Below are 144,179 nucleotides of genomic sequence, written 5' to 3'. Positions count from 1 at the left end.
ATCTCTCGGAGTTTGCTCAAACTCATGTCCATTGAATCAGTGATGCCATCCAACCATCTCGTCTTCTATCATCCCCTTCTCCTCCTGCCCTCAGTCTTTCCCAACATCAGTCTTTTCCAGTGAGTCAGGTCTTTGCATCAGGTGGCCAAAGTATTGGAGCTTCAGCTTCAGCATCAGTCCTTCCAGTAAATATTCAGGGTTGACTTCCTTGCTGTCCAAGGGACTCTCAAGAGTCTTTTCCAGCACCAGCGGTCTGAAAGCATCAATTCTTCGGGCTCAGCCTTCTTTATAGTCCAGATGTGACATCCATACCTGACTACTGGAAAAACCTTAGCTTGGCCTATGTGGACCTCTGTTGGCAAAGTAATGTCTCTGATTTTTAATATGCTGTCTAGGTTTGTCATAGCTTTTCTTCCAAGGAGCAAGCGTCTTTTAATTTCATGGCTGCCATCATAGTCTGCAGCAATTTTGGATCCCAGGAAAATAAAGTCTGTCACTGTTTCCATTTTTTCCCTGTCCATTTTTATCCATATAAGGGAACATATTCACAGGCTCTGGGGATTAGTACCAGGACATCTTTGAAGGGTCATGATTCTGCCTATCATGCATGATGTATTTTAAATGTTCAATAACTGACTTTCTTACTATAATTCTTTATAAGTGTGAGAGTATAACACAGTGGGTCCAGTTCACTAGTGTGAACTGTTATGTCAGTGACCATTTGTTAAACCCAGATAGAGCTAAAGCCAAGAGGACTTGTTCCATCTATTCAAGCTGTCCTTCCAGAAGTAAAATCTAAAAATCGATGCATTGTAAGAAACACAGAGAAGACCTCAAATGTCTGGAGATAAAGAAAAGTACTTGGGCATTTAATCAAGATGTTTAAATGGCTAAATTGGTCCATTTTAACTGAACGGTCAACTTTTTTTTTCAGCTCTGTGTAGAGATGAGCGAGGATGAGCGAGGGCTTCAGTGGTAAAGAATCTGCCTGCCAATACAGGAGACATGGGTTCGATCCCTGGGTCGGAAAGATCCCTTGGAGAAGGAAATGGCAACCCACTCCAGTATTCTTGCCTGGGAAATCCCATGGACAGAGGAACCTGGGAAGCTACAGTCTGTGGAGTGGCAAAGAGGAAGACACAACTCAGGGACTAAACAACAACAACAGAGATGGGCAGTGACTTTAAATGAATACAGTTTTACATTGAAGCTATTGGTTTTCCCCAGTGTCCTTCCAAGTCAAAAGGAGAAAGTCATTCTGAAAGACACCTTTTTCCTCAGACTTAACATGCATGATTGGACAACTTTGGAACTCAGCATAACCTGCAGATACATCTGCTCATCTGAAGAACTTGAAGTGATTCCTACAAGGCAGTAGTCCGCAGGCAAGGCAGAGTGTACACTGCTGCTGCTGCTGCTAAGTCGCTTTAGTTATGTCTGACTCTGTGCGACCCCATAGATGGCAGCCCACCAGGCTCCCCCGTCCCTGGGATTCTCCAGGCAAGAACACTGGAGTGGGTTGCCATTTCCTTCTCCAATGCATGAAAGTGAAAAGTTAAAGTGAAATCACTCAGTCGTGTCCGACTCTTGGTGACCCCGTGGACTGCAGCCTACCAGGCTCCTCGGTCCATGGGATTTTCCAGGCAAGAGTACTGGAGTGGGGTGCCATTGCCTTCTCCAGAGTGTACACAGTGGTCCTAAAACTGGACCCAGGGAGGCACACTTTGTTTACTGTGTGTGATTCCTTTTGTTAGTTGATCACATTGGTTTAGAACTAAGCCCTAGCTCAAATCTCAGATTTTTTTTTTTTTTGGTGCTGCAGTGGGTCTTTGTTGCAGCACTTGGGATCTTCGAACTTTGTGGTGGCATGTAAGATCTAGTTCCCTGACCGGAGATTGAACCGAGCCCCCTCCATTAGGAGTGTGGGGTCTTAGCCACCTGACCACAGAGGAGTCCCCACATCTTGCTGAGAAAATTTTGAGCTAAGGAGACTCAAACCACTTAATAAAAAAAAGTCTCATAAGTGTTTTTCCAACTCTACTGGCAGCCTCCAGTGACTAAGGAATGTGTTTTCCATCACTTTGGGTGTCATCACCAAATAACTCTATGTGAGGACAAACTTTGACAATCTCTTCAGATGGTACCTTTTGACTAAGATTTGTTGAACAAAAATCACTTTCATCACTTTTGTTAGGAACTGTCAAAAGAGTAAATTCTGCGTAATCACCCCTCAAACGATGAATGCACGTGAATTAGAATTCTTTGTGCAAGTTTACATCAAAATGGAAACATTCTCATGACTGTAGATCCTCATATTTTTTTTTAAGCTATGCAAAATTGACCTGAATATCTTCTTCACTGATCTTAAACACTTTTCTTCTCATCGGAGAACATTTTGACAAACGGATTAAATATATTTCTCCTTACATTACATGACTTATTTATTTTTCTTTATGGCAAGTGATGCTAGTTTTCTACTCGTATGTGGTAGTCACATACAATTTTCTTTTAACATACATTTACATTAGTAGACATTAGTCAAAGAAAATATGTACATTGAAATTTAGGCAACACTGACAAAATAAAAGGTGTTTGCCCAAGTGCCTGCAAATAATAAACACACAACAAAAGGTAGCTACTATTTTTTAAGCATTTTGACTTATTATTTAGTTAAATTATTGTGAAATTATATGGTTATATTATTTCATTGACAATTTAAAATCAACTCAACAAGTAGATACTGCCAGGCCATGGAAATTCAAAGATGAAAATGAAGGAAGTAGTGCCTGCTTTCAAGAGGCTGTCATTTTAGTGGAAAGAGAGATACTAAGCAACCAGTAATGGCACAGTGTTTTATTTCTGGGACTTCCCCAGTGACCCAGTGGTTTAGATTCTGCCTTTCAAAGGGGGTGCAGGTTCAGTCCTTGGTCAGAGAACTAAGGTTCCACTTGCCTTGCTGTGCAGGCCCCCCAAAAAAAGACCCTTCAAAAAATAAAAAGGACCAATGCTCTATTTCTTATTACAGACCTATGTACTGTGAAAGGAAAGTGCAAATGGAGTCAGTAGTGGCAAGAGAACTCTCTAAATCAGAGCCAGGAGGCCATCAAGATAATGTGACTTATGCACATCTCAACCTGGATGGATTACCTTTTGACCTAATGAAATCATCCAGAACATCTGCTAGAAACTTCTACAGTCTTTAAACTTATCAGACACTCACCCTAAAAAAATAGCTTGTGACAGCCTATCCACTTATCAGCCCCCATGCACCCTAAAACAATCTGTGGTTCCTTCAGTTCAGTTCAGTCACTCAGTCGTGTCCGACTCTGCGACCGCATGAATCGCAGCACGCTAGGCCTCCCTGTCCATCACCGACTCCCGGAGTTCACTCAGACTCACGTCCATCGAGTCAGTGATGCCATCCAACCATCTCATTCTCTGTCGTCCCCTTCTCCTCCTGCCCCCAATCCCTCCCAGCATCAGAGTCTTTTCCAGTGAGTCAGCTCTTCTCATGAAGTGGCCAAAGTACTGGAGTTTCAGCTTTAGCATCACTCCTTCCAAAGAAATCCCAGGGCTGATCTCCTTCAGAATGGACTGGTTGGATCTCCTTGCAGGCCAAGGGAGTCTCGAGAGTCTTCTCCAACACCACAACTCAAAAGCATCAATTCTTCGGCGCTCAGCTTTCTTCACAGTCCAACTCTCACATCCATACATGACCACAGGAAAAACCATAGTCTTGACTAGACGGACCTTTGTTGGCAAAGTAATGTATCTGCTTTTAAATATGCTATCTAGGTTGGTCATAACTTTCCTTCCAAGCAGTAAGCAGCTTTTAATTTCACGGCTGCAGTCACCATCTGCAGTGATTTTGGAGCCCCCCAAAATAAAGTCTGACACTGTTTCCACTGTCTCCGCATCTATTTCCCATGAAGTGACGGGACCAGATGCCATGATTTTCGTTTTCTGAATGTTGAGTTTTAAGCCAACTTTTTCACTCTCCTCTTTCACCTTCAAGAGGCTTTTTAGTTCCTCTTCACTTTCTGCCATAAGGGTAGTGTCATCTGCATATCTGAGGTTATTGATATTTCTCCCAGCAATCTTGATTCCAGCTTGTGCTTCTTCCAGCCTAGCGTTTCTCATGATGTACTCTGCATATAAGTTAAATAAGCAGGGTGACAATATACAGCCTTGACATACTCCTTTTCCTATTTGGAACCAGTCTGTTGTTCCATGTCCAGTTCTAACTGTTGCTTCCTGACCTGCATACAAATTTCTCAAGAGGCAGGTCAGGTGGTCTGGTATTCCCATCTCTTTCAGAATTTTCCACAGTTTATTGTGATCCGCACAGTCAAAGGCTTTGGCATAGTCAATAAAGCAGAAATAGACGTTTTTCTGGAACTCTCTTGCTTTTTCCATGATCCAGCAGATGTTGGCAATTTGGTCTCTGGTTCCTCTGCCTTTTCTAAAACCAGCTTGAACATCAAGAAGTTCACAGTTCACGTATTGCTGAAGCTTGGCTTGGAGAATTTTGAACATTACTTTACTAGTGTGTGAGATGAGTGCAATTGTGCAGTAGTTTGAGCATTCTTTGGCATTGCCTTTCTTTGGGATTGGAATGAAAACTGACCTTTTCCAGTCCTGTGGCCACTGCTGAGTTTTCCAAATTTGCTGGCATATTGAGTGCAGCACTTTCACAGCATCATCTTTCAGGATTTGAAATAGCTCAACTGGAATTCCATCACCGCCACTAGCTTTGTTTGTAGTGATGCTTTCTTTTTTTTTTTTTTTTTTTCTTCCAATTTTATTTTATTTTTAAACTTTACATAATTGTATTAGTTTTGCCAAATATCAAAATGAATCCGCCACAGGTATACACGTGTTCCCCATCCCGAACCCCCCTCCCTCCTCCCTCCCCACACCATCCCTCCGGGCCGTCCCAGTGCACCAGCCCCAAGCATCCAGCATCATGCATGTAGTGATGCTTTCTAAGGTCCACTTGACTTCACATTCCAGGATGTCTGGCTCTAGGTGAGTGATCACACCATCGTGACAGTATATTTTCTGACCGACATCAGAGTTGATCACAATTATTGTCAGGCAACTTTGAACAACTCTGTGGCTTTTGTCTTTATAAGCCTTTGATCCTTTCTCTTCTCCAAAACATTCTTTTGAGGGTTACCCAAATCTGTCTTCTGAATTGCAATTCTTGAATCCCAAATAAACTCTTATTTGCAGCCTCTTGCATTATGTTTTTGGTTGACATTACAAAGTGCTATGGGACTTGCCCAGAGAAGACAATGGCAACCCACTCCAGTACTCTTGCCTGGAAAATCCCATGGATGGAGGAGCCTGGTAGGCTGCAGTCCATGGGGTCTCGAAGAGTCGGACACAACTGAGTGACTACACTTTCACTTTTCACTTTCTTGCATTGGAGAAGGAAATGGCAACCCACTCCAGTGTTCTTGCCTGGAGAATCCCGGGGACGGAGGAGCCTGGTAGGGTGCCATCTATGAGGTTTCACAGAGTCGGACATGACTGAAGCGACTTAGCAGGAGCAGCAGCATGGGGCTTCCCGGGTTGCTCAGACTGTAAAGAATCTGCCTGACGTGCAGGAGACTTGGGTTTGATCCCTGGGTCAGGAAGATCCCCTGGAGAAGAGGGAATGGCAACCCACTCCAGTATTCTTGCCTGGAGAATTCCATGGACAGAGGAGCCTGATAGGCTATATTAGTCCATGGGGCCCCAAAGAGTCAGACTTGCCTGAGTGAATAACACTTTGACTTTCACAAAGTGCTATAGAAAGGGGCTCCTCTGATGGTTCAGTGGTTAAAGCTACTCCTTTCTAGTGCAGGGCATGCGGGTTCATCCCTGGTCAGGGAACTAAGTACCCACATGTCACGTGACATGGGCCAATTTAAAAAAAAAGATAGACAATCACAAGTGTTGTAAGACAGCCTATGAAATGAAGAAAAATACTGCAAACTATATATCTGATAAGGGTTTAATATTAACAATATATAAGGAAATCAATAGCAAAAAAAAGAAAAGAAAGTGCTGTAAGAGCACAGGGGAAGTGGGTCAGGAACTTTTTAAGGAGGAAAGCGATTGAGCAGAAATGTGAATGGTGAGTAGAGGGAGTGAGTTTATAAACAGAAACAGAGGAAGAGGAGGCTTCGTAGGAACGAACCCTGAGGACCTAGGGTGCCAAGTTTCGATTGCCTCACTGTGGCTAGTGAGGAGCCACTGAGTGATTTTGCTCTGGGAAGAAGAGTCAGATCTGCAGGTTAGAAAGTTCACTCAGGCAGGAGCCATGTGGAGAGACCACTGGAGGGAACCAGGCTAGAGGCAGGAGTGACAGGCAGCCCATGGGAGAACTGAAACGGCCCAATCAGGGCAGGGCAAGGAGAGAAAGGGCCCCCGGCCCAGAGGAAGAGCTGGCCTCAGTGAGGATGGGAGGTGCGGGGTGAGCGGAGGCCCTCTCCAGCGCTCCCCGCAAACCTTCCAGCTTTCTAGAGAATCCTGCAGTCAGTGCTGCTTTCTCTTAGTCAAACCAGAGCTGCATTCTTTGCAGCCACACGATGACACTGTCATGTAAAATAACAGGAACTGCTTGGTTTCCAAATCAAGCAACTGTTGATTGCCTTGTCTTTGGAAATCAGTATTCCATTCACCATACTGCAAATGCCTGCTAATGAATGTGACTGGAACAGATGTTAAAATAATGTTTCGGGCAACTAGGGTGCTCTGTGAACAAGGTTAGAATCTTCCCATTACAATTTTCCACCACCACACACCTGGCATCTTTGCTAATTGAAACTGCTGGATATCATTCGCCATAAATTCTCCTCATAGGGCTAATGGAGCAGGAAATTATGCCAACTGAAGCAAAACAGGACACATAATAAACACTGGCAAAAACCAGCGACTGTGATAGCAGCTTTGCAAATGGAGAATAAAATCAAGTTTTTTTCTTGGAACATGTCTTTTTTTTTTTTTCCTTTAAGTGGGATGCATAAAACAAAATAAGAAATGTTTACTACATTTTCTTTGTAAGGTAAAAATTCACTGGTTATGGAAACAGCAATAAAGATCATACAAAGGATCCTACTCAAGATTTTCTCTGGTTTCTGGGAGGTGGTTTCAGCAACCTGGTACAGGTCTTCCACATCAAATACTCAAGACAAATCTGGCTGTTTAGAGCCAATCACTAAAGACATACAACTCTCCCATCCACTGCAGTGCTTCTCTATTTCTTTGTGCTCACTTAATTGGGTTAAGTGAAGTCGTTCAGTCGTGTCTGACTCTTTGCGACCCCATGGACTGTAGTCTATCAGGTTCCACCATCCATGGGATTTTCCAGGCAAGAATACTGGAGTGGGTTGCCATTTCCTTCTCCAGGAGATCTTCCCGACCCAGGGATTGAACCCAGGTCTCCCACCTGGTAGGCGTTGTAGGCAGACGCTTTACTGTCTGAGCCACAAGGGAAGATTTGTTAGGTAAAATCTGTTAATTGGGTTAGATAAACTTTAATAGAGTTTTCCTGGTAGCTCAGCTGGTAAAGAATCTGCCTGCAATGCAGGAGACCACAGTTTGATTCCTGGGTTGGGAAGATCCCTTGGAGGAGGGCACGGGAACCCATTCCAGTATTCTTGCCTGGAGTATCCCCATGGACAGAGGATCCTGGTGGACTGCAGTCTGTGAGGTCGCAAAGAGTCAGACATGACTGACTGACTCAGCACACAAACCTTAGTAATAATAGTAACAGTAATAGTATTGGGACTTCCGTCGTGGTCCAGTGGTTGAGAGTCCACCTGCCAATGCAAGGGACATGGGCTTGATCCCTGGTCTGGGAAGAGCCCACATGCCTTGGAGCATCTAAGCCTGTGTGCCACAACTACTGCGCCTGCCAGATGCAATTACTGAAGCCCATACACTAGAGCTCGTGCTTTGCAATAAGAGAAGCCACCGCAATGACAAGCCCAAGCACCACAACCAGGAAGTAGCTCCCACTCGCTGCACCTAGAGAAAGCCCAGGCACAGCAACGAAGACCCAGTGCAGCCAACAGTAATAATAGGAACAACAAGAACTAAATATTTATTGAATGCTTATTACGAGCCAGATATGGTCTAAAAGCTATGCATGTATTATCTCAGTTACTCCTCTTGATAATCCTATGAGGCAAATACTATTATTACTCAGCTTTTTAGCTGAGGATGCCAAGGCACAGAGAAATTTACCAGTTATTGATTTGCTGAAAGTCAGACAGGAAGTGGCAGATTCAGGACTCAGACCTGGGCACCCCTGACTGCTTTCTCTACTGTCTCTAATCCAGAGGAGGAGTTTGGTGACCAAGCAGCCTGGAGTCATAATTTAGGTTTATATCTTAAGGAGAGTCTCCTGCTTGTGCAACTAGAAAACCTATCACATTCTTTGTATTAATGAAACATAGCTTAAAAACATAATTAAAGCTAATATTTCATCCACAGTGATGACCTGACCACCACCGAAAAAAAAAAGGTAAAAATACTTGGCCATTAATTTCACTTAGGAACCACGAGGGCTAATAAATGAAAACTGCAGAATGCTAGTGGGGACTACTTAACCTGAATTTATGTTTATTAAAGTGTAAAGGAATATTTAATATTCTTTATTTTTGTGGTAAACTTTATCAAGAATTTATAAAGTTCTACAAAATGTTCTTTGAGAATTTGAATTAAATTTAATACTTCTGGATTTTCCTGGTGGTAGAGTGGAGGGGGCACGGGTTTGATCCCTAGTCCAGGAAGATTCCACAGGCCTTGGAGCAATTAAGCCCATGTGCCACAGCTGCTGAAGCCCTTGCACTTAGAGCCTGTGCTCTGCAACAAGAGAAGCCACTGCAATGAGAAGCCCAGGTGCTGCAACAAGAGTAGACCCTGCTCTCCGTAACTGGAGAAAGCCCATGTGCAGCAAGAAGACAGAGCAACCAAAAATAAATAAATAAATAAAAGCATAAAAATCAAGGACAATAAATCCAAGTTGATGAAAATAAGAACTTAAAAAAAAAGAAAAAGAAAAGACTAAAAGAGAAAATTACAGTCCTCCCTTGGTATCCTGGGGGATTTGTTCCGGGACCCCTTGGAGATACCCAAATCGATGGATGCTCAAGTTGTTTATATAAAATGGTGTATATTTGCATATAATCTACAAACAAACTTCCTTATACTTTAAATCCCCTCTTGGACATGACTGAAGCGACTTAGTAGCAGCAGCAGAGTACTTATAATACCTTATAATGTAAATATTATGTAAATAGTGCAGAGAATTCGTATTGATTTTTTGAACTTTCTGGATTTTTTTTTCTGAATGTTTTCAATCCACAGTTGGTTGAATCCAGATGTGGAACCTGAAGATATGAAGTGCTGACTGTATTTTAAAAGTCAAAATGAAAAATAAACAGAGTTCAGAGGGCACCTCCCAAAACTGCTGCTGCCAGTGCCCTTGTCCCAGCAGCAGGCCATTGCTGACCCACACAGGAGACCCTCCAGCATGAGCATCACAGATGTTAGAAGCTGTCCTATGGAGATGCCCTATGAGAGAGAAATGAGGAAATTCCCACGACAACAGAGAGAAACTCAATTCTGAGTCCATACTGAAGCCAGAGGTCCATCAACAGATGAACGGATAAAGAAGATGTGGTACATATAAACAATGGAATATTACTCAGCCATAAAAAGGAACGAAACTGGGTCATTGGTAGTGATGTGAATGAACCTAGAGTCTGTCATACAGAATGAGGTTGAAGATGCAGTGGAGAATCTTATGGTGGAAATTGGTGGCTCTTTTCTAGGAACGAAAATGGGTAAGATCATTGTGGCATAGAATAGACGCAGGTTTTTTTGTTTTTTGAATGAATAAAAATAAGATTCTCCAGAAACTAACTTCGACTGGGGAATTATAAACCTGAGTATGACAGCAGATGGGAAAAGGAAACTCATAAATGCTGTTGGAACAAGTCTACAGCTGGGTAGGAGGTGGACAAATATATTTGAGTCCCCAAACTGCAAACTGTTACAAGTGGGTTAAAAAATTAAAACATATAAAATCTATAAAGCACTAGCTCAACCAGCTGGGAAAGAGAAACAAACTTGTGAATGAAGAAATCAAAGATATTAGCAGTTCTAAGATGTTGGGATATTAAAAAAAATTAAAACAAGGAGGATGGACTACCCTTTATACTTAAACAATTTTTGACATTTCCCACATGACCCTTGGACATCACAAGACATCTTTGTGATGTCCAAGGGTCATGTGGGAAATGTCAAAAATGTCTTTTCACCTTATGAAAAAAGAGAGACTAGAAATAATTGGGGCTTTCCTGGTAGCTCAGCTGGTGAAGAATCTGCCTGCAATGCAGTAGACCTGATTCATTCCCTGGGTTGGGAGATCCTCTGGAGAAGGGATAGGCTACCCACTCCAGTATTCTTGGGCTTCCCTGGTAGCTCAGATGGTAAAGAATTCACCTGCAATGTGGGAGACCTGGGTTGGGAAGATCCCTTGGAGAAGGGAATGGCAACCCACTCCAGTATTCTTGGCTGGAGAATCCCCATGGACAGAGGAGCCTGGTGGGCTACAGTCCATGGGGTTGCAAAGAGTTGGACACAACTCAGTGACCAAGCAAAGAAATAATTGAGTTTGTTTGCTATGCTCTATATTTTTTAATTAAAAAACTTTTATGCTGTCATGTAGTTGATTTACAATGTTGTGTTAATTTCTGATGTGCAGCAAAGTGATTCATATATATATATATATATATATATATATATACACACCCCACACACACACACAAACATTTTAAAAATATTCTTTTCCATTATGGTCTATCATGGGATATTGAATATAGTTCCTTGTGCTATCCAGAGTGTGTGTGCTAAGTCACTTCGGTCATGTCCGACTCTTTGCAATCCTATAGACTATAGCCCGCCAGGTTCCTCAGTCTGTGGGATTTTCCAGGCAAGAGTATTGGAAAGGGTTGCCGTGCCCTTCTCCAGGGGAATCTTCCCTAACGTAGGGACTGAACCCTTGCTCTTATGTCTCCTGCATTGGCAGGTAGGCTCTTTACCACTAGCACCACCTGGGAAGCTCTGTACTATACAGTAGGACCTTATTATTTATCCTTCCTGTGTATAATAGTTTGCATCTGCTAATCCCAAACTCCCACTTCATCCCTCCTCTTCATATTGCTTTATTAGTTTAACACCATTGTAATGACTTCATGGAATAAACTGTCAAATCAGAAAAGACACTCAGCCTTCCCTAAGTTAAGTGTGTATTGTTATTTTCAGTAGCTAAGTTGTATCCGACTCTTTGCAACCCCATGAACTGCAGCATCCCAGGCTACCCTGTCCTTCACTATCTCCCTGAGTTTGCTCACACTCATGTCCACTGAGTCAGTGATGCCATCCAACCACCTCATCTTCTGTCCCCCCTTCTCCTCTTGCATTCAGTCTTTCCCAGCATCAGGGTCTTTTCCAATGAGTCTGCTCTTCGCATCAGGTGGCCAAAGTATTGGAGCTTCAGCTTCAGCATCAGTCCTTCCAATGAATATTCAGGACTGATTTCCTTTAGGATGGACTGGTTCGATCTCCTTGCTATCCAAGGGACTCTCAAGAGCCTTCTCCAGCACCACAGTTTGAAAGCATCAATTCTTTGGTATTCAGCCTTCTTTATGGTCCAGCTCTCACATCCATACATGACTACTGGAAAAACCATAGCTTTGACTATATGGACATTTATTGGCAAAGTGATGTCTCTGCGTTTTAAAACTCTGTCTAGGTTTGTCATAGCTTTTCTTCCAAGGAACAAACATGTCTTAATTTTGTGGTTGCAGTCACCATCTGCAAGACAGTGTTGATTTTTGGAGTGCAAGAAAATGAAATCTGACACTGTTCCTACTTTCTTCCCATCTATTTTCCATGAAGTAATAGGACTGGATGACATTTACTTCATTTTTTGAATGTTGAGTTTGTGTTATATTGGTAAAACAATGTTAATGTCAATATTTCAAACTTGCATATTTTAGGGGAAGATCTTGGAGATTTATAAATGCCTTCGATATCTCTCTTATATTCTTACTTTCAGGGGAAACACCATTTCTTCTTTATGAAATAGTAAGACACTGACCCCCACAGAGAGCTTGACTTTCCTCCATCCTGATGCTGAGTTTACTGTAATCTATTAACATTAACCACAGCTCTCAGTCTCATGGGCTTCCTTGGCCACTCAGTGGTAAAGAATCTGTGTGCCAAGCAGGAGACACTAGGTTGGAAAGATCCCCTGGAGGAAATGGCAACCGACTCCAGTATTCTTGCCTAGGAAATCCCATGGACAGAGGAGCCTGGCAGGCTACAGTCCATGTGGTTGCCAGAGTGGGACACGACTTAGCAATTAAACAGCAATAACATTCAGTCCCTTGGTCATACCTGTGTGTTCTTCCCTCAGATACTTGTCTGAAGGCTCAGAGATAAGATAGGATTTATTCTTCAGGAAATGGCGGTTGCAGAACACGATGGAAAGGACTGTAACAGGACTTATACATTACTGATACGTCAAAGAGTAGACACCCACATACAGGCTTGTGAGCTGATGTTGCTAAGAGAATAATGAGGATATTCAGTGAGCTGAGCAGGGATTCCAGTACTCTTTTTAATCCAAATGCAGACACACTTCAGGAAAGCAAGATGCCGACCCAAGATCCAGCCACATAAGAATCAATTCCATAGGACTGAACTGAGAGAAATTTCACTGTCGTATTTTGTTTAAAATATTGCTGCCATTAGTTTTAAGACTCGAATTCCCATGCAAATAGTAGGAAGCCTTTTCTCTTTTTTAAAATTAATTTCTATTGATATGTAGCTGCTATACAATGTTGCGTTAGTTTATATTGTACACAATGTGAATCAGCTCTATGTATACATATATTCCGTCTCTTTTGGATTTCCTTCCTATTTAGGTCACCACAAAGCATTGAATAGAGTTCCCTGTGCTATACAGTAGGTTCTCATGAGTTATCTATTTTATACATGGTATCAATGGTATATATGTGCTGATCCCAACCTCCCAGTTCCTCCCTTTCCTCCTTGGTGTCCATAAGTTTGTTCTCTACGTTTGTATCTCTGTTTCTGCTTTGCAAATAAGATCATCTGTACTATTTTATTTTATACATGGTATCAATGGTGTATATGTGCTGATCCTAACCTCCCAGTTCCTCCCTTTCCTCCTTGGTGTCCATAAATTTGTTCTCTACGTTTGTATCTCTGTTTCTGCTTTGCAAATAAGATCATCTGTACTATTTTTCTAGAGTCCACATATATGTGTTAATCTTTCTCTGTCTTTTTAAGCTATAGCTCTCAATTTAGTATCCCATGCTTTCATAAACTGAAACGTGTACATTTTTAATGGACAAGCTTTTTCAAACTTTTGTCCATTTTAGTGGTATCTGATTTTCACTGACCCCTCAGAATTCAGAAAGCAAACACTTTTACTGAATCACCTCAGTTTTCATACTATCATTATTTGTATAGGTTTAATAATAATTCATCCTCCTTTTTACCAGAAAGTAATGGGAAAATCACTAGTGCAATTAGGATCCTATCCAGAATGCTCTATTTGAGAATGATTCTTATTTAGTTAGGTGTGGTAAATAGAGTGTCTTAGGCTTGGTTGTTGCCAAATTGTGTACGATTCTAGGTTTGCAGAGTAAACTCAAGTTGGCCTAATGGGTAATTAATTTTCTTGCTATACTCATGTTAATAATTAGGTCAACCAAATCCAATGAGACCAGTCTTCTTGTATCAGAAATAATCTTTGGTGATTATTTTTGATTGCACGTGAGGGAAACTGTCAGAATAATTATGCAAAACTTGGAAACAGACAAAAGAGATTTCTGGCTGTTCTTTCAGTGCAGTGCTAAATTTGCCCTTTGATTTTCTTTCTATCAATTGGATTGTTTTACAACTCTTTAAGTGATAGTGATACAGGGAAACTGTCTGGTGGAAAAAGTAACCACAAAAGTTCCTGTCTATCGCCCTGTAAGATATTGTACAGGTTTTAATCTAACCCACCATTTTTATCCTAAAAATCCTTTATTAAATTGCCTGTAAGTGCTCCACTCTGCAAAGGCTCCTGGAGCCGTTTATAACATCTTTCTGGATTCGTCATTCATTAGTGAGTTGGATAAAATCTTTGAAATGTGTTTTTATATATTTGCATTAAGGTTGTAATTTTACCTATTTTAGCAGAGGTTAAAAATATTTGTTAAATAAATGCAGAACCCCACAGATGCAGATGCAGACTGTGCACTTTTAAAATATATTTATTTATTTATTTGGCTACACCGGATCTCATTTGCAGCATGTGGGATCTTTAGCTGCAGCGTGCAAACTCTTAGTTGTGACATGTGGGATCTAGTTCCCTCGCCAGGGATCGAATCCAGGTACCCAGTGTTGGGAACATGAAGCTGTAACCACTGGACCGCCAGGGAAGTCCGTAGACTGTGCGCTTTGAAGATGGGAGAAGGGGGCTGAAATTTAGCCCAGGCTACCGCCACTAATCCTCTTCCTGTCATGAGGCTGCATCCATTCAGAGGAAGGGCATCTCTTTCTTACACAAAAATGTGCCTCTGGGGATTAACAGATATGCACTATTATATATAAAACAGATCAACAGCAAGGACCTACTGTATAGCACAGGGAATTATATTCAATATATTTTTAATAATCTAAAATGGAAAAAAAATCTGAAAAAGTGTATACGTGTACACTTGAAACTAACACAACATTGTGTATCAACTGTGTGTGTATGTGCTTGGTCGTCCAGTTGTGTCTGACTCTTTGCAACCCCATGGGCCGCAGGAGCCTGCCAGGCTCCTGTCCGTGGAATTCTCCAGGCAATAACCCTGGAGTCGGTTGCCAGTTCCTACTCCAGGGGATCTTCTTGACCAAGGGATAGAACCCATGTCTCTTGTGACTCCTGCACTGGCAGGCATATTCTTTACCACTGCCCCACCTGGGAATGGTGGATTCCATTCCACAATGGAATCTTACTGAGCCATTAAAAATAATGAAATAATGCCATTTGCAGCAACACGGATACTCCTAGAGATTATCATACTATCTGAAGTCAGACAAAGACAAATATCATATGATATCACATGTGGAATCTTAAAAAAAATGATACAAATGAACTTATTTATAGAAATCGACTCACAGACATAGAAAACAAACAATGAGTATCAAAGGGGATAACAGGAGGAGAGATGTTAAGTTATGAGTTTGGAATTAACGTATACACACTACAATATATAAAATAGATAAACAAGGACCTACTGTACAGCATTGTAAACAACTGTGGGTAGCTCAAATGCTAAGAATCTGCTTGCAGGGTGGGAGACCTGGGTTCGATCCCTGGGTCAGGAAGACCCCCTGGAGAAGGGCATGGCAACCCACTCCAGGATTCTTGCCTGGAGAATCCCACGGACAGAGGAGCCTGGTGGGCTACAGCCCATGGGGTTGCAAAAAGTCAGACACGACTGAGCAACTAACGCACTCCGTAGATATTCAAGGTATCTTGTCAGTTCAGTTCAGTCATTCAGTCGTGTCCGACTCTTTGCGACCCCATGGACTGCAGCACACCAGGCTTCCCTGTCCATCACCAACTCCTGGAGCTTGAAGGTATCTTGTAATAATCTATAATGGAAAAGAAAAATATACATATATAGATATATCTGAATCACTTTGCTGTTTACTTGAAACTAACACGTTATAAGTTAACTATACTTCAATTAAAAACAACTAAAAAAGATGTGTACGTAACAGCACACTAATAACATCAAAACATTTCAAACACTATACAGAGTTACACAATGGGTGTGTCAATACCTAGAGTGTTTCTATAAACCAACAGTACATGAAAGAGAGTAGAATTAAAAAAAATGTAAACCACTTGATGGTAGGATCATGCAGCCGTAGCCCCACAACCCCGGTGATAATAGAATAAATTTGTACAGCATGTATACACTTCAGAGAGGATGGCAGAATTGTAATTGAGTGTGTACCAGTCCAACTCCATTGCAGCTGGAGAGGATTAGAGCCTGTTGTGGAGGCTCTAACTTCACGCTGTGTCTAAGGAGAGCTGCAGAGTGTTTTTTAGGAAGCAACTTGATGACAACAGTATTATGGGAAGTCTCGATGACCATTTGGATAAAGATGAATGTTACATAGAGATGGCTCCAGCATCCCCAGACCTGAAAACTGGCAGAGGATTGAGAGAGAAAGATTCTCCATTTATACAGTAACAGTCTGAAATGATGTATTAATAAATAGTATCAAGCTTGACATTAATTCTGTTCCTACAAATTGAGTAAATTTCTACTTTGCTATTCATCTTTTTGTATATTTTTATTGAAAAGTACAGTTGAATCACAGTGTTGTGTTAATGTCTGCTATACAGCAAAGTGATTCAGTTACACATATATATTTTTTCATGTTCTTTTCCATTATGGTTTATCACAGGATATTGAATATTGTTCTCTGTGCCATGCCAGTAGGACCTTGTTTTATTTTATTTTTTAATATTTATTTATCTGTGTTGGGTCTTAGCTGTGGCATGCAGGATCTTTCCTTGTGGCGTGTGAACTCTAGTTGTGAACTCTCGCACTCCAGAGCTCATGGGCTTAGTTGACCTATAGCATGTGGGATCTTAGTTCCCCGACCAGGGATCAAACCTATGTCTGCGTTGGGTGGGAGATTTTTAACCACTGGACCACCAGGGAAGTACAGAATCTTGTTGTTTTAACAATCTTTCTGTTCAAGTGAAAATACCTTGGCTTTGCATGGGATTATCACTAGAGGGCAACCTCATCCCATGCACTGGACATCTTTGGAGCCTGCCTGGTCTAGTGCAGCCCTGGGTCCAGCAACATCAGCCTCACCAGGGTGCTTATTAAAAGTACAAATTCTGGGGCTCCCCTGAGGCCCACAGAATCAGAACCTGTCCCTTGACAAGCTCTCCAGTGACTGAAATGCACATCAGACCATGAGAAGTGCTGCCCGGGGCACACAGACCTCTCCCACCTTTTTTGTGAATGACATGGCAGCCGTGGTCACTTGTTTGCTTTAGCTTGCTCATCCCCACCCTGTCCTTCCATGTCTTCCTGTGGCCTCTATCCACTTTCACTTTTAACCCGCAAACAGTGGCATGCCTGCATGCGTGGGTGCTCAGTCCCTTCAGTCATGGCCGACTCTGCGACCCTGTGGACTGTAGCCCACCAGGCTCCTCTGTCCATGGGATTCTCCAGGCAAGAATACTGGAGTGGGTTGTTGTACCCTCCTCCAGGGGATCTTCCCAACTCAAGAATCGAACCCAGGGTCTCTTGCATCTTCTGCATCACAGGCAGATTCTTTAGCACTGAGCCACCGGGGAAGCCCCAAACAGTGGCATATGTCCATGGAAAGAAGGACAGGAGGAGGTTTAGGAGCTGATCCAGTGAAGCCCTCCCCCACCCCTGCCAGCTGCTGAGCCCTTTCCGAGGACCAGGGCTTTTTAAGGCCAACACAGAACAGCTGTCTCCACCTTCTTGCATTTCTGCAGGATGAGAAAATCCATTCTGTTTTTGATTTACCAAAACAGAAATAGACGACAGCTGCCTTTTAAAGAGTATTCACCATAGAGGTCACATTTTAAAGTCGGATTTAGCTTTTGAAACCAGGCTACCCAGAAAACCAAACAGCATCAATAGCCATCTCCCTGCCCCATTTTAAGTAAAGGGCAGGAAGGGAAGAAGGGAAGGGGTCTTTGGACTGGGCGGGACTGGATCTCGGGGAGCAGGAGCCTCTTGTTCTTCTCCACCAGGTACTGCCGGGTTTGGGGCAATATGGTAACTCTTGCTCCATTTTTGCCTGTTATGCTGCTAAGTCGCTTCAGTCGTGTCCGACTCTGTGCGACCCCATAGACGGCAGCCCACCAGGCTCCCCCGTCCCTGGGATTGTCCAGGAAACAACACTGGAGTGGGTTCCCATTTCCTTCTCCAATGCATGAAAGTGAAAGTGAAGTGGCTCAGTCGTGTCTGACCCTTAGCAATCCCATGGACTGCAGCCTACCAGGCTCCTCCATCCATGGGATTTTCCAGGCAAGAGTACTGGAGTGGGGTGCCATTGCCTTCTCCACTGTTATGCTAATGGCATCCTATCAGCCCACATCCATATTCCCTGATATCTTACTGCTCTGAAAGAGGCAGCCTCAGCTTACCCTTAACACAGGGAGAAGGGCTTGCAGCAAGGAGTGGACACAGCAGACTCTAGAGTCTTATCCCCTTCCCTCTATTAACAGTTCAACTCCATTCTAAGAATCTAGTGCAGCAGTTCTCAAACTTTCTAGGGCATCAGAGTCCCCTAGAGAGCCTGTGAAAACACAGATTACTGGGCCCCACCTACAAAGTGATTCAGTGGAACCTGAGAAGGTGCATTTCTGCCACGTTTCCTGGAGGCCATGGGAAGACAAACGTAGACAGCATATTAAAAAGCAGAGACATCATTTGCTGACGAAGGTCCATATAGTCAAAGCTAAGGTTTTTCCAGTAGTCATGTATGGATGTGAGAGTTGGACCATAAAGAAGGCTGAGCACTGAAGAATCAATGCTTTTGAACTGTGGTGCTTGAGAAGACTCTTAAGAGTCCCTTGGACTGCAAGGAGATCAAACCAGTCAATCCTACTGGAAATCAACCATGAATATTCATTGGAAGGACTGATGCTGCCCCTGAAGCTCCAATACTTTGGCCACCTGATAGAAAGAGCTGACTCACTGAAAAAGACCCTGAGGCTGGGAGAGATTGAAGGCAGGAGGAGAAGAGGGCGACAGAAGGTGAAATGGTTGGATGGCATCCCTGACTCGATGGACATGAGTTTGAGCAAACTCTGGGACATGGTAAAGGACAGGAAGCCTGGCTTGCTGCAGTCCATGAGGTCACAAAGAGTTGGAAACCGTTTACTGACTGAATTACAACAACCACGTTTCTAGATGATAATGTTGTTGCTGACTGGTGATCATATGTTGAACAGCATGAAGACGCTCTAAAGCATCATTTGTAAAAATATGTATTTATTTGGCTGCGATGGATCTTAGCTGCAGCACAAGGATCTTTGATCTTCATTGCGAGTTGCAGGATCTAGTACCCTGACCAGGGATTGAACCTGAGGCCCCTGGACTGGGAGCACAGAGTCTTAGCCACTGGACCACCAGGGAAGTGCCTCTAAAGCACCTTAATGCACTACATCACGTTCCTGCAAAGAGCTGTGGCAGGCCTGGGGAGCTTGAGTAGACATTAGCCAGCAATTCTAGCTTTTGTTCCTCACTGAGAAGTCCATTTTAGACTGTCTATGGAACTGAATACAGACTACCTGATTTAGCCCAACTCCATCAAAGGGCTGAATTACTATCTGGATTTTGGTCTCATTTCCCAGGCAAACAGTCCTCCTTCCAAAGAACCCACCTTTTATCTCTCAGACTACTGGGCTGCCACAAAGAATGGTGGGAAAATCCCCATGAGGTGAGGACATCAGTCATGGTCCTAAGGATACCAGAGGCATCTTAACTTCAGCTTACAAATGTGAATGTTTCAGGTTACCCAGTAGCACAGTGTGACCCCAAGAACTCCTGACGGAAAGGTAACCAAGTGATCTGTGGCTCGCAATCCCCAGCAACATAATTATTTCACACAATATATTCCTGCAAATGCCGTTAGCTCCTAAACATGACATAATCATTGTCACCAGGTGATACTGAGGACATTGGGAGGTAAATAGACATTTAATTTTCAATAAGCAGTGATTACTCCTCCAACACAGAGTTACTTGCTAAGTACTGGCCAGGACGCTGCTTTAGACAGTTTTCCTGCCTAACAGCTCATTGCTGCCCACATATTTACGTTTGCCATTATTCAGGACCCAAACAAATAGATTTATATTACTTTGACACATTAAGAGCCACCATGTCGTACAGGTAGGGAGAACTCTAGAAATCTTTTAAGGTGTGAGTTTATCAGAGTAGTTTTTGAACCAAAAGTCTGCCATCTGGTGGAAGGAAGGATTAGTGCAGTCAAATGGGTTGCAAAGAAAAAAGTAATGAAAAGGTTTTAAGGGCCTAGGGTGTGCCAAGCATTGCAATTAGCAGTTTATTTCTTTGCACCATTCAGTCTTCTCCACTCTTCTTTGTTATGAATACGTTACTGCTATAACTCATTTTCACGAGCAGAGGATGAAAAGCAAAAGAGAAACTTCTCCTAAATTGTATATGTAGATACAAGAAAAAGCAGAGACAGAATTAGGGAGTTCAAAGACTCGCAGATGTAAGCACCTTTTCCCCTGACTATGTAAATTAAATGAAGTAACAGATATAAACAGGGATGTTCCTGGTGGTCCAGTGAGTGCTTAAGACCATCTTCCAATGCAGGGGGTGTGGGTTTGATCCCTGGTTGGGGAACTAAGATCCCACATGCCATGCAGCACAGCCAACACAAAAAGAAAACACAACAAAAAGCAGATATAAACATTGTCTGGAACAAGAATTTCCCAACGGGTAGCTATAATGATGATGATTCTATAAGCAGCTTCTTGAGGCAGAGACCAATATATGACTGTATCTCTACCCTCCTCACTTTAGTCTGAGCAAGACAGGTGTGTGTTTTCCCCTTGAGAACCCTCTGGCTGAAAGTCAGTCCTTCCCTGGGCTTCCTCGGTAGCTCAGTGGCAAAGAATCCATCTGCCAATGCAGGAGCTGCAGGAGATGTGGTTTTGATCCCTGGGTTGGGAAGATCCCCGGGAGAAGGAAATGACAGCCCACTCTAGTATTCCTGCCTGGGAAATCCTTGTGGACCGAGGAGCCTGGCAGGCTGCAGCCCATTGTGTCACAAAGAGTCAGACATGACTGAGCACACACGCGATCCTTCCCTGACCAACTTTCATTTTCAGCGGATGCTCAAATGAAGGGTCTTTCCTCAAAGAGAAGTGCCCTTATTTTTCAGAAGAGACTTTTTGGAATTTTTTCTCCTAAACTCACTATTGCTATAGCTTCTTCTTCCAAATCAAAGACAGAAATTACATTACAATCTACCTCCCAATTATATATTTATCTACTTTAGATGTGTAGCTATTTGAGATGATCTCATCCATTTTCCTCGTTTTAAAAGTGGAGAGTGAGACCCGAGGCCATCTCTAAGGTCCCACAACTTATCAGTGGTCCCTGCCTTTGGGCCTCCAGCTTCATGCCCCGCCCTGTGCTCCACACAGCCTCCCCCGGACTCTAAGGTCTGTGATGGAGCTGCTGTCCACGGCCTCTCACCCTGGTGCAATCCCAGGGTTCTGCTGCATCTTGATTGTTTATTGATGGATTTTAAATCTCTAGGGGTAAAATCATAATGGACCTGGCAAATGCCCATCCTGGAAGCTAGGATCATAAATCCTTTTGACTAAATTTTTTTGGAGCAGAGATTTTTTTTTTAAGGTATTTAAAGGAAAGAAGGAAGGAAAAATCTGGGAAACTGAAAGTCAGTTCGTTTACCTCAAGAGCTGGGAAAATAAGATATAAATTCTATGCTGCTGCTGCTAAGTCGTGTCAGTCGTGTCTGACTCTGTGCGACCCCATAGATGGCAGCCCACCAGGCTCCGCCGTCCCTGGGATTCTCCAGGCAAGAGCATTGGAGTAGGTTGCCATTTCCTTCTCCAATGCATGAAAGTGAAAAGTGAAAGTGAAGTCGCTCAGTTGTGTCTGACTCTTTGCCACCCCATGGACTGTAGCCCACTAGGCTCCTCCGTCCATGGGATTTTCCGGGCAAGAGTACTGGAGTGAGGTGCCGTTGCCTTCTCTGATAGATTCTATAGTCACCTTGATAGGAACAGCATGAAATGAAGGAGGCAGCATCTTCCCTCTTAGACAGTATATCACGTTAAATTAACCAGATGTTGTTGATAAGATTACAAAGGTACTACATAGAATCGTGTGTTAGATATTGTACATCTGTACATGGTGGATTTCAGAGAAATGGAGACAATTCTTATCGTATGTTGTGTGGATTTCGGCAGTTGCCTCAACTCAGACCTAGATGGAAACTGCTTGTAATTAGATCATCCTTAAGCACAAACCAGGAAGCCCCTCACCTCAGTGTTAGGTTAGTAAGTGATTGGCAGCAAGGAGGCCAACTCCTTTCTGAGCTGGGCCCCCTAACACCATGTCTGTGGTCTCATGGACACAATGGGAGCAGTCACGCCTCTGTACCCCTGGCCCCGTCCTACAGGGACTGCCTGAGCAATGGCTGAGTCTGTGGACAGAAAGTATTCAGCTGGCATCTTGCTACCCACCAAGGGCTTGTCTCCTAGCAACCGTTTGGGCTCCTCCTCCTGCAGATGCCTGACAGGCTGGTGAGTGATCCCATGTTGGGAAGGTGTTCTTTATATATATATATATATATATATATATATATATATATATATATATATATATATATAGGTTGTGCTATGTCTCCATTGCTGTGCACAGTCTTTCTCTAGTTGCTGAGAGCAGGAGCTACTTGTCGCAGTGGCTTCTTCTGTTGCAGAGCATAGGCTCTAGGGAACGCCAGCTTCAGTAGTTGTAGCACATGGATTCAGTTGTCCTGAGACATGTGGGACTAGAGATCGAACCCATGTCTCCTGCATTGCAAGTGGATTCTTAACCACTGGACCACCCGGGAAGCCTGGGGAAGGTTTTCTTAATGCAGGGAGCATTGCTGGAACCCTTGAGCTCCCTCTGCCATTCTCCAGCTGCATTCCCCAGCCTGTCCCTGGCCCTCCTTCCTTGTTTCCTGTGTATGGTTCCCTCTGCAGGCTCTTCCTTCCAACTTTGGGGGGCGCTTTCATCTTTCAAGGGGCGCTTTCATCTTTCAAGGGGAGCTTCCCAATTCTGCAAGGCTCTTCTGCCAGGCTGTCTCTCTGGAATCCCATCCCTGTGTATCCATCTCCCTGCAGGGAGTGTGTCCCCCTGTACACTGTGGGATCTCCCCCCACCCCAAAGTGCTATGGGAGCAGTAGCTGTAGGCATGGCCACCGAGCTGAGCTGGGACTGTGCTCTGACCACGCTTCAACTCTCTGTGCTGGGTGAGCAGGTGGATGTCTCTGCTGAGGGGCCGTGATTTTGCCCCTTGAGGCTGGGGGTTTGGGGACTGATGCTGGTTGTAGTTTCAACTCTGTTGGAACTGAAGCTACATTTTTCTAGAAGAAACATTTTTGGGCATTCCCTGGCAGTCCAGTGGTTAGGGGTCTTTCCAGGCAGTGCTAGTGGTAAAGAACCTGCCTACCAGTACAGGGGATTTAAGAGATGTGAGTTCAATCCCTGGGCGGGGAAGATCCCCTGGAGATGGGAATGGCAACCCACTCCAGTATTCTTGCCTGGAGAATCCCATAGACAGAGGAGCCTGGAGGGCTACAGTCCATGAGGTCGCAAAGAGTCAGACATGGCTGAAGCAACTTAGCACACACGCCAGTATTAGGACTCTGTGCTTTCACTGTCGGGGGCCTAGGTTCAGCCTGGTCAGGTAACTAAGATCCCATAAGCTACGCAGCCAAAAAAGAGGAAGAAAGAAAAAAAACAAACATGTTTGAGGTTGTTTATGTTATGACCTACCTGAGACAAGCTGGCAGTTCACAACTATCAGGCCCTGGTAAGGATTTGTGGCTGTGGGTCACCACACATAGATAGAGGTAGGTGAGTTTGTTCTGTGAAACCACTCTGTATCTGGCAGGTGGTTACAATGAAAGCAAATCTCAAAGAACCGTCACACCTACAAATATTTACTAGCGAGCTGGCAGAGCCTGGGCGTGGGGCTTGTTCTGTAAGTTTTCTGAAGTGGCAGCTCTGCTGTTCTGTACCATGCATGAAAGGTTTGCCAAGTCAGGCCCCATGATATCCTAGCAGAAGGATTGGGCAGACGCAGTCAAGACCGGGTGAAAGATGTTTCCGGAAGCCTGGACACAGGACTGTGTCTGGAACCTTGGGCTCCATTCCAGTGTATGCAGCAGTGGGCTTGTGGGGACAGGAGGACCCCAGCCAGGCAGTGATGTTGGAAGCCAGCCCACATGGCTTCATCCCACTCATTTCACCTAAATCAAGTCAGTTTATAAAACTCATCACTACAATGATCACATCCCTGCAATGATCAGAGAGAGAGAAAGCTAACCGAAGGGTCAAGAGTTTTTCACTCTGGAATGTGCGTTTCTGATTAGTTTCTCATTCTGAGTAAACACTCTCAGTCGAAGCCTCATTTAAGAATGATGAAGAGCAAAATTTACACACATACAACCCACCTTTGCTGAAGTACATGCATGCTCAGTCGCTCAGTCGTGTCCGATTCTTTTTGACCCATGGACTGTAGCCCACCAGGCTCCTCTGTCCATGGAATCTTCCAGATAAGAATACTGGAGTGGGTTGCCATTTCCTCCTCCAGAGGAACTTCCTAAACCAGGGATTGAACCTGGGTCTCCTGTGGCTCCTGCAGAAGTACTTAAAACTAAACTACAGACATATAACAGCTGACAGCCTTTCAAATGCCTTTTTAAATGTATTTTTATTGAAGTATAGTTGAATTACAATGTTGTGTTAATTACTGCTGTACAGCAGAAGCAACTTAGTTATACAGATACATTCTTTTTCATATTATTTTCTATTATGTTTATCACAGGTTGCTGAATATAGTTCCCTGTGCTTAACAGTAGGACCTCATGGTTTATCCCAAATACCTTTTTTGTCATCCAAATCAGAATTAAAAAAAAAAAAAAAGCCTTGTACACTTCATTCAAATTGGTAAATCTTGACATCAGTAGACTGTGATAAGTCATGCATGTAACAGATTAACACAGAGATATCCATGGATGATCAAGTCCAATCATTGGCTCTCCATATTTGGGGTTCCTCATCTGATTCAACTAACTGTGAATAGGGTAGTACTGTACTTACTATTGAAGAAAACCTGTATGTAAGTGGACCCATGCAGTTCAAACCCATGCTGTTCAAGGGCCAACTGTAGTCCAACATAAGAAGTTTCTTCCCAAAGTGAGCATAGGACACCATGATGACATATGAGTGGAAGGCGACTAGGAATGTCTACTAGACATTCCTAAAAATGAGGTTATATCTTAATCAGGACTTTCTTGGCTGCAAGTGACAGAAATCTGAATTCAGCCAGTTTACACAAACGAGAAAGATATTAGCTCACATAGCTTCATGGCTTAGTTTTGCTTCTCTCTGTGAGGTGGTCTCATTTTATCCTAGAGTAGCCAGGCTTCCTCCCAGGGGTAAAGAGCAACCATCTCAGAGCCCTAGATCCAAGGGGACACGGGAGTCTATCTGTCTATCTCTCTATCTATCTAAATACAACACCCCAGAAAAGGACAGTGATTTGCCTGGCCTCTCACGAGCCCATCACTGTCTTCGGGAGGTGGGCTAGTGTGACTAACAGCCTGCTTCACCCCCTCTCCACCGACCAGATGGGAGGGAAATGCTCTTAGCAGAAGGGAGAAATGCTGGATGTGCAAATACGCATTAGCTGTCCACTTCAGAGTGTCCACTTGCCCTATAGGGATTATAAAAGTGAAGTGGATGATATGGTTTTTAAAGGAGAGTGAGAGAGTCCCTAGACCTAATTCCATCCCACACCGGCAAGCAATTTGTGGATGCCAGCAGTGTGTCTGAGAATTCAGCTTAATTCTGACATCATCTACCTGGATATAGAAGTCACAGGTAAAGGGCTCAGTCCCACAAGACTGCCCTTCACTACAGATGCTGTTGCAATCCTGTATTTCTGACCCCCTTGTTATAAATAAGAGGTTCCCCTAACCCCCACTTTGGGTTCAATTAAATTGCTAGAATGGCTCATGAAACTCAGGAAAACCCACTTACTCCCTAGATTACTGATTTATTGTAAAAGGATATTGGGGCTTCCCTGGTGGTCCAGTGGTTAAGACTTTCTGCTCCAAATGCAAAATCCCGCATGCCACACAGGACAGCCAAAAATAAAATAAAAAATAAAAGTTTATTGAAGAAAACTAATCAACAGCCAGATGAAGAGATGCCTAGGGTGAAGTCCTGAACAAAAGAACCCCTGTCCTTGTGAAGCGTGGGGCCAGCATGGTGGCACATGGACGCATTCTGGCTCCCACATGTTTAAGCTCTCCCAGAAAAAAGGGTCGGAAAACTCTTTGGGTTTTGTTTTGTTTTTAATGGAGGCATCATTATGTAGCCATGATTGACTAAACCCATTGGCCAGTGGTGATGGATTCAACCTTCAGCTCCTCTCCCTTTCCTGGAAATCAAGGAAAGTGCCAACTTGTAACTATAGGGTTGGTTCTCCTGGCAACAAGCCCCCATCCTTAGGTGCTTCCAAAAGTCACCTCATTCATATATAACACCTCGATCGCTCTCAACACTTAGGAAATTCCAAGAGTTTGAGGGGCTGTGGACAAAGACAAAACATAGATGAGAAATATATTTTTGTCATCTGAATGACCAAATATATATATATATATAATTTTTTAATAAATCAAAATTTTGCAGAGAGAAAGACCACAGAAGACATGAGACAGTGCATAAAAGAGGCAGGAGGGTAAACATCAGAAACAGAGGAAGCAGCAGGGCTGGCTCCTTCAGGCCCAGGAGGGGAGCCTGTCCAGCTTTCAGGGAGATAAGAGTCCCAAGAGCTTCTTGGAATTTTAAAGAGTTGTTACAAATTCCCTTTTCAGAATTCAGAAACCCTAGCAAGTTGTAGGCAGAAGATAAATGGGAATGATTTAATTTATAGTTAGGGGAAAGACAAAGTGAAAACCATAGGAAACTGTTTTCAGTGCATGGACCATTCTGCAGATAACACAGAGCTAAGTGCGAGCCACATCAGATGGATTAACAGGCAGAGAAACAGCAACAGCAAAAAGAAGCGGATGGGAGGGGGTGGCGTAAAGCAGACCTGTGTCATCGGGAGACACATGGCGAAGGCCATGGGGTGTGAGTTTAGGTTTAATTCTTGAATCTCACCCGTTACTTATGTCAGAGAAAGAAGATGTCCCAGATGATGGACCCCACAGCCTCTAAGAGGAGGCCAGGTCAACAACACTTCTGTTAGATGACTTGGTTGGAGGGTTCGACATGCTTCCTGGAAACTCCCAGGTGTGCAGGGCTTCACTGTGAAGAGGTAGCTATAAACCCCTCCACCTGCCTGAAACTATAACCAGCAGGATCAACGACTTCCTCTTCATTTTTGCTTTTCTTTCTTTCTTTTTTTTTTTTTTACTGTGAACAACATGGAGTTTTTTGTTTTGCTGTTTGTAAGGTTAAAGTTTACTTGTAAAAGAATGCACAACTAATAAGAGTATAAAATTAAGTACAAAGGTATTCATCTAGAATGAGAAAATAAATCACAATCGACAAATTTTTTTTCAAATTTTTTGAAGCTACCAAATATCACTAACACTGCAAAATTCAGAAAGATGAAATATCTGTATTAGCTCACTGCCTGACTAACCGCTCTGTTTTATCTACATGTTTGATTATGTCACCTTTGCTTCTACATACGACAATTTTTTGTTAACTTTTTCTTATTGTGGTAAAACTCACATAATATAAAACATTATTTTCACTGTACATTTCAGTGGCACCAAGTGCATTCACATTGTTATGCATACGTGCTCAGTCTTGTCCAACTCTTTGAGATCCCACCAGGCTCCTCTCTCCATGGGATTTCCCAGGCAAGAATACCGGAGTGGGTTGCCATTTCCTTCTCCAGGAGATTTTCCTGGCCCAGGGATTGAACCCTTGTCTCCTGCATTGGCAGGCGGATTCTTTACTGCTGAGCCACCAGAGAAGCCTTGTTGTGCATATGTGTTTACAAATAAAAGCATAAATAACAATCACCTGCCTTTGCTGTGTACCTGTGGGGCCAGGACTTTTCATCTCACTGGATCACCGGGGCAGCCCTCCAAAGGGGTCCTATTATTGTTGCCTACGGAGGAGGGCACTAGGGTAGAGAGCCAATATTCAAGCATGGATGCCAGAAGCTGCATTCTCAGCTTCTTCCCCAAGGCTTTCTTCTGAAAAGAAATTCTAGCTATTTTCCCCCAATGCATGTGAGTCTGCTTTTTCACCTGTACATAACTGACACTTGGAAAAAAAAAAAGACATTTTATTATTTTATTTTTTTGGCCGTGCCACATAGCATGTGGGATCTTAGTTCCCCAAGCAGGGATGGAACCCACTCCCCCTGCCATAGAAGTCCGGAGTCTTAACCAGTGGGCCGCCAGGGCAGTCCCCATAATTGACACTTTCTTGAGGCAGGGGGTAAATTAGGGAGAACTTAGCAACGCACTGGGATATTTTTGTACCAAATAGAAACTAAAGTCCCAACAATTCGCTGCTGGTTATCAAAACAGAGATGAACAGTCTGAGTCATGCAGTCATTAATTTCCATTTTGGCTTCAGCTCCCATTGCTAAGTAATTTCAGAAGTGGGCCAGAGGCGTGGGAATGGCTTGAGTGATGTCATGATTAGGCAACACGATTCCCACCCTGGGAGGCTGAGGCCTGGATTCCAACCACTGGGCTTATGTCTTGCCACCCCTCCCCCCCGACACACCCATCCATCCAAGTTCAGATTAAGCAAGTTGCTCCCGGTTTTGTGGTTTTTATCTCCTAGTTGTGCAGCTGCCTGACATACTCTTGTCTTTCAGGCTGAATTGCCAATTTTCCACTTCGAACTCCAGAATTAAGACAAAGAATCACTCTCCAAACTGATGTTGGAGGGTTGTTGTTTTTTTTTTTTTTTCTCTCTCTCTTTTTCTTTTGGCATCAGTGTTCTTAATGGAAACCAGATTCACTTGTCACCAAAAACAAAAACAAAAACAGAGTGCTGCATCAGAGGAGTTGGGGAAAACCTCCGTCCTGGGATCCTATTTTGAATCTGATTGCCCTGTGTGCTGAGAAGATGATGTCAGAGAAAAGACCAGAAAGGAAGCCCCTCTCAGGGGCTGGATGGAGCTTCTCTGAGACCCGAGGGGAACATTCTTGAACAGACATGTCCTGACACAGGAGAGCCTGGAACTGTGTCAGTCCTGTGAGCTTTTTGCCCTCTCTAGGATGAAGCTCTAGAGAGTCAGACACGACTGAGCGACTTCACTTTCACTCTTCACTTTCATGCATTGGAGAAGGAAACGGCAACCCACTCCAATGTTCTTGCCTTGAGAATCCCAGGGATGGGGGAGCCTGGTGGGCTGCTGTCTATGGGGTCGCACAGAGTCGGACACGACTGAATCGACTTAGCAGCAGCAGCAGCAGGATGAAACTCGAAGGCAATGGCAACCCACTCCAGTGCTCTTGCCTGGAAAATCCCATGGACAGAGGAGCCTGGTGGGCTGCAGTCCATGGGGTCGCAAAGAGTCGGACACGACTGAGCGACTTCACTTTCACTTTTCACTTTCATGCATTGGAGGAGGAAATGGCAACCCACACCAGTGTTCTTGCCTGGAGAATCCCAGGGACGGTGGAGTCTGGTGGGCTGCTGTCTATGGGGTCGCACAGAGTCAGACACGACTGAAGCGACTTAGCAGCAGCAGCAGCAAGGATATATTATTAGGGGAGATCAATTCCTTTTATGTAATTCTGCATGTTGTCTTTAACCCTACAGGTTAGCATTTTAGCCTACAGATGGCCTCAGATAGGCATGGTCATCTTTGCTGGTACATAGAATCAGTATATGGCTACTGGGTCTGAGTTCAGGAGGGGAAAAGATAAATAATATTTGGTGGTGGTTTACTCATTAAGTCATGTCCAACTCTTGCAACTGTAGCCCACCAGGTTCACCTGTTCATGGGATCTAGCAGGCAATACTGGAGTGGGTTGCCATTTCCTTCTTGAGACAGGAGGCAGAAAAAAGTCATGAACTTTTAGAGTCAGATCAGTCTTCAGATCCTGTCCTTGTCCTTTTCCTGCTTTGCGATTTGGAGTCAATGATTTCTCAGCATTTATTCTCATCTACAGTACATTACAGTACACAATTCAGCGACTGAACAACAACAATAGTACAGGTACCTTCAGGGTTATCGTGAGGCTTGATTGAGACAACACACGAAGTATCTGGCACATAGTAGTTGCCCAGTAAAGTACTGCTGCCTTGGAAAGGACCTCAGACTGAAGATCTATCTCCCCCTGCTCAGTGATGCCTAACCTCACTTATAACAGGAGGCAGGGTCTTTCACCCCACATGAGAACATTAAAGAGGCAGACACCCCTTGCTGACAAGAATTCCCATTAAAGTGTAAACATCCGATATAAGATCCTTTCCTGCTATCAGATTTGGCTGTAGCAGGAACAAAAGGACACTGATCTCAGAAAAGGGACGCAGGATCGAGTTTACGTCATGACTCAGTGCTTTCCTGGTCAGTGTTACTTGCTCTAAAAAACTGATTTTTAATGTCTGCTGCTTGTGGAGTTGGCAAACTTTAAGTCATCTGTCTACTCTTTTTAAGTGTATGTCCCATGCAATATTTATAGCATCCTAAGCTGGGAGGGATTGGGGGCAGGAGGAGATGGGGAGGACAGAGGATGAGATGCCTGGATGGCATCACCGACTCGATGGACATGAGTTTGAGTGAACTCCGGGAGTTGGTGATGGACAGGGAGGCCTGGTGTGCTGCGACTCATGGGGTTGCAAAGCGTTGGACATGACTGAGCGACCGAACTGAACTGAACTGAACTGAAAAAAAAATTTTTTTTTTTTTTAACTTGAAATTTCAGTTTAACAGGGTATCTTGTATTTTATCTGGCAACCCTAGTTCCTTGACCTGAAAGCTTTCCACTGGGATATCACCCAGACAGAAGGGCTAAAGACACCATCATGAAGCCTCCTGATGTTGGAGAAATAGTCCCAGAGCCTTCCTAACCCACCAGCTTAAAATGAACTTTGAGCTACACTACACTCAGGAACATGTGGGCTGGGCCTGGCAAGAGCCTGTGCCCAGTCTCCAGACCTGCTGACCAAGGGAGTGGTTACCAGATGGAGTGAAGGGAGGAAGAGGACAAGGGGGCAAGATGGGTCCTCACACTGTGCTTTTTAAAATTTTTACTGGAGTATAGTTGATATATAGTTACAATATTATGTTAGTTTCTGTGCTGTGCTTAGTTGCCAAGTCCTGTCCGACTCTTTGAGACCCCATGGACTGTAGCCCACCAGGCTCTTCTGTCCATGGGGATTCTCCAGACGAGAATACTGGAGTGGGTTGCCATGCCCTCCTCCAGAGATCTTCCCAACCCAGGGATCTAACCCAGGTCTCCTGCATTGCAGGCAGATTCTTTGCCATCTGAGCCACCAGGGAAGCCCATGTTAGTTTCCGCTGTACAGCAAAGTGAATCAATTATACATATACATGTATCTACTCTTTTTTAGATTCTTTTCCCATAGAGGTCATTACACAGTACTTTAGTAGAGTTCCCTGTGTTATACAGTAGGTCCTTATTAGTTATATATTAAGCTCTCATGGTAGTTTTCTATTGCTACAAATTATGACAAATACACACTTATTATCACAATTTCTTTAAGTCACCTCTCCAGGTAGGCTTTACCAGATGCTCTGCTTAGGGTCTCAAGAGTCTGAAATCAAAGGGTCAGCCAGCCGGGGCTCTTATCTGGAGGCCCTGGGGGAGAATTTGCTTCCAGACTCAATTCAGGTTGTTGACAGAACTTAGTTCCTTCTCTTGCGTTTTAGGACAGACATCCTGTATCTTGTTCAACTCTCAGCCAGGGGCTATTCCCACTTTCTGGAGGCTCCCACCCGCCAACCCCGCTTCACCAGCTCACCACCCTCTCCGAATTCAAAGCCAGCACCAGTGCATCAAAGCCTCGTCAAGCTTCCAACCAGTCTAACTTCTGCTGCATTTTCTGAGTTTCTGCTTTCCTCTCATGCTAAAACTCATGGAATTACATTGGGCCCATCTAGATAATTCAGGATAATCTCCTTATTTTAAGGTTGACTGATTAATAATATTAATTACATCTGCAAAGTCCCTTTTGCTGTATAATGTAGTACACAGGCATAACCCTGGGGAAAAGATAACGGGGCCAAAATTCTGCCTGCACCAACAGACTCTGAAAGTCGACAGCTCATTCTGCTTTGGGTTGGATGACCTCCCAAAGCTGAAGCAACTTCCTCAACGTCAGGGGCGACAAGTGCTCACTTACCCACTTCTGGTCCAGTGCAAAATAATCAAGGCAAAACCGAAAGAATTCTGTTCGGATCCCAGCTCTGCACCTACCAGACAAAGTGAACTTAGACAAGGCGGCTGGCACCCTGCATCTCCTGCGGCTTTCTCTGTCTGATGTAACAAACTGAAGGAAGAGTCTAGCTCTTGGCCAAGCACCCACATGTGGATTTTAGGCCTGAGCCTAGGCTCTACCTTCCAGGCCTCATGCATTGCCGCCTCCAAGGGAGCTGCAGTCAAGGACTTGCGTGCCCTGGCCAGCCTTGCACATGCACTTGTCTGGATTCCCACCCCTATCGAGAGGCATCTTTATTGAGGAGCTTCAGCAGATGTCTTCTGCAGGAGACAGCTAAGCCCTCTTAATGGAGGAATCTTGAACACAGCTTTACTCTGTGCTGATTTAGTATTCAGAAGTCTTCCACACCTCCTCCCCTCTGTCTGCCTGCCCCCATCCCAGTCCTGGGTCCATAAAGCTGCAGGCACCTTTTTCTCAGGGCTCCCCGAGTAGAGAGGAAGAGCTGCCACTCCTGACCCTCACTTGGTGCTATTCAAGGGAAAATGGGATAGATAGCAGGACTTCCCTGGTGGTCCAGTGGTTAAGAATCCACCCGCCAGTGCAAGGGAACAGGTTCCGTCCTTGGTCCAATTCCACATGCCCAGGACATGTGGAATTGGACCAAGTTCATGTGCCACAATTACTAAGTTCATACGCCACAATAACTGAGCCAGTGCTCTGCAACAAGAGAAGCCACTGCAATGAGAAGCCCATGCACCCCAATAAAGAGTAGCCCCCGGCTCGCTGCAACTAGAAAAAGCCGAACATAGCAACGAAGACCCAGTGAAGCCAAACACAAAGAAACAGATAAAAATTTTAAAAAGAAAAGAAAATGGAACTGGAGGCACCAGCTTGCACCCCAGCTCAGTCTCTTGCTTCTACAATGGCAATAAATGATCGGAGCCTTCACTCTGAAGGTCACTGTCATTGTCTTAATGGATTGCTCCGATACCTCGAAGTGCAGCTCTCCAGCCCAGCCAAGCTCTGGATGATGCAGGTCAGCCCAGTGGCTCTAGAAGCAATGTGAGCTTCCTGGCTCACTCATTCACTTATTCACTTACATTTATTTGGGGCTGAATGGGTGGAGCCCTGGCAGGGTGCCAGGTATGCAGAGATGAGTGAGATCCACTCCTTCTCTGGCAGGAAGGTTACACTGCTCTTGAGGCATGTGACCCATGAATGACGACACAGTGTAGTTAATTCTCCCATCAAGTATTTTATTGAAAGCCTCACTTCTCCCTTGAGATCTCACATAATCCTCAGAATAACTCTTTTCAAAAAGTGTTTATTTGTTTGTTTTTGGCTGCACTGGGTCTTCATCGCTGCACGTGGGCTTTTCCCTAGTTGCAGCAAGTGGGGGTTCCTCTCTAGTTGCAATGCGCCGGCTTCTTGCTGCAGTGGTTTCTCTTGTCGCAGAGCATGGGCTCCAGGCACGCAGGCTTCAGAGGCTGTGGTTCCCAGGCTCTAGAGTTGTGACTCACGGGCTTAGTTGCTCCTCAGCATGTAGGATCTTCCCTGACCAGGGATCCGACCCATGTCCCCTGCACTGGTAGATGGATTCTTAACCACTGGACCACGAGAGAAGTCCAGACTAACTTTTTGAGATCAGTTTTATCATTATCTTTACCAATAAGTAAACCAAGGTGCAGAGAATGAAATATTTTGTTTGGGGTCTCACAGTCAGTCAGTGAGAGATCAGGATTCAAGCTCAGGACCTCATTTAACCTGAGTGCCCTCTTTGCTTCGTCCCAGCTGGATGTAAGTTCTACTGGGACACAGAGAGGAGGCCAGTTCTTCATGGGGTTAAAGAAGGAGAGGAATGCTGTAATTTCTCAGTACTTGGGAAAAATAAAGTGTTGTATGTGATGGTTGCTGCAGTATCATCACAGTTTATACTCAGTATCAATACTTTTTTAAAAAAATTGAAGTATACTTGATTTATGATGTTGTGCTAGCTTCAGGTGTACAGTTACACATATACATATATTCTTTTTAGGTCCTTCTCCACTATAGGTTATTACAAGATATTGAATATAGGTCCCTGTGCCATACAGTGGGTCCTTGTTGTTTATTTATTTTATATATAGCAGTGTGTATCCCTAACTCCTGATTTACCCCTCCCCCACAGCCATCTTCTTTGGTAACCAAGATTTTGTTTTCTATGGGTGTGTGTCTATTTTTATTTTATAAATAAGTTCATTTGTATTTTTTTATATATTCTGAATATAAGATATCATATATTTGACTTTCTCTACCTTACTTCTAGGTGAGTGATCACACCATCGTGATTATCTGGGTCGTGAAGATCTCTTTTGTATAGTTCTTCTGTGTATTCTTGACACCTCTTCCTAATATCTTCTGCTTCTATTAGGTCCATACCATTTCTGTCACTTATTGTGCCCATCTTTGGATGAAATACAAAGATACCTTCCCTTGGTATGTCTAATTTTCTTGAAGAGATCTCTAGTCTTTCCCATTCTATTGTTTTCCTCTATTTCTTTGCATTGATCACTGCGGAAGGCTTTCTTATCTCTCCTTGCTATTCTTTGGAACTCTGCATTAAAATGGGTATATCTTTCCTTTTCTCCTTTGCTTTTCATTTCTCTTCCTTTCACAGCTATTTATAAGGCCTCCTCAGACAGCCATTTTGCTTTTTTTAAATTTCTTTTTCTTGGGGATGGTCTTGATCTCTGTCTGCTATACAATGTCATGAACCTCCATCCATAGTTCTTCAGGCACTCTGTCTTTCAGATCTAATCCCTTGAATCTATTTGTCACTTTCACTGTATAATCGTAAGGGATTTGATTTAGGTTATACCTGAATGGTGTAATGGTTTTCCCTACTTTCTTCAATTTAAGTCTGAATTTGGCAATAAGGAGTTCATGATCTGAGCCACAGTCACCTCCCGGTCTTGTTTTTGCTGACTGTATAGAGCTTCTCCATCTTTGGCTGCAAAGAATATAATCAGTCTGATTCTGGTATTGACCATCTGGTGATGTCCATGTGTAGAGTCTTCTCTTATGTTGTTGCAAGAGGGTGTTTGCTATGACCAGTGCATTTTCTTGGCAAAACTCTATCAGCCTTTACCCTGCTTCATTCTAATACTCCAAGGCCAAATTTGCCTTTTACTTTAGGTGTTTCTTGACTTCCTCCTTTTGCCTTCCAGTCTCCTATGATGAAAAGGACATCTTTTCTGGGTGTTAGTTCTAGAAGGTCTTGTAAGTCTTCATAGAACCATTCAACTTCAGCTTCTTCAGCATTATTGCTTGGGGCATAGACTTGGATCACGTTGATACTGAGTGGTTTGCCCTGGAAACGAACACAGATAATCACAGTGGTATGATTACTCACCCAGAGTCAGACATCCTGGAATGCAAAGTCAAGTGGGCCTTAGGAAGCATCACTACAAACAAAGCTAATGGAGATGATGGAATTCCAGTTGAGCTATTTCAAATCCTAAAGGATGATGCTGTGAAAGTGCTACACTCAATATGCCAGCAAATTTGGAAAACTTAGCAGTGGTCACAGGACTGGAAAAGGTCAGTTTTCATTCCAATCCCAAAGAAAGGCAATGCCAAGCAATGTTCAAACTATCACACAATTGCAATCATCTCACACTCTAGTAAAGTAATGCTCAAAATTCTCCAAGCCAGGCTTCAACAGTATGTGAACTGTGAACTTGCAGATGTTCAAGCTGGATTTAGAAAAGGCAGAGGAACCAAAGATCAAATTGCCAACATCTGCTGGATCATGGAAAAAGCAAGCGAGTTCCAGAAAACCATCTATTTCTGCTTTATTGACTATGCCAAAGCCTTTGACTGTGTGGATCACAATAAACTGTGGAAAATTCTGAAAGAGATGGGAATACCAGACCACCTGATCTGCCTCTTGAGAAATCCATATGCAGGTCAGGAAGTAACAGTTAGAACTGGACATGGAACAACAGACTGGTTCCAAATAGGAAAAGGAGTATGTCAAGACTGGAAATTATCACCCTGCTTATTTAACTTCTATGCAGAGTACATCATGAGAAGTGCTGGGCTGGAGGAAGCACAAGCTGGAATCAAGATTGCTGGGAGAAATATCATTAACCTCAGATACACAGATGATACCACCCTTATGGCAGAAAGTGAAGAAGAACTAAAGAGCCTCATGATGAAAGTGAAAGGGGAGAGTGAAAAGTTGGCTTAAAACTCAACATTCAGAAAATTGAGATCATGGCACCTCGTCCCATCATTTCATGGCAAATAGATGGGGAAACAGTGAAAACAGTGTCAGACTTTATTTTTTGGGGCTCCAAAATCACTGCAGATGGTGACTGCAGCCATGAAATTAAAAGACACTTGCTTCTTGGAAGAATAGTCATGACCAACCTAGACAGCATATTAAAAAGCAGAGACATTACTTTACCAACAAAGGTCCATCTAGTCAAAGCTATGGTTTTTCCAGTAGTCATGTATTGATGTGAGATTTGGACTATTTAGAAAGCTGAGTGTCGAAGAATTGAAGCTTTTGATCTGTGGTATTGGAGAAGACTCTTGAGAGTCCCTTGGACTGCAAGGAATCCAACCAGTCCATCCTAAAGGAGGTCAATCCTGAATATTCATCAGAAGGACTGATGCTGAAGCTGAAACTGCAATACTTTGGCCACCTGATGTGAAGAACTGACTCATTTGAAAAGATCCTGATGCTGGGAAAGATTGAAGGCAGGAGGAGAAGAGGGCGACAGAGGATTAGGTGGTTGGATTGCCTCACCAAAGCGATGGACATAGTTTGAGTAAACTCCAAGAGTTGGCAATAGACCAGGAGGCCTGGCATGCTCCAGTCCATGGGGTCACAAAAAGTCGGACTTGACTGAGTGACTGGACTGAACTGAACTGAACCTTACTTCACTTAGTGTGATAACCTCTAGGTCCATCCTTGTTGCTCAAATGGGATTATTTCATCCTTTTTTTTATGGCTGAGGAATATTCCACTGTATATTTGTACCGCATCTTTATTCGTTTCCTCTCATTCCTCTGTTGATGGATACTCTCATGTCTTGGCTTTGTAAATAGTATTGCTATGAACATTGGAGTGCGTGTATCTTTTTGTATTAGGGTTTTTGTCTTTTCCAGATATATGCCAAGTACTGGGATTGCAGGGTCATATCAGCTCAGTTCAGTCGCTCAGTCGTGTCCGACTCTTTGCGACCCCATGAATTGCAGCACGCTAGGCCTCCCTGTCCATCACCAACTCCCAGAGTTTTCACCCAAACTCTTGTCCATCGAGTTGGTAATGCCTTCCAGCCATCTCATCCTCTGCCGTCCCCTTCTCCTCCTGCCCCCAATCCCTCCCAGCATCAGAGTCTTTTCCAATGAGAACTCTTTGCATGAGGTGGCCAAAGTATTGGAGTTTCAGCTTTAGCATCATTCCTTCCAAAGGGTCATATCGGAGCTCTATTTTTAGCTTTTTAAAGGAAAGTCCCATGCTGTTCTCCAGGGCTTCTCTCATGGCTCGGTGGTAAAGAATCTTCCTGCAATGCAGGAGATGGGGGTTTGATCTCTGGGTTGGGAAGATCCCATGGAGGAAATCCCTGGAAGGAAATGGCAACCCACTCCAGTATTCTTGCCTGGAAAATTTCATGGACAGAGGAACCTGGCAGGCTATAGTCCATAGGGTAGCAAAGAGCCAGCCATGACTGAGTGAGTGAGCGTGCATGCATGCTGTTCTCCACAGTGCCTACACCAGCTCCCATTCCTACCAACACTGTGGGAGGATTCATTGTTCCTCATGCCCTCTCTAGCATGTGTTATCTGTGGAATTTTGACGATGGCCATTCTGACCAATGTGAGCACCTCATTGTAGTTTTATTTGTATTTCTCCACTAATTAGTGAAGTTACTCTTAGTAGTTTTAATAAATAAGATGAAATAAAAGGTCCAAGTCATCTCTAAGCCATCATGCAAAGACCCGCCTCCTCTCTGCAATGGAAAGTCCCCTGTGGTCTCTGTCACCCTCATTCTCAGTCACTTCTTTGGAGCCTGTGCCAATGGCACCAACATTCAAAACAGTGGTACAGGAATTCCCTGGTTGCCCAGTGGCTAAGACTCTGCACTTCCAGTGCAGGGAGCGTGGGTTTGATCCCTGGTCAGGCATGCTGCAGTCCATGAGATCGTAAAGAGTCGCACACAACTTAGTGACTGAACAACAACAGGGAACTAAGATCCTGCATGCCCCGTCGTGGCCCCAGCCCCCAAAAAAGACAGTGCTGCAAATGGCCTTCTCTAGGAGGGATTTTGGAAAGTCTGCCTGTACATAAAAACCCATTAAACGCAATGACTTTCAAAAACACTGCCCCTTCAATGAGGTCCTTTAAGGATCAGACTCCTCTCTGCACATAAAGGAATCCATTTATTCCATCTCACCCGTTTGAAGGGAAATCAAAATGTGGGTGTTTGCAGAATTCAGGGTGACAATACAGGGCGCAGCCCTCAGAGTCAGAAGGAGGGCGGAAGCCAGCATGATGTAATCGTCTCCTCCCTAAAATATTTCCTCTCAGTTTCCAGTGAGGGTGAAGTTGTTGGCAAAAATTTCAGGTAAGTGCTCTCCTTAGGATCCACTCACTGGTGCTGGAGAACGTGTTCAGGCAGAGACGGACGCCATGAGGCCCAGCCCTGGCATGTGCCCTCAAAGGTGGCATCTTAGTCTCCTTTGTTTACCCCACCCAACTTCCCACCCTTCTTCCTTTCCAGACTGAAAAAGGCACAGTCCACACGGACTCCGGAGGCCCTGCCCCTTTACTTTGCATCTGCCCTCAGAAACAGTCTGCAGCCACAGAGCAAATGCAATGTTCTTTTCTTTTTTTTTTTTTTTTTTACTGGACTACAGTTGATTTATAATGTTGTGTTAGTTGCAGGTGTACAACAAAGTGAATCAGCCATGTATATACATATGCCCACTCTTATTTTAGACTCTTTTCCCATATAAGTCTTCACAGAATATTGAGTAGAGTTCCCTGTGCTATACAGTAGGTCCTTATTAGTTATCTATTTTATATATAGTAATGCATGTGTACCTGCTCAGTCACATCCAACTCTGCGACCCTGTGGACTGTAGCCCGCCAAGCTCCTCTGTCCATGGGATTTCCCAGGCAAGAATACTGGAGCGGTTGCCATTTCCTTCTCCAGGGTCTTCTTCCCTATCCAGAGATTGAATTCAAGTCTCCTGCAGTGCAGGAGGATTCTTCACCGCTGAGCCACCAGAGAAGCCCTGTAGTAGTGTGTGTATGTGAATTCCAACCTCCCAATTTAAACCACAAGTTTGTTTTCTACATTTGTGGCTTGATTTCTGTTTTGTAGATAAGTTCATTTGTACTGTCCCTTTTTTTGGTTAAAAAAAAGCAATTCCAATGTTCTTGTCTCAGGTCAGCTCAGATGGACCTAAATCAGCTGTCCTCAATGACTGCTTATGATATGCTTTTTCCTCTTAGATTTCTGTTCCTCCTGGACTGTAGAGCTTCAAAGTACAAACAAAAAAGACCGAATTTTATTCTGCCAGGTTTGATGGTAGTCACACCATAACTTCACTCAACATTCGCCTTCTAGTTATCAGATCAGACTGGTACGTGCGTTTTTTAAAATAATTTTGTTTATTATTGGTTGTACTGGGTCTTTGTTACTGTGAGTGGGCTTTCTCTAGTGACAACACTCAGGCCTTCTCGTTGCAGTGCCTTCTCCTGTTGCAGAGCCTATGGGATCCTCCCAGATCAAGAGTCGAACCCGTGTCCCCTGCGTTGGCAGGCAGATTCTTAACCCCTGGGCCACCAGGGAAGCCTGCACGTGCTTTGTTATCCGGAACTTTATACGGTATTTTAATTTCACTACCGAAGGATTTGTTGCAGGGTGTGGTGCTGCTCTTGTTCGCTATTGAGTAGAAATAGCAATCATTGGAAACCCCAATTCATTTGCATTCCTTCTCTTAATAAGCATCTCTTGAGCACCCACTGCATGCAGGGTCCTCTGCTGGACACCCATGGGGCACAGAGACACAACCTCCATCCTTCTAGAACTTAGCATTTCCTACTGAGAGCAAGCAAAGCAGAGTACAGGAAGGAGCCTGGGGTCCCGAGTGGTGTGTCCTATTGGTTCCGCAGAACTTAACACTGAATCAGCAAACAAGGCTGATGCTGACACAGGTACCTCTTTAACCATCCTAGAGGCCAGGCCCTGGAAAGCCCCAGGGCTTTAGAGCTCGCAGGGGTTGGTCCTCTGGTGTCTGCCAAAGGCCAGCGTAGTACATTTCAGGCTTGTGTGCTCTTTGGGCCTTTGGGCCCTAATGCAGTCATTTTAAATTCATGAGATGCAAAGGAGAAACAGCTGGTTCTCCAGCCTCATCAGGCCGGCCTGAGCATTTGGGAAGAGATGGAAGGAGTCACGCCTCAGTGGGGCTGAGAAAGTGATGATTCACCCTGAGCCATTAGGTAGGGCAGGAAACAGATGATTCCGGGCGGGGCCTGCCTCCCCTGGTGGACAGGTTGCCTTGGAACTTGGCAAGAGCTTAGCTGCAGCTCTCTTTCCTTCTTGGGTTCTTCCTGGGAATTTGGGGAATGAGAGTTGAGCAATAGGATGAGGTAAGCAAGATAAACAGGAAGAAACTGTGGGCTCAGCCATCCCCTCTAAGTAACTGACAGCAAATTGGAACTGTGGCGCCTCTCAGGGAGGTGAGAGGAGAGGAGAGGCGGAACACAGAAATGAGGAACACGGGACACAAGCAGTCCTTTCCACCCCGTTGGCTTTGGAGCTCAGAGCACCTGGTGAGAGCCCTGAAGTTTTCCAGGAACCGATGGCCGCCTGGAGAGACTCTCTTGTGTGAGCTCTGCTGGGTGGAACCTCGGCTTGGCCATGGTGACCTTAGCTGACTTCCATTCTCTGCATCTCAAACATCCTCATTTGTAAAATAAGGTTAGTAATATAAGCCAGGGTTTCCCTGGTTGCTCAAGTGGTAAAAAACCCACCTGCCAATGCAGGAGACATAGTTTTGATCCCTGGTCCAGGAAGATCCCACATGGCGCGGAGCAACTAAGCCCATGCGCCAGAACTACTGAGCCTGTGCTCTAGGGCCCAGCAGCTGCAGCCACTGAGCCCAATCCACAACTACTGCAGTCGCGCACCTAGAGCCTGTGCTCTGCAACAAGAGAAGCCGCTGCAACGAGAGCCTGCACTCCGAAACCAGGGGAAAAACCTACACAGCAGCAAAGACCCAGCGCAGCCAAAAATAAATAAATTTTAAAAAATGGAAAGTTGAGTGAACTTAAATAGGTGAAAAGATCTTTCTCTGACTATATTGAAAAATAATAATTTAAGAACTTGTTATGTTTGATGAAGAGGAAGTTTTCTCAGGTTAAAGATTACATCCATGTCTTTAGCTTTCTTCCAGGGTGTTTCAAACAATCTTTGATTTCTGCCAGCACTTTCTTGGATGTGGTTCACTTGTCAAACATCCTGGGTAAATAGTGATGAGCCTTTCACCCATATCAGTGACAAAAACTGACTCTCATCCAGAGCACGGAGCTGGATTCTAGACAGGGGCTTTAAAATTGACATGAAGAGAAAGTCAGTCCTCTGTGTCAATGCACTTTTGTGAGAAATGAGTCGATGCTCTTAATTGCCTTTTTAAAACCTTTTTATCAGAATATAGTTGATTTACAATGTTGCATTAGTTTCACATGTACAGCAGAGTAAATCAGTCATACATATACATAAATCCATCCTTTTTCAGATTCTGTTCCTATGCAGGTTGTTACAGAATATTGAGTAGGTTTCTCTTCCCTGCCTTTGATGTTACATGTAACAGATCAATTTCAATGGTCCCCGAGTTACTGTAGTGACTTTAGAAAGGACATGGCATGTTTGTTGACACTTTGCATTTTTAACATGTGAATATTTGGAACTATCAGCAACACTATACATAGGTAAAGAGCTTTTGTATTAGCTCTAGTTTTATGTTTTATATATATAACTACAGTTATGAGAAATCCCTACTTCAAAAAAGAATATCAACTTGAATTTATTAAATATTATGTTCTTAATGCTTCCCTTTTATGTGAGTAGGAAGTACCTTCTATATCCGCATTGTTTTTATTCATCATATTATAGGAATGAGATATATTGAGAGACTACCCAATATATACCCTTACACTATGCTACCAAGATATGTGTGTTGAAACGAACATGTATTGAATAAGAACGATTCCAATGAATGCATGTAGTCCTAACCACTGGGCCACCAGGGAATTCTGCCCACCCCCAACACACTCTTTTTTTTTTTTGAGAATGATTCAGTTCTTATCCAAGGACAAAACCGAGTTTCCTGCTATAGTGAGTAGTGAAAGCGGACCTTTACAATCAACAGTCACATAGAAATTAAAGTAGGATTAAACATTAAATGCCTTAGACAACGGACTATAAAATATAGGCATCTTGGACATCTTATTTATTATAACATAGGACTTACTAGATTAATTCTCAGATGAGGAAGGGTTCTAGTGGGCCAAGGAATAAAGGTGTATTTGGCAACCCACTGTAGTATTCTTGCCTGGGAAATCCCATGGACAGAGGAGCCTGGTGGGCTACAGTCCATGAGATGGCAAGAGTCAGAGATGACTTAGAGACTAAACTACCACCACCACCCTTTAATTTCCCTTTCAAGCTGTCTCTGTACTTTAACTATTAGAAAAGTTTTCTTTATTTCTTTGTATATCCCCTGTTTTCTTCCACTGGAAAAATATCTCCCTTTAACTGGTCATCAGGGGTACCCATGCAGGATGTGATGGAGACACCAAACAATACACACAGGGTTCCTTCCCATAGGCAACTTAGACTATAGCTGGGGAGACAATCCCACATGGACAAAGCGATGAGCAGAAGAAACGAATGATTGAAAGCCACTCACCAGTCACCAAAAAAAAAAAGCTAGTGTTTGACTTCAAGAAGGAAAGGGGAATAAAAAAAAAATCTCAATGAAGATTCATTGCAGGAAGAGGGACTCCTTCTTGGACCCGAGAGTGGGCTCTTGTCTAATACTCGGAGATGAATTTTACAAGGAGACACACATCCTGACAAAGCAAAAGACTTTATTGGGAAGGGGCGTCTGGGGCAGAGAGCAACAGAGTAAGAGAACCCAGGAGGACTGCTGTGCCACATGGCTTGAAGTCTCAGGGTTTATGGTCACGGGGTTAATTTCCCGGCTGTCTCTTGGCCAGTCAGCTTGCTTGGCCCATATCTGGTGACTCGGGGTCCTCCCTCTGTCTCTCAGCCAAGATGGATTCCATTGGGAGGGTTTCTGGGAGGTTAGGGCAGGACACATCGTCTCCTCCCTTGTCCTTTTTCCCCCTCCCAAATTCTCCTAGTTAGTTTTCAGTGGCAACACCACGTTCTTTATCAGGACTTCCTGATGTGAGACAACTCTTGCAAACGATTATCATCATGCCTGGCCAAGGCGGGCAGTTTCGGTCAACAGTTCCCTCACAGATTCACGATGTAAGACTAAAGGCTGGAAGATAACTGTGGAAAACCAGGCCAACATACTGAGCATCCTAGGAGAGTTTATTTAGCAATAATAGTTCATTTAGGCAAAAGCAGTCTGGTACACAGGCCACAAATGTGAGTGCTCCTGAAATGCCCTTGACAAAGCTCGTTATTGTACATAATACTGGTTATGGACAGGCTAGTTCTGGCTCTGCAGTGGTACTATGACCTACACATGACAATCTGGATATGTTCTAGACAGAAGAGACAGAGGAGTGTATATAGGGATCACAAACTCACGAGTAACACAAGAATCTGAGATCCGGTGCTTGGACCTGAATCAGACAGAGCTGGGTCATCAGGATCTCATCCAAGCTCTTCTGTGTTCTTTGAAGCTGCAAGTTCCTTTCATTTCATTAATTGCCTCTCAGAGAAAGTAGTGGGTAATATTCGGTCAGGTCCAAGTAAGGATACTTTTTTGACTGTCAGCCTTGAGGGAAAAGTTGGATTAAACCTATGGTGGTTTTATATAGTACTTTTTGGGAGTTATATCTTGGCATTGTGAGTTGCATTCTTGATAAAGCCTGTTCTCAAAAGCATGTTGCTGAGGTTGAGAAGAAGGCAAGAAATAAAAGCCAAGGAACAGTTAAGTTCTTAGGAAATGCCACCGGAGCTGAAAAATAAAAACAAGAGTGTGGCCTTGAGGACTTCCCTGGCGGTCCAGGGGTTAGCATTTCAGCTTCCTGTTCAGGGGGTGCAGTTCCTCCCCTGGTCGGAGCTATGATCCCACATGCCAAAAACCAAAGCATAAAACCAGAAACAATATTGTAACAAATCAATAAAGATCCACATTAAAAAAAAAAAAGTATGGCCTTGACAGATAATTAAACCTTTGAGAATAAACAAGACAAAAATACTATGTACACTGAAGAATTTTTTTTTAATTCATGGCTATATGTTAATGAGATCAAATAGAAAATAACTCATGGTGAGATGTACAATAGCAGAGATAAGATACAAAAACATGTTCTTCAATTCTTCAAGTCTGGGAACTAAGGGGAGATTGTGTCTGCATGGCCACACAAACAGATTTGAAAGGTTAAACATTCACACAAACAATTACTTTCTTTACTTATGCAAAGGCCCAGATTGCTGCCTTTCCCACTACATTGGTGAATAGGGCTTTGTCTCAAGGATCCTTGAGATTCAGCCTTTGTTGAGAATCCCTGGGGGATGGGGAGGAGCAAGTAGGGGCAAGAGAGGAAGTATAAGGTAGTTTAGAATACAAGATAATTTTTTTTTAATGGAACAGATTTTTTTTTCTCTGCTTCTTTAAGGTTTCTAATCGGTTGACTTTATTCTTTCCATTACATTTTTAAAAATTTTATGTTGAAGTACAGCTGATGTATAATGTTGGGGTTATTGTACATGGTTAATGTACATGGTCCTGATGTACAATGTTGTGTTAGTTTCAGATGTACAGCAAAGTGATTCAGTTATACACATACATGTATCCTTTTTCAGATTCTTTTCCCATAGAGGTTATTACAGAGTATTGAGTAGAATTCCCTGTGTTATACAAGAGGTCCTTGTTGATTATTTATTTTATGTATAATCAATTTGGGGTGGGGCACGCCACACCACTTTTGGAATCTTAGTTCCTGGGTCAGGGATAGAACTTGAGCCCTTGGCAATGAAATCGAGAAGTCCTCATCACTGGACCACCAGAAAATTCCCAAAAAGACAAGATAATTCTTAATGCAACTAAGTACTTTTTGTTAGAGTCCCAGGAAATGTCTCAAATTATGGAGCCCTACCAAAGCATAGTTTTCAGAAAGCATTCCTGGCTCTGTGTGACCCCTAAGCTGAGAGCTCTCTGTGCACTGCCCACCCTTCCTGTACTGGGGCTACTTGTCACTCTGCAGTCCAGGGTCCAAGGTCTTGAGTGATCATTGTGATCCTCTAGCCAGCTAAACATGCCTGAAATGTGATTAAAGAGAAAAAAAGAAATAAAAAAACATCAGGATTAGGATTTCATTGTTGATTACTGAGAGAAAACGATGGTACTGGATTGGTTAGGAATATGAGATCCCCAACTCAAACTAGCTAAAGCAACATGATAAAGTTATTTTAGGATCTGTCGGGTTTTTTTAGTCATTGAGTTGTGACTAACTCTTTTACAACCCCATGGACTGTAGCGCACCAGGCTCCTCTGTCCATGGGGTTTCCCGGGCAAGAATACTGGAGTGGGTAGCCATTTCCTTCTCCAGGGGGTCTTCCCAACCCAGGGATCAAACCCACGTCTCCCTCTTGGCAGGCGGATTCTTTACCACTGAGCCACCAAGGAAGCCCCTGGTTTGTCTTGGTCTCTAACAATTACAGTTAAATTGTGTTTTATCCCTAGAACCACACTTTCAATATCACGGTGCTTCGCAGAGAGAAAGTAAGCACCGTATAAACAAAACTGCAGCAAAGGGACATTTATGTTTTAATTCTGTGGAGTTGGGGTTTTTTTGTTACTTTGGTTGAATTACAGTCCTCCACCATTTAGAAAAGAACAAAAAGGAGCAGTTTCCTGATCCACCTGATAAAAACTTTTGGGCGTAGACTCTCTTTCATCGTCCATGGTATTGACTCTAAGAGTCAAAACATTAGGTTTAAATAGAAAAGAATGTGTTGCAAAAAGGCAAACAAGGTTCTAATTTTTTAAAAATGAAACCTGAAAGCAGGACTTGAAAGAGAGTTTGAATATAAAGTTCTATGTGTAAAGCATGTTTACTGAATTTGTATTCTTTATTTTATTTTCTGTTTGGGCAAGAAGCAATCCAGATTTCTCTTCAGAATATGAGCTGTGACATCATTATTATTATAGGTGGACTTTGCATTCTCTTTCCCCATTAACAAGCAGTCTTGTTTTCTGAATGGTTATAACTTATTTACATAGAGAAGAAGTTTTGCAGAAACTTTTGCTTACCAAGATGGGCTTCTTAGGTGGCACAGTAGTAAAGAATCTAAAAAATCCTCCTGCCAAGCAGGAGAGGTAGATTCGATCCCTGGGGTGGGAAGATTCCCTGAGGGAGGAAATGGCTACCCACCCCAGTATTCTTGCCTGGAAACTTCCATGGACTTCCGGAGGAGCCTGGTGGGCCACAGTCCATGGGGTCGAAAAGAGTCGGACACAACTGAGCGACTGAGTACGCATGTGTAGCCGCTTACCGAGCAGAGCTCAAGAGTACTTCACACTGTATTTCTGGAATTCTCTCTTTTTTTGGCTGCTCCATGTGCCCCCTACAGAGGAAACATGGAAATTTTGAAAGATAAACAGAAGTAGAAAGAGTAGAGTAGTAGTTCAGTTCAGTTCAGTCGCTCAGTCGTGTCCGACTCCCCATGACCCCGTGAATCACAGCACGCCAGGCCTCCCTATCCATCACCATCTCCTGGAGTTCACTCAGACTCACGTCCATCAAGTTGGTGATGCCATCCAGCCATCTCATCCTCTGTCATTCCCTTCTCCTGCCCCCAAATCCCTCCCAGCATCAGAGTCTTTTCCAATGAGTCAACTCTTCACATGAGGTGGCCAAAATACTGGAGTTTCAGCTTTAGCATCATTCCTTCCAAAGAAATCCCAGGGCTGATCTCCTTCAGAATGGACTGGCTGGATCTCCTTGCAGTCCAAGGGACTCTCAAGAGTCTTCACCAACATCACAGTTCAAAAGCATCAATTCTTCGGCGCTCAGCTTTCTTCACAGTCCAATTCTCGCATCCATACATGACCACTGGAAAAACCATAGCCTTGACTAGACGGACCTTTGTTGGCAAAGTAATGTCTCTGCTTTTCAATATGCTATCTAGGTTGGTCATAACTTTTCTTCCAAGGAGTAAGCGTCTTTTAATTTCATGGCTGCAATCACCATCTGCAGTGATTTTGGAGCCCCAAAAAATAAAGTCTGACACTGTTTCCCGATCTATTTCCTATGAAGTGATGGGACCAGATGCCATGATGTTCATTTTCTGAATGTTGAGCGTTAAGCCGACTTTTTCACTCTCCTCTTTCACTCTCATCAAGAGGCTCTTTAGTTCCTCTTCACTTTCTGCCATAAGGGTGGTGTCATCTGCATATCTGAGGTTATTGATAGTAGTAGTCTTTAAAACAGGTGTAGTAGTCTGCTCAGGCTGCCATAACAGAATACCACAGACTTGGCAGCCCAAACAGAAGAAACTCATTTTCTCACAGTCTTAGAGGCTGGAAATCTAAGGTCAAGGTGCTGACAGGTTTGTTCCTGGTGGGGCCTCTCTCCATGGCTTGCAGATGACCTCCCTTCTCACTGTGTCCTCACTTGACCTTCCTGCTGTTCTTCCTCATTTCTGGCATCTACTCCTCTTCTTATAAGGACACTAGTCCTTCTAATGGGACCCCACCCTTATGACCCCATCTGATCTTAATTACCTCCTTAAAGTCTCTATCTCTGAATATTGGGTTGGCCAAAATGTTTGAGTTTTTCCATAACATCGTATGGAAAAACCCAAGGAACATATCGCTAACCCAGTACATTCTTGTGGAGTTAGGGCTTCAAAACAGGGGTTTTTGGCGGGGAGGAGGAGACACAATTCAGTCCAAAATACAATGATTTTTTAAAAAAATATTTATTTATTTGACTGTGCTGGGTCTTGGTTACAGCATGTGGGAGCCAGTTCCCAGACCAGGGATCGACCTGGCCCCCTGCATCGGGAGCGCTGAGTCTTAGCCACTGGACTGCCAGAGAAGTCCCTACAATGATTTTTAAAATGTAAACACATTACCACAGTCACACCTGAAAGTAGTAACAGTAGAGATTATATGTTTTTATACTGTGTGTAAAGCTACAGGATATACAGGGAATACAGCTAATATTTAATACTAACTATAAATAGAATATCTGGAGACAGAAACTACTGGCAACTACTCCAGTATTCCTGCCTGGAGAATCCCATCGACAGAGGAGCCTGGCAGGCTACTGTCCATAGGGTCGCAAAGAGTCAGACACAACTTAGCGACTAAACCAAACCTGAAATGGAATATAACCTTTAAAAATTGTGAATCACTATGCATGGGGTAACAAAGAATCGGACATGACTTAGCAACTAAACAACAACATGTTGTACACCTGAAACATATTATGTATCAACTCTACCTCAATTTTTTTAAAAAAGAAAAAAAATAGTAACAATAATCTCAATATCAAATATTTAGTCAAAGTTCAACTTTTCCCAGTTGTCTTATGAATAGTTTTTAAAACAGCCTCAGAGTTTTAGCTCATGGATAGCCTATGAGAATATCTTGTTTTTAATCTTTAAAAATCCATCAAAAAGTATGCATTTATTGAACCCTTACTATGTACTCAGCATTGTCCTAAGCACAGCAAGGAGCTAAGTGCCCATGTCGGGAAATAGTGGGAATGAGGCCAAGGATGCAGGTTGGGGCCTGATCATGGGAGATATTAAAACTCATAGCAGGGGAGTTTAAACTTTATTTGCTTGGAAATGGAGACCCTTTGAAGATTTCTGAATTTTGAGATAGGAAAATGAACTTCAGCATCTCCAGCAAATTAACACAAGTGAAGTGAAGTGAAGTAGCTCAGTCGTGTCCGACTCTTTGCAACCCCATGGACTGTAGCCTACCAAGCTCCTCCCTCCATGGGATTCTCCAGGCAAGAATACTGGAGTAGGTTGCCATTTCCTTCTCCAGGGGATCTTCCTAACACAGGGCTCGAACCCAGGTCTCCCGCATAGCAGGCAGACGCTTTAACCTCTGAGCCACCAGGGAAGCCCTAAATTAACTCAGGATGGTGGCAATTTCATACACCTCTCTTAACACCTAACTCCTAGGATGGGAGACAGATTAAGTCAATGAGTGAGCATTCTATACAGACCTCAACTGTGATAATAAAAGTATAAAGATTAGTTTATAGAAACTTGCTTTTAATAGTCAACTGATGATAATACACATATTCTGCAAAGCAAGGGATATATATGGGGTTAACCAGAAAGTTCATTTGGTTTTTCTGTAAGATTTATGGAAAAATCCAAATGAATTTTCTAGCCAACCCAATACATATAGCTATATTTCAACACTCAATAAGAGGTTTTAATTAAAGGCTTTAAAATCATAAAGTAGATCAATAAGAGCTTCCCTGATGGCCAGGAGAGATGGAGCGAAAGAAATTAACTATGAAGACTTAGACATTAGACATTTTCTAAATATACTTTGGTGAAGGACAGGGAAGCCTGATGTGCTGCAGTCCATGGGTTCACAAGGAGTCAGTCATGACTGAGTGACTGAACTGAACTGAAATATACCTTTACGTTTTTTAATTGTATAAGTCTTGACCAATATTTTAAGGTGGTGAAGGACAGGGAAGCCTGGCATGCTGCAGTCCATGGGGTGGCAAAGAATCAGACATGATCAAGCAACTGAACAATAATAACCAATACTGTAAGAGCCAAGTATATCATCAAACACTATATAAGGGAAATTTAACTCTTGTTATTTTAAACTAAAGGGATTACAAAATAAACCTAAGACCTCATTAGAGGTCAAGTTTTCACAAAGATAGACAAATTGAGCTGTGGTTGGCAGGGATGCATGTGACAGAATTTTGAAACACTTGTAATCTATGAGCCAGTACTTCTGGAATGCTGGAGAAGAAAGAATGGCGGTAATCAATCCAAGAGGACAAAAAGGCATGTGCTCTGAGAGCCGTTCCAAGTCTATTTTAGCAAGTGCACATGTCTTCAAAATGAAAGATACTCTCCAAATGGTCTAATGGCATCTGGATCACACAGGGTTCTTTTAAAAGACTTAGAAAAAAAAAAAAAAAAAAGAACCCTATATGATCCAGATGCAAAGATACTGCAAAATCTTTATTGCCGTAAAGCACATGACTCTAAATCACTGAAAAGGCAGAAGATAGCTCACAAACTATTTTTTAAATGTCATTGAAGTATTGTTGATTTACAATGTTTTGTTACTTTCTTCTGCATAGCAAAGTAACTCAGTTAAGCCTATATATATATGTATATACACACACACATATATATTCTTTTTCATATTATTTTCCTTGATGAACTATCACAAGATACTGAATATAGTTCCCTGTGCTATACAGTAAGACCTTGTTGTTTATCCATATGTATAACCAGTATATGCATATACTAGTTAGCATCTGCTAACCCAAACTTCCATTCCATCCCTCTCCCACTTGCCCTCCTCTTAGCAACCATGAATCTGTTCTCTATGTCTGTAACTCATAGGCGTGTTCGTTTGTGTCACTGCTCAGATTCCACATATACGTGATATCATATGGTATTTTTCTTTTTCAGATTTACATTGCTTAGTATGATAATCTCTAGGTCCATCCATGTTGCTGCAAATGGCATTGTTTTATCGGTTTTAATGGCTGAGTAATATTCCATTGTATATATGTACCACTCCTCCTTCATCCATTCATCTGTCATTGGACATTTAGGTTGTTTCCATGTCTTGGATATTGTAAATAGTGCTGCTATGAACATAAGAGTGCATGTATCTTTTTGAATTAAAGTTTTGTTCATATATGTGCCCAGGAGTGGGATTGCTAGATCATATGGTAGCTCTATTCTTAGTTTCTTGAGAAACCTCCACACTGCTTATCCCATTGGTGCACCACCACACATTCCCACCAACAGTGTAGGAGGGTTCCCTTTTCTCCACATCCTCTCCAGCATTTATTATTTGTAGACTGTTTAATGATGCCCATTCTGAGTCGTGTGAGGCGATACCTCATTTTGGTTTTGATTTGCATTTCTCTAATAATTAGCCATGTTGAGCATCTTTTCATGAACACAAACTATTTTTGAAGTTAGTAGGAGACTGTGTTTTGTTTGGTGACTCACCAGAAGGATTCATAAGACTCAGTGGCAGGTCACACTTGTGACTAAAATTTGCTATAGCAAAGGATGCTGAGCAAAAGCAGCAGGAAACAGGTGTGCATCCGTGTGTCCCGAGAGGTTCAGCACAAGCTTCTGATGTCATTCCTCGAAGGTCACACAGCATCACGTTCTCTCTGGTCGAGCTCTTTGGGATTATGTGCAATGTCCCTGTCCCTTTACAGGGGGTGGGTCACATAGGTACATTCTGCTGCACAACCGGCCATGACAACCAAAATCATGACTCATGATCACAGGTGCACATCATCACTCCAACAACAAACACTTTTTAATATTTATTTAATTTGATTTATTTATTTGGCTGCATTGGGTCTTAGTTGTGGCACATGGGATCTCTGTTGTGATACATAGGGCTAAAAAGCACCTGAGCTCACTAGTAGCAGCCCACGAGCTTAGTTGCCCCAAGGCATGTAGCATCTCAGTTCTGCAACCAGGGATCAAACCCGTGTTCCCTGCATTGGAAGGCAGATTCTTAACCACTGGGCCACCAGGGAAGTCCCCATCACTCTTGAGATTTTGCAAAGCAACCTGACAAGCCAGTCAGTAGAGCACAATCCATTGTTCCAAGTATCTGTAACTAAATTATCTACAGCTAACAGAAGGAAGATGCCAGGGGCCACACTCTGCCATGCTGGTCAAAGGGCAATCATGGCTCCTTTGGAGACATGGGAAGAGTAAGTGTACAGACCTACTGTGAGAACTCTTCCATCAGTGATGTTTTGAAAAGAACCAAAGGGAGGAAGCCTGCAAAAAGATATTACTCCTGAAAACATGCCTTATTCATCCACCACTCTGCCTTTCTCAAAGCTTCTCCCCCAGCAAGACTGTCCTCCACTTTCTCTCCTGTCCTTATTTCGAAATCCCACATACGTGCTCTTAAACTCCCAAGGCATTGGTTGATGACCCAGGAACCCAGTCCAGCTGGTAACCATCATTTGTGCACTCAGGACCAGCAACACAATTTGTATGTTGTTCAAAAGTTGTTAAGAATTTCAATATAGTGACAGGAACTTCCCTGGTGGTCCAGTGGCTAAGACTGAGCTTCCAATACAGGGGAGCCTGGGTTTGATCCCTGATCAGGGAACTAGATCCCGTGTGCCACAACTAAGAGTTCGAATGCTGCAACAAAGATCGCACATTCTGCAACTCAGACCCAGTGCAACCAAAAAATATTAAAGAAAAAAACAGGCAATGAAAGAAAAGCATTAAACCAAGTGGCTTTTCCTAGCACAGAGCCCCAGGGAGCTACACTGGTTGCACACCCGTGAAGCTCATCCTAAGTGCAATGATTACCTCCTGGAGGTTGACCTCTCCCAAGAGACCAAGTTACTGATCAAAAGGTGTAGGGACTTCCCTGGTGGCCCAGTGGTTAAAACTCTGCGTTTCCACTGCAGGGGATGTGGGTTCAAGCCCTGTTTGGGGAACTAAGGTCCACGTACCGTGCAGCCCCAAAAAACAAAAAAGACTTGGTGAGCCTAGAGTCAGGTAGGAAATGGGGCATTGCCTGGAAGCTGTGTATGATGCATTAACTTAGGGTGGTGGGGGCTTTTGGTGCATGTTAAGACAGCTAAGGGGTGGTGGAGAGTAGGCTTGCCGAGAAGTCAGAGTACCTGTAATTCTGTTCTTCCCAAGCAGTGTGACCTTAGAAAGTCACTTAGTTTCCCAGCCTCCACTTCCTCCTCAATAAAACAGACTTGATAATGGCACTGACTTTATGGAGGCAATTGTGAATGTTGAAAGAGATAATGTACACAAAGGCACTTTGTAAACTGAAGTACTGTGCAAATGTTATTAGCCTTCTCTCTGGAGCTATTTCCATCTAGATAACGAATATTGGTGTATGATTTCCTCTTCCTTGGACAGTACTGGAAACATGCTGGCAAACAGTTTTGTTTTTTATTCCTCTCTCTCCCTGTCTCATTTTTTATTGGCGTGTAGTTGATTTACAATGTTATGTTAGCTTCAGGTGTATAGCAAAGTAATTCAATTTTACACATACATATTTCTATTCTTTTTCAGATTCTTTTCCCATACAGGTCATTACAGAGTATTGAGTAGAGTTACCTGCGCCTACAGTAGGTCCTTATTAGTTATCTATTTTGTATATAGTGGTATGTATATGTCAGTCCCAATCTCCCAATTTATCCCTCCCCCACTTCTGTCTCTGGTAACATATGATTGTTTTCTACATCTGTGACTCTATTTCTGTTTTGTAATTAAGTTCATTTGTACCATTTGCAAATACTTTTCTTTTCCAACTATTTTTCCCCAGAAAATAATGCTTCTGTCATTACAGCATTACAACACAACCTTGTGTTCTGTTTACCCAAGTCACAAAATAAAGTTACAGTAATGGTGGATATGTCAGGGGGGACTGATACATCCATATCCTCCAGATTGAGTAACTCCTGTTGATGGCTAGTCTTACAGATTTTTTTTTGTTCGAATGGACTTCCAATTCAGAGAATGTCATTGTGAGAACTTGTCCCTAAATCATGGATTTGTCACACTCTGTAATACCTGTCGTTACCTATGTACGAAATACATTTTGTCCTTGTTAATCCTTTAGCTTCTTAACTACTGCTCTGTAGTTAAGAAGATCTTGATAAATATTTGCTAAGTCAATGAATTAGTGAAGGAATAAATGCAAGGAAGAGATCACTATCTGGAGATACCAAAGGATTCAATGCTGAAACTTGTTTCTGAAACAAACATGATTTCTTTGATGTCTGAGATACCAGTTCTTCTGCACATGTGCATGCTCAGTTGTGTCTGTCTCTTTGCGACCCCATGGACTGTAGCCCACCAGGCTCCTCTGTCCACAGAGTTCTCTAGGCAAGAATGCTGGAGTGGGTTACCATTTCCTTCTCCAAGGGATTTTCCTGATTCAGGGATTGAACGCATGTCTCCTGCATGTCTCTGGCATTCCAGGCAATTTTTTTTTTAAACCACTGAGCCACCTGGGAATCCCACTAGTTCTACTTGTTCCCTGAAGACTTGGAGTGAATGGAAATACGCCCCAGGCAGATGGGGTATTGATGGGGTATTGATCGTAGGAAAGATGCAGCACTAGTGAAAGCAGCTGCCTGAACTCCTGCTTTCCCCTGATGGGAAATTAGCTCCCATGGGTCCTGAGTCTGTTTCAGGGTGGTCTAAGGGGTCCTCTCCAGGCCAGATGTGGGTGCTGATCCCTCAAGGAAGGGCCTGACTGGCTGTCTGTGGTCCTCTCACTTCCTGACTTTGCTTTTCATTTTCCATCTCCCCTTTCTTTTTCTTCCCACTATTTAACAAACACACAATCAGGGCCACTGCAGATTTAAACAGTGAGAGTCATCGCGAGGGCTGACCCTGTTCTCACAGAACAACTGATGAGCTGAACTGGTCCTCATAGAAGTACCGCACTGCAGCCTTGGCTCTGAAAGACTAGGCTAGGTTTTGGAGGTGGCCTAGAGGAAAGAAACAAATGGTTCTCCTCTCCAAACCTCTATTTCCTATACCTATTTGGGCCAGGAGTATCATAAAGACTTAATAAATGTGTTGACAAGCTGAGTAGCACTTTCTTCTCTGGGCAACTCACAGAAATGGAAACTCACAGTTGAGAATGTGGCTGTGCTCTCAGTTAAGTCGCTTGGCCTGAACGTTGGGAAACTACCCAAGAAATGCCAATAGAAGTAAATTGCCTGCTCTGAAAATGGAAGCGTTCAGTTTATAATGTTATGAAAGAGACATGTGAATGATTCAGGGCACTCAGCCTTTGGATGATTTCAGTTCAGTTCAGTTCAGTCGTTCAGTTGTGTCCGACTCTTTGCGACCCCATGAATCGCAGCACACCAGGCCTCCCTGTCCATCACCAACTCTCGGAGTTCACTCAAACTCATGTGCATTGAGTCGGTGATGCCTCTCATCCTCTGTCGTCCCCTTCTCCTCCTGCCCCCAGTCCCTCCCAGCATCAGGGTCTTTTCCAGTGAGTCAACTCTTCGCATGAGGTGGCCAAAGTACTGGAGTTTCAGCCTCAGCATCAGTCCTTCCAAAGAAATCCCAGGGCTGATCTCCTTCAGAATGGACTGGTTGGATCTCCTTGCAGTCCAAGGCACTCGCAAGAGTCTTCTCCAGCACCACAGTTCAAAAGTATCAGTTGTTTGGCGCTCAGCTTTCTTTACAGTCGAACTCTCACATCCATACATGACCACTGGAAAAACCATAGCCTTGACTAGATGGACCTTTGTTGGCAAAGTAATGTCTCTGCTTTTGAATATGCTATCTAGGTTGGTCATAACTTTCCTTCCAAGGAGTAAGTGTCTTTTAATTTCATGGCTGCAATCACCATCTGCAGTGATTTTGGAGCCCCAAAAAATAAAGTCTGACACTGTTTCCACTGTTTCCCCATCTATTTCCCATGGATGATTTAAGAAACCCCAAATTATGATGACACAAAGCCCTTGAATGAGAATTGAGAGTCATCTGCAAAACCTTCGAGCAAGCTAAAATTTTCATGACTTGTGTTCCCAAGGTCCCTGGAAAACAGAGTGAAAATCATTTAAGCTTGGGTATTGCAACTCTGACAGCGCTCATGATTTTGGAAATGATCTATAGCCCTAGAAAGTTCAGAATGCTTCAGTTATAGTACTAATTAAATAGAGTAATAAGTCAAAACAGATGATTCTGGAAGAGCTAATGTTCCCCGGGAGTGGTTTTGGTGAATTGAATTTCAGCAGTTAGAATGAGATTGTCCCTGTTGCGAAGGAGTGGCCTTTCTTAGCTATGCAAAGATGAAACTCCCTGTTGATAAGAAAAAGAGATTATAGTAACATATATTGAGATGGAAAAATCAGCATGAACTCTGGCTTTAGAGAAGCCCCCATGTGCTGCAACGAAGACCCAGCACAGCCAAAATAATAACAAAAAAATACATACATTTTCTAGTTCTTTCACAATTAAATTTGGCCCCACAACAATGGCAGCATATTTATTTTCTTATTGTAACTGTTGGTACCTAATATTATTCTCTACTATTAGAAGAAAAGAATCCTGGAGATACCTGATTCCATGTCTTGGGACAAGAAAAATCAGGATGGGTTTGGAACATCATGTTTTGCCAGAAAGCAAGAATGCCTTCAAGGAGGCTAGAAACACAGCTAAAGGGCAGAGCAACTTGCTTTAAAGAGTCTCCCTCTGTGAAAAGAGCCTCTGGAACAACACATGTTATTGTTAATGCAGTTAGGACAAGCTGAATCAAGAAAGACCATCCAGTTTAGGACACCCCCAAAGAAACAGCAACATAAACTACACAAAAGGTCATTGTGGTGCGCTTTCAAAGGAATAGGTGGTTGCTTTTTATGGCTTGGCCAACAGGAAGAAAGGCAATTCTATGTTCAGAAGTACCTCCCTCACTCAGAGATAAATAAAGCCGTCTCTTAGCAGCTCTAAGTGACACCTCACCCTGACTGCTGGTGGCAATAGGGCAGAAGTGACCTGTTTCTCCTCTAGGTCAACTCGACGGGTCTTTAAGATAGTGGGAAAGTGCCAGCCTCGGTGCAACTTGAAGGTGGGTGCTGGAAAAAGGGGTGAGGCACGTGCGGCTGGCGCAAGATGCGGAGTGAAAGATCAGACCATCAGGTAATGTAGTAGGCGGAGTCGTGTCCCTCTCAAATCCGTATATGAAGCCCTAACCTCCAGGACATCACAATGTGACCGTATTTGGAGGTCTTTAAATTTGGGTCTTTAAAGAGTAATTAAGTTAAAATGCAGCCGTGAAAGTGGGCCCATATCAAATCTGGCTGGAGTTCTTATAAGAGGAAACAAGGACACACAGCGGGGCCCTGGGAGTGTGTGTACACAGAGGAAAAGCTATGTGAAGACACATTGAGAAGGCGGCTGTCTGCAAGCCAAGAAGAGGGGCCCTGGAAGAAGCCAACCCGCTGACACCTTGATCTTAAACTTTGAGTCTCCAGAACTGTGAGAAATAAGTCTCTGTTGTTTAAGCCTCCAGTCTGTGGTATTTTATTATCGTGGGAAACTAATACATGTAGGATTAGCTAACAGAGGGCTTCCAAGACCACAACACAGTTAAAAATGAAGATGTATCATTTCATTGATGATACCATTTTTTTAATAAAATTAAAAAAGGAGAAATCTAGAAAAATGGCATAGATAACCTTTTATAAAATAGAAATAGAGACACAGACGTAGAGAACAAACATATGGACACCAAGGTGGGAAGGGCGGGGTGGGTGGGATGAATCGGAGACTGGGATTGACACATATACACTACGGATACTATGTATAAAATAGATGACTAATGAGAACCTACTGTATAGTACAGGGAACTCTATTCAGTGCTCCCTGGTGACCTGGATGGGAAGGAAGTTCAAAGGGAGGGAGGGGATAGGTGTATATTGGGTTTCCCTGGTGGCTCAGACGGTAAAGAATCTGCCTGGAGTGTAGGAGACCTGGGTTCAATCCCTGCATTGGGAAGATCTCCTGGAGGAGGAAATGGAAATGGAAATGGAAATCCACTCCAGTACTCTTGCCTGGGAAATCCCATAGACAGAGGAACCTGGCAGGCTACAGTCCATGGTGTCGTGAAGACTCAGACATGACTGAAGCGACTTAGCATGAATACACCTTCATAAAGGAAGATGTCTGCAAGGAAGTCCAGGTCGCAGGAATCCAGGCAGGAACATGTGGGAATCGGAACGAAGAGCTGAGAGTTGAAATGCGTGACTTCGAACTGCACCAGAGACAGAGGATGGCGATTTAAATAGTTCTCATACTCTACGTGCACACATCCATTGTCTCTTTTAAACTTCCCAATCCCTGAGAAAGAGAGGGTGTCATCACTGCTTTCCAGAGAATTCACTCCAAGAAGTTAGGAAAGCCCTAGGAGCCTGGAGAGAGGTCTCAAATGGGCTGCTGTCAGGTATCAGGACTTCTTTCCTGTTAGAATTCTTTCCATTGATTTTCCTGTCTTATGATCTTCCTTGTCTATAATATTTTATATTGTAGAATGAGCTTTTGTATAAAATATAACAGGATTAGCTATCAGGCACTATTCCATTTTAAAGTTTATAGACTGTAAATCTCAGAGATGAACAGCAAATTGTTCATCGATCTCCAGACCTAGACAATGCACTTCACAATCACATGAAGGGAAAAGAAACCCCAAAACATTCCCAAGTCAGAAGTTTGTAATGGCTTATTTTATTATTATTAATATTTGGCTTGCTGTGCAGCATGTGGGATCTTAGTTCCCTGACCAGGGATTGAACCCAGGTCCCCTGCATTGAAAGTTCAGAGTCTTAACCCCTGGACCTCCAGGGAAGTCCTCATAATGGTTTATTTTTTAAAATACCTGATTACTGAAGGCCATAGGTTTCATGCTTCTCTGTATCTCCCATGGTGTCCAGCACCAGGCATTTTTCTTATCTGAAGTACAATTATTTCTTAGTTGATTGACCTTGACTAAAGTCTTTATTTATTTGATTTGGAAAAACATAAAGGCATTTCTCAAATTGGAGCAGACTTTAATAATACCACAGAAGTAATTTTTTTTATTTATAGATGCCACTGTAAGAAAGCTATGACAAACCTAGACAGCTTATTAAAAAGCAGAGACATTACTTTGCCAACAAACGGCCATCTAGTCCAAGTTATGCTTTTTCCAGTATTGTGTATGGGTGTGAGTTGGATCGTAAAGACGGCTGAGCACCTAAGAATTCATGCTTTCAAACTTCAGTGTTAGAGAAGACTCTTGAGAGTCCCTTGGACTGCAAGGAGATCAAACCAGTCAATCCTAAAGGGAATCAACCCTGACTATTCACTGGAAGGACTGATGCTGAGGCTGAAGCTCCAATACTTTGTCCACCTGATGGGAAGAGTAGACTCATTGGAAAAGACCCTCATGCTGGGAAAGATAGAAGGCAGGAGGAGAAGGGGATGACAGGAGATGAGATGGTTGGATGACATCACCTACACAATGGACATGAGTTTGAGCAAACTCTGGTAGATAGTGAAGGACAGGGAAGCCTGGTATGCTGCGGTCCACGGGGTCACAAGAGCTGGACACACCTGAGTGAATGAACAACAACTGTAAGAATGAACCATCTCAAGGGAAATTCCTGTTCACATGTAACTGTACACACAAGACTGAAGGGATGACTTCTTAGATGAATGTAGAATGGCACCAACTGGATGCCTATTTATGCAAGCATTTCTTATAAAGCCTGCTTTCCTTACTAGATGGGAGAGTGTCTCTTATTTACGGTGTTCCTGACACGTTGAAATCAATAACCAGCTGTTGACAGAACGTGCTGGTTGCTACCTGATGACATGGGCATTTTGTGTGTGATTTCGTTGAATTCTCTCAATAGCTCAAAAGGTACAAATCATTCTCACTGGACAGATGAGTAACCTCGAGAATTGACTTATTAGAGATCATATAGAAAGTAATTAACTTCATCCAATAGGAGTTTGAAACCAGGGCTAGGGACTTTCCTGCTGGCCCTGTGGTTAAGAATCCACCTTCCGATGCAGAGAACTTGGGTTCAATTCCTGGGCGGCTAAGTCTTCATGCTGCAGCTAGAGAAACCCAAGCCATAACTTCTGAGCCCTCACATTCCAGAGCCCCACACCACAGCTAGAAAGAATCCCTTGTGCCCCAGTGAGCCAGCACAACCAAAAAAAAAAAGAGAGAGAGAGAGAAAGCCTGGGCTCTCCCCACTGACTAAAAATCAGGGACCTCCCAGGAACCACTTATGGACCTGGAGACATTATTAAACCCTCCACTCCTCCTCCCCTTCTCCCTGACCCCCTAAAAAAAGACCCACATACATACCGTTTTCAATGTCCCACTCACTGGATGATAACTGTAATTTCATATTTAGATTTTCTTTTTTTGTTGTTTTTTTTTTAAATTAATTTTTATTGGCGTACAGTTGATCCATAATGTTGTGTTAGCTTCCGTTGTACAGCAAAGTGAATCAGCTATACATATACACGGATCCACTCTTTCTTTACATTATTTTCCCATATAGGTCACCACAGAGCACTGGGTTCCCTGTGCTATACAGTAGGTTCTCATTAGTTATCTATTTTATATATAGTAGTTTGTATATGTCAATCCGAGTTTATTCTCCCCACTTCCCACATTCAGATTTTCTTTAAGTCATGGGTTATAAACCAGCAGGCAACAGACGGAATCTGATCCAGTAACATATCTTGCTTAGCATGGTGATTTTTTAAAACTTGAGTTTGAATTTTTATACAACTTCCACTGGACCCTGTGGTCTCAGACTAGGCTGTTTTGCTCATTTGTGTTACATGTTAGAGGCAGCCCAATAGAATTTAAATTAAAACCGAGTCCCAGTTAAAGTGAAAATATGTCTGGGGTAGGCTAATACTTCCAACTGTTATTAATTCGTACCTTGTTGTGACTAAAGTCCTCTACTGAGGAGAGGTTTCGAAGGGAGAAGTGAGGATGGCAGGGTGGGAAACCTCAGTTCTTCTGTATGTTTTTTTTTTTTTTTTTCCTGTCTTTCCATCCTCTCTACATCTCAAAGTTCTCTTTCTGCCTAAGTCTCAAGCACAAAGTCCTAGTCAATAGTTTCCCAATAGGTAGCATTCATTTCTCTGAAAAATTAACCACAATAACTATACAAGAAGTCAATAGTATTCTGTAATAATCTGTGACTCAGCTATGCCCAGTGCCTCAACCTTTAATGTTCACTTCCTTTACACCAAAAAAGGAACAGTCTGAGCCTCCAGCAGAAGGCCAGTATTCTTACTATTAATAATAATTAACTTTTATTAAGGACATATCATGTACCGGGTACTTTCATACTAGTTTAAACAAGAACCCACGGACACGCATACACATCTGCATGAATAGTCAATCATTTTCAAGGACAGAAAAGAGCAAAAGCACATTTAAGTAAGAAACTGAAAATGGACCAAGGCAACCTTCTTTTCAATGCAGTCAGGAAGCCCTGAAGGGGGCGCCCTCACCCACCACAGCTTACGGACCCCAGCCTTCTGACCCGGCTGCTCACCGCCTGCAGCCAGTGAAGAACCAACCAGCCCACCCCAGCTTCCTCCCTCCCCAATAAGGGCAAGTCCCTCTCCAGTGTTTCCCCACTTGCCTGTGGTTCACCATTACTTTCCATTACTTTACTTGTCCCAAATTGTGATTCTCTGCTATTCTTGAATAAACTCATTTTGCTGGTTATTTTACCAGCATGGCTCTTTTGCTCATTACATGATCTTAGGCCTTACAAGATCTCTTAATTTGGAAAAGAAGAGAAGCTAAAGGCAAAGCAGAAAAGGAAAGATACACCCATTTGAATGCAGAATTCTAAAGAATATCAAGGAGAGATAAGAAAGCCTTCCTCAGTGATCAATGCAAAGAAATAGAGGAAAACGATAGAATGGGAAAGACTAGAGATCTCTCCAAGAAAATTAGACATACCAAGGGAACATTTCATGCAAAGATGGGCATAATAAAGGACAGAAATGGTATGGACCTAAGAGAAACAGAAGATATTAAGAAGAGGTGGCAAAAATAAACAGAACTATACAAATAAGATCTCCATGACCCAGATAACCACGATGGTCTGATCACTCACCTAGAGCCAGACTTTCTGGAATGTGAAGTCAAGTGGGCCTTAGGAAGCATCACTACGAACAAAGCTAGTGGAGGTGATGGAATTCCAGTTAAGCTATTTCAAATCCTAAAAGATGACACTGTGAAAGTGCTGCACTCAATATACCAGCAAATTTGGAAAACTCAGCAGTGGCCATAGGACTGGAAAAGGTCGGTTTTCATTCCAATCCCAAAGAAAGGCAATGCCAAAGAATGTTCAAACTACTGCACAATTGCCCTCATTTCATATGCTAGCAAAGTAATGCTCAAAATTCTCCAAACCAGGCTTCAACAGTACATGAACTGTGAACTTCCAGATGTTCAAGCTGGATTTAGGAAAGGCAGAGGAACCAGAGATCAAATTGCAAACATCCATTGGATCATTGAAAAAGCAAGAGAGTTCCAGAAAAACATCTATTTCTCCTTTATTGACTAAGCCAAAGCCTTTGACTGTGTGGATCACAACAAACTGTGGAAAATTCTTCAAGAGATGGGAATATCAGACCACCTTACCTGCCTCCTGAGAAATCGTGTGCAGGTCAAGAAGCAACAGTTAGAACCAGACATGAAACAACAGACTGCTTCCAAATCTGGAAAGGAGTATGTCAAGCCTGTATATTGTCACCCTGCTTATTTAACTTCTATGCAGAGTACATCATGTGCAATGCTGGGCTGGATGAAGCAGAAGCTGGAATCAGATTGCTGGGAGAAATATCAATAACTTCAGATACACAGATGACATCACCCTTATGGCAGAAAGTGAAGAGGAACTAAAGAGCCTCTCAATGAAAGTGAAAGAGGAGAGTGAAAAAGCTGGCTTAAAACATAACATTCAGAAAACTAGATCATAGCATCCAGTCCCATCACTCCATGGCAAATAGATGGAGAAACAATGGAAACAGTGGCAGACTTTATTTTGGGGGGCTCCAAAATCACTACAGATGGTGACTGCAGCCATGAATTTAAAAGACACTTGCTCCTTGGAAGAAAAGGTATGACCAACCTAGACAGCATATTAAAAAGCAGAGACATTACTTTGCCGACAAAGGTCCATCTAGTCAAAGCTGTGGTTTTTCCAGTAGTCATGTATGGATGTGAGAGTTGGACTATAAAGACAGCTGAACACCAAAGAACTGATGCTTTTGAACCCTGGTGTTGGAGAAGACTCTTGAGAGTCCCTTGGACTGTAAGGAGATCCAAACAGTCCATCCCAAAGGAAATCAGTCCTGAATATTCAGTGGAAGGACTGATACTGAAACTCCAATAGTTTGGCCACCTGATGTAAAAACCTGCCCTCATGGGAAAAGACCGTGATGCTGGGAAAGATTGAAGGCAGGAGGAGAAGGGGACGACAGAGGATGAGATGGTTGGATGGCATCACTGACTCGATGGACATGAGTTTGAGCAAGCTCCATGATTTGGTGATGGACAGGGAAGCCTGGCATACTGCAGTCCATGGAGTCACAAAGAGTCAGACACGACTGAGCGACTGAACTGAACATGATCTTAAAGCAATCATATTTCTTTATAGAAAAGAATGGAAGGGGACTTCCCTGGTGATTGAGTGGTTAAGACACCACGCTTCCAATGCAGGGGGCATGGGTTCCTTCCCTGGTGGGGGAACTAACATTCCACATGGCCCAGTCAAAAAATTTTTTTTAAAAAAAGAAAAGAATGGAAGGACTCAGATTTGCAGGGATGTAATGCCCAGATGTTGGAAATCCTACTCAGAACAGTGTAGTTCCTCATTATCTTGTATCTGTTTATTACAAAATAGGATCTTTCTTTACCAAAATGTCCATTCACATGTGTTCCTAAGAACAGAGGAACAAGAGAATAGTCTGCCCTCAGAGATAAGTTCACGCCTCCTCCTTTGGCAACATGAAACTGAATCTTTGAAACTACAAATACCTCACTTGTAAAGATCCCAGGGACTCAGATAGTCAGAGTAAAGTTATCTGAACTCTTCTCCTTCCAGTTGACCTAGAATCAAGAGCCTGGGTTTGGGAGGAGCATAAGCTCTATTTACCTTGATCCAGCAAGACTTCAAGGTTCCAACTATTTGATTTTTCAGTCTTAATAGGAAATTACTTTAAATATCAAATTTTCTTAGACATATAATTGAACATTTCAGTTGTGATAACTGCAAAACTATAACCTTACTATATAAAATTATAATAATTTTAAAAGTGTAGCGTTGTATTTAGGAAATAGTGTACTGATGCCTGCAATTTATTTGCAAGTACACCAAAGAGAAGATGGATCAATGGATAGTTGGATGGAGTAATGGACAGCTGGATGGATATGTGATAAAGTATAGCAAAGCATTAGTGAATGCAGAATCTCCATGATAGCTATGCCCCTGTTCACTGTACAGTTCTTTTGACTTCGCTGTAAGTTATTTTTATTTTTTAGAATTTGCTTTAAATTAAAAAAATTAAAACTGAAGGAATACACAAATAGATCAACAGAATGTTTAATCATAGAGAGCCCTGAAACATACCCAAGAGAATATAGGATCTTGGTGTATGACAGCAGCAATATGCAGCAGTGGGGAATAATTAACTATTTAATAAATGGTCCTGTGAAAGGCAGTTGTCCATAAAAAAAATGGATCCCTACCTCGATTATCCCCATGGTCTAGTATTTTGCACTGAACTGCTTCAGGTCTATTTTTTTTTTCCCTCTCTCTGTTATAACTCCAGGGCCTGGTATCTACTAGGTGGAGAGTAAATCTTTGTTGAATGAAGACCTTGGTCCTGGGAGATATGCTGGAGGTTGGAGGATGTCTGTAATCCATTCTGTGCCCGAGGGTTGGAGCCAGGAAACTCAGGCTCCAGTCCACCCTCTTTTCTGTTCGCCATCACCTGAGCTAAAGCAACTGTGACGCCGAGTCCAGATTGCAAATAAACACACAGCAATGAGTGGTGCGAGGTTGCCCTGACTTCATTCCGTGACTGAAAGAGCTCCCTTGAAGATCTGCAGTGACAGACTGTTACTGGCTGTTTGCTCTTCCAGAGATTATTAAGGGGGTTTCCCTGGTGGCTCAGCGGTAAAGAATCCACCAGCCACTGCAGGAGATGTAGGTTCGACCCCTGGGTGGAGAAGATCCCCTGGAGAAGGAAATGGCAACCCTGTCCAGTATTCTTTTTTTTTTTCAGTTATTTATTGATTTTTGGTTGCACTCGTCTTTGTTGCTGTGGAGACTTTTTCTAGTTGCGGTAAGCAGAGGCTACTCTAGTTGAGATGCGCAGGCTTCTCCTGTTGTACAGCATAGGATCTAGGCGTGCGCACTTCAGCAGCTGCAGCTGCTGGACTTGGTTGCACTGAGGCATGCGGAATTTTCCCAGACCAGGGATTGAACCCGTGTCCCCGGCACTGGCAGGCAGACTCTTATCCACTGTACCCACCAGGAAAGTCCCCCAGTCCAGTATTCTTGCCTGGGAAATCCCATGGGCAGAGGAGCCTGGTGGGCTACAGTCCATGGCGTCACAAAAGAGCTGGACATGACTTAGCGACTAAAGAACAACAGCAAGGTTATTAAAAGAGGGGACAGGGGACTAGGATTTGAGGTGGGAGTAAGGAGGCAATAATAACGTAGAAATAAATGATGGACCTCAAGTTACAGATTATATGTACATAAAATATATATCACAAATACATGTATTATAGACGTATGTATATATGTTTACATGTTACATATGTATGTGCGTGTGTGAGCATGTAGGGTAGCGGGATTTCCCTGGTGGTCCAGCGGTTGGGACTCTGCACTTTCACGCAGGCGGCAGCAGTTTGATCCCTGGTTGGGGAACAAAGATCTTGCCGTGCAGTTCAGCCAAAAAATAATTTAAAAGAAAATTTTTTTAAGAGAGAGAGATAGCAGAGAGTTCTATATGAGCTTGGCTAGATCTTGCACACCTTTTCCTTATAGGCCTAAAAAAACAGCAAGTTATTTTACAGTGAGTCCAATTTGGCAGAAAATACGTTGAACTACTTTCATCTATTGATTTGAAGATTCTGTAGTCAGGACACATGTTGTACTCTGATGCCAATAAGTCACGCGCTTGTTCTCAGCCCGCCAATGGTAAAATGGAAAAGCTGCGTGTGTAGTATTTCTCTGCCTTTTCATTATTTTTTTTAAACTTATTGTGTTTGAGGTCTCCTTTTCCCAGGCTTCAAGGAAAGTTGAATTCTTTCCTTGAAGAAGGTTGAATTCATTCTTCCTTTTGGTTTCTGCCCTCCTAAGGTTGGTCCAGTGGTTTGTGTAAGCTTTGTACAGGGTGAGATCTGTGTTGAGTTTTTGTTTGTTTGCTTCTCCTCTGATGGGCGAGGCTGTGTGAGGTGGGAATCCTGTCTGCTGATGATTTGGTTTGTATTTTTGTTTTGTTTGTTGTTTAGACGTGGCATCCTGCACAGGGTGCTACTGGTGGTTGGATGATGCTGGGTGTTGTATTCAAGTGGTTTCCTTTGAGTGAGTTCTCACTATCTGATACTCCCTAGGGTCAGTTCTCTGGTAGTCTAGGGTCTTGGAGTCAGTGCTCCCACTCCAAAGGCTCAGGGCTTGATCTCTCCCTAGGATGTCCTCCAACACTGTGCCTATCTCTAGACCTACTGTGGGGGCAGCTCAAATTCTAATCTGGTCCTACTCCTGTGTGTTCTTGCCTCCAATGTCCACAGCTATCAGAACTAGTCGTTTTCTTTTGTGGGAGCTCTCAATGGCATTTTATATATTCCATAGACACAGAGTCTGCCTAGTTGATCGTGTGGATTTAATCTGCACCTTTACAGCTGGTGGGAAGGTTTTGGGGCTTCCTCCTTAGCCACACTGGCCTTGGGTTTCAACTGTGGCTCTGTTTCCACTTCTACGTGTGGGTTGTCCACTGGGGTTTAGCTTGTGAGACTCTGCCCTGGCGGGCTTGGATTTGCCCCTGTGAGGGCCAGGTGTGGAAGTGGTGCAGCTGCTTGGGTCACAGGGGTTCTGGCAGCACCAGGTATTCAGGGGGGGTTGGTAGCTAGGGCAGCAGGAAATATAGTGCTCTAGGAGGGTATGGCCACCATTATTGGCCAACACACGCCAGTGTTCTTGCCTGGAGAAACCCCCTCCCTGACAGAGAAGCCGGGCAGGCCACAGTCTATGGGGTTGAGAAGAGTTGGATATGACCGAAGTGACCCTGCACGCATAGACACAAGACTTTTTGCCCGTGACAGCTCTGCCACTGCGTGTGAATTATAGATATCCTATTATGCTTTCCATTTTGACCTGCTAAATCAGTCAAAGTGTGTTTTGTTCCATTTTATGGTAAATGTTAGTATTTACATTTTGGTGTCATCTCACATTTTTACAAGTCTTCTAAATTTTTAGAGGAATAACTCAAATAAAAGTGCTTTGTAGACCTTTGATTTTCCTTAGGTATAACATAAGTTCACATGGAAACTTGGCAACTATTCTCCGTATTTGAGTATTCTATAGACCATGTATTACACTGACAACTAATATGAAAAATGCATGCTTCCATAAAAAGAATAGAGCCGATTTTGTCTTTGCTTAAGTCAACCAAATATATCAGCACGGTTACTCCAGTACTCTTGCCTGGAAAATCCCATGGACGGAGGAGCCTGGTAGGCTGCAGTCCATGGGGTCGCTAAGAGTCGGACATGACTGAGCGACTTCACTTTCACTTTTCACTTTCCTGCATTGGAGAAGGAAATGGCAACCCACTCCAGTGTTCTTGCCTGGAGAATCCCAGGGACAGGGGAGCCTGGTGGGCTGGCGTCTATGGGGTTACACAGAGTCGGACACGACTAAAGGGACTTAGCACAGCATAGCATAGCATACTCTTCCCTTTATTTTAATTCATACATCCAAATAACCTTTAGAGTAAAGCCAAGAAGATGAAGAGTTGCCAACAAAAAAAATGCTTAATGCCAGGTTCCTCCTACCTAAAAATCTTTGTTTTTACTATTGATTTGAATGAAACACCCCATTTTCCTTCTAGTGGTTTCCTCATTCATCAATAGCTCTTTATCCTCATGAGCATGAGAACCACCAACTGCAAATGGGCTGAGCACAAACCACCTTTAGAAACTTTGAACAATCACGTCCATTTTAATGTTGAATAAAAGGTTTGAAACCTAATAGGTTCATCTAGCCAACAAGCCATTATACACTATTTTACTGCCAATTTTTTTTAATTATCACTCATACATGATATATTTACAGTTCTGGGAAATTACACTCATACATGATATATTTACAGTTCCAGGATCTTGAAAAAGACCATAACTCTTATAAAGATTGTGTTTATACAGCTTTTCCATTTTAAGTTACTTGATCACTTTGCGTATTTGTACAGCTGAATCCCAAAGGTAGGACACTCCTGCAAAAGGCTTAACTGGAACGGACATGTTATACCATGGTTAGGATTAGGGTAGAGGAATGTCATTTTCTTGACTTAAAGATGCTCCTACGTTAAGCCTGTCTATAAATAAGATCCATATGATAAAATATCAGATCCTTTGCATGGTAATTATCATACTTCGGGGCTTCCAAATTAAAAGAGAAAATTGCATTACCTTTCCAGATAGGCTCTGTCCTGACTTCTAGTCTTGTGGGGTGACAGTAAAGAACAGAACTGAAAGGCAGGTGGGCAGGAAGTGTCTGAACTCCATGAAGGTATTCAGTGAGAATGGATTTCGAGTTGTCTGCCTTGCAGTTCTGCTATTCAGAGATTTGGTTTCTGTTGTGTTTTTGATAAAAGAGGAGTGGACGGAAAGGCATAGATTGACCGTGCTTACTGTATTTCTTTGCAGAAACAGACAGTATAAAGGCTTCCTAAGAGCCTTACAACATTGATGTAGTGGATACTGTGAGGCGCCATTCAAGCTCCCAAGTTCCCCACTTTTGCCTGAGGCTGATGGCAGCTCACCATGTCTGCGGGAACTGCCCTCCACAGGGCAAGCGGCTTCATCTAAGATTAGGTTCCCTCCCCAGGGGCAGCCAGTATCCAATGATTGGCCCTTTATCTCAATTAGGACAACTCCCATGGATGGCTCTAGAGACTGTCATACAAGGTTCAGAAAAACAAATATCTTATATTAATGCACACATGTAGAATCTAGGAAAATGGTACATATGAACTTATTTGCAAGGCAGAAACAGAGACACAGATGTGGAGAACAAATTTATGGACACCAAGGTGGGAGGGGAGAGGGAGGTAGGGTGGATTGGGAGATTGGGATTGACATATATACGCTACCGATACTATGTGCAATAAAATAGATAGCTAATGAGAACCTACTGCAGAGCTCAGCAAACTCTACTCAGTGCTCTGTGGTGACCTAAATGGGAAAGAAATCTAAGGAAGAGGGGATATATGTATATGTATGGTTGATTTACTTTGCTGTACAGCAGAAACTAACACAACATTGTAAAGCAAGTATACTCCACTAATAAATAAATGTGTATGTGTGTGTTAGTTGCTCAGTCGTATCCGACTCTTTGTGACCCCATGAACTGTAGCCCACCAGGCTTCTCTGTCCATGGAATTCTGCAGGCAAGAATACTGGCGTGAATTGCCATTCCCTTCTCCAGAGGATCTTCCCAACCCAGGGATTGAACCCTGATCTCCTGCACTGCAGGCAGATTTTTTACTGTTTGAGCTACAGGGAAGTCCTAATAAATAAATCAATGATTTTTTAAAAAAACCAACTCTGACAGGCCATCCCTGCTCCAGAGCTTTCCCATAAAATCAGTTGAGACCTCTTTTGAGCCAGCATCACAGGTCAACTCTGCTTAATCCTTCTGTAAGCAGTGCTGTCGAGAGTACTCCCCAATTAACCCCCTGCAAGCAAATTTCGGGCTCAGAGACTTTCCCCCCTCAAACCCGACCTCAGACATAAAGCAAAATTCTTTGGCAGAATTAAAGATGACCATTTTTTATCTCATGGTAGATTATTGCTCAATTAACCTGGCTTGAGCGAATGAACTGGCCACAGTTAAATTCCTGCTGGCTTTCCTGTGGATCAGTGTGTGGATCCTTTGGGGGTACAGACTTGGTTGTGTATATGTCCCTTTGAAAAGGAGTAAAAAAAATTTAAGCATCGTAGAATATATACAAGTCTGATATTTAAAAAGTAGAGTTAATGTTTGTCAAATCATAGTAAATATATGAATGAATAAGAGTCTTTAGTTTCTACTTTCTCAATTATGTATATTTTCCTTATAGCACAATACATTGTTAATATTGAGTGACTCCGAATAAGAATGAAACTTTGGGCATTGAAGACATGACCAAGATGTACCTGGTCCTGTAGCGATGTAGATGAACCTAGAGTCAGTCATACAGAGTGAAGTAAGTCAGAAAGAGAAAAATAAATATTGTATATTAACACATATATATGGAATCTAGAAAAATTTTACAGGTGAACCTATCTGCAGGGCAGGAATAGAGATGCTGACATAGAGAACAGACTTTTGGACACAGCAGGGGAAGGAGAGGGTGGGATAAACTGAGAGAGTAGCATTGACATATATACATTGCTGCTGCTGCTGCTAAGTCGCTTCAGTCGTGTCTGACTCTGTGTGACTCCATAGACGGCAGCCCACCAGGCTCCCCCGTCCCTGGGATTCTCCAGGCAAGAATACTGGAGAGGGTTGCCATTTCCTCCTCCAATGCATGAAAGTGAAAAGTGAAAGTGAAGTTGCTCAGTCGTGTCCGACTCTTCGAGACCCCATGGACTGCAGCCCACCAGGCTCCTCCGTCCATGGGATTTTCCAGGCAAGAGTACTGGAGTGGGGTGCCATCGCCTTCTCCAATATATACATTACTGTGCATAAAATAGATAGCTCATGGGAAGCTGCTGTATAGCACAGGGAACTCAGCTCAGTGCTCTGTAATGACCCAGAGGAGTGAGATAGAGAGAGTAGGAGGAAGACTCAAGAGACAGGGGACATATATATACTTACAGCTGATTAACGTTGTCCTACAGCAGAAACTAATGCAACATTGTAAAGCAATTATGTGCTCAGTTGCTCAGTCTGAGTTGCTATAGCCTGCCAGGCTCCTCAGTCAGTGGAATTTTCCAGGCAAGAATACTGGAGCAAGTTGCCATTTCCTCCTCTAGGGGATCTTCCCAACCCAGGGACTGAACCCGCATCTCCTGTGTCTCCTGCATTGGCAGGCAGATTCTTTACCACTGTGCCACCTGGGAAGTCCAAAGCAATTATACTCCAGTTAAAAAAAAAAAAAAAGATAGACCTGGTCAAACCATGGTTTATTCAGCCCAATGTTCTGGAAGATTCTGTGAAAGATCTTGACAGTCATTCCTGACATTGACTTCAAAGTGTCAGGAAGTTTACCCCAAGTATGTATCCTTTGTGCTGTCATGGCCCTGCTTTTACATAACCTATTTCTGTGATGTATACTTATTCTAAATCCCCCACTAGACTAGGACTTCCTCAGTGGGAAATTATTTACATCTGTATCCCTCCCCTCTTAAGCACAGTAATTAATAGGCCCCTATTGAATTCCAGTTTCAATCAGCACAGGATTTATTAGCACTTATGAGATCCTGGGCACCAAGCTAAACATTGTTTGAGAAAATGAGTCACAGTTAACTACCACCCAGGAACTACTAAATACCTGGGGTTATAACACACTTAAACAGCTGGAGACCATTTGTTGTTGTTGCTTAGTCACTAAGTTGTGTTTGACTCTTTTTCAACCCCAGGGACTGTAGCCCACCAGGCTCCTCTGTCCATGGAATTACCAAGGCAAGCATACTGGAGTGAGTTGTCATTTCCTTCCCCAGGGAATGTTCCTGACCCAGGGATCGAACACTTGTCTCCCGATTGGTGGACAAATTCTTTACCACTGAGCCATTTGGAAGCCCTAGAGTCCATTTAATGGTGGCCAATTAAATATGGTAGGTGAAATATTCACAGGAGTCTTTGATTTCTCCTGATGCTCCAGTCAAGAAACAGTACAGAAATACAAAAACCCTAAAGCCACAAATGTAGAGAAAACTTGAGAAAAGATCATTAGCAAACAGGATTTCAGTGAAACGTTGGAAGTGTGTAACTGCCTAAAAAGCTGGAAGATGGCTAAAACCTAAGCTGCTGCTGCTGCTGCTAAGTTGCTTCAGTCATGTTTGACTCTGTGCGACCCCATAGATGGCAGCCCACCAGGCTCCCCCGTCCCTGGGATTCTCCAGGCAAGAATACTGGAGAGGGTTGCCATTTCCTCCTCCAATGCATGAAAGTGAAAAGTGAAAGTGAAGTCGCTCAGTCGTGTCTGACTCTTTTCGACCCCACGGACTGCAGCCCACCAGGCTCCTCCATCCATGGGATTTTCCAGGCAAGAGTACTGGAGTGGGGTGCCATTGCCTTCTCCGAAAACCTAAGCTAGCAGGGCAGAAAGCCAAGAAGTCAGTCATTCTCCACACAGAATACTACCAGGAAGCTTGCAGACACAAGGAGGGAGGGCAGTAGGGTAGAGCTGAAAACAGGAAAATTTATTTGGCAATTTATATAGGGATCTGTTAAAATGCAACTCCCCTAACCAAAGGGCCAGAAGATTGCAGCCTTCCCAAGACAATAGAGGAAAGGAAGCTCACTGTGGAGAAATTGAACCAGGAAATCTGTGGATTCGGGGACACCAGACTCAAGTGAAAAGAAGGGTGAGTCTGACTGAAAACAGGGAGACAAAATAAAGTCTACAAACTGAATGCTGACATCCCTCAAATTTACTCACCCTGATGAAAACTGGCCACCAGACTCATGTTGACCTCATAAGAAACTGGAGAATTCCTCTCTTAGGAAACCAGTCCAAGAGAAATGTCTACATTGGACTTCCCTAGTGCAGTGGGTAAGAATCCGCCTGCCAATGTAGGGAACACGGGTTTGATCCCTGGTCAGGGAAGATTCCACACGCCACGGAGCAACTAAAGCCCTTGCACCACAACTACTGAAGCCCATGCACCCCAACTAGAGAGCAGCCCTTCTCTCTGCAACTAGAGAAAGACCCAGCAAAGCCGCCCCCCACCCCCCCAAAAAAAGAAATGTGTACGTAAAATGACAACTCAGAATTTTCCTGATGAAATAGGGCCTGCCCAATCCCACAGTGGTGAAAGCCACCAATCGCCAAACTCTGCTCACGTGTACAGAGCTTCTGAGTGTTTCTCACTCAACATATTAGGACACCAAAGGCCACCATATGTTTGAGAAAATCCTCTAACAGGACTGACAGGGACCAAAACAAATCACAGAGAGTATTTAGAAAACCAAAACCAAAACAGAGTTTCAGAATAAGAGAAGATACTGTTCTATAAAGCAAGAACTGATTTCACTAAAAAATCCATTTAGAGAATAAAAATTCAGAAAATTATGTCTATATACATATATAACCAACAGAAGAGTTGAAAGTAAAGTTGAGAGAATCTCTCAAAAAGGAGAACAAAAACCAAGGAAATGGAAAATAGGAAAGAAAAGAGAAGTATAGATAAAATGATACTGAAAACTGCCTGGAAGAAAAATGCAGATCATGTGCAAATGATCAGGCTCAGGAAGAATCAGACTTCTCCACCACAACAGGAGCTAGAAGACAGTGGACAAATGCCTTCAAACTATCAAGAGTAGCTTGATTCTTCCAATGAAGATTTGGAATGCATCATCAGCAAACAACTGGGGGAAAAGTAAGGCAATTATTAACTCCAGGAACACCAAAAAGTTGTACAAGACAGGAAAAGTAATAATGGTATACTACAAGGCTAAGCTGTGAATAATGATTACTTAGAATGTAAACGTGGCCTACTAATTTTAAAATGGTGACAAATACATCGGAAAGATGAAAAGGAAGAAAATGTGTGTGTTGATTCTGAGGAAGGGCAGTGTAAAGGAGTTAGAATTTCATTTAATAATAAAAAATAATAAACCAATAAACAACAGTAAAAGAATGTTATTTAGAAATATGAAGGGATTATCATACAAAGTAAGCCAAAGACAAATATTGTATGATATCGCTTATATGTGGAGTCTTTAAAAAAGGTATGAATGAACTTACTTACAAAACAGAAAGAGACTCACAGATATAGAGAACAAACTTAAAGTTACCAAAGGGGAAAGGGAGGGAGGAAGGTTAAATTAGGAGTTTGGAATTAACATATACACACTGCTATATATAAAATAGATAACCAATAACCAACAAGCGTCTGCTGTAAACACAGGGTATTATTGAGTACAAACACTCAATATTTAGTAATACTGTATAAGGGGAAAGAATCTACTTCCCTGATCAGGGATTGAACCCAGGCCCCTGCATTGGGAGCATGGAGTCTCAGCCACTGGACCACCAGGGAAGTCCCAGGAATAGGTATATATTGTTTCATTAAATATGAAACAAATTTTCCAATTGTTGTTCAGTCACTAACTTGTGTCTGCCTCTGACACCCCATGGACTGCAGCACACCAGCCTTCCCTGTCCTTCACTATCTCCCAGAATTTACTCAAACTCATGTCCATTGAGTCAGTGATGCCATCCAACCATCTCATCCTCTGTCACGCCTGTCTCCTCCTGCCCACTCCTGCCCTCACTCTTTCCCAGCATCAGGGTCTTTTCCAATGAATCAGTTCTTTGCATCAGGTGGCCAAAGTATTGGAGATCCAGCTTCAGCATCAGTCCTTTCAATGAATATTCAGGACTGATTTCCTTTAGGATTGACTGATTTGATCTCCTGGCTGTCCAAAGGACTCTCAACAGTCTTCTCCAGCATGTCATAAACAGTGGTTATATTCTCAGACCCCCTCCAACTATTTAAAATTAATCTACAATGTAATCCAACCTAAATGCATCTATTACACATAAGCAATATTTTATAATGGTCATCTGAGTTAAATTCCCCCATTCCAGTCCATTTTAGTTCACTGATTCCTAGAATGTCAACGCTCACTCTTGCCGTCTCTTGTTTGACCACTTCCAATTTGCGTTGATTCATGGACCTGACATTCCAGGTTCCTATGCAATATTGCTCTTTTCAGCATTGGCCCTTGCTTCTATCACCAGTCACATCCACAACTGGGTATTGTTTTTGCTTTGGCTCCATCCCTTCATTCTTTCTGGAGTTATTTCTCCACTGATCTCCAGTAGCATATTGGGCACCTACCAACCTGGGGAGTTCATCTTTCAGTGTCTTATCTTTTTGCCTTTTCACACTGTTCATGGGGTTCTCAAGGCAAGAATACTGAAGTGGTTTGCCATTCCCTTCTCCAGTGGACCACATTCTGTCAGACCTCTCCACCATGACCCACCCGTCTTGGGTGGCCCCGTGGGCGTGGCTTTGTTTCATTGAGTTAGACAAGGCTGTGGTCCTAGTGTGATTAGATTGACTACTATGGGCAGGAATCCCTTAGAAGAAATGGAGTAGCCATCATGGTCAACAAAAGAGTCCAAAATGTAGTACTTGGATGCAATCTCAAAAAAGACAGAATGATCTCTGTTCGTTTCCAAGGCAAACCATTCAATATCAGAATAATCCAAGTCTATGCCCCAACTAGTAATGCTGAAGAAACTGAAGTTGAACGGTTCTATGAAGACCTATAAGACTTTTTAGAACTAACACCCCAAAAAAGATGTCCTTTTCATTATAGGGGACTGGAATGCAACAGTAGGAAGTCAAGAAACACCTGGAGTAACAGGCAAATTTGGCCTTGGAATACGGAATGAAGCAGGGCAAAGGCAAATAGAATTTTGCCGAGAAAATGCACTGGTCATAGCAAACACCCTCTTCCAACAACACAAGAGAAGACTCTACACATGGACATCACCAGATGGTCAACACCGAAATCAGATTGATTATATTCTTTGCAGCCAAAGATGGAGAAGCTCTATACAGTCAGCAAAAACAAGACCAGGAGCTGACTGTGGCTCAGATCATGAACTCCTTATTGCCAAATTCAGACTTAAATTGAAGAAAGTAGGGAAAACCACTAGACCATTCAGGTATGACCTAAATCAAATCCCTTATGATTATACAGTAGAAGTGAGAAATAGATTTAAGGGACTAGATCAGATAGACAGAGTGCCTGATGAACTATGGATGGAGGTTCGTGACATTGTACAGGAGACAGGGATCAAGACCATCCCCATGGAAAAGAAATGCAAAAAAGCAAAATGGCTGTCTGAGGAGGCCTTACAAATAGCTGTGAAAAGAAGAGGAGTGAAAAGCAAAGGAGAAAAGGAAAGATATAAGCATCTGAATGCAGAGTTCCAAAGAATAGCAAGAAGAGATAAGAAAGCCTTCCTCAGCGATCAATGCAAAGAAATAGAGGAAAACAATAGAATGGGAAAGACTAGAGATCTCTTCAAGAAAATCAGAGATACCAAGGGAACATTTCATGCAAAGATGGGCTCGATAAAGGACAGAAATGATATGGACCTAACAGAAGCAGACGATGTTAAAAAGAGGTGGTAAGAATACACAGAAGAACTGTACAAAAAAGACCTTCACGACCAAGATAATCACAATGGTGTGATCACTCACCTAGAGCCAGACATCCTGGAATGTGAAGTCAAGTGGGCCTTAGAAAGCATCACTATGAACAAAGCTAGTGGAGGTGATGGAATTCCAGTTGAGCTATTTCAAATCCTGAAAGATGATGCTGTGAAAGTGCTGCACTCAATATGCCAGCAAATTTGGAAACTTAGCAGTGGCCACAGAACTGGAAAAGGTCAGTTTTCTTTCCAATCCCAAAGAAAGGCAATGCTAAAGAATGCTCAGACTACTGCACAATTGCACTCATCTCACACGCTAGTAAAGTAATGCTCAAAATTCTCCAAGCCAGGCTTCAGCAATATGTGAACCGTGAACTTTGTGATGTTCAAGCTGGTTTTAGAAAAGGCTGAGGAACCAGAGATCAAATTGCCAACATCCGCTGGATCATGGAAAAAGCAAGAGAGTTCCAGAAAAACATCCATTTCTGCTTTATTGACTATGCCAAAGCCTTTGACTGTGTGGATTACAATAAATTGTGGAAAATTCTAAAAGAGATGGGAATACCAGACCACCTGACCTGCCTCTTGAGAAACCTATATGCAGGTCAGGAAGCAAGAGTTAGAACTGGACATGGAACAACAGACTGGTTCCACAGTGGAAAAGGAGTATGTCAAGGCTGTATATTGTCACCCTGCTTATTTAACTTCTATGCAGAGTACATCATGAGAAATGCTGGGCTGGAAGAAGCACAAGCTGGAATCAAGATTGCCAGGAGAAATATCAATAACCTCAGATATGCAGATGACACCACCCTTATGGCAGAAAGTGAAGAGGAACTAAAAAGCCTCTTGCTGAAAGTGAAAGGGGAGAGTGAAAAAGTTGGCTTAAAGCTCAACATTCAGAAAACTAAGACCATGGCATCTGGTCCCATCACTTCATGGGAAATAGATGGGGAAACAGTGGAAACAGTGTCAGGCTTTATTTTTTTGGGCTCCAAAATCACTGCAGATGATGACTGCAGCCATGAAATTAAAAGACACTTACTCCTTGGAAGGAAAGTTATGACCAACCTAGATAGCATATTCAAAAGCAGAGACATTACTTTGCCAACAAAGGTCCAACTAATCAAGGCTATGGTTTTTCCAGTGGTCATGTATGGATGTGAGAGTTGGACTGTGAAGAAAGCTGAGCGCCGAAGAATTGATGCTTTTGAACTGTGGTGTTGGAGAAGACTCTTGAGAGTCCCTTGGACTGCAAGGAGATCCAACCAGTCCATTCTGAATATCAGCCCTGGGATTTCTTTGGAAGGAATGATGCTAAAGCTGAAACTCCAGTACTTTGGCCACCTCATGTGAAGAGTTGACTCATTGGAAAAGACTCTGACGCTGGGAGGGATTGAGGGCAGGAGAAGGGGACGACAGAGGATGAGATGGCTAGATGGCATCACGGACTCAATGGACGTGAGTCTGAGTGAACTCCAGGAGTTGGTGATGGACAGGGAGGTCTGGCGTGCTGCAATTCACGGGGTCACAAAGAGTTGGACATGACTGAGCAACTGAACTAAACTGAACATTTTATAGGACAATTTCCAGGAGATGAGTTTTAGGTTTCAAGCTGTAGGTAAATACTCCAGTTATCTTTTGCTATATAATACGTTTTTGAAACTGAGTAGCTAAGGGACTTCCCTGGTAGCCCAGTGATTAAGAATCTGCCTTCCAGTGTGGGAGACATGGGTTTGATCCCTGTTAGGGAGCTAAGATCTCACATACAGTGGGGCAACTGAGCCCATGTACCACAACTACTGAGTCTGAGGGCCTCAAAGAAACATCCCACATGATGCAACGAAGATCCAGTACAGCCAAAAATAAATACTTCTTTAAAAATAAAATTGAGTAGCTTAAACAATAACCATTTTATTACATCTCATGATTTCATGGGTCAGGAATTTGGGCAGGCCTCAGCTGGGTGATTCTTCTGCTCCAAGGGTGCCAACTGGGATTACTCACTGGTACTCAACTGTCAAGTGTGCTGGTCTGGACAGTTCAAGGTTCCTCCCTTGTCTGATGCCTGGGTGGGGATGGCTGGAAGGTTGGGATCAGCTGGGTCTATTGACTCTGACATGGTCCTCTCATCGTAATTGGTCTTCTCATGTGGCATGTTAAAATTCCTCAAAAGAGTGTTTCAAGAGACCTAAGTGGAAGCTACAAGACTTCTCACCTAGTTTCAGGTAGCATGTAGTATCATACTTCTACCACCTTGTGCTGGTTCCAAATGAGTTAAAAGACCTACCAAGATTCAAGAAGAGAGTGGGGACTTCCCTAGTGGTCAGTGGTTAAGAATCTGCCTTGTAATGCAGGAGACTTGTATTCAATCCCTGGTCCGGGAACTAAGATCCTGCATGCTGCAGGGCAACGAAGCCCACATGCCACAACTAGAGGGTCTGTTCACCACAACGAAAGATCCCCATGATGCAACAAAGATCCTGAATGCTGCAACTATAGACCTGAGATCCCCTGGAGGAGGGCATGGCAACTCACTCCAGTGTTCTTGCCTGGAGAGTCCCATGGACAGAGGAGCCTGGTGGGCTACAGTTATAGGATTCCACAGAGTCAGACATGACTGAACAACTTAGCACACATGCACAGCCAGATAAATAAGTAAATAGATTAAAAAAGATTCAAGGAAAATGGCTGCACAACAGTGAGATACAAGTAGGCATGGTTCAATAGAGCACCATCTTTGGAGGCTACCTCCACAATGGAGATTTAATGTTCTAACTCTGTATAGGTGAAATACCACTCACATTTTCATAAGGAAAAAACTTATGTTAGTGAGTCTCAAACTGTACTCTCAAGGAAACCTACTGTCTCACTGCTCACGTTGAATAATGTTGATCTTTAATATATTTGGAAGAAAAACTGAGATGAATCATTTTTTAAAAATCAATCTTTTGTTTCCCTATGAAAATTTTGCTTAAACCCTATTGTTTGATATTCCTTACTTGTGTAATGGAACAATTTTTTGAAATATTTTGTTTTTGGGAATTCCCTGGTGGTCCAGTGATTAAAACAGTGCGTTTACTGCCAGGACCCAGGTTCAGGCCCCTTAAGGAACTATTAATAAGACCCTGCAGGCCACTTGGTGTGGCAAAAAAAAAAAACAAGAAAAAGAAAGATTTTGTTTTTCACATGGCCTTTTTCTCCTTCCTGGTTCTGTGTGGAGTCAGGCTCTTTGCGCTCACTCGCCTATAAGAAGTATGTGTGTCAGATTTGGAAGCAGAAAGCTCTCGCAGATACTTCCTGTTCTGGATTTTGTTTTCATAAAGCCTGAGCTTCCAGAATCTGTCATGCAGAAAGAGGAAAGAGGTGAGGGTTGAAAGGCAACTAAAGGATGCTGAACAGCAGAGCTTCCCAGAGCTTCCCAGCTTAGCCTTTCCATCCACCTCGTTTCTCTCCCCAGACCTGTGAAACCTCCTGAGTCACTTCTTTGTATCCTCTACTCCATGGAGCAGTCTGAAAATCACAGCTCTAGAACAATCATTGCTCAGATCTTCTGAGTTGGGGAACAACTGGGGATAGTGGAATGGAAGTTGAGGAACTTCAGGTACACAGACTCCCATGTTTCTCTTCTGTAGATTTTAAAAAATTATTTAATTGGAGGCTAATTACAATATTGTAGTGGTTTTTGCTATACACTGACGTGAATCAGCCATGGGTGTACATATGTCCCCCATCCTGAACCCCCTCCCACCTCTGAGATGAAAACAGTGGAGTTACAGGTGACTGGAACTGTTTAAGCCTGGAAGTATGGAAGAATGTTGATGCTGATCATCAAAAATGGAGAGCTGAGTAGTTGCATTCAGTATTGGCAGGGAGTAATTTCATCTTTGGAATACTAATAAATCTGAGGTTAAGGGAAAGCATCCTAAACAAGGTGGCCTGCACACAGCTGGAGAGATGGAAACGTCAGTCAGGTGAAAAGCTCAGGGCTATAGAGAAGAGACACCAGCAGCTGTTGAAGAAGTGAGCTCCAACAGCAAAGAGCAGAAGACTGAGGACAGAAACTTAATGAGATCCTGCTACAAAGGTTGAAAACTGGTGACCCACCGGCTGCAACAACCTTCTTCTTTGACTATTGCTTTCTTACTGAAAACGTTGTTCTCTAATATCATAGATGGTCAGAAACTGCCACCCAAAGTTACATCAATAAGAAGAGAACATTCCACTCTTACCTAAGAGTCTAAGACACAGAGAGGTAGCCTCGATTCTCAAGCCAGGTGCAGAGCTGTGGAAAAGGGGTTTCTGGAGACAATACTCCACATCTATCTTAACATTGTAGTTACAAGGAAACAAGACTTTTTGGGTCCACTTGTAGTCCAGATCTGGTATCACACAGCACTGCTTTGTTGGAACCAATCAAAATACAGATTCATTTAAATTTACTTAAACTCCACACTTCCCCCAAAGCTTTGTAACAACTCCATCCTTTTCTGTGTTTGGTGAGATGTCCCAAGATGCCTGAGGTGTGAACTCTTCCCCCTTTGCTGTGGATCAATAAACCTGAATCTTAGACTCTGGATTCATTTCTGCAGGCATTAGCATGATCAGGGGAGGACAGAGAACAACTGGAGGCTCTCATAGTACACGTCTTTAGGATTGATTGATTTGATCTTGCTGTCCAGCAGACTCTCAAAGAGTCTTCTCCAGTCAATCCTAAAGGAAATCAACCCTGAATATTCATTGGAAGGACTAAAGCTGAAACTCTAAAATTTTGGCCACTTGATGTGATGAGCTGACTCATTGGAAAAGACCCTGATGCTGGGAAAGATTGAGGGCAGAAGGAGAAGGTAGCGAAAGAGGATGAGATGGTTGGACAGCATTACTGATTCATTGGACATCAGTTTGAGCAAACTCCAGGAGGTAGTGAAGAACAGGGAAGGTTGGTGTGCTTCAGACTGTGGGTTTGCAGAGTTCCACACGACTTAGCGACTGAACAACAATAGTACACGCCTCTATTTTTTTTTAATTGTTTATTTTTGGCCACACTGCAGCAGCATGTTGGGTTGGATCTTAGTTTCTCCATGTGGGATGGAACCCTTGCCCCCTGCCTTGCAAGGCGGATTCTTAACTACTGCACCACTAGGTAAGTCCTACTCTTCCATTTTACGAACAAAAATCGGGGACTAGGATTAGCGGTCCTAATTGTCTTTACAGTTTTTCTTTCTTCACACTCTAGATGTGGAGACTGATGAGTTCCACAGGATTATTACGGAGTCATTGGGACCGCCAGTTCCCCGGGGGTCTTCTCCCACCTTACCCTACTGTTCCACATTTCTTCAGCACCTTTCCTCAGACGAAACTTCCTTTTTCTTATTCCTGTCCCCCAACCCCCTCTCTTAGGAATGATCAACCGTTTGAACCATAAACCACGTCCCGCCCTTCATTCAAATCTTCCTTTTCTGGCAAAGCCCTCTAAAAAGGTGGGCTAGAAATCAATGTATCTCCAGACAAAACAGAAAGCAAACACGTCCTAACAGGAATATAGTGTTTTACTTAAACTACAACGTCAAGCACTTTTAACAAGGTCCCTTGTCCTCTACAGAAAAAAACGTTAAAGCACCGCTTAACTCCGAAATCCTCTGCGGGGTCGATAGCTCACTCTGCGCTTGCGCGTCCGGTATCTTGGCCCTGCAACCCCGGCGTGGAGCAGCGGCGCGGCCGCGGATTGGTCGCCGGGGCGCCGGTCATCCGCGCGTGCGCAGTTCTCCGTCCGCGCCGCCCATCCCGCCGCCCGTCCGCGGCCTCAGGAGTGGTCGGGCTGCAGCCGGTGAGCCGGCGAGCCGACAGCCGGGCAGGCCGAAGGTGGGCCCGGCCTGCTGTCTCCTAGGAAGAAGAAGAAGGGGCTTGCGCTCCCGATCTCCGGGATCCCTCAGCCCAGCAACCTGCCCCGCCAGTCAAGGGAGAAGCTGAGGAGCCACCGCCGCCGCCGCCGCCGCCATGGCTGCCATGATGGGTCGGAAGTGAGCCTGTGGGTGACCGTGCCGGCCCGGGCGCTGCCGCCCAGGTCCCGGCCGCCCCGCCGGGGAAGCGCGACGCCGCGGGCCGCGGGCCCTTGGCCTTCGCCACGCTAGCCCCCTCGGCTCGGCCTACTTCCTCCAAGACTGAGCGGCGGGGAGTGGCTCCCGGCCTCGGGGCCCGGCAGCCGGGAAGATGGCGGACCCGGCCGAGTGCAACATCAAAGTGATGTGTCGCTTCAGACCGCTCAACGAGTCGGAGGTGAACCGCGGTGATAAGTACATCGCCAAGTTTCAGGGAGAAGACACGGTTATGATCGCGGTGAGTGCCCCTGTCCCCACCCAGGGCCCCTCCTTCGGGCCCGGCCGCTCGGGGAGTTGAGAGAAGTGGGGAGTGAGCGGAGAGCGAGCTTTGGGGCGCCCCAGCCTCCCCAGTGGGGTTCGACGGCCCAGGGGAGGGGCTCGGCGCCTCGTCGGGTGCTCCGGGGTCGCCCCACCCCGGTCTGCAGCGCCGGGGACGGGAGGCACCCGCCCTGGGTCCCGGGCACTCCCCTACCTGGGGCGCGGGTGGAGCCGCCGGGGAACCAGTTGAGTGCTCGTTCGCCGACTTTCTGTGCGCCTGCAGGTTCTGATGTAGATGCAGTCGGTGTGTCGGACCCCCTTCCCCTCAGATTTATCATTCATAAAATAGATCAGAGTTCGGCCGAGAACGTTGGGATCTGCCTTACCGAACCTTAAGTAGTAATGATATTTAGTCTTAAAAGAAATCTTAAATGTGCGTTAGACCGTCTTGTTTCCTCCGTGGGAGAAGGAAAACCGTAACAGTCGCAGTTACGCTGGTACCTTCAGTGTTCAGCCAACCCGCTTTTGAGTTTACAGTTACAAATGGCGAATCTAGGGCTGTAAAAAGTAGTTTTCTTTGGAAATCGGAGCGCTCGATTTTGTCTCATCCACCAGCGGATCTCGCCGATCAACGTTGGGTTAAATAAGTGCCCAGAGAGACTCACTGGGTTTTATGGGGTAGCACTCCGGGAAAGAGTGTTAACTTTTCGTGTGTATACCAAAGTATTATAAAAGCAGATTTAAAAAAATAAATAAATAAAATTTAATCAGTAAACTAGATTTCTTGTTAGTATCAGATTCCTACTTCTACAATTAGGATCTGCCTTGAAGAAAAATGACTTTGATAATCACAAGGATGGTGAGATAATGTCTTTTGTAATGTGAAACATAACGTGAAAGGTCCTGAAAATGATTCCCAATTCAAGGAGATTAAAATGGAGAATAAGGTAACTGCCTACAGAACAGTGAACTCTGACAAAAAAATTAAATTCATCTTTCTTGCTGATGCCATCTTTCTACATTGCTATCACACTCCCCAATTTTAGTGTTTTTTCGCCTTTCCATTTAGCATAAGTTTGAATATCTTAATATAGAAATGGGACAGAAATATCACAGGAGATGGAACATTGAAGGTTAGAAGCATTGACATGTAAGACAGAACTCAAGTTCCTTAGAATTTTTATGTGAAAGTTTCCAGGTTCAGCTCTAGAAGATTAATGTCATAGCTCCACATTGCTTGGGACGGTTTTGGCAAACAAGTCATTAGGTTCCTAATAACTGCAGCTCTTACTGTGTGAAGACTGTCAGGCTGGTTCTTTGTTAACAAGTCCAAAGAAAAACCCTTGCTATAAATGACATCATGGAGAGGCCAAGAAGTTATGCACGAAACTAATCATTCTTTTCCTTCAGGATGAGCTATTTCACGTGATTTTAGAGGATGTTCACCAGGCCTGGGTTGTTGGTTGACTGACACTAGTAGGCTATTAGTTTCTCATAGAGTTCTTGTGATTACTCAGCCTCTACAGTAGTTGACATAACCAAGCTGTTTTCCTTTCAGATTTGTGTTAAGCCTGTCTTATTTCTTCAGATATATTTTTGTGGTTATTTACTCAAACCGATAGTATTATCAAGATTTATTTGTTGTAATGGTAAGATTTGGGATTCACAAAATGTTTTATGGTTAGGTTAGAAGACAGCCTTCTTTTCCAGGCCAAATATGACATAAGATACGAGGAAAGAGTTAAAAGAAAATAAACAATTACCACAGGAAGCACACATTTATTTTAGGTTGTTTCCTTTGGATAAAGTTATTTTAAGTTCGTTACTTAGGTTTCCTTAGTAATTAATCTAAGTGGTGATATTAAACATCATGGACAAGTAATTTAGTCATAAATCAATAATGTACAGTTAGTTGGCCTTTAGATAAACTGGTAAGTATTTTAGTCGTTTTGGGTTTTTTTTTTGTTTAACTATAAGCAGAAGTATATTACAACTGAGTGTGATACAGCTTTAGAAAATGTAAGGCAACATGTTTAGTTCGTTATTTTCAGAAACCAGTCTTTTGCATATAGAAGTCATTAATTACTCTGATATCTCTTTTTAAAAAAATTTTTAAGTGTATTCCTTAATTTTTTTTCTAAGTTGTCTGAGAATTTGTAACGGCAGCTAGGAGTGGAAATAACAAACCTCTAGGTAAAGTCATCTCTTGTTTTTTCTTCATTTTACTGGATACTGACCCTGATTCAAAGTAAATAGATTAAAAAGGAATTGCTGCAGTGCAGCATTTAAAATTAAATTGTCTGAAATAATTTTAAAACATTATGTATACAGATTTCTGGTTAAATCAAAATTTAAAAAATCAGTGTTTTAGTTTAGAGTGTTACCGAATTGTAAGTATAATCAATGCTCACAAAGAAGATAATTTTTTAGGATTCTGATTTTCATCTACGTTCAGTTTCCAATATATTGTCCAAACTTTTTTCCTGTTAACCCACGTAGTCAGTGATTTTAATGTGATGTGACCCCATGGCCGTGTAATCTTGCAGTGTCTTTCTGTGCTTTGCAGCCTTTGTACACATTTTTTTTGTTTGGTAATTAAATGCTCAGTGAAGTGCTATACATATCACATATTGAATGAAATAGAAATGCGTTACTTTTTGAAGATCTTTGACAGTGATATAGTAAAACTATTTGCTTTAGATAAGCAAACTTGTGACCCACAAAAACTGGGGCATAAGGGAAATGCCTTCTGTAGTTCAAAGGAGCCAGCTGAAAACACCGAATAAAAGAAATCAATAAGAAAAGTTATTCCTTCATCTGTTTATGCATCATAAAAGTGGAACATGCATACTTGCATCAAGTATCTTTACTATCATTCCTTATATGGTATACTATAGAGGCTGCCAGAATCCAAAACGGACTGTTGTGGTTCATTGAAATTGGACCTAGTTCTTACCTCCAGCACAGCACAGTTTCCCCTTTCAAATGAATGATGATTTGGTGTTCGATCCTGATTACCTTATATATGAAAATTGAAAAAAGGAGCCATCAGTTGCAGAATGTTAGCCCACATCAGTGTCTAACTAAGGAAAATCTAATATGATGTAATCCCATGTGATCTGAAAATCACTATTCAGAATTCCAGAGAAAGACATATTCCTGCCAGAAGTGTGTCCTTTGTAACCAAATTTGGTGTTCAGCCTGGTCTGTGCAGATTCAGATAGGAACCACTGAACTTAAGAAATCTAAGGTAAATACACATTCCTGTTTGGTTTTGTCTCCTTGAAGCCTAAGTTAGATGTGGATACATCTTGTGAGTTGGAGTATTTTTGAAGATACACATTTTTAAAGGCTGCATAATGTATATTTCAAGACCAAGGGCCAAATTTCTAAAGATATGGATATCCAGATCATGAGTGTTTAATTTATTTGAAAGATTATTAGTTATGGGATGTACCTTTGTTATAGACCATTAGAAATAGTTTTTATGTTTCACAAGTCTCATTTTTCATCCAGGAAGCCAGGATCACATTTGCTTTATTTAAGAAAATTATAATTCAGTTTTGGAAGTAAAGTAAGGCTATTTTGTCAACTTAATACTAAGCACTGAAGGTAGTTTTTTATTTAACAGTGGTATAACTTCAAATACAACTTAGCCACTAAACCACCACCACCAACAACTTTAAAAAGTCACTCAATCCCAGCTTTATTATCTTTATATCTGCATGCTCATATCCTTATTCTAATACAGTGGTAGTTTGCATATTTGGTGTGAGGTGATGCCTGAATAAACAGCTGCATAAAGTATCAGCTTTTGAGGCAGACTTTATATTACCTGTTATTTTTGGCATATCTCTTTCTAAATGTTTGTGAGCAGTTTTTGTGGTTTTTTTTTTGGTCGATGTAAAACTGAAGATAGGACTTCAGTGGTGTTTGTTTTTTTTTATTGTTTAAATGTTTATTTAAATAAAATATCATTTGCCTTATTTTGGAAGGATGCAGTTGTCATACTGTTACCTAACTTCTACTGATTAACTTGTTTCTTCAAGCAAAATTAGAATTCGTGAATTTGCTAATGGTGGAGGGTGTCTCTGTTTCAAATCAGGCAACATTACTGATCACTTATATTCAGTCCTTCTATATAAGTGCTTAGCTTGGGGGCTTCCCTGGTGGTTCAGATGGTAAAACGTCTGCCTGCAATGCAGGAGACCCGGGTTTGATTCCTGGGTCGGGAAGATCCCCTGGAGAAGGAAATGGCAATCCACTCCAGCACTCTTGCCTGGAAAATCCCATGGACAGAGGAGCCTGATAGGCTACAGTCCATGGGGTCGCAAAGAGTCGGACACGACTGAGCGACTTCACTTTCTTTCTTTCTTTCTTACTGTTTGATAATTTATCCAGCCTTCTCCTCTGTTGTTCTTTGTGCCCTACTCTCATACTAATTAAATGTCATTTCTAAAATTGTGTTACTCTCTTACAATATCTCATACCGTGTCGTTGTTTGGTCACTAAGTCATGTCTGACTCTTTGCAACTCTGTGGACTGCAGCATGCCAGGATTCCCTGTCCTTCACGATCTGCTGAAATTTGCTCAAACTCTTGTCCACTGAATCGGTGATGCCGTCCATCTCATCCTCTGTTTTCTTCTGCTCCTGCCTTCAATCTTTCCCAACATCAGGGTCTTTTCCAGTGAGTCCCTCTTTGTATCATGTGGCCAGAGTATTGGAGCTTCAGCATCAGTTCTCATACCTTATAGATACTAAATAAATGTTTGCTGAGTAAATGAAGAGAGAAAAATACTTTTTTCTTTGATAGAACAAAATATAAATATAGTTTATTTCTGTTATTTTGAACTTGTGTTTTCAGAATTATCATGAATACATCTTGCGCCATCAGTGAAATAGTAGATTGTCTTTTATTAGCCACACCTGTAGATTTGAATGTCAGTGTCTTGGAGTCTTAGCAGAAGGACACTTTATGTGTGTTGTAGCCAAAAAATAATCAAGACATTGAGAAGCCTACATTTAATTGATGCCAAAGGGAGGTCATCTTTGGGAGTATATCCTTCAGGAATGCTTTCAGCTGCAGAGAGAAAACAAACAAACTAATGGTGGTTTAAATAAATAAGAGGTTATTTTTCTCACGTAGGAAGTCTGGAGATGGACCTTTACTTCTTGCTGACTCTGTTACCCTCTGTCATCCTTAGTTATTGACTTTTCATCATCATATCTGTCTTGTTTGCAAGATGGATGCTCCAGTTCCAGACATTCATCCCAGAAAGGAGAAAGGGCAGCTTTGGCTGAAGTGATTCTCAGACACCTCCCAGCAGACTGTCACTTCATAGTGTCTGGAGCTGGGTCATGTGGCCAGTAGTTACAAGGACATTCAGGTAGCAAGTGGTTAGTTTCCAGCCTGTCTGGTGGGAGGCCAGAAGGGGAATTGGGAATGGCTTTGGCTTTTAGGGGCTGTTTGTATCATTGTTAGTGTTATTCCAAGCTTTGGGGAGGGGAGTTGTAGGGTATAGTTTCTAAAAACTATGATCTTTTTTAGCTAAGATCCTAGGCAGTATTCTGCAAGGTGAAGGATTTTTTCTGGGGTCATGATTGTTTATTTTGGGGCCTAGCTCCCTTCCTTTACTTTAGAAGAGACTAGAGAGCTGGCCCTGGCACCCCACTCCAGTACACTTGCCTGGAAAATCCCATGGACGGAGGAGCCTGGTAGGCTGCAGTCCATGGGGTCACTAAGAGTCGGACACGACTGAGCGACTTCCCTTTCACTTTTCACTTTCATGCATTGGAGAAGGAAATGGCAACCCACTCCAGTGTTCTTGCCTGGAGAATCCCAGGGATAGGGGAGCCTGGTAGGCTGCCATCTGTGGGGCCGCACAGAGTCAGACACGACTGAAGCGACTTAGCAGCAGCAGCAGAGAGCTGGCGCACATTTAATTTCAGTGCTGAGAACCCTCATGCTCCCTCTCTTATCTTTAGATGCTTACTTTCTCTCTCAGATTACTAATTGTTCCTGCCAGCTTTTAAACTTGCTCGGATCTTGCCCATCATAAAACATAGCTTTCTTTGTGCCACAGCTAGATTTCTGTTCAGTTACCTCCTAATCTTTTTTCACCTCTTTCCAGTCTGATCTTTGTCATTGGAGTCTTCAATTTTGCCTTGACCTCTCCACTATGTATGAGATAGTCACTTCCTCCTTGAAAATTCTTCCTTGACTTGCATGGATAGTATACTCTCTGATTTTCATTTCATACCTCTGGCTCCTTCCCAAGCTGTATCAGCTGTGCTCAAATTGTATTCTCTAGGCCCTTTAAGGGACCCACATAATCAAAACTATTAAAAATAATGTTAAAATGTTAGTTGCCTTTTTAACCATGTTGACATTGGATTTGCGCATCCTTGCACTTGAGATTGAACAACATCCTTTGGTTTCTTGATGCTCCAAGTTCCTTTCAACCTCAGGCTCCTTAAGCATCTTGTTCCCGGTGCCTGGAGTACTTCCCCACACTCACTCTCCCTCATGAGTAACACTGACGAGACTGACAGTTGGTGTGCTCTTTATTCTTTGGTTTATTAACATCCCTTCTCCAGAGTGATTCTCTGCTGTTCTTCTGCCTTCCCCAGTCTCAGGTTCTCCCCTAAGTGCTGTCATAGCCCTTCTGAAGTACCCTCTTGTGCAGGATGGAATTCTAGTCAATTATTTGTCTGATATCTGCCCCGCTGTTATTTCCATTAAAGCAGAGAGTGACTCTGTCGTGGTCATCCTTCTGGTGTGGTGTCCAGCATAACTGGCATTCCATAAATACTTAAATGGATGAACGGTTGAAATGCTGTTGCACTACACTGAAAAGCTGAGTGGAATAATGGGAGGAAACCTGAACTGAAAGGAGACTTGAGATTGAATTTTAATTTTGTTGTTTATATATTTGGACCTTTCACGATTCTAATTCCTTATCTGCAGGATGAGTTAGTGTTGAAAATAGAGTCTCTATCTGCCAGAAAAGACACTCATTAAGTAACAATCACTCAACAGTATGAGTGACCACCATAGTAACACTTAATTTCTGTGCTGGGCCTTGGAAATACAACAAAGACTAAAACAGACATACTTGGTTTTGTGGAGTTTATTGTAGTGGGTTTGTTCTGGGCCCTAAGTAAGGACTTTTCCAGAAAGGTTCTAAGTGCTGCATAGTAGGTATCCTATTTTGAAGGTTAAATATACGGTGATGTCTTTAAAGGAGCTTAGAAATGTCTGTTTCACATTTAATTTGTATAGTTGAAACTTGTGTTTCTGTTTTTTAGTCCAAGCCTTATGCATTTGACCGGGTGTTCCAGTCAAACACATCTCAAGAGCAAGTGTATAATGACTGTGCAAAGAAGATTGTTAAAGGTAAATATGTTATATACCTTCTAAGTCATCCCAGCAGTTAAGTCCAGTTTTGTTTGTGATCTCTTCAATTTACCCAGCTTTCTTTTTTTTTCATTTTACCTTCCCTTTCTTTTTAGTTAGTTGCAGAAGTTCAGATAATAAAAAGGTCAAATATAGTTAAACCCTATTGCTCAAATTTCATGAAATAATTTATGTACAATGCCTATTGAAGGGTGTTATGAGAATTACAATGTTGTACACATATCCTGGAAAATCCCATGGATGGAGGAGCCTGGTAGGCTGCAGTCCATGGGGTTGCGAAGAATCGGACACGACTGAGCGACTTCACTTTCACTTTTCACTTTCATGCATTGGAGAAGGAAATGGCAACCCACTCCAGTGTTCTTGCCTGGAGAATCCCAGGGACGGGGGAGCCTGGTGGGCTGCCATCTATGGGGTTGCACAGAGTTGGACACGACTGAAGCGACTTAGCAGCAGCAGCATACATATCCTTGGAATATGCAGTTCTATTAAGTATTCCCAAGAGAGTTTCTAAGGTAGCTGTTCTAGAAATACAGCAGCATGAGAATGAAGACAAAATTACTACACAAGTTTCTGTAAAGTAATAGGAAATGGCAGCCTGTCATTCCCCTGTTGCAGTGTTATTCCTTCCCCGGGGACTTGCCCTGTAGTCAAATGAGAGACCCTTGAGGAATTCACCAGAGGTGCCAAAGATGAGAAAAGTGTGTGCATTCCTGTTAACACCATTAACCTATGCTAAGATATTTTCTAAAAACAGAATCTTAGAGCTGAGAGGGCATTGTGATTATATGGATTTATTAATAAACTTTATTTATAAAAATAAGTGCAGAAACATCTTATATCAAAAGGATCTGATGATTAAATAACTATTGCTTTGTGAAATGATTTCTTTCACTCTTTGACAGCTCTAATTGTTAAAAAATACTTCTCAGATTGAGGCAGCATCTGTCTTATATTGTTCACTGAGCTAGTGGGGTTGGGATTCAGTATCAGGTCGTTAGGTTAGGATTAAGTAGAACACAGACATTTCATCTAGTAACAGGAGGAAACAGTTTATGGGTAGAAGTAGGTCATACCTGTGATGGAAGGAGAAGGTTCATTTCATATTAATTCCGTTTTGTCTCTGATACAGGGAACAGAGTTGTTAACAGAGGGGGGTGGTGGGGGAGGAAGTGTGAGGAAAAGGTATAAAGTCATCTAGCAGTGTGGAAGTGAATGGATTAGGGAGATGTGGCAAGATTGCCAGGTAGCATTAAGAGCGCACTTGAGGTTAGCTGCCAGAGAGTTGAGTTTACCTAGTTGTGTTTTGCCAGGAAGTACACAAGAAGGAGAGGAGGGCAGGAGATGTAGTCAGGAGAGTGATGCTAATGGTGAACTGTGGAATCTAAGCTGCTGAGGGGGAGGAGGATGCCGGTTGCTATGGAAGGGGGTGATTTACTATGGGACAGTGAAAAAGGTGGTAAAATTATAGTCTCAGTGGAGTCAAAGGTTTGTTGAAATCAGGGTAATAGAAGGAGTAAAAGGAAGTAAATACTTGATGCTCGGAAGGCAGTGCAGTTGGTAATGAAAGGAGTGGGACGATGGACTTGGTATCTAAAGGATAAGACCATGGAGAAAATTAGGGTAAGAATCTGAGAGGCCAGGCTGTCGTCTAGTACATGGCCATCTACTAATGGGATCACTCACTACTTACACATGAAACCACTGAGGGCTACAGCAGGAATGGGGTCGGTGTGAGATGGTGGACAGGAGGGAGAATTCACTGGTGATTCTGTAAACAATTGCAAGAAAGAGGAATAGACAGCATTATCTTTTGTTGTAAGCATCAAATAGTTTTCCAGATGGATCTCTCTGTCAGGGACGCAGTTATACTACATTCTTTGATTTTGGCGTAGTTTTGTCATCAGTACAGCATAAGATTAGTTTTTTTAATACTATAAAGTTATTGATTCATGAATTCACGGGCAGTTTAAATGTATGAATCATTTTCATATCTGCTGTAGCCAGCATTAGACCCAGTCTGCACTTGAGTATTGTAGATTTTAAAATCTGCATGCAGGCCTTTAAAGTGCAATTCTATTCTGTCATTTTAGCTCATAATCCTATTTTGAGTTTTGTTTTTACAGTTGTCTTACTACGGATCTAAATTGGCTATCAGCCTATTTTGATAAGTCTTGTTACAGTGTCAAGGATATTGAAGGCGTTTTTTTTTTTTTTTAAGGTCCTTAAGCACACTGGAATTTGGAAAGTATTACTGTGAATCATTTAAAAGTGCTTAATGGACCATGGTCCTTAGCCTAATCTTCTAAAAATGGAATATGGCTGTTGGCGGTTATTTAATCACACTGGATATTTAACTAACTTAAAATTCTCTTACCTGTACATTTGTCTAATTCTTAGCTTGGCAATATATCCTCAAGAATATGATGGAAAGCTTGCACCCTCTTATGAAATCATGGTGCATGACTGGTTTTTCCTCACGTACTAGTTTAGTGACCAAACAGTGAATGAGATTAGTTCAGCCATAGTTTTTCCTTAGTGAAATTTTGGTATACTTGTCTGCCGTCCCCAGAATCCATCGTTTTTCACTTTTTGAAAATGAATGTAGTATTTGCAAGTTAGTCATCTTCTTTTACCTCCGTTCTCTGTGACTTTCGTGAAATGTTTGTCCTTGGGATGTAATTCTCTTAAAACTAGAAACTTGAGCTCATTTAAAACCATTCTTTGACCATCCTACCCACCTCAATCCCAAACTCCCTCTTAGCAGTGTTTTTTCTGTTCATTTTGCAGATGATGTTTTAGAAAATGGTAGTACGTCATTTTTTGACATAGTCATCTCTTTAGGCATTGCAGGTCTACTCATTCATTATTCTTCTTCTGAACATTTTAAAAGTTCTCTTTAGGGCCTTAGTTTTTGTTTTTGTAAAATTCGCTTATCCTGGGCTTAAGCTTTCTCATATTGTTCTAGTGATTTTATCTCTTTTGTACACTCTCAGTGGTGTAGTCTTTAAGAAGAGGCTCGTACCTACTTTCTCAGAACTCTGTGGTCTGTTGTCTTGACATCTAGGGTACTTGTTTCTACTACCTTTTATTCTATTTCATTACTGTGTATAACTCTAAGATGACTTCATTCTTTTTTTTTTTTTTAATCTCTGTCCTTTTCCTCAATATTTTGATCCCTTTTACTTTTTACCTTTTACAGAAGATTTCTGCTTTACTGTTTGGAACAGAGTTCTGAGTGGCAGTTCCCTTCTTAGCAATGTGATTAAGAACACGGGCTTTGGAATCAGACAAATTGAGGTTGAAGTCTGGGCTTTGCCACTTTTTAACTTTGTGATTTGTGGCAAGTCACCCAAGCTTTCCAAATCTTCGTTTCCTCTATAATAAGCATAGTGTAAGGATTTAAAAAGATAAAGGTCTTTACTCAGGACCTGGTATGAAGTAAACAATATAACAGATAGCAACTGCTGTTCATTTCCTTTATCCTCTAAGAAAAGAAATTACTTTCTTAATTCACTCTGAACTAAGGATAATTACTTAGCCACAACTGAACTTGGGATAATTCATAACCTGTATAGATATTTTCACTCTATAAAATTAGATTTCAAGCAAGTTACAATGGAAGGTTTCTGTCTCTCTCTCCCTGTGCCAGCTTTGTAATTTATAGAAAGATATCATGGGGCTATGACATTTTCCTTTTATCTTCACCCAGAAACTCTCTACCACTTTGGAGGAGCCTGGTTGTAGTAGCTGGTAGGACTTGTCCTGGACAAGATACAAGTGAGTTTCTAATAAATACATAGATTTAAGGAGAGTGACACGGTGGGGGAGAATGATGAGGTGTGAGGACAGAAAAATCAGTTAAATCATGGCAGGTTGGACTTGGGACACTCATTGGCACACAGATCAAGTAGAGGGCCATGATTAGAAACTGGTAGGCAGGGATCAACACAGTGTTGGGTGAGCTGGTGTTTCTCCTGAGATGTGGACTCGAGGAGCAAGCTGCCAGGTGTGAGGTGAGAGCAGCTAGTGTTCTCTGGGTCCCTCAGTGTCCACCAGGGTTGTGTTGTTTCATAAATTTATGTACAAGTATTTAGCTTATGTATAGGGCTATAACCTTTTCCTTTTTGTAGATTCATTAGATAAATTTTTTTTTTCTTTTGAACATGGTTTTTCCACTTGTATTCTCTTGAGTCCTGAACCTGAGTGATGTCTACCAGTTGGTTTTCCCAGTGTAAAGTAGTTGTCATTTACTTAGCATTTGCTGTTTGCCAGGCATCTTACCAGGCTTCCTCAGATTTCCTAGTTTCCCACCATAGCTTCCTGCCCTGGACTGTCTGCCACTGTATCCATTTTAATTTTTCCAGATGTAGCCTGCCATGTGTTCATTTTGGTCCTTCTGTTCCTTGAGAATGTAGTGTGGTAGCTAAGAGAGTGTGTCTTTGGAGCCAAGACTGTCTGGAATGCCTCCCAGCTCTACCTTACTAGCTGTGGAACTGTAGGCCACAGTTTCTCAGTTTTCTCATCTGTAAAATGGGAATAAAATAGTGCCTTGCATTGAGTTTTGTGAGGATTAAATACATTAATACATGAAAGATTATTAGAGCCTCAGGGCTTCCCTGGTGGCTCAGTGGTAAAGAATTCACCTGCCAATGCAGGAGTTGCATATTCTATCCCTGGGGCAGGAAGATGCCCTGGAAGAAGGAAATGGCAACCCTCTCTAATATTCTTAGCTGGGAAATCCCACGGACAGAGGAGCATGGTGGACTACAGTCCGTGGGTGGCAAAGAGTTAGACATGATTTAACGACTGAAAAGCATAGAGCCTGACATAGAATGCTTTCAAATGTTAGCAGTAATAATTTTATATGATGACTTCTAATGCTCACAGCCTTACCCTGAGCAGACATTTTTGCTGATGGGAAAGCTGAAGTTCAGAGAGTTTAAGTGACTTTTACGAGGTTGTAAGCTATTGCCTGACTTGCTAAGTATGTTTCTCTTATTTACAAAGTATGAAAGTATTATTTGTCCATAGTTCCACCTCCATCTGTTTCTCACAAGAAAGGCAAAAGTATAGAGGGGCGGGACTCTTTAGAAAGGTGAGAGAGATTCTCTGTTTAGTGTTAATAATCATTCAACAAGTATTTGAGTTCATCCTAAGCGCGAGGCACTGTGCTAGGAGTTAAACACAGCCCTGGCCTCAAGGATTTTACAGGCTCATGAAGAAGACAGTGGTCAGTATTATGATAAAATGTAGGTGCTACGAGAACACATAGGGTGGGACTTTTACCCAGATTCCTTTGGAGGTGGCTTGTGGAATTGGATTGGAGGAAGAAGTAAAGCCTAAGCTAGTCTCAAGGGTGCACAGGAATAGAAAGGAGAGTGAGGTGTGCCCTCCAGACAGAGATGCCTGTGGGCTAAGACTGTCCACATGTGGAAAGGATCGCCCGTGTTGAGGGAAGACATACATTATGGTATGACTATGATGTTGAACCATCTGAAATTGTCAAATTCAGCCATTTTTTACCAATAAAAACAGTGTGAGGGGAAGGATAATGGGAGATAGAGCTGAAAAGGCAAACAAGGGCCAGTTCCAAAGGTGCCTAATTTTATTGCTTATAGATGTATACTCTGGGGTTTTCAAAGAGAAGAGTATTATTTGTGTTTGTTTGTTAAAGGTCTATACTTTTAAAATATTCATTGTATGTAAATTTTACCTCTGAAGAACAAAACTGCAAAACATTGAGTTCTAGCCAGTGGTGTGTGTGTGCTGGAGTATTTAGATGGAAATGTACTGAAGTCTCTGAAATGCATTTAATAAATGGGTGGATAGATACATGATTAAGGCAAACAGTAAAATGATAAACTGTTACTGATAGAACTGATAGTACTGATTATAGGGTTGTTCACTGTAAAATTCATTGTTTTTCTGTATGTTTACACTTTTTTATAAAAAACATTGACAAATCTAGAAAGAAAAAGTCAGGAATGGATTTGGAGGTAGGAAGGAAGGGATTATTTTCCTAATTGATAACACTGTTATTACTTTAATGATAGCCTGGTGCCTCTATAAATCAGCTAATCCTGGTTCTATTCCTTGCTCCCAGGACAGAGACCCTAGATTATAGTTTTCAGTAAATATTTGAAGATTGACTATTCCATAATCTCTGTTATCATATAAAAGTTTTAAGCTTTGCTTAAAGTCCCAAATACAAACATACTGCATACATTTATTATCCTACAACCCCTCATGTAATGTTTCACCTAACATTTCACCTAACATAAATGTGTTTCACCTAACACATTTTACTTTTAATATCATATAGACATACGCTATTTATATGATCTTAGGAAAGTCATTTATTCATTCATCTACCAGTATTTATTAAGTAGTTATTGTGGCAGTTGCTGGGTAATTGGATCATAGCATGGATGAACATTCATGTATAGATCTAATAAAACTTTGGAGTTTATCCTTAGATTTTGTGTGACCGATTAAAAGATCTTTTGCAGAGGGTGTGATATTGATATACGGAGATCAGTTATATATAAAAGAAGTAGATTGGAAAGGGTCTAGTGCTTCTTTTTTACCCTAGACGATTTCATCTTCAGAATTATTAACAGAAATACTGCAATCTTAATCTGTTTTAAATTTAATTCCTGAAATTATTTTGCTTCTCTTCATGAAACTGAAAAGATTTTGAATGAAAGTTTCAAATGTTTGAGATCTCTTAAAATCTTCTCAGAGACGTAAGTACTAATACCTTCTTTTTCTTATAAATAAATATTTCTATAGCAAATCTAATATCTAGTTAGTCGTGACCAATGTTGGGACCTTTTATTCTTTTTCTTTTTGTAAATAGTCAACTTAAAAAAAGACAAGAATTTGCTTGCTTATTATAAATTTATTTTCCACTGTTACCATCTGCTGTTTCCAGCAGAGGCCTCAGTTTGTACTTTGGCTTCCTCTAAAATAGTATATGATTTTATAGTACCTTTCTTTTTACGAAAACAAGGAAAAACAATTTTAAAAGTCCCCAACAAACTGAATCCCCCAAACTGGAAACCAAAAGTCACCTTGCTCACTCACATTCCACCACCGCTCCTTAGTCTAGTAAAAGAAGCTGCTTAAATGTTAATGGTAGGTCTTGGGGTACACAAAGGGCTAGAAAAAAAATTGTGTGGTTTTTTTTTTTTTAATTCCATAGAAGCTCTCTTATAATTGATTTTGAGATGGGACTGGGCTTGTTACACTTTGTAAGAGGAGGAATATTGTGGATTTTAACCACCTGTAGGCCACCGATCAGTCTTCCTTCTAAAAGCTAGTTCATATCTGTACATAAACTGGCAGAGCATTTTTTTTCCTTTTAGGTCATGTAAAGCTGTAGAATACTGTTACATTGACATCTAAGATGTACGTTGACAGGAGAGATGATTATAAGCAATGGAATTTAAAATTTGTTTCTTACTGTCAACAGACAGTAATTTGGGATAAAGAGAAAGGAATTCCTTAGGTGAATCCTCACTAAGCAAATTACTATTATATATTCTTACTAATTTCCTTTAATGGTCTTGCTTAAGGAAAAAAGCCCCCTGGTATATTAAAGCTCTTATTTTCTCATAGATGTACTTGAAGGCTACAATGGAACCATATTTGCATATGGACAAACATCCTCTGGGAAGACACACACAATGGAGGTAATGTTTTTTAATCAGTATTTGGATGTAGTTTGCAGCACATACAGTGTATTCATTCATTATTTGTGACATTTTATCGTGCTTAAACAGCTTTATTTACTCTTTACTGCTTTGTCTCATACAAATTATATATGAGTAACATGGTTAGAATCTAATCAGTTCCTGAGTTTGAATAGATATTTTATATATGAAATCATATTGAGCTTTGTTTTAGCCACATAACCACAAAATTGTGCGTGTCTTAGAATTAAATAAGAATTCTCTGTCACCTTATAATGGGGAATTTTGAAATTTTTAATGTTTATGTGTTTTCAGTTCTATTTGGAGCACTTGGGTTTTTTCTTTCTCTCCTTGGTTGTGTCTCTGCATCTGTCTCATTTCCCAACCTCTAGCCAGGTACTTGTCCCTCTTTGATAATAAGGGCTCCAAAATTATCAGCACTGCTATTAATAATGAATGTAAACCTGCTCCAGCTTTGCTTCTAGAAAACATCCTATAACCTGCCTCTGCTATAGAGTGTCTGCTTTTATCATTTATCTGAGCATTCTACATATGTAAAGTAAATGATTGCTTATTTTGGAGTCACTCATTTATTTTCATGTTAAAGTCAGATAACAAAGACAGTCTTAGCACTTGGATGAATTTGACTTGAAGTAGATAGAATGATGCAGATTTAAATGGTGAGCAACTCACAAACATTTTCCTGGAATGTGTTCATTCACAAATTGCATCATCTGAATCTAATGATTAAAGAAAAGGCTAAGATCAATTGGTAACTGTATGATTAGCGTACATTATTTATATGTAACTTACCAAAATATGTAACAGTTGAATTGGTTTTTTTAAGGTATTTGTACAGCCACATTTTTTCACCAAAAAGCAACAATTAGAATTCCTATCTTCTCTTTACTATGAATTGTAAATTAAAAGTTTTGATTTTTAATTTGTATGTTAACAATTTATTTAGGAACTCTAGTTTTGTTTTCTGTTTAGGGTAAACTTCATGATCCAGAAGGCATGGGAATTATTCCAAGAATAGTGCAAGATATTTTTAATTATATTTACTCCATGGATGAAAATTTGGAATTTCATATTAAGGTAAAATCATTGGGGAAAGGTGGTATTTTATTTTATATCTAGAATAATTCTGTTCAATATTTTTTCTTTAAAAAATATTTTAAAAATTATGGGCAAGTGTAGTTGAAAGATTATTAGAATTAGTAAACTCAGACCCTTCCTCTGACATAGTAAAGGAGTAAGCCAAGTCTTTTTTGCCTTAGCTGCCTCCTCTTTAAGATAAAGGAATTTGTTTTGGTACAAAGCTCAAAAGTTCTGACTAATTAGACCTAAGGAGTCTAATTTTAGATGAAGATACCTAGTGGAAAATGCACTTCAGTCACATAAAGAGTTGAGTGATTTTAAGGCTTCCCATCAGAATATGAGCTGTAGCTGAGTTGTCCCTAGCACTGGCACTGGTACCTGGCACTCAGGCTGGAAAAATATTTGATGAGTAAGTAAATAAATTACTTTGTAATTTTAAGTGGTTGATTTTTTTCCCCCCTTTGTTTCCTCTGCCCTTTAGGTTTCATATTTTGAAATTTATTTGGATAAGATAAGGGACCTGTTAGATGGTAAGTTAAGTTCTTGCTCTTCGATGTTACTGTTTTTAGTTGTAAATGTGAGACCATTTCTCAATAACCTATATGAAACTGACTTGAATTACAGGAAACATTGAAAAATGCTTCTTTCAAAGTTTTAATTTAATCCATTTTAACTTATTTAAAGCATATATTTGAGGGTGCTTCATAGGTAGTAAACAGACAATTGGACTGGAGTTCCAGAGCCTGAGTCTTATGCTCTTGTCTTTTCTCAGCTGTCAGACACATTGTCCTTGGCAAACCACAGAACCAGTCTCACTTAGTGTTCTTATTTTCAGAATATGAGTGGCAGAGGTTGGCCTGGACCTAAAATTCTATGTCTCTATATAAGTCTTACTTCTCTATAGGCTTTTGCTTTTGCAGTGATATTTTCATGTTTTTTTAAATTCAGTGTTATTAGGCTTCATGGGGAGAGAAACAAGAAACAATTGAATTAACTATTTCACAGCCAGTGTTAGCAGTTAGGAAAATGTTAATATTATTTATTTTTCTTTTTCAGTTTCAAAGACCAATCTTTCAGTTCATGAAGATAAAAATCGAGTTCCTTATGTAAAGGTAGGTATAATTCAGAATGTTTAGAAAAGCCCTATGATAACATTTTTTAAAGAGTGGTGACATTCTTTAAAAATTTATTTTACAGGGATGTACAGAGCGTTTTGTATGTAGTCCAGATGAAGTTATGGACACCATAGATGAAGGAAAATCTAACAGACATGTAGCAGTTACAAGTAAGTGGCATATTTAGTAATACTAGTTAAGGTATAGACTGCTTTAAAGTTGATTTTTCTTAGGTGAAATAATGCTTTAGAAATTATTAGTAAGGGAAAGCCTTGTTTGTTGATATTTGGTTGTGTGATTTCTTTGTAGATATGAATGAACATAGCTCTAGGAGTCACAGTATATTTCTTATTAATGTAAAACAAGAGAACACGCAAACGGAACAAAAGCTGAGTGGAAAACTTTATCTGGTGGATTTAGCTGGTAGTGAAAAGGTAAAATCTTTATATTCCCATGGAAGCATTTTTAATGAACTTCAGCTCAGATTTGGGCTTATGTATTTTTCATTGTTAAATCTTGAAAATGCATATCAAACTGGGTTTGGTGGTAGTTTTGAGAGCTATAAGCATTTATGCCAGTGTTTTGTCATTGCAGATTACTGTCCTTTAGGCCATAATCCAATTCTGCCGATAAGTGTTATCCTTGATGTAGGTGTATGCTTTATTGATAGTGTGTTGAAAGTATGTCATTAAGAATTGTACTAGGTATCCTTTTCCTAATTTTTGGTGTCTATTTTATTGACCCTGACAATGGCCTCCCTCTAAAAACTGTCCATGAATAAGTCCTTTTGGATTTCGCTGTACTCCTTTTGGAGGATTATTTAAATATTATAGTCCTATACAATCTGATTCTGATTTATGTCAAAATCAAAATAAGTTCAAATGTCTTAATACTGACCTATGTGTGACCTTTTTTTTGTTGTTCTGCTAATTTGTTTTTTCTTCTGATTGGAATAATATACCTGCTCCCTTCTACACAAAAATCTTAAACACATCCTTCAAAGTGTATCTCTAATTTTGCAAATACTGAGAAGCTGCTGCTTCAGGCATCATTGCTGACATATTATTCTGTTATCTTTATGTATTTTACATTTTTTTAATAGAAGCAAGTTTGCTTGTATAAAATTGATATATGTAAATTCAGTCTCTCTCTAACCATCACAACATCAACATTGTGCTTTAGTAAATTTTTTAGTTTCATTTTCCCATGCATCGAAGGGGGTTAACACATTAGTAAGCTGTCAATACAAATCTACGTGTAAATAGGTTAATTTCATGAGCACACCTAAAAATAAAATTTGGTATCTCCTTAATCTCATTTTTGTCATGTAAAAAAAACCAAGGTCTCAGAAAAGTCATACTTGATAAATACTGATAACTTAGAGTAAATACTGGGGCTTCCCTGGTGGCTCAGCTGGTAAAGAATCTGCCTGCAATGCGGGAAACGTGGGTTCGATCCCTGGGTGGGGAAGATCCCCTGGAGAAGGAAAAGGCTACCCACTCCAGTATTCTGGCCTGGAGAATTCCATAGACTGTATTGTATAGTCCATGGGGTCGCAAAGAGTCGGACATGACTTGAGTGACTTTCACTGCTACTACCAGGGTAAATACTTGGCAAACAAAGTCTTGAAGCTTTCCCTTTTCTTTTTTACTAGTTATTGATGACCTCTGAACGTTTTAGAAAATTAGAATCACTGAAACATAATTTTGTTTCATTCTTTTGCAATCTTATGTATAGGTTAGTAAAACTGGTGCTGAAGGTGCTGTGCTGGATGAAGCTAAGAACATCAACAAGTCCCTTTCTGCTCTTGGAAATGTCATTTCTGCTTTGGCTGAGGGTAGTGTGAGTACACTTGTTTTCTATTTCCCTGTTGTCTAATGGGGAGTTAAATATAGATAACATACATACATGTGGATGGATGTGAGTGAGAGGGATTCACTGAATGAATAGGTATGAATAAGTTGTCTTTTAGGGATTTATTTTATAGTGTTAGTGTGTATATCCAATTCCCATTTTAATAACTACAACATATTTTATTACTGAGAAACCCATTTGTCTTCTTTGGTTTTTTTGTTTGTTTTTGTATGTAGACATATGTTCCGTATCGTGATAGTAAAATGACGCGAATCCTTCAAGATTCCTTAGGTGGGAACTGTAGAACCACTATTGTAATTTGCTGCTCTCCATCATCGTACAATGAATCTGAAACAAAATCTACACTCCTGTTTGGTCAGAGGTTTGTTTTTGTTCAGAAAATATAAAGTCTAAATGTAGATAGGCATTTCATTTATTAAATCTAGGTAAGTTTCAGGATAGATATATTCAAATCAGTGTGTATTATTAGTATGCTAGAAAACATTAAAGTCAAGTGATAACTTGAGTCAGATTTATGTGAGAAGCTTCAGTTCAGTATTAAACATTTGAATCCGATAATAAAGCGAAAACCTGAGGGATATAATAGTATGTTAAGCCTCTTGACATATGTGACCTGTTCAAATAATGGGATAACTGTATATGAGGTGGTTAGCCGAGGCAAATCAATAATGATGACTTGGACTGTCATTGATAATTGCTTTTCTTAATTCTGTCTTACAAGTGAATTGGAAAAATAATGGGCCCGTGTTTTTTTTTTTTTCCCTTATCAGGTTGCTGATTTTTTTTTTTAAGCTATTCAGAGGTGTTGTAACTGACCCAAATCTAATGGGTTGTGAATAAACACTAAACTAAGTACAGCTCCTAGAATTTAGTCAGAGATAACTAGAGAAGAATAGTTCAATTACCTAGCCACATATGCTTATATTACAGAGATATAGATATCAATTGAAAATAATTAAGTCATATACTTCCCCTCTCCCCCCAACTACTTGTCTTAGGGCCAAAACAATTAAGAACACAGTTTGTGTCAATGTAGAGTTAACTGCAGAACAGTGGAAAAAGAAGTATGAAAGAGAGAAAGAAAAAAATAAGACCCTCCGGAACACCATTCAGTGGCTTGAAAATGAACTCAACCGATGGCGTAATGGTAATTAATACCTTATGAATTTGTTGTTTAGAGTTTGTGGAATAGAGATTCAGAGCTATTTTATAAATTTGAGACTCTGATATAAATGAAAATAAAAACATATTAGGGATCATCAAATAAAAAGGAATAAAATCTTTTACTTTAAATTCTGATTTTACCTGGAATTATAAATAGAGGCATAAAGGCCAGCTAGCTGACTATTGAAGTCTCAAGATGGCAAGATGTTTAGGATGAAATCAATTAAAAATACAAGATTAGATGACTGGCTTTAGAAGATAAAGGGGACAGTCAAAGATAATTCCAACTTTTCAGATCTCAGGGACTGAGCAGATTAAGTTGATAAGAGCTGCTGAAATTGAATAAAATTAAAATTAATTTTAGACAGGTGAGTTTTGTTAACCATTCTGTTGTCTTATTTTAGGAGAGACAGTGCCTATTGATGAACAGTTTGACAAAGAGAAAGCGAACTTGGAAGCTTTTGCAGTGGATAAGGATATTACTATTACCAATGATAAACCAGCAGCCACAATTGGAGTTACTGGAAACTTTACTGATGCTGAAAGAAGAAAGTGTGAAGAAGAAATTGCTAAACTGTACAAACAACTTGATGACAAGGTAAGTATTATTTGTGTTCTGTTTTGTTTTAGAACATTATTGACTTGTTTTTATTTTCTAATTTCAGTATTAATGGGTCCTCATGACCTATGTACATATTCCTAGGTTTCTGTTAACTTTTTCAAGATCATTGTATTAACAGAAAATATAAAATGACAATTTCTGTTTCTGTGCAGAAACAATGTATAAGGCATACCTTTCTTCCCCTTCTCTTTAAGCTAAAAGAACTTGCAAAAGGAAATTTGACGTGGATCCTTGGAGAGTCTTAATGAAATGACCTTTTAGAATCAGCTGTCTGTGGTGCTAATGATAAAAATGATGCAAGAGGTTAGACTGAGGGAATAGAATCAAATGGAAATACTATCTTCTACTTTGTACTTTGATGATACCAGTAGTATGAAAAATAGCACAATTATGAACCAAATAAAAAGGATGGGAAAAACAACAGTAAAGAGACTAGAAAAAATTGTTCTGGTGTTGTCTTTGATTTTTTTCTTAGTAGGTGATATTTTTAATGTATTTTAAACAGGGATGGTAGGTAGGTTTGAAGTGGCTACATGGCATTATTTTCAGTAATAGCTTTAAACATGTTTATTTTAGCATGTAAAGTATTTTGTGAATAACTTTCATAAACATAAGCCTTTTTTCTTATTGCATGATAAGGATGTTACAGTTATTGATAATTGAAAGATGCTCCATTTGTTTCAACATCTTTCTAAAATAAGAGGTTAGAATAAGCTATGTCGAATTTGGAGAAAACAACTTTGAAATACTGGGGAGTGGGTAGTAATCTTACAGTTTGTGTTAGGAAACAGAACCAGGTTGTGAGCTATTTTGTTAACTTGTAACTGAAAATTCTAGGATGAAGAAATTAATCAACAGAGCCAATTGGTAGAAAAACTGAAGACACAAATGCTGGATCAGGAAGAGGTAAATTGAATACTGCTTCCAGAAAAGCTGTGTAGTATGTCATTGTCACTTAAAAGATGAAGGCATCTACAGAGCTCAGAACATACTCCAGTACATTTAAAAATTTTTTGAATACGTCCATGCTTCACCATGGATATCCTATGGGAGCAGTACATCATACAAATAGAAGCAAAGATTGACTTCTTTGGGCTTTTGGGGGTTGGGTTTTTTGGGTTTTTAAAGTTTGAGTTAAGTCTAACTGGAGGGAAGAGAATGATTTTCTTTTTTTGCATTTATTCTTTAGTATACATCTCCTGGGGTTTTCAACTCTGTCTTTTGCTTTCCTTGTATTGTACTACTTTGTCTTATTCTCCCCCAAACATTCCTTATTGATCCTTGGACTGGAGTAACCTTAGGTTCCCCCTCCCTTTATGAAAAGTATTTCCACCTGAAAATGATGAAGGAAGGAGTATAAAAAACACTTTAACACTGATATATGTCCAAAGGGATTGTTAAAGAAAAGACTTATTTCTGAATCACATTGGCTTTGTTTTTAGTAATTCATACTTTAGGGTATGACTTTTATCATAGAAATGAGAATGTCAGTGAATAAGATTATTTTTTCCTCTACCATTTCTACCCTCCCCTTACCTGTTTCTCATTTCTGTGATCTTCACTTTCATCTTGTTTCTTTCAAGTTCCTTCTCTCTAGTTTGTCATTTTGGACCCTCATTTTACCTTACTTCGCAGTCAGTTCAGTTCAGTCGCTCAGTCATGTCTGACTCTTTGCCACCCCATAAACTGCAGCATGCCAGGCCTCCCTGTCCATCACCAACTCCTGAAGTCTACCCAAAACCATGTCCATTGAGTCAGTGATGCCATCCAACCATCTCATCCTCTGTCGTCCCCTTTTCCTCCTGTCCTCAATCTTTCCCAGCATCAGGGTCTTTTCAAATCAGTCAGCTCTTTGCATCAGGTGGCCAAAGTATTGGAGTTTCAGCTTCAACATCAGTCCTTCCAATGAACACCCAGGACTGATCTCCTTTAGGATGAACTGGTTGGATCTCCTTCCAGTCCAAGGGACTCGCAAGAATCTTCTTCAGCACCACAGTTCAAAGCATCAATTCTTTGGCGCTCAGCTTTCTTCACAGTCCAACTCTCACATCCATACGTGACCGCTGGAAAAACCATAGCCTTGACTAGACGGACCTTTGTTGGCAAAGTAATGTCTCTGCTTTTGAATATGCTGTCTAGGTGGTCATAATTTTCCTTCCAAGGAGTAAGCGTCTTTTCATTTCATGGCTGCAGTCACCATCTGCAGGGATCTTGAAGCCCCAAAAAATAAAGTCTTGACACTGTTTCCACTGTTTCCCCATCTATTTGCCGTGAAGTGATGGGACTGGTTACCATGATCTTAGTTTTCTGAATGTTGAGCTTTAAGCCAGCTTTTTCACTCTCTTCTTTCACTTTCATCAAGAGGCTCTTTAGTTCTTCATTTTCTGCCATAAGGGTGGTGTCATCTGCATATCTGAGGTTATTGATATTTCTCCTGACAATCTTGATTCCAGCTTGTGCTTCTTCCAGCCCAGCATTTCTCATGATGTACTCTGCATATAAGTTAAATAAGTAGGGTGACAATATACAGCCTTGACGTACTCCTTTTCCTATTTGGAACCAGTCTGTTGTTCCATGTCCAGTTCTAACTGTTGCTTCCTGACCTGCATACAGGTTTCTTAAGAGGCAGGTCAGGTGGTCTGGTATTCCCATCTCTTTAAGTATTTTCCACAGTTGATTGTGATCCACACAGTCAAAGGCTTTGGCATAGTCATTAAAGCAGAAATAGATGTTTTTCTGGAACTCTCTTGCTTTTTGATGATCCAGTGAATGTTGGCAATTTGACCTCTAGTTCCTCTGCCTTTTCTAAAACCAGCTTGAACATCTGGAAGTTCATGGTTCACGTATTGCTGAAGCCTGGCTTGGAGAATTTTGAGCATTACTTTACTAGTATGTGAGATGAGTGTAGTTGTGTGGTACTTTGAGCATTCTTTGGCATTGCCTTTCTTTGGGATTGGAATGAAAACTGACCTTTTTCAGTCCTGTGGCCACTGCTGAGTTTTCCAAATTTGCTGACATACTGAGTGCAGCACTTTCACAGCATCATCTTTCAGGATTTGAAATAGCTAAAGTGGAATTCCATCACCTCCACTAGCTTTGTTCATCGTGTTGCTTCCTAAGGCCCACTTGACTTCACATTCCAGGATGTCTGGCTCTAGGTGAGTGTGAGTGATCACACCATTGTGGTTATCTGGGTCATGAAGCTCTTTTTTGTACAGTTCTTCTGTGTATTATTGCCACCTCTTCTTAATATCTTCTGCTTCTGTTAGGTCCATACCATTTCTGTCCTTTATCGAGCCCATCTTTGCATGAAATGTTCCCTTGGTATCTCTAATTTTCTTGAAGAGATCTCTAGTCTTTGCCATTCTGTTGTTTTCTTCTTATTTCTTTGCATTGATCGCTGAGGAAGGCTTTCTTACCTCTTCTTGCTATTCTTTGAAACTCTGCATTCAAATGGGAATATCTTTCCTTTTCACCTTTGCTTTTCATTTCTCTTCTTTTCACAGCTATTTGTAAGGCCTCCTCAGACAGCCATTTTGCTTTTTTTGCATTTCTTTTTCTTGGAGATGGTCTTGATTCCAGGCTCCTGTACAATGTCATGAACCTCCGTCCATAGTTCATCAGGCACTGTCTATCAGATCTAGTCCCTTAAATCTATTTCTCACTTCCACTGTATAATCTTAAGGGATTTGATTTAGGTCATACCTGAATGGTCTAGTGGTTTTCCCCAATTTCTTCAGTTTAAGAATGGGGGATAATTGAAAAGTGTTTCAGTTTTCAACCTTCAAACCTTTGTTTGAGGTTCGTTCTGGGGATCAGAGCAAAGACTTATAACTTCAGTAAGAGGTGTCTGAAAAGTGAAAGTGAAAGTCACTCAGTTGTGTCCAACTCTTTGCGACCCATAGACTATACAGTCCATGGAATTCTTGAGGCCTGAATACTGGGGTGGGTAGCCTTTCCCTTCTCCAGGGGATCTTCCTAACCCAGGGATCGAGCCCAAATCTCCTGAATTGCAGGCGGATTCTTTACCAGGTGAGCTACAAGGAAAGCCCAGGAGATGTCTACCGTCAGTCAAATTAATCCTGGTTGAATCATCATATTTGTTTCAACTCTACTAGCATTATTTCTCCAAGGGGCACTGGTATCATTTGCATAATTCTTCATTTATATTGTTCTGTCCATTTTACAGGACAGTTGGCATCCCTGGCTCCCACTTGTAAGTGGCATTAGCACTCTGCCCCATTAGAAAACTACAAATTCCAGATGCCCCTACTTCAAAGCAACTGACCCACATGTCTCAGTAGCCTCCTAAGAGTCTCTTGGCTTCTTCCAATTTAGGTTTTATTTGCTGATACCATGTTTTCCTCAGACATAGCTCAGATGCCACGCTCCTTTGCCCAAAGAAAACTTAAACTTTTAAAGCATCTACTGATTTCTTTCTTTTTTTGTGCACAGTTAGGATCCTTGTGTGTCTTTTTCTTTGTGTTAGTGTGCACCTAACAATAATTTTCCTATTCTAGCCGCCGCCTCCATGAATTCCCATCCAGAAATATCCGCTTTGCTTATACTACCAAGCACTTTGTCATGTCCTGTCTCCATTACGGCTCTAGCATTTCATTTTGTATTGCATTCGTTTGTGTATCTGTCTTCCACTAGATTCTTTCCATCTCCCACAGTGTTGAGCACAGAATGTGCACACAGTAGGTATTCAGTAAATCTGTTGAATGAATAAATGTTACCATGTATAGTAATGTCCACATTTCATCCCCTTTTTGGTTAGCAAGTAATAAAAGGTTGTTTTTGTTTTGTTTTGTTTTTAAACTTGTGTATTTTTTAAAAATCAGTTACTCAGTGTTCTTTGGATAAAATAGATACTTTTATTCCTTCCTACAGCTACTGGCATCTACCAGAAGAGATCAAGATAATATGCAGACTGAACTGAATCGCCTTCAGGCAGAAAATGATGCCTCTAAGGAAGAAGTAAAGGAAGTTTTACAAGCCTTGGAAGAACTTGCTGTCAACTATGATCAGAAGTCTCAAGAAGTTGAAGACAAAACTAAGGAATATGAATTACTTAGTGATGAGCTGAATCAGAAATCGGTAGGATACAGTTTTTTTTCTTAATACTTTGGTAAATTATTCTTAATTGGAAAGTTACCTGAGTAAATTATTTCTGTAAAAGCTTAAGACTGATAACATCGATTCTTCAAGAACTCAAGTGTCAACTTTATTTCCTCCCATATATGAAGCTTTAAGGTGGAGGAAAAGGGTTATTTTTTTAGTTTCTAAAGGTCTATTAATATGTAATTAAAGTGGTATTTTAATTGGCTACATATTGGCTACTCCAGATATTATTCTACTGTTAAAAGAAAAAAAAGTTGACTACTAGTTGCCCAGTAAAGTTATTAGCCAACTGTTCAAACTATGATTTTTAAAATGTGCACAAAAAGCAAACTAGCAGGATATATGACTTCACGTAACTTACATTTTGTTCACTGTTAAATTTCCAATACCTGAACCAGTGTCTTCTAGGACAGTGTAATAGCTTCATCATGGTTCCCCAGGAAATGAGGATTTTTGTTTTCATCACTGTAAGGCAAGAGTCCCTGCCCTCTGGCAGTGATGCCAGAAATAGTATACAACTGTGACTGCTTCTGCGATATTTTGAGCATCACCATGGATGAGCTCTCATTTTCTTAAAGTTTTGTTGTTAATGCTGGCTTCTTGTTTAGAAATCATATTTAAAGTTGGACATAGGATCAGTGCTCACCAGTTGTTTCCCATCACATCAAGCGTTTAAAGGACAGCAGTCAGTGCTACGAAATGACATTTTTGAAAGCCTTTCTGCTCCTGGAGAAGTTCCTTTTCCCTTTTTGATCTCCCAAGTTACATTTAGCTTGAAGTTATAATTAATACCATGGAAATCAAAATACCTTTATAACTCTTAACTGAGTTGCATTACTAGCAAACCTAATTTCTGTTTGAACAAATGATAGGAGTTTCCTAAAACTCTGTAAACTGTAAGTTGGTCCTTAACCACTGACTTCAGCCTTTATGACTGTTCTGTTTGTGTCCCAGTTTCTATATGAGCACTGTATTGGTAAGGAATTAGAAACCCCTAAAGTGGTCTGCATCTTTTTATATACTTAAGAGTATTGCTGTTCAGTTGTTAGAAGTATTGTCTGGTAATTTGGACTTGGTAGTATATTGTAGATCACACTGAGTGAACTCACAATCTGCTGGTTTTCAGACACTTAAGGAAATGACCAGAAGAAATGAGCAGCTGAAACAATGGTATCTTTACTAAAAGATACTGATTAAAAGTCAACAACTTGCATTAAAAATACAGTATATGATCTGTGACACAACTAACAGTTTTAAAGCAGACAGGTTCAGTTGAATTTTCAAAATTGTGGTGACTTTGTTGCTGGTAAGCCAGCTATTATTTTAAATTTATAATTATAGTAATTCATATAGTAATGCTACTTCATTGTCTCCTGGATAATTGCATGTATCATAGTACAAAAGTAGTAGTAATTATCAGGTGAATTCTTCTCAGAAACTAAATACTATATAAAAAGCAGATAAAGCTTAATCAGCCATCTAGAAGACTTATCAGTTCCATACTAACATATATTTCCCCAGACTGTTTCCAAAGGTAATAAATGAAAATAAAATCTAGTTAATTTGAAAGTTTTCCATTTCTAGGTAGAAAACATCCAATCTCAAAAATTAGTGAAGTAATACAAACTGTCTGCTCTTGATGGAGCTACAATATGGCTACTTTGCATGGTCCTCTTAGGCCTAAAATACATTTTAAATTGGAGCTGAGAGCTAGCCCAGAACTCAGTAGAGAATTCAAGAAAATGAAAGCAGAAAATAATGGTTTTGTGAGTACTGAATGAAAGTGAAAATGAAGTCGCTCAGTTGTGTCCGACTCTTTGCAACCCCATGGACTGCAGCCTACCAGGCTCCTCCGTCCATGGGATTCTCCAGGCAAGAATACTGGAGTGGGGTGCCATTTCCTTCTCCAGGGGATCTTCCCTACCCAGGGATCGAACCCAGGTCTCCCGCATTGCAGGCAGACGCTTTAACCTCTGAGCCACCAGGGAAGGTGACTGAATGAAAATACCTGTCAATATTTGAGTTGATCTTTCATTTAATAGATTTCACTGTACCTTTTGTGTTTTGTTCTATTAGGCAAGTTTAGCAAGTATAGATGCTGAGCTTCAGAAACTTAAGGAAATGACCAACCACCAGAAAAAAAGAGCGGCAGAGATGATGGCATCTTTACTAAAAGACCTGGCAGAAATTGGAATTGCTGTGGGAAACAATGATGTAAAGGTAATTGTAACTACCTGAGAGTAAGCATGATTATCTGTATAGAGCTCACGCTTTCATTTTTCACAAAGCTCTTTTCATGCCTGTCATCTCCTCCTCCAAGACCCATCTGTAGTAGAGGGTATTAGCTTCATTTTAAATAGATGAGGAAGAGGGAGAGGATGAAGGGTCCTCAAGGAGACATGCTCAGTCAGTAGCATTTGTCTGGACTACATGTTTAGTTTTCTTCTCTATGTAAAGAATTTTGCACTTAGAAATTATTGTTAATAAATTACTACACAGAAAGTGTGTAATTGAAACAATAGCTCCAGGAGTAGACTGTAAGTAAATTAGCTTCTGATTGCTGTAAGTGTTTAAAAAGATAAAAGGTGAGCACTGCTAATTAATTCTTTATATTTGGAAATTTTTTAAACATACAGTAGTAAACAGGACAATACTGTGAACCTCAGAGTTAATCAGTTATCAAAATTTTGTTACATTTTTTCTTTTTTAATAATCTTTTTCAGGGTGCGGATACTTAGTTATATAGCACTAGTGTGTAGTTAAAAAAAAATTGCAACCTGGTAGATTTTAAAACTTAGATCAAAAATACAAGCTAGACTCTTAACTGAAAAAACATGCACATAACATGAAAGGTTTGTATGTTGCAGTAGATATTTGTATGGACTTCCTTTTTTTAAATTAAAGTCTAATTATAGTGACAAGGAGAGCAAATTTATACTTGAGTTTGTAGTGAAAGCCAGCTAAGCAGCCCTGTTTAAGAGCTGGAAATGAAATAAAAGCTTTCACTGTGGAGCACACTTTCCTTCTGTTGTTATTCCAAACTATTGTTTGTTGATGGAGGCAAGGATTCATTCTCATAATTATGTCGTTTCTTAATGCTGGCTCACCTGATCAGAACAGAAATGCATTGTTAAACATTGAATGATGTGACTTGCTCTTTCTTCACTGTCAGTCTGAACATCCTGCCCTGTCCTGTTTGTGGTGAAGTATGTGAGATTGATTACGTTCTGTTGGAATCTTCCAGTATAAAAAAAGTAGATTTCCTTCATATTCTGAACACTGCAAACATGTTCAAATTTTTCTTTGTAAATTTGTGCCTTGTTTTTAGAAAAATCCATCCATTTCATTGAAGAAGAAAATGACAACCCACTCCAGTATTCTTGCCTGGAGAATTCCATGGACAGAGGAGTCTGTCAGGCTACAGTCCATGGCGTCACAAAGAGTCGGACATGACTGAGCAGCTAACGCTTTTCACTTTTTTCATCCATTTCATGTTCAAATAATTTAGTAAGTGAAAAAGTGGTAAAGGTAGAGAAAATAAAGAGTAAGACTGGCTTATGTCTTATGGCAGAGCCAGTGATAACCAGACATCTAAACCGCTTTTGTCACTAAACCATTGCAGTATTTTGAAAACAAGTCAGACTTGCAGATAGGTTCTTTTAAAAGAAAAAATGGATCCTCAATTTTCTTGTGTTTTGCATGTAATTCTTTTCCTGTTAAACATCATCAGTAAGTGCTGCTTGAGTTCTCCTTGTTTTACATTATGTTTCACTCTTTGTGTTATACAAGTCTCTGGATTTTGATGAATGCATAATATAGATTCACCATTGCAGTATCAGAATCATTTCATGGTCCTAACAAGTTGCTTGTGCTTTATCTGCTCATCCCTCTCCCTTGAATCACTAGCAAACATTGATCTTTTTAACTGTCTCTAGTTGTGCCATTTCCAGAATGTCATATAAGTGGAATCATACAGTATTAGCTGTTTCAGACTGGCTTCTTTTACTTCAGTTCAGTCTCTCAGTCGTGTCCCGCTCTTTGCGACCCCATGAATTGCAGCATGCCAGGTCTCCCTGTCCATCACCAACTCCTGGAGTTCACTTAAACTCATGTCCATCAAGTTGGTGATGCCATCCAGCCATCTCATCCTCTGTCATCCCCTTCTCCTCCTGCCCCCAATCCCTCCCAGCATCAGTGTTTTCCAGTGAGTCAACTCTTCACATGAGGTGGCCAAAGTACTAGAGTTGCAGCTTTAACATCATTCCTTCCAAAGAACACCCAGGACCGATCTCCTTTAGAATGGACTGGTTGGATCTCCTTGCAGTCCAAGGGACTCTCAAGCGTCTTCTCCAACACCACAGGTCAAAAACATCAATTCTTCAGCACTCAGCCTTCTTCACAGTCCAACTCTCACATCTATACATGACCACTGGAAAAACCATAGCCTTGATTAGATGGACCTTTGTTAGCAAAGTAATGTCTCTGCTTTTGAATATGCTATCTAGGTTGGTCATAACTTTCCTTCCAAGGAGTAAGCGTCTTTTAACTTCATGGCTGCAATCACCATCTGCAGTGATTTTGGAGCCCTAAAAAATAAAGTCTGACACTGTTTCCACTGTTTCCCCATCTATTTCCTATGAAGTGATGGGACCAGATGCCATGATCTTCGTTTTCTGTATGTTGAGCTTTAAGCCAGCTTTTTCACTCTCCTCTTTCACTTTCATCAAGAGGTTTTTTAGTTCCTCTTCACTTTGTGCCATAAGGGTGGTATCAATTGCATATCTGAGGTTATTGATATTTCTCCTGGCAATCTTGATTCCAGCTTGTGCTTCTTCCAGCCCAGCGTTTCTCATGATGTACTCTGCATAGAAGTTAAATAAGCAGGGTGACAATATACAGCCTTGACGTACTCCTTTTCCTATTTGGAACCAGTCTGTTGTTCCATGTCCAGTTCTAACTGTTGCTTCCTGACCTGCATATAGATTTCTCAAGAGGCAGGTCAGGTGGTCTGGTATTCCCATCTCTTTCAGAATTTTCCACAGTTTATTGTGATCCACATTTAAGGTTTTTCCATGCCATCTTTTAGCTTGATAGCTCATTTCATTTTTGTATGTAAAAGAAAGTGAAAGTGTTAGTTGCTCAGTCATGTCTGACTCTTTCCGATCCCATGGACTGTAGCCTGCCAGGCTCTGTCCACGGAATTCTCCAGACAAGAATACTGGAATGCATTGTCATTCCCTTCTCCCGGGGATCTTCCAGACCCAGGGATTGAACCTGGTGTCCTGCATTGCAGGCAGATTCTTTACCATTTGAGCCACCAGGGAAGCCCTTTTGTATGTAGGTAGGTACCTGTTGAAGGCCACTTTGGTTACTTCCAGTTTAAAGCTGCTGTAAACAGACATTCATGTGCAGGTTTTTCTGAGTACATAAGTTTTTGATTCGATGGGTTAAAATAACTAAGAGCATGATTGCTAGATCATAGGTTAAGACTATATTAACTTAGTAAGAAACTCCCAAACTGTGTTCGAAATTGGCTTATAGCATTTTTTGCTCCCACCAGCAATAAAATGAAAGTTCTATTAATTCACATCCTCACCAGTATTTGATGTCATCATTTTTTTGGTTTGAGTCTTTTTAATAGATATGTGACATTATCACACAGTTTTGGTGTTTTTGTTTTTAATTGAAGGATAATTGCTTTACAGTATTGTGTTGGTGTCTGCTATACATAAACATGAATCAGTCATAGCACACTGTTGTTTAATTTGCGTTTTGGACTCTTTATTTTCTTACCTTGAATTTTAAGAGTTCTGTTTGTGTGTTTTGAATAATAGTCCTTCATTAGGTTTGTGTTTTGCAGATATTTCTCCCAGTCTGGCTATCTTTTTAATGAAGTCTAGCTTGCCATTCTTTTTCTTCATGGATTGTGGTTTTGGTGTTACACTTTAAAACCTCATCTCCAAACCCACAGTCACCTAGATTTTCTCATTTGTTATCTTCTAGAAGTTTTTTGATTTTGAATTTACATTTAGGTATATGATCCATTGGGAGTTCATTTTTTTCTATGAGGTATTTACATGTGGATGACTAGTTTTTCCAGCAGTTTAATAAAAAGACTGTCCATTTTCCATTGAATTCCCTTTGTCCTCTGTCAGAGATTATTTGACTGTATTTGTGTATGCTATTCCTAGGCTTTCGATTCTTTTCTAATAACCTATTTGTTCTTTTGTCAGTACCATATCATCTTAACTGGAGGGTTAGTAAGTCTTGAAGTTAGGTAGTGTTAGCCTTCAACTTTGTTGTTCCTCAGTATTATGTTGGCTGTTCCTTTTAAGTGATAATATGAATGACATCAGAAAGAGAGGTTTTTAGTTTCAGATTCCCTTGTTTCCTTGTTTTGCTAATATATTGGAAAGTGATTGACTTTTGTGTAAGTTAATCTTGTATCCTGTAATGTTGCTATAATGGCTTTAAACAGTCATGTCATCTGCACACAAAGACAAGTTTACTTGTTTCTTCTCAAGCTCCTTATTTTTAATTTGAAGTATAGTTGATTTACAATATTGTGTTAATTTCTCCTGTAAACCAGGGTGATTGATTTATACATAGATACACATTCTTTTTCATACACTTTTTCCATTATGATTTAGCACAGAATATTTAAGATATATCCCTGTGCTATACAGTAGGACCTTGTTGTTTATCCAGTCTATATATACTAGTTTGCATCTGCTAATCCCAACCTCCCACTCTCTCCTTCCTCCCTCCTCCCCCCACCCGCCCCACCCCCTCACCCATTCCCCACTGCCCCTTGACAAATACTAGGTGATGCCCATAAGTGGGACTGACTGCTGGATCATATGGTAATTCTATTTTTAGTTTATTTTGAGAAACCTCCATAGTGTTCTCCATAGTGGCTGCAGCAGTTTACATTCTCACCAGCAGCGTAGGAGGGTTCCCTTTTCTCCACACCCCCTCCAGCATTTGTTATTTGTAGACTTTTTAATGTAGGCCGTTCTGACCAATGTTAGGTGGTACCTCATTGTATTTTTGATTTGCATTTCTCTAATATTTAGTAGTATTAAGCATCTTTTCATGTGCCTTTTGGCCATCTGTATTTCCTCTTTGGAGAAATGTCTGTTTAAGTCTTCTGCCTCTTATGGGGGGTGAGGTGTTTTGTTGTTGAGTTGTATGAGCTGTTTGTATATTTTGGAAATTAAGCCCTTGATGGTCTCATCATTTGCAAATATTTTCTGCCATTCTGTAGGTTGTCTTTTTGTTTTGATTATGGTTTCCTTTTCTTTGCAAAAGCTTGTAAGTTTGATTAGGTCCCATTTGTTTGCTTTTGCTTTCTGCTGCCTTGGGATACTGAACTTAAGAAAACATTGCTATGATTTGTCAGAGAATATTTTGCCTATTATCTCTTCTAGTTTTATGGTGTCATGTCTAATGTTTAAGTCTTTAAGCCCTTTTGAGTTTATTTTTGTGCATGGTGTGAAGGAGTGTCTTAACTTCATTGATTCATCTGGCTGTCCAACTTTCTCAACACCATTTGCTAAAAGACTTTTTCCCATTATATGTTCTTATCATCTTTGTCAGAGGTTAATTGTCCATAGGTGTGGGTTTATTTCTGGGTTCTCTGTGCCAGTATCATGCTTTTTTGCTGACTATAGCTTTGTAGTATTATCTGAAGTCTGGGAGGGTTATACCTCCTGCTTTTTCCTTAGGATTGCTTTGGCAATTCTAGATCTTATGGTTTCATATAAATTTTAGGATTATTTAGTTCTGTGATGAATGTCATGGGTAATTTGATAGTAATCCCATTAAATCTATAGCTTGCTCTGGGTAATATGGCCATTTTAACAATATTAATTCTTCCAGTTCAAGAACATGGAATATCTTTCCATTTCTTTGAATAAACATCAGTTTCCTTTATTAATGTTTTGTAGTTTTCAGCATGTAAGTCTTTTGCCTACATGGTTCAGGTTTATTCCTGTTTTATATGTTTATTTATATGATTTTAAAGGATACTGGGGTTTTTTACATTGCCTTTCTGATATTTTATTATTAATGTAAAGAAATGCAACCAGTTTCTATATGTTAATTTGTATCCTGCTACCTTGCTAAATTCATTTTATCAATTTTAGTTTTTGTGTGGATTCTTTAGGGTTTTCTATATATAGTATATTATCTACATATGATAATTTTACCTGTTTCAGTTCGGATATCTTTTATTTCTTTTTCTTGTCTGGTTGATGTGGTTAGAACTTCCAGTACTATATTGAATAGAATTGGTGAGGGTAGGCATCCTTGTCTTGTTCCAGATGTTAGTGGGAGGGTCAAGCTGTTTTTTTGTGTTTTATTTTTATGTTTTTGGGTTTGGGGAATTTCTTTGGTCATACTGTGTGGCTTGTGGGATCTTAGTTCCCCAACCAGGGATTGAACCCGGGCTCCAGCAGTGAAAGTAAGTCCTAACCACTCAACCACTGGGGAATTTACCTGAGCTCCTTATTTTTTGACACTGAATATTGTACTGGAATTTTGTAATGAAACTCATGAAGGTTACTAAGGAATGTGCACTGACCACAGTTCCTCCTTAGTGAACTTAAAAATCATTCTTTTCCAGCCACCTAAACATCATTATTTGTTAAGTTTTGAACTGGACTTACACATAAACAGTAAATTTACTGAGCGCCTTTGAGGAGGAAATCCACAAATTGAAAGAGGCAGAGTTCATTAGTTTTGTTTGTTTATATGTTATATTTTTTTCCCTGTAGGCATGTGTTAACATTAAGTTTAGAAGGTAAGGAAGGCAAAAATTAAGCTCTCCTTTACTTACCCTTTAGTAAAAACAATATTTAATAAAAGTTCCAAACTTCCTACAAATGTTGAATAATATTAAAAGTATTTAATTTTGTTTAAGATTTTAGAACCTAACTGGGTAAACACACACACAAAAAACCTTTTTTTATCTTTCATTTCTGTTTCTCCTTTTCTCACAGCAGCCTGAGGGAACTGGCATGATAGATGAAGAATTCACTGTTGCAAGGCTCTACATTAGCAAAATGAAGTCAGAAGTAAAAACCATGGTAAAACGCTGCAAACAGTTAGAAAGCACACAAACTGAGAGCAACAAAAAAATGGAAGAAAATGAAAAGGAGTTGGCAGCATGCCAGCTTCGTATCTCTCAGGTATGTGTTACAGAACAGACCTTCCTCATTTTTTTGAACAACCACATAATAAATTTTATTTATTGTTAAAGTTGTAAGAAAAATGACCTTTTGTAGGTTATTTTGAGTAACAACATTAAGCAGTTAATTCAGCTACTTTTTCCTACTCTAGCTGCAGTGTGATAACATGAATGATTTAACTGGGTTATACTTGGTGACATGTATATGTTAAGTAAAGGAATTTACTAGAAAGCTGTGACTGATGACTATTGAATCTGGAATAATTCTAGCATAAGCAAAACTGCAGGGCCAGTTATATGGCTTTGCCAACTAAATGGATGAGACCATTCAGCAGGATAGGAATTGGAGGAGAAAGGTAGAGGTTAATGTTAGTTGGAGATAACAGTAAGAATATTACTTCATAAATCAGCCTTTAAAGTGCCTTGTTTTGTAAGTGTTAGAAACTGCACAGATGACCATTTCATTGATTAAATTCTTCATCTTTATAAAAACTTGCCCCTGAACATTTTGGTCTTAAGTATCTTGTTCTGTAAGTTTATTTTATGTTTAATATAGTGATAAATCTTGCTTACTCTCAAATATTCTGAACAACTGAGTGTGTATGAGAGGTTTGCCTCCATTCATTGGCTCCACTTCATAACAGTTTATTTTCCTCAAAAGCATGAAGCCAAAATCAAATCATTGACTGAGTATCTTCAAAATGTGGAGCAAAAGAAAAGACAGCTGGAGGAGTCTGTTGATTCCCTCAGTGAAGAGCTAGTTCAGCTTCGAGCACAAGGTACTCTCTTCCAGTTATTCGTGAGTGATACCTATGTTATTAACTGTAACTGACTCCAGTATGATTGTAGTAAACATTGACACTGATGGGGAATACACTAGTAGGAATACAGACCAATTGGAATAGTAAATATTACATTTTAGTGTGGCTTTGAAATTGTTTTTGAATATGGAAGTGACCAATCTAGGAATTTGTAAGTTGTGTGTGTGTGTGTGCATGCATGTGTGCATGTGCCATGTGCACCTGTCCTGACACAGGGGACTTAGAAAGCTGTCTTGTTTCCCTACACACACTAGCCCATCTATTCCAGAATTTGGCCAAAAAAATAAAGGAAACCATAATATCAATACAAAGAATATAACTACGGTCACTAATTAGTATGTACTGAGTAAAATTTACTATGTAGCATTTGGGTAATTTAAAGTCAAGTACTGTTAAGGAAAGTTGTTTAGTCAGTCAATCATGTCTGACTCTTCTGTGACTCTAGCTTGCCAAGCTCCTCTGTCCATGGGATTTTCCAGGCAAGAATACTAGAGTGGGTTGCCATTTCCTTCTCCAAGGGATCTTGCCCACCCAGGGATCGAACCCACGTCTCCTGTGTTGACAGGAGGATTCTTTACCACTGAGCCACTAGAGAAAGCCCATTAAGGAACCTAGCCTCATAAAACCCATTTGCCCCTTGGTTTGTATCAAGAACTCTCTTCTGTTTTCTCTTCCCACCCAAACAGAGAAAGTGCATGAAATGGAAAAGGAGCACTTGAATAAGGTTCAGACGGCAAATGAAGTTAAGGTAAGTTTGATGTAACATTGGACTCTAATGGCTTTAATTCATCATTATTAATCATGATTAATCTGACTTAAAATCCTCTTTCCCCAATTATTTTAGCAAGCTGTTGAACAGCAGATCCAAAGCCATAGAGAAACTCATCAAAAACAAATTAGTAGTTTGAGAGATGAAGTCGAGGCAAAAGAAAAACTTATTACTGATCTTCAAGAGTAAGTGTGTTTTCCTTTCTTCTGAGGTAGTAGAAACTAACTTGGAAAGACTTGCCTGTTTAGACAGGAGGACATAAAAGGTCACTGGTGGGTAATATATCCTTATTTTTAATGTTTCTAACCTGCATTTTTCTTTGAAACAATTTTTGACTTGAAAATAAAGAATCTTCATTTGTGAGAACTTCTAGTTCCAGTGGAAGTTTTTGAAAATTTTTCTTAGGTCTTTTGATGTAGATATTCAGTAAAAAAAATATTGCCCAACTTTAACCGTTATTTCAGATACACATCACTGTCTTCTCCAGATCCTTTCCTTAATGTTTTTAAAAAATAATTATTTATTTTAGCCTGCATTGGCTCTTGTTTGGGGCATGCAGGCCTCTCTAATTGTGGTGCATGGCTCTAGGGAGTCTGGGCTCTGTCGTTTGTAGCACTCAGGGTCTCTAGTTGAGGCATGAGAGCTCAGTTGCCCCATAGCATATGGGATCTTAGTTCCCCAACCAAGGATTGAACCCAAGTTCCTGCATTGCAAGGTGGATTCTTAACCACTGGACCAGCAGGGAATTCCTGAGAAAAACTTTATGAAAACTGTGTGTTTTAAAAATGTTTCTTTTAATAGAAGTGGTTGTCTTAGTTTTTCTAGAACATACTTTTCTTACTTCCACAGCCATACACATATAGCATAGAATTGATAGAAATTTGAGGTCTTTGACCAAATCATGATTTGAGTAGGAGGCAAAGGAGAGTAACAAAAAATGATGACAAAGCTTGGGACATGGAACTTTTTGTTAATGGATTTAGGGAAAGAATTCAGGAGAATGAAACATACGAAATCAAGATATGGTTTTAAACCAAACTGAAAAATATCATATGGCTGAATGTGGCCAGATCCTCTTTCTGCCTCTGTGGACGGCAGCCTAAAGAGGAGGCCTGGTGTATGTGAATGGTGAGACTACAGAATTTAAGACTTTGAAAATTTTTAATTACAGCATTCAGAAAATGATTTTGATCTTGCGAGGTGTTTTTTATTTTGTCAGCCAAAACCAGAAAATGATGTTAGAGCAAGAACGCCTGAGAGTAGAACATGAAAAGTTGAAAGCTACAGATCAGGAAAAGAGCAGAAAACTACATGAACTTACGTGAGTAGATGTTTTGATTCAAGTTTAAAAATAAAAAACTAAGTTAGAGAATTGCAGGCATTGCTCTCAGTTATATTCAGTGGATAAATGTTTCACTTTGTGTAGGCGAAGGGGTGTTTTTCTTAAACACTCTTGAGTTGGTTTGATTTATACCTAAAAACATGCAATACATTCTTGTACTTTAATGAAAGCAAGGTCTTATATTTCGCTGATAATTAAGATTCAGATTAATTACTACAAGATCCATCATAAAAATAAACCGAAAGCGTGACATTTAGAAGTTTAGATTTCAGGATCTGCCACAAAATCTGTTTTTGTCAGATTTGATCTTGCATAAAAACACTTTTTTTTTTGTCTTCAGTAATTTATAATCTGTAATTTTCCTTTAGTCAGAGTTGTTTCTGATATGCTATATGATAATACATATTCTAAAATTTAGAAAGAACCACTGCTTATGCCACATATTCTTTCATCTCTCCCATTGCTGTGACAGTTCTTTCCTGATAACCTATAGATTTTAGAAGATTATAAGGCATATAGAAATTTCTTTGAAAGGATAAACATTGGTAAATTTTTTCAAAATAAGATCTTTTTCGTATATGAATTTAAGCATTGATCCTGTCAGATAAAAATATTTGATTGAATACTTGTGCTAAATAAAACGAATTTACGGACTCAAAAGCGCATATTTACTGTATTTGTATATTCTCCTACTGTTCAGGGTTATGCAAGATAGACGAGAACAAGCAAGACAAGACTTGAAAGGTTTGGAAGAGACAGTGGTAAGAAAAACTTGGAAATAAATAGGATTGGGGAATATTAATGGATTCTTCCCCTGGTTTTAGTAAATTTGAAGACCAGCTTCTAAAAATACTGCTTTCTTAATTCAAGGCAAAGGAACTTCAGACTTTACACAACCTGCGGAAGCTCTTTGTTCAGGACCTGGCCACCAGGGTTAAAAAGGTAATAAAATAATACCAGGGTGGATATTTATGTAGTAGTGCTTGTTGTTTTTGTTGTTCATCGCTAAGTCATGTCTGACTCTTTGCAACACCATGGACTGCAGCACACCTTAAAGCTCCTCTGACCTCCTCTGTCTCCCGGAGTTTGCTCACAGTCATGTCCGTTGAGCCAGTGATGCTATCTAACCATCACGTCCTCGGCCACCCCCTCCCTTCTCCTTTCGCCTTACAGTAGTGCTTTCTGTGTCTAATTGTATTCACAAGTGAGATAACTTTACATTGTCGCAACAGCTTTGGTAGTAAACTTAGACCTTTTATTTGATCCAGTAATACTTTTTCATAGCATTGATTGATCTTTTTCTAGAGTGCTGAGATTGATTCAGATGACACTGGAGGCAGTGCTGCTCAGAAGCAGAAAATCTCCTTTCTTGAAAATAATCTGGAACAACTCACCAAAGTCCACAAACAGGTAATAAAGAGTCTATTCCAATGTCACTGCAATAAAAACTGAGAAGTAACAAGCATTTGAATCTTAAGAGTCCTAAGGATTTTCATACCTTGAGCCATTCTGTTACTGTGTCATGCAATTATATAAATAAACCACTAGTGATTTTTACATTAGTTACTATTTTTAACAGCCTTTTATCAAGAGGCCAGTGGAAAGATGGGTTGTTATTTTCTTTGTAGGGCTTCAGGTCTGTCAGTTTCCTTAATTTATTCATGGTCATTTTTAAATCTCTGGGAGACAAGTCTTTAAGTTAAAATGCCGTTGTTGTTGTTTTTTGGGGGGAGGGGGGTCTTCATACATTTAATACCTCAGAGTGTGAAATATATAAAATAACAAGGTAGTTCATTTTTTTTTTTTTGTAAAGTAGGGACTTCCCTGGCAGTCCAGTGGTTAGGACTCTACATTTCCATTATGGGGGTCCAGATTCTATCCCTGGTCAGGGAACCTAAGATCCTGCAAGCTATGCAGTGTGGCCAAAAAAAAAAAAAGAGGAATACTTACTGTGGGGTTTGTTTGTTTTGTTTACTTTTTTCTTTTATTAAGGCTTGATAACATGATTCATTTACTTAGTTTTTAAGCTCCTTGGCATACTTGTATGTCTTTGTTACTGTAAACCTGGTGTTTGCACTAGAGTGAGATTCAGGAAATTTTAGCCTTTCTTTCAGCACTTATTAAGGACTTGTTAAGTTTACGTTTACTTGTGGATCTTACTGTATCTAAAAGGATTTTCATGTCCACCAGATGAGTCTCTTGATGAAGAGACCTAATGCTATGTTATAACGTATTGTTATGGGGGAAGAACAGTCTCACCAGCCCCTCAATATTGAATGAAATTATATTTGGGGGGAGACATATGAGTATATTTATAGATACATGTATTATTTGCATGTTGCTGCCTAAATTAAACTAGCTGTGGGAAAACCTTAACATAAAATGTAGTGTGTTTTTTTTTTTTCCAAGAGAAGTTACAAAATGTTTATATTTTTTCAAATAATCAGTAAAGCCAGAATCCTTATTTTCTGTATCTACTTTTAGCTGGTGCGTGATAATGCAGATCTTCGCTGTGAGCTCCCTAAGCTGGAAAAGCGACTCAGAGCTACAGCTGAGAGGGTGAAAGCTTTGGAGTCTGCGCTGAAAGAAGCCAAAGAAAATGCATCTCGCGATCGCAAACGCTATCAGCAGGAAGTAGATCGTATAAAGGAAGCAGTCAGATCAAAGAATATGGCCAGAAGAGGACATTCTGCACAGATTGGTTAGTAGGACACAATAAAACCATGAAGCTTTGCTTTGGTTTAAATATTTTTATTTACTGGAGAATGTAGTCTGATTTGTCATATGGTATTTGTTACATTTTCTAGTTTACCAGAGGGTGGCACTGTTGGGAATGACGAGCGTTGAGGCATAGCCACCTTAGCAGGGGAAGGAGCTAAGTCAGAACTAGATGAGCAAGACTGGTCAGGTTTAGAGAAACTAAGAAGAGCACTGTTATTAAAGCAAGAAGAGACTTGAAAGAAAATGTCATCCAGTATCTTGTGCTTTACTTGTAAAGCAGTGATACAGGAATAAGGTTTTAAAAAAGTTATTAAATTTAACCTTTCAACAAGATTTTTAAGGATTGTATAGGTCCTCGACAAAAGGATGTAACTGAAAAGAAAAAGAGAGATGGAAGGATTTGCTGAGAAACAAAAAGCCAAAGAAAAAACCTTTGGGAATGTGTTGTAAATAAAGAGAAGAGACTAAAGTAAGCATTTGTTTTTCATACTAGCTAAACCTATTCGTCCCGGGCAACATCCAGCAGCTTCTCCAACTCATCCAAGTGCGATTCGTGGAGGAGGTGCATTTGTTCAGAACAGCCAGCCGGTGGCTGTGCGAGGTGGAGGAGGCAAGCAGGTGTAAGCTCCCCACGACACCCGCGGGTTTGTGAGCTCTCTCTGGCTTTTGAATCACAGCTGTCCTTGGGAGGTGTTCAGCAACTGGTGGTTAAATACTTTTTTGGATTCTAACATTAGTAGCATGTTTTCTTTTTATATATGGGATTCTGAAAGTAACTTACCATGGTTTCCTTTAGAGTTTTTTCATAATTCAGATCATAGTATCTGCATATTCAAATTTGTGTTCTTAATGTTGTTAACCTAATACTGGGTCATTTTTTTAAAGCTCTTACTTAACTGTTGTATTATCTAGTGTAAATACCATGGTTTTGTGGCTATTTTACTGGATATTTAATTATGTTAATTTTTTCATACTTGAAATTTTCCAGTGTTGAAATTTTCATGTATGAAATTTGAAGTAATGAAACATCTTTTTATACCTCCTTTCAGATTATTTCCAGAAGATTCCCATAAGTGGAATCACAAGAAAGTGAACATTTGTAAGATTCTTGACACATACTAACTAACACACTGCTATTCCCAATGACTGTGCTAAATTGTATCCTCGCCAAGGACACTGTCTATTTTGCTGCATCTTTGCCAGTATTAATAGTTTTTAAATGTCCAGTTTAATAGGCTGGAATAAGCATCTCATTGATTTAGGAATGCATTTGAATTTTTCATATATTTATTGGCCCATTTATATACTTTTTTTTTTTCTGTGGCCTTTGCCATTTTACTCTTGTGAGTGGTTTTTCTGACTGATTTATGAGTTCTTGTTTCTTTGTAAATACAAGTAATAGCTGCACCCTGTCAAAGAATAGACAGTTATCACAAAGCAAGAAAATAAATATCATCTGGAAATAGCACCCAATATATATATCCTTCTGGAACTTTCTTTAAATATTATAACTTTTAAATTGGGAAGGTTAAAATGTAAATAACTGTGACACACTACCAGTATACTATGCTGTTCTGAATATGCTGATAGCCTGCTTTTTTAACTTGGCAATATATTGTGAACATTTTCTTAATACAACATGGCTAATTATAGCTGCCTATTATTTTATCAGATTTAATTCTTAGCAAGTCCCAAGTGTGTAGGTGGTTTGGAAACTAAGGAAACTAAAAAATACAGTATAATTATGAGATAGTTAACTGGTTTGTTTCTGACAAACACTAAAGTTGTTTTATTTTAATCTTCCTTGTTTTTATGTTGTCATTTTTGCATAACATTGGCTTGCAATTTGAGTAGAATATTAAGCAGTATTCTGGAGAATTCACATTTCCATAAATTTAATACAATTTTTTGTCCACATACTAGAGGTTTCAAAAGAGAGTGACACTGTGAAAGAGTTAATGGATATTGGAGTCCACCTAAGTTTGAATTCTGATTTTTTTACTTTTATGAACTTTAACAAGTTACTTTTTTAACAGTTGATTTCTTTTTTGTTTTCACTCCTTTTTAAAAATTCTTAGGCATAAAAGTAAATTATGAAGTTTATGACCCATTTAATGTATCTCTGAAATAGAACATTTTTCTATATACCTCAACATTATCACAATTGACAAAATATTTTTAATATTATATCAATCCATATTTGGAATTTTCTGATTACTTATGATTTTTAAATCTTTTACAGCTGGTTTATCTAAACCAGGGAATAATCCAGAACCCATGTTTACATTAGGTTATTTGCCTTAAGTCTTGAATCTAGAATAACATCCCACCCTCTTTTTTTGTTTTTTATGACATTGACTTACTAAATAGAAAAGGCCAGTCTTCTGGAGCGTAGGCCACCTCTGGTGTGTTTGGTTGTTTCTGGATGCAGCTGCTGTGTTCCTCTGTTCCCTGTTTATTAAAAGCATTTATTGAATTCTTGTGCACATTTTTACAGGATTACATTGTAGGTGTTATGTGTTTAATATTGTGTCACATCAGCAGACATTACAGTGGTTTTTCTGCCCCCGTTTTTTCCCCTTTGGATTAATGACTTGTTGAGCCTCTTTATTAATAAAATGAAAGTCGTTCTTGAGAATTATACAAGTTAAGGCATCACTACCTAGTACAGAGCAGATGCTGAGGAGGTGCAAGCTGCCTTTTCTGAAATAGAAGGTGGGCAAAAGAATTTTCAAAGGATAAATATAAATCAGGTAAAAGTTTATCTGTTTTGGATATTGTTGTCACATTAAAATTCACATGTGAACTTTGAACTCCTGTCTCATTTGCAGAGAGCATAGTCCATGACCTTTGTTAAGTAAAATAGGTTTTAGCAGCAGATTGCTGATTCAGTGTAATGAAAGCACTTGAGGGAATTGGCTAACCTAGGTAACACAGGTTTTCAAGACTTGAAGTAACTATAAAAGTATGATTACGTACAGGTTTGTTTCATTGCTGGTCCAAAGTATAATGGTTATTATTTTTTAAAGTCTTGCAGTGATCAATCTTAAGCCCAGATTGAGGAGTATATGATAACTACTTTGTAGAGATTTTTTAATTATTAAGAAAAGCACTTCGAAACACTGCATTTATTCTGGGGAGAGATGGCAATGTATGAATGATAGTGATACTCGTAGTACCCAGTTTTATGCGGCTGGTTGGTTCTTCTAGCTGCATGATGCTTTGGACACGTTGAGGTTTTCTAATAAACACAGAGGTAAATAGGCAGTGGATTACAAGGATGCCTCCAGGTAACTCCTACTGGGATTGTTTACTTTTATTTTATTTTACTTTCGGCCACACCTCACGGCTTTGGGGATTTTTAGTTCCCTGACCAGGAATTGAACTCTGGGCCATAGCAGTGAAAGTGCCCAGTCCTAACACTGGACCACAGGGGAAGTCTCTGGGATTGTTTATTTGTTCCTTTCCGTAGCACATGTACCTCATGCTTATTGGTACACCCCACCCCTTTTTGTTTTTCACAGCTACCATGTATGTAACATTGCTAGTTAATTAGTGGTCCTTGACTTAATGTCACTGACACTGTCTACTGGCTGGCATTTTATTGACCATCTTTTTCTTAAAAAAAAAACAAAACTCTGTAAGTTATATATCAGCTTACTCATAGGTCTTGAGGTAAGTAAAAGCAAATGCAGGGTTGACTTCCTTTCAATATTGTACTGTCCCTAGACAGCTCTGCTTAGGAGACAAAAGGAAGAGAAATCAAATCATTCATTGTTGTGATGAGTTTTGGGAGAAGTGGTCAAAGCTGTTGGCTAACTGTTTTTAAACTAATTGGTATATTTCATTTCATTCTTTTCAAACACAGGTTTTGTATAAATAATATTTTCTCTGTTTTTTTCCATCTTCAGGTGTTAAAAGTAATTGAAGTATGAAGAGGACATAATTCAATGACTGTAGCCTGTATCCCTTGGGAACTCTAGAATTATAACGTTTTTTAGTGTATAAATTGTACCTGGCCTGTACAGCTGTTTCCTATCCACTCTTCTTGTAAACTCTGCTGCTTCCCAACACAACTAGAGTGCAATTTTGGCGTCTTAGGAGGGAAAAACGACAGTTTATAACTGTGGCCCTATTTATTACACAGTTTGTCTTTCATGTCTTAAATTTAGTCTTCACTGTGCCAAGCTAACTGTATCATATAGGACTGTGCTTTTTGTACTTGTTCGTGTTTATTTTTTAATCTCAGTTTAAGTTACCTAGCTGCTACTGCTTGTTTTTCTTTTCTTATAAAATAATACCTTATTTTAGGGGAAATGGAACTTTTAGATTAAATGTCTTAAATTTTACCACTTACAACACTACATGCCCACAAATTATATCAGGTCAGTACTGTACTTAAAAATCCTTTGAAATGATTTCAGAGTTAAAATTACATGTATCATCTCTTGAAGTTTGCTTCTGAAAACTACTCTTTGAGCACTGAAACCTTTAACTGAAAACTGCCTAACTAGACACTTGAGACTGGGCAAGGCTACTTAATTATCTTGTGAAATGCCTATTGCTGAATTATCTTGAATAGAAATCTTTCACACTATCAAAAGCAAATCTTTTGCTTTTGTTTAAGAAAAACAGTTTGGAAAAGAAATTCATTTCTCTTCTTCCCAATGCTGTATACACATAGCTTGGTAGAATTGGAAACACCTTGCTTTGTGAGCCTGTTTAGTTAATATAAGAATTGGATGGATAATAATCTGTCAACTTTATATAATGAAATGAACTAAGATATGGATATTATAGGATTAAACATAATTTCATATTGTTAGTACTGTATTGGTTGATCTAAATTTATAGCATTTGGAAATTGAGAAAACATGTGGAAGGACAGGACAAATATATGGCGAATTTATAAATAATAGGTAAATTTTGGTCTGAAAATCCCTGAGGTGTCTTTAACCTGCTACACTAAATCATACACTATAACATACTTCTTATTTAGTCTAGGAGTAGTAAATTATTTGCAAGTCACTAATAATCCTCAAATTATTTTGTTGGCGGTAGCTGGTAATTTTGTAATTACGTGTATCTGTTTTTGCCACTTCTTCCTCAGATGATTAAGTCAACAGTTTATTTTAGAAACTATAAAAATAATAGGGAAAGAGATTTCAATATTTGCTTCACCACTTGGGAGTGGGTAACTGCAACTGTGTTAGCAGAAATTTGCAAAGACTGGGAATGTAAAGTTACTCAGAGGAGAAAGCTGGAAAGTTCTGTGTTAGGATCTGGGTGGCAGAATTAACTTTTTGAAAAAGTTTTATATACAGATATTTGTATTAAATTTGGAGCCATAGTCAGAAGACTCAGATCATAATTGGCTTATTTTTCTATTTCCTTAACTATTGTAATTTCCACTTTTATAATAATTTTGATTTAAAAGATAAATTTATTTATTTTTTTAACAGTCAGAAATCCTCGCTGTTCTGATCTGCAGCAACCTTTAAAATGATTGTATTGTTTTTAGGCTTGATCAAAAGAAACACTCCAAAAATTGAGATGAAAACTTGCAGAGCGGCAAGATTGAAGCAATGCAGTTAACTAAAAACAGTGCTACCGCCTGTTGGTGACGATAGTTTTCTAAATGAAGAAATGTTTGGCTGCATTCACACAGACATTTGTATTTTGTTTGCAAATGAAAGCTTGCTTCTTTGGGCAATATTCTTAAATGAAGCAGAAATTTTTTTCTCTCTTTTGTCTGAATATAGGAGTTTCTTTCTTGTAAGATGTATCACAGGTATTGGTGCTGTGTAACAAACAATGAATTGTAACTAGTGTGTGGTTCAGAATACACAATGTTAGGGTTTTTAAAATATCTCAATGGTTTTTTTCTATTTATAATTTCAGATTTTCACAAAATGTACAGAGAATTTCATAAATTTGTTTTAATTGAACTGCTTTTGCTATGGTAGGTCATTAAACACAGCATTTACTCTTATAAGTGAAAATTTCTGATCATCTGGAACATTGATACTTATTTCAATTTACAATGTCTTTTTTTTTTTTTTGACTGAATAAATTAATGTTCCTCTGAATGGCATTGATAAATGGTTCAGAAAAGAAACTCAGTGAAATGAAAGTAATATTTATTCATGGTGATCAGTTAAATTATTTGCCTAATTTAAGAAAACTACTGTGCGTAACTCTCAATTTGGCAGGAGATGATAGAGGAGTCTGAGTCTGCCTGTGGAATGCGTTGGTTTCTTTTCAGTGCTTGAAGATACATGCAGAGATAATTGGTTTGGGAAGACGCCATATAATTTTAAGTTAACCTGCATGCTGTAAATGTCTTTTATGTTTAAATAAAGAGGAAAAAATTTTTTGAAATGCAATGACTTTCTTAAAATGTGTTTCAGTTTTATATCAGGTTGGTTTTACATGACCAAGTGGCCTTTTTTCTTGACAGAATAGTCACTAGTGTGTCATTATATTCAGTATAATTTTGTTTCCTAATGAATTGCCTGTGCTTTGGATATGAGGTATTAAATAGGCTAAAGAATTAAGAGCTAGAGATGAATCCTCAATCTCAGTTATTTTGCTGTACTGTGATAAGGACATGTCACTCTGTTGTTCTTCCCCCAAAACCATAACCCCTGTCTGATCATGAGAAAAATACCACACAATCCAAATAGAGGGACATTCTAGCAAATACCTGGCCAGAACTCTTCCACAGTGTCAAGATCATGGAAAACCAGGAGAGAGATATCTGAGGGGACTCTGCAGACTTGATAACTAGATGCAGTGATGCGGTGTGGTGTCCTCAGTTGAGCCCTGGAACAGTAAAAAGATATAAGTTAGGGCTTCCCTTTTGGCTCTGTGGTAAAAAAAATCCACCTGCCAATGCAAGGGAGGGGTCCAATTCCTGATCCAGGAAGATCCCACATCTATGGATCCTGTGCTCCATATGAAGAGAAGCCACCACAGTGAGAACCCTGTGCACCAAAACTGGAGAGTAACCCCCCATTCTCCGCAGCTAGAGAAAAGTCTGCACAGCAGTGAAGACCCAGCACAGCCAAAATTGAAGAAAAAGATATCAGTGGAAAAACTGGTACAGTCTGTTAGCAGTGATGTGCTGGCCGATTGCTTAGTTGTGATCAAAGTGCAGTGGTGATGGGAGTAGCACTATTAAGAGGAAGAGTTTGAGGGGATTCTCCGTATTACCTTTGCTACTTTGCTTCAAGTTAAAATTACTCTACAAGGTGTATTTACTGATTTATAAAGCCTCAAAGAGCAGGAGACAGCAAACAGTAACATTTGGAGCAGGAAAGCAACCTCAGCAGACCCCAGACACCTGACTCGACAAGCAGTGGGGAATACCAAGAAGCAATTTAGTATTCTCCCCGCCTCCAAAAGACCCCCAAGTGGTCATGAACATGACCTGTAGGGATAAAAGTAGCCTGAAGTGGGACTAATTGAAAGTCTGTCTAAACCAGAAAGCAGTTTGACCCCTGGTGCTGACTTCATTTCTGCACAGCTTGGCAACTACCTCTCCAACATGCTAGCATGATCCTGTTTGTTTATTATCTAGAAAGGGTAAAGGAGAGGGTGTCTGGATAGAAGAGCCAGGAATAGTAGGGTATGTCACCTTGAGGGTAGGGTGACATACTGGAAACGAGCGTGCCAGTTAGTGATGTATGTTGCCTCTCCAAATCTACCTTTATTATAGAAGACATTTGACATGCACAGAGGGGAGGAAAGGGGAGAAGATGGCCATCTGCAAGCCAAGGAGAGGCTGAAAGCCCTCACAAGGAGCTAACCCTGCCCACACTGGATTGCAGCTTGCAGCCTCCAAAACTGAAGCCATCCATCTCTAATTACCTCATCTTGTCTGTGGTGCTTGGTTTCAACAGCCCCAGTAGACCGATAGGATGGCCAACACAGGCAGTGAGCTGGACCCTCAGCATTTCTTTTCTCCTTTCTCAGCTCTGGCATGCTTTGGTTTCCTCAGGTTTTGTTTTGTTTTGTTTAATACTTGTTAATCTTAGCTGCATCGGGTCTTAGTTGTGGCACACAGGCTTCTAATTGTTGCATGGGTTTAGTTGCCCCAAGGCACATGGGATCTCAGTTCCTCTGCCAGGGATTGAACTTGTGTCCCCTGCCTGCATTGGAAGGTGGGTTCTTAACCACTGAACTACCAGGGAAGTCCCGGGTTTGCCTCTTGTTTAATACCATCCTGTCAGTGACGTGAAGGGGGTTTCAGTGTGGGGGGCACCCAGGGTGCACAGTCCCTTAGCTTGTGGCACTGGTCATGTGACCACCTTTCTGTCAACAGGCTGGGTCTCCTGTGTGTTTGCCCTTCAGCAAACACAGGCATATTCTGTCCACCTGATCAATGGTCAGGGGTGGGAGGTGGGTGGCCTTGGATCACTTAGATCCCAGCGGAGGTGTTTCCTTCTGCTCAGTCGCAGCCAGCATCTTGACTTGGCCTACCTGCACCCTGCTTGCCTAGTGACTGTGGACCAGCTGTAGCCTGGGAAACCTAGCAAGCCTCTTAACCATCCTGTGGGCAGCAACCATACCTTTGCAATGAGATCTGAACCCCAAACACTGGGAGGGGGCTCCATTCAAGTCTGTTGCTTCCCTAGGTACCCTCCTTTAGCCTTAGAGTATTCTTGAAAATTCTCTGTACCCGTTTTTAGTTAATCCCCATGGACCTGGGCTGATAGTGATATGAATGTTTGTGATAAGAGTATTTAGAACCTCAACCTTTTCGCCTTGCTTGGTTACCTGAGATTAGATTACTAGCAGATCAGAGATTCTGTGAAAAATTTGCCAACCATACAGGGAGTACCCAAAGAATCGTGGTTTCAGAAATGCCACAGTCAACATATGAACCAGTTGCTTCAGGTCAGCTTCATCATGTCCTCACCCTACATAGGTACAGACAGCCAAGGATCACAAGGCATGTGAAAAAAGTCTTTAGGATGAGAGAATCAAACAAGGAAAATAATATGGAGGAAAATGGAACTAGGAAAGGGGGAGAAGATATTTTAAAAAACACACTACGAGCTTCTCTGGTGGCCCAGTGGTTAGGAATCTGCCTGCCAATGCTGAAGACAGGTTTGATCCCTGATTCAAGAAGATTCCATGTACCGCAGAGCAACTAAGCCTGCGCTCAATAGAATCCATGGACCACAACTACAGGAAGTCCAAGTACAGCAATGAAGACCCAGTGCAGCCAAAAAAAAAACCTTTATTGGGGAGCTATTCCTCAACCAAGTGAGGAAAGAGGAAGATGTGGGACGTACAAAAGAAGGGATTACCAAGGTGAGAGCATCAAGAGCAACTGGTCCAGATGAGAGCACCCAGTCAGAAGACTGCCAGTTATGTTTCCAAGACAGACAGACAGACTGATGGATGTGTTTGAAGATTTTGAGGGAAAAAAAAAGTTTATAGCTGAAGATGAGTTTAGGGTTAAGTGATTGGCACATAGAACACTAAGGGAAAAAGAATTACTGATTCAAAGAAGAATCTGAAGTATAACCCCCCCAAAAAAAGTAGACTCACAGGTATAGAGAACACACAAGTGATTACCAGTAGGGGTGTGTGGGAGGCACAAACTATTGGGTATAAGATCAGCTCAAGGATGAATTGTGCAAGAGAGTCAATTCTTATACATGGAAACTAACTTTAAAAAATTGTATTAAATTTGTTTTTAAATAATGCCAAAAAAGAATCCTGATAAGCAAGGAAAAGTCGCTGTAGTGTATTACATAACTCAGCTGTAATCGGCACATTGCATCATAGTAACGGAAGCATGGACTGACAAGTGAATGTACAACACGACCGTATTGAGAAGAGGGGTTGTGTATACGTGTTGATCGTGGTGAAAGAGGGTTCAGGTTTCATCTTCCACAGGGTAAGACAACTGGTAACACTCAACCATGAGTAATCAATAAGCAGAAATTTGGAGACGAAAAGTGGCTGTGTCTGCCTTATTTTTGACAAAGGAGGCAAGAATATACAATGGACAAAAAATCTCTTTAACAAGTGGTGCTGGGAAAACTGGTCAATCACCTGTAAAAGAATGTAACGAGCACTTTCTAACACCATACATAAAAATAAACTCAAAATGGATTAAAGATGTAAGACCAGAAACTATAAAACTCCTAGAGGAAAACATAGACAAAACACTCTCCCACATAAATCACAGCAGGATCCTCTATGACCCACCTCCCAGAATAATGGAAATAAAATCAGAGATAAACAAATGGGACCTAATTAAAAAGCTTTTGCACAACGAAGGAAATTATAAGCAAGGTGAAAATACGGCCTTCAGAATGGGAGGAAAATAACAGCAAATGAGCCAACTGACAATCTCAAAAATATACAAGCAGCTCATGCAGCTCAATACCAGAAAAATAAATGACCCAATCAAAAAATGGGCCAAAGAACTAAATAGACATTTCTCCAAAGAAGACATACAGATGGCTAACAAACACATGAAAAGATGCTCAACATCACTCATTATCAGAGAAATGCAAATCAAAACCACAATGAGGAACCATCTCACGGCGGTCAGAATGGCTGCTATCAAAAAGTCTACGAATAAATGCTGGAAAGGGTGCGGAGAAAAGAGAACCCTCTTACACTACTGGTGGGAATGAAACTAGTACAGCCACTAGTACAACAGTGTGGAGATTCATTTAAAAACTGGAAATAGAACTGCCTTATGACCCAGCAATCCCACTGCTGGGCATACACACTGAGGAAACCAGAATTGAAAGAGACACATGTACCCCAATGTTCATCGCAGCACTGTTTATAATAGCTAGAGTGTGAAAGCGACTGAACTGAACTGAACTGAAGGACATGAGAGCAACCTAGATGTCCACTGGCAGATGAATGGATAAGAACGTTGTGGTGTATATATATGATGGCAAATGACTCAACTGTTAGAAAGAACGCATTTGAATCAGTTCTAATGAGGTGGATGAAACTAGAGCCTATCATACAGAGTGAAGTAAGCCAGAAAGAAAAACACCAATACAGTATATTAATGCATATATATGGAATTTAGAAAGATGGTAACGATGACCCTATGTGCAAGACAACAAAAGAGATACAGATAAAAGAACAGACTGTTGGACTCTGGGAGAAGGCGAGGGTGGGATGATTTGAGAGAATAGCATTGAAACATGTATATTATCATACGTGAAATAGGTCACCAGTCCAAGTTCGATGCATGAAACAGAGCACTCAAAGCCGGTGCACTGCGACAACCCAGAGGGATGGGACGGGGAGGGAGATGGGAGGGGGGTTCAGGATGGGGACCCATGGACATCCATGGTGGTTCATGTCAATGTATGGCAAAAACCACTACAATGTTGTAACTAGCCTCCAATTAAATTTAAAAAATAAAATGAAAAAAGGGGAGGTAACTTTAGAAAAAATTATGTTTCATTAAATATTAAATGCTAATTTTGTCAAGTAAAACAAAGTGGCTGTGTCTGGAGAGTGAGAAAGAGGTGAGGTGGGGCATGGGACCCTTGTTACATTTTCTTTGGGGAGTGGGAATCACTGTTTTTGTGTAAAGTTTTTCAGGCGTGTTTGACTTTTTAGGGTTCTGCTTGTATTCCATCGTCAGGTGGTTCCCCTCCGAGGATGGCTTCAGAAGCTAGTCCCAGATTCTTGACCCAACCTAGAATTCAACTTGCTCATTTGTAGAAAAACACTTGAAAACCTCGAGGTGATTGTTAGGCCCCTTGCTCTGTATTTCTGTGATGCCAAGTCATCTTGTCTAGAGTTATAACATCTGGTGTTTACTTCAGCAGGACATATGTTAAAATTAGAACAAAATGGAGAAGAGTAACTAAGGTGGCTCCTGCACAAGGGTGACACACAAATTCATGAAGCGTTACATATTTTTGAGTAAAATGTTTCTCTGAGTTCAAAAAATATATATAGAGAGAGATTACATCTGAAGGGCTCACTTTAAATTAAGCCTTCATAATCACTGACTTTATGTGAAAAGAAATCCATAGGCTCTCAAACTGAAATCAGCAGTTCTTAAAAGTACTTCTTTCTTCAGTAAATGCATGCTTCCAAATTTTGAAGATTTGGAAGAGAAGTGGGTTTTGTTTTAATTGTGGTAAACATAAAATGTATCATCTTAATCGTTTTTAAATGTACAGTTCAATAGTGTTGGAAGAAAAGTCATTTTTTTATATTTGTGTGTGTGTGTATGTGCACAGAAATTAGCTCAGACCTGGAAATATTTGGGTCATGATCTACATCAAATATTTATTGTTCTTCAGTTCACATTAGCTTGACAGAATGATGTTAGTAACATAAACTTTCAAATATTTCCAGTGGAGGTAAAATCAGAACCAATGACAACTATTTAAAATATTCAAGAAGTTAACTCGTTTTCACCCACTTAGCAGCCAAGAACCATTGGAAATGAAAATTCAAAATACTGCAACTAAATCTGAGAAATCCCAAATAATTGTCCATTGTTTCTTGAGAGACAGACAAGACATCACCAGTGTAAGCGCCAGGAAACACCCACGTTACCATCTTGGATATATTCTTTTCTCACTGGATAAAAAGTTAGGCACCCAGCTTTTGTATACAATAACTGGAATTGTGCACAGGCCCCCTCCACACTGCTCTGAAAACGAACTTTTGTTTTATGCAAATGTAGGCGAACGAGAATGAACAAAAGGTGCACATTTTAAGGCTGAGCGCATTCAACTGAAAATGAAAAGTGGATTTTTCTTCCGGTAGGAGACCAGCCATGTTTTGCAGCGGGCCGGCTGGAGGCAGACCTGAGGCCTCAGGAGTCCCCTCTTTGCAAGTGACTGTTCACTGGCAAGGACTTTCTAAATGCCTTTGTCGGAGGTCCCGACGTGGCCCTCCTGCAGGAATAAACAGGAAGAAGCCGAGCAGTCTCTGGTTCCTCCGGCCCCATGTGGGTGGTGAGGGCCAGCTCCTCCCCACAAGACTTTTTTTTTTTTTTTTAGTATTTATGTATTTATTCTGGCTGCATTGCATCTTTTAGCTTCGGCATGTAGGATTCAGTTCCCTAGCCACAGATCGATCCTGGGCCCATTGCACTGGGATCTCGGAGTCCTCCTACTGGACCACCAGGAAAGTCCCTGCAGGTCCTTCATTTTGTTATTTAAAAAATTTTTTTGGCCTCACTGAGAGGCATGTGGGATCTTAGTTCCCTGACCAGGGATCGAACTCGCACCCCTGCATTGGCAGCAGAGTCCTAACTGCTGGATTGCCAGGGAAGTCCTGGATCCTTTATTTTTTAAAAAAATGTGTTTTATTTACCGTTGACTTACAATGTTGTGTTATTTTCTGTTGTACAGCAAAGTGACTCCATTTTACATACTATATATTCTTTTTCATATTCTTTTCCATTATGGTTCATCACAGGATATTGAATGTAATTCCCTGTTCTACACAGAGGGACCTTGTTTATCCATCCCGTATATAATAGTTTGAATAGTTTGCATACGTCAGTTCTAAACTCCCACTCAGTCCCTCCCCACTCACCCTTGGCAAATACAAGTTTGCCCTCTGTGTCTGTGAGTCTGTTTCTGTTTCACAAATAAGTTCATTTATGTCATTTTTAGATCCCACATATAAGTGACATCACACAACATCTGTCTTTCTCATTTACTTAGTATGATCATCTCTAAGTCCATCCATGTTGCGCTGCAGACCCTTTAACTGAACTTTCACAGAGGAAGGAGGGCTAGAGACCCCTGCTTAGGAGGCCTGATGAAAAGATGCCTGGTTATTTAGGAATGTTGGGGTCTTGATTCCTGAGTGTGGACACAGAGGCAACCATCAAAGTGCCTTCCTACTCCACCCCCCACAACACACACACACATTCTAACTTCACTCTGATATCCAACAATCACTCCATTGAGAACTCTGCAGCCGGCAGCTCCAGCACTGTGTCTTCATGGCCCCAGCCCAGAGCGATGGCACCTCCGCCCTGTCCAGTTCACGCTTTCTTCTCCACTCTTCACTCTGTCCCTTTCCCCCAAGGGACTCTTGCATCCATCCTTTGAACTTGGATGTTCCCTTTGTTCTCCCAGCAACACATGCTTTCTGACACATACCCTCATGATTTTAATGTACCTATTGATAAACCCCAAATCTGCTTTTTCAACCCCACCTCTCCCATAAGTTTCTAACTCATATATCCAACTGCTTGCAGGCCATTTACACTTGAAGACCCCATAGGCAACTGCAATTTAACACGTCCCAAAGTGAACTGAAAAAAAACCCAGACGTGATTAAAGTCCACAATAGCGTACTTGAAGTCCTTGGGGACCAATGTTTTATGGAATTTTGAGTTTTTCAGAATTTAGAAAAGATAATACGCAGTATTCAAGAAACAGCACCAGTGAGGTCTGTGCCAGTACCTTGTGATCAAACATGGTTTTTCTCTTCAGCAAAATGTACCACTATTCACTTCCAGTGGAATATACAAAGGCTGAAAAAATTCTTATGTCAGTTGAGTATCTCCAGCACTTCCAGTTCTAAGAACTGATTCTACTAAAATACACCCATGTGCAAAAATGTATTTTGTAGGAAGATGTTCACAGCATGAGGGAGGAGAATCCTTGGCATGTTTGAAAAACAGAAAGGTTCTGTGCTGGAGGGTAGTGAGCCAGAGAGGAGAGATTGGAGAGGAGGGAAGGGCCCGACCCCACGTGTTGTGAATTGTGCTGTGTGCTTAGTCACCCAGTCGTGTCCGACTCTTACAACCCACAGACTGTAGGCTGCCAGGCTCCTCTGAGGATGGGATTCTCCAGGCAAGAATACTGGAGTGGGTTGCCATTTCCTTCTCCAGGGAATCTTCCTGACCCAGGGATCACACCCAGGTCTCCTGCATTGCAGGCAGACTCTTTACCGACTGTGCTAAGAGGGAGAGTTGACCTCCTGTTAACCTCCCATCAAGTGATGTGGGTAATGTCTCTTGCCCTTAAACCTGGGAAAATCATTAGGACAATCCCCACCAATAGCGTCTGGCAGAAGTGACACTCTGTAACTTCCAAAGTGAGGCCATGCTCTTCTGCCTTGTGTCATTGGTACACTTGGTAGTAATAAAAGCCAGCCACCATGCTGTAAGGAGGCCAGGCCTCCAAATGGAAGGGAGAGGTTTGGGTTTCTGGTCAAGCGCCCAAGCTAGGATATCAGGCAACAGCCAGCATCAACCGCCAGACTGAGTGTAAGTCTTCAAGTGATTTCAGCTCCCACTCCAGTGTTTCCCATATAAGCAAGCGTGGGAGTGAGCTCTCCCCACCCAAAGTGCAGGTTTGTGAGCAAAATAAATGATTATTCATCTAAGGGCTATTGTAGGCCTCTGTGTTTGAGATGATCTGCTGCCCAGCGACAGATAACCAGAATACCCACTGAATCGGGTGTTTTTTTACAAAGATCCTTCAGTGATTCATATGCACATCTCAATGTGAGAAGTGTTGGTTTATGTAAAATTGTGTGACATGCCCCAGGGAACCCTTCTCAGTGTGGCAGCCTGGATGGGAGGGGCGGCTGGGGAGAATGGATCCGTGTATGTGTATGGCTGAGTCCCTTCACTGTCCACCTGAAACTATCATGACACTATTCATTGGCCATACTCCAATATAACACAAAAAGTTAAAAAAAATTTTTTAATTGTGTAACAAATTTTTCTACTGCCCTCAACAGCACTGATTGCAAATTATGAAAAATTGCATAATGAGTGAAAATGCTATTTAGAGTAATTTTTCCCAGAAAGCTGGATAATGGTTTTCTGTGAAACCTGCTGTGTTCTCTAGCTGTGAGAACTTGTCCAAAGCTTGGGTCAGACTTACAGTTGGCAAGTAGTGGGTTGCCATGAGAGAGAAAAATTGGCAAAATAATTAAGGCAAGTCAAGAGATTTTAGGGGCCAAGCATCCTGAAATGTTGTAGAGATGAGCGATGAGGGTGTATGACTAATATCTAGTAAATTCACTGTATTTCAGGGCACTAATCATCTTAATAGCAGATGGCTTTTGAAATCTTTCAAAAACAAATGGTATCATGCTACCAAATTAAGTGCAGATGAATACATGCAGGTGTTTGCTATTATTAAAGCATCACCACAAAGCTGTCATTCAGATCCTCCTCCTGGGGTGAAGTTTGAAAGCATGTTAGCTCCAGGTCTATGGTTTCATAATGCAGTATACAGGGGAAGCTTTCCTAACTACTAGTAAATGTGGTTAATCCGTATCATGCTTCAGGTCTTCATTCATTTTAGTTTAGTTAACTGTTCTAAATTCTAAGTCAACCCAGATTACGAAGATTGATGAATATCATCAGCCTCCACACCATCTCAAACAACTGGATATTTGAGAGCATCTGAATTTTTCCATGAATTTTCATCTCCAAAATTCCAGACGTTTGGCAGTCGGTGGGCAAAACCAGGTGATGTAGCATTTCCTTTTTACTCTCTCAGCCTCACCTGCCTGCGTGCATGAGACTATTCCTGCAAAGTATGGTCCTGCAGCTGTAGTTATATTAAGTGCAGCTTGCCTAATTCATTTTCCAGTTATTAAAAATAACTTACTAATAACAGTTCTTAGTAACAACAACAAGCAATAGAAATAAATTCTGGCTAATTTAGGCAGAAAAGAATTTATTGGAAGGTTAAGAGGGGCTCCTGAACACAATAGGAGGAGGAAACCTGGGCTGGAGAAAGGGTAGCATGAAGCTAATCCTGGCCCCACCCACTTCTCCACCCATAGTACCATCACCTCACTAAAACCATCTTCCCAAAGACCCACCCTTCCTGTAGCACCACCTCGGGAGCCAAAGCCCTCTTGACTTCCATATGTGAAAGTAGATATGGGAGCCACAAACTGCCCTCCTCTTTCTCCCACAGCAAAAAAGATTATTCCCCATAAGAATACTGGAATGTTATAAGGAATTGGGGTGATGCTAGACATCCAAAAGCCCACATATGTCTGCTATAAATAATATGCAGGGTTTATTTCAATTATAAAATAATTCATGTTCATTGTGGGAAATGCATAGTATTGTTTTTCTTTTTTTTCCTAAAATTGGATTTTTGTTGAATGTACTATTATAACCAATTGTTTTTCACCTAACAATGCACTGTGATCATTTTCCATGCCACTGACTGTTCATCTGCAGTGTGATTTTCAATGTTGGGATGGTCTTTCTTCTCTAATATTAATTTTAAATCCCTTAGGCAATTTCTGTCTCCCTCTCTTTTTTTACCAGCATAAAAATGACACTAGACTGAACATATACTCCTTTTTTTCTTTCTTTGGTTTATGTATAATGAAGCCTCCCCAAGTTCCAGGCATTGTGCTAAGTGCTTCTGTGCATTTTCTCATTTATTGTTCGTCCCATGCAGTGAATCCTATTATCACCATTTTACCTTGAGGAACACTTCCTGGAGGTTCTGTCACCTGCCTACGTTCACCCAGCCTCTGACACCCACCACTTAGCTTGGAGGTCACACACATGGCAGGTGCAGAACCTGCCTGGCAGCCCTGGCTTGTGCGAGCCCAGGCTCAAGCTTGAACCATCTACCTTCCTTCTTATATAGAAATCTTTGCGTAATCCATGAATATTTCCTTAGGATAATAAATCAGAAAAAAAAAAGTGGGGGGGGGACTTCCCTGGTGGGTAGGGCTTCTCAATTCCACTGCAGAGGGCGAGAGTTTGATCTCTGGTTGGGGAACTAAGATCCCACATATCGTATGTGGTGTGGCCAAAATAAATAAAATAAAAACAAATCAGGAGATGTGGCACTGGAGGAGTAAAGACTGTTGATACATACAGTCAGTTGCTGTCCTGAAAGTTTGTACCAACTCATACTGCCACTCCCCTGCTCCTGGAACTAGATTAAACTGCTTATTTTTCCACACCAGGTTGGCCCAAACCTGGTGAGAATTATGTTTATCAGAGAACTTTGGCCAATCTAGCTGGTGAAAAAAACGATGTCTTGGCTTTTGTTTGTTTTTATTGACATATAGTTGCCGTCTAACATTATATGTTACAGGTGTACGATGTAGTCATTCACAGTTTTTAGAGGTTATACTCCATTTATAGTTATTCTAAAATACTTACTGCATTCCTTGTGTTGTACAATATATCCCTTTAGCTTATTTTGTACGTAGTAGTTAAATCCCCTACCCTTATACTGCCTCTCCCCGCTCCCCTCTACCCACTGGTAAGTGCTACTTTGTTTTCTATATCTGTGCATCTTTTCAACTGTTTGCTGTACTTTTAATTACTTTATTTTTGGTTGCGCTGGATCTTTATTGCTACTTGCTGGCTTTCTCTAGTTGCAGTGAGCAGGGGCTAGTTTTCACTGAGGAGCGTGGGCTTCTTATTGTGGTGGCTTCTCTCGTGGAGCACAGGCTCCAGACATGTGGGGTTTAGTGGCTGTGGCTCCCACACTTAGTTGCTCCGTGACACGCGGAATCTTCCCAGACCAGGGACCAAACCCGTGTCCCCTGAATTGGCAGGCAGACTCTTATCCACTGTACAACCAGAGAAGTATGGTTGTATTTTTTAGGTCCCATGTATAAGTGATATCACACAGTATTTGTTTTCCTCTGTCTTATTTATTGCACTTATAATAATGCCCTCCAAGTCCATCCAAGTTGCTGCAAATGGCAAATTTTCATTCTTTTTATGGCTGAATAGTATTCCATAGTATATATAGACCACATCTTCTTTATCCATTCTGTCAATGGACATTTAGGTTGCTGTTATATCTTGGCTGTGTGAACAGTGCTGCTATGAACATTAGGGTTCATTTGTCGTTTCCAATTCGTGTTTTCATTTTCTCTGTATGTATACCCAGGAATGGGATTGCTGGATCATATGGTATGAACAGTGCTCTTTTCAGTTTTTTGAGGAATCTCCATACTGTTTTCCATAGTGGCTGCGCCCATTTACATTCCCACCAGCAGTGTAGGGAGGGTTCCTATTTTGGTTTTTAAATTGTGCATCTTTTGTATTTTGTTAAAACACCAGCTGCGTTTTATGGTTTCTTCCTACGTGTCAGTAGAATGTAAGTGGGGGGAGGGTATCTGTTTTGTTCACTGTTGGTGTCCATTTTGTTCACTCTTGTATCCTCAGCACCTAGCAGAGTGCCTGGTATACAGCAGTCACTCAATAAAGATTTGCTGAATAAACAAATGCACAAGCCAGTGTGCGAGGCACTGAGGGCAGCCCTCCCCCTGGCTCATCTCATCCGGTTCTGACAAGTCTCTCTGTTTATCTGCTGTGAATACTCATAGGCAGGTGTGCCCAGCAGGGACCCCAAGAGCCTCACTCTGAACTTCAGGTTCTGCTGCCATAAGGAGGACTTCCCACCTCCCTTGGTTTTCCCAGAGTTCCCCCAGAAGGATTCCTGGTATAACACTTAGACTATATTTAAAGTCACCTGGCGGTTCAGTGATTAGGATTCCTCACTTTCACTACCAAGAGCTAGGCTTCAATCTCTGGTTGGGGAACTAAGATTCCACAAGCCACGCAGCCAAAAAAATAAAAAAGAATAAAAAAAATTAAAATCACACTGCCCCTAAAATATCCCCAGATTTGGTGAAAATGTGCCCATTCACTTTCCCATGACTTAATTTTTTTATAAGCCTTTTGATTTTTTAAACAATTATTCAAAAAAGTCCGTTTTTTGGTACTGATGAACCTATTTGCAGGACAGGAAAAGAGATGCAGACGCAGAGAATGACCTGTGGACAAAAGAGGGGAAGGAGACAATGGGACAAATGGAGAGAGAAGCACTGACATGTATATCCTTTATATCCTTTATATACATGTGTGAAACAGAGGGCTGGTGACAAGCTGCTGTACAGCACAGGGAGCTCAACCTGGT

General features: G+C 41.0%; 1 protein-coding gene and 1 non-coding gene across 4 annotated transcripts; both read left to right on the top strand.

Moving 5' to 3' along the window:
- Positions 1 to 82,721: 82,721 nt before the first annotated feature.
- Positions 82,722 to 130,649, top strand: KIF5B (kinesin family member 5B). 3 transcript variants are annotated; one of them, XM_070381874.1, is made up of 26 exons: positions 82,722 to 83,284; positions 90,614 to 90,701; positions 98,346 to 98,419; positions 99,413 to 99,517; positions 100,002 to 100,050; positions 100,577 to 100,632; positions 100,718 to 100,805; positions 100,945 to 101,069; positions 102,373 to 102,477; positions 102,726 to 102,871; positions 103,509 to 103,657; positions 104,079 to 104,272; positions 105,134 to 105,202; positions 109,190 to 109,396; positions 111,497 to 111,640; positions 118,426 to 118,611; positions 119,272 to 119,389; positions 120,118 to 120,179; positions 120,276 to 120,385; positions 121,420 to 121,521; positions 122,243 to 122,303; positions 122,413 to 122,484; positions 122,848 to 122,952; positions 124,027 to 124,243; positions 124,757 to 124,883; positions 128,175 to 130,649. In XM_070381874.1, exons 1-26 carry the CDS (start codon positions 83,159 to 83,161, stop codon positions 128,179 to 128,181), a joined length of 2,892 nt encoding a protein of 963 aa, XP_070237975.1. In that variant the 5' UTR covers positions 82,722 to 83,158; the 3' UTR covers positions 128,182 to 130,649. The 3 variants fall into 3 exon arrangements, with proteins under 3 accessions (XP_070237975.1, XP_070237973.1, XP_005891995.2); XM_070381872.1 differs by having other exon boundaries at positions 82,723 to 83,284; positions 118,423 to 118,611; XM_005891933.3 differs by having other exon boundaries at positions 82,723 to 83,284; positions 118,423 to 118,611; positions 124,757 to 124,907.
- Positions 130,650 to 136,077: 5,428 nt separating this feature from the next.
- LOC138990601 (U6 spliceosomal RNA) lies at positions 136,078 to 136,186 on the top strand. The gene has a single exon (XR_011466726.1). It is a non-coding gene; the product is annotated as a U6 spliceosomal RNA (small nuclear RNA).
- Positions 136,187 to 144,179: the final 7,993 nt, after the last annotated feature.

The sequence above is a fragment of the Bos mutus genome, chromosome 13 (assembly GCF_027580195.1).
Source record: "Bos mutus isolate GX-2022 chromosome 13, NWIPB_WYAK_1.1, whole genome shotgun sequence".
NCBI lineage: Eukaryota > Metazoa > Chordata > Mammalia > Artiodactyla > Bovidae > Bos > Bos mutus.
The sequence above is the reverse complement of the archived record's forward strand: the minus strand, read 5'-3'. Positions and strand labels throughout refer to the sequence as shown.

What these genes read in the sequence shown, in the direction of transcription:
- KIF5B (XM_070381872.1), top strand. Translation starts at nt 83,159, where the DNA reads ATGGCGGACCCGGCCGAGTGCAACATCAAAGTGATGTGTCGCTTCAGA. An exon ending in GGAAGACACACACAATGGAG is followed by an intron (nt 98,420 to 99,412) that starts GTAATGTTTTTT and finishes TTTTCTGTTTAG; the next exon opens with GGTAAACTTCATGATCCAGA. An exon ending in AAGGTTTGGAAGAGACAGTG is followed by an intron (nt 122,304 to 122,412) that starts GTAAGAAAAACT and finishes TCTTAATTCAAG; the next exon opens with GCAAAGGAACTTCAGACTTT.